The 144,179-nt window shown below is 44.0% G+C and overlaps 2 protein-coding genes across 8 annotated transcripts; both read right to left on the bottom strand.

Annotated features, from left to right (window-relative positions):
- Positions 1-633: 633 nt before the first annotated feature.
- LOC121538313 (proto-oncogene DBL-like) lies at positions 634-17,744 on the bottom strand. The gene is made up of 29 exons (XM_045206572.1): positions 17,679-17,744; positions 17,342-17,456; positions 16,783-16,873; positions 14,770-14,889; positions 14,527-14,643; positions 14,159-14,308; positions 13,790-13,905; positions 13,586-13,700; positions 13,308-13,427; positions 12,886-13,077; positions 12,402-12,716; positions 12,055-12,295; positions 10,803-10,882; positions 10,504-10,589; positions 10,332-10,398; positions 10,131-10,246; positions 8,800-8,869; positions 7,687-7,779; positions 7,416-7,508; positions 6,700-6,828; positions 6,322-6,543; positions 5,880-5,972; positions 5,429-5,507; positions 5,207-5,270; positions 3,774-3,874; positions 3,274-3,386; positions 2,961-3,073; positions 2,509-2,612; positions 634-2,384 (listed from the first exon to the last, which is right to left on the bottom strand). Exons 1-29 carry the CDS (start codon positions 17,731-17,733, stop codon positions 2,344-2,346), a joined length of 3,411 nt encoding a protein of 1,136 aa, XP_045062507.1. The 5' UTR covers positions 17,734-17,744; the 3' UTR covers positions 634-2,343.
- A 15,445-nt stretch (positions 17,745-33,189) lies between these two features.
- Positions 33,190-103,217, bottom strand: LOC121543028 (phospholipid-transporting ATPase IG-like). 7 transcript variants are annotated; one of them, XR_005995977.2, is made up of 30 exons: positions 102,710-103,217; positions 83,614-83,733; positions 81,978-82,067; positions 68,533-68,613; positions 66,416-66,523; positions 65,915-66,043; positions 64,372-64,460; positions 63,462-63,512; positions 62,941-63,005; positions 62,755-62,836; positions 54,018-54,168; positions 53,471-53,668; positions 52,001-52,171; positions 51,317-51,516; positions 51,106-51,177; positions 50,917-50,990; positions 50,708-50,811; positions 50,252-50,433; positions 49,633-49,899; positions 49,219-49,390; positions 48,876-48,978; positions 48,597-48,742; positions 47,071-47,130; positions 43,187-43,314; positions 42,831-43,032; positions 42,644-42,747; positions 42,332-42,488; positions 39,581-39,692; positions 34,132-36,430; positions 33,190-33,461 (listed from the first exon to the last, which is right to left on the bottom strand). XR_005995977.2 is itself a non-coding variant. In XM_041852742.2 (30 exons), the coding sequence occupies exons 1-28, from the start codon at positions 102,734-102,736 to the stop codon at positions 40,580-40,582; spliced, it is 3,423 nt and encodes a 1,140-aa protein (XP_041708676.1). In that variant the 5' UTR covers positions 102,737-103,217; the 3' UTR covers positions 35,990-36,042; positions 36,399-36,430; position 40,579. The 7 variants fall into 7 exon arrangements, 6 of the variants coding, with proteins under 6 accessions (XP_041708647.1, XP_041708669.1, XP_041708681.1 ...); XM_041852742.2 differs by lacking the exons at positions 33,190-33,461; positions 39,581-39,692 and adding an exon at positions 40,579-40,669 and having other exon boundaries at positions 35,990-36,042; positions 36,399-36,430; XM_041852725.2 differs by lacking the exon at positions 33,190-33,461 and having other exon boundaries at positions 35,990-36,042; positions 36,399-36,430.
- Positions 103,218-144,179: the final 40,962 nt, after the last annotated feature.

Here is a 144,179-nt window from a genome sequence, read left to right as displayed (position 1 = left end):
AGGCTCATTTTCACATCAAACGCAGCATATCAAAGGCAGGCCTACGACTTGATGTGTTAAATTCATATAAGTCCGCAATCAATATTTAATTAAGCGTTCGACACAGTGGGTATATTTCATGTTTACTGTATGATCCTGTTTAATAGGAAGCCTAAGATTAAGTGTGCGATGATGGAGAGTCTCTCTCTCTCTCTCTCTCTCTCTCTCTCTCTCTCTCTCTCTCTCTCTCTCTCTCTCTCTCTCTCTCTCTCTCTCTCTCTCTCTCTCTCTCTCTCTCTCTCTCTCTCTCTCTCTCTCTCTCTCTCTCTCTCTCTCTCTCTCTCTCTCTCTCTCTCTCTCTCTCTCTCTCTCTCTCTCTCTCTCTCTCTCTCTCTCTCTCTCTCTCTCTCTCTCTCTCTCTCTCTCTCTCTCTTCTCTCTCTCTCTCTCTCTCTCTCTCTCTCTCTCTCTCTCTCTCTCTCTCTCTCTCTCTCTCTCTCTCTCTCTCTCTCTCTCTCTCTCTCTCTCTCTCTCTCTCTCTCTCTCTCTCTCTCTCTCTCTCTCTCTCTCTCTCTCTCTCTCTCTCTCTCTCTCTCTCTCTCTCTCTCTCTCTCTCTCTCTCTCTCTCTCTCTCTCTCTCTCTCTCTCTCTCTCTCTCTCTCTCTCTCTCTCTCTGGTTGAGGGAGACAGAGAGCGTGAAATTATGGGGAGAATTACAGCACTCTATGCTGGCTCCATGCTGGTAGCAGCTCCTCTAAAGACATCTTAAGACCTGATTAATACACTTCTTTCATTCACCATCATCTCTGTAACATCTTAACAGCGGTCTAATCTCAACTGACATACAATGAGTTTAGGAAATAAAATGGGAAATTAATCATAGGTATGAAGCAGGAAAATATGAAGCAGGTATTGCGTTCACGGATAGCTCCATTTCTATAGAGCCTTTGAAAATAGAGTAAAGCTTTCTGTTTTCTTTCAGCTTGCATTTCTCTTGTAGACCTTCCACCTCAATAAAGTGCCAGTTGAGTATAGGTCTGAGGTGAGGTAAAAGCAAGACTGTTTGTTGTTGCTGAGCAAACATTTATCGAAGAGGAAACTGATTCCAAAATAGCAGGAATATAAAGGCATTATGGCACGGCACGTTTCGGCATTTCAACTCTTGGAGAGCGTAAGAGAAGGGTGCCTTAAAGAACAAGACAGGTTAGATACCTAAACAACATGAGCATGTAGACAAAATGAACATGTAAAATAACAATAGGCCGACATTCAAGTATACACATCAGTATGAAAAAAGTATGAAAATGTATGCACTCACTACCGTAAGTCGCTCTGGATAAGAGTGTCTGCTAAATGACTAAAATGTCAATGTAAAACTGTACAAAAGTATCTTTGTTTCAGGTGAAACCTGGATTATTATGATCCATAAAAACACGCATGAACACCAACACCCACCAACAGCATTCCCACTGATTAGCAATAATGGTTAAGAATCCGTCAGTCGAGAGGTAGAGTCAATGGATGTATAACAGTCCCAATCCACCTACAGCAACCCAACAGAAAAGGCCATTGGAAGTGGGGGAATGAACTTTAAGTGCCAAACCTTTTCACATGTCCCTTGTCCTTCATCAAACCTTGTGCATTTGTGCTGGTGGAGCCCTGTGCTGTCCAAAGTTAAGGTAACATTCATTAAGTTTGTCCACTGTCCATCACGGTGGGCAAAAGCAGGTCTTCATGTTATTGGCCCAGAAAAATGTCAATCAATAATCCAAAATTAAAGCTCCTGTGTCCTTCTTCAATTGGCTAGTTGTCTCTCATCATGGTCAATGAGAGCACTTTGAGGAAGCAGATTTTAAGATATTCCATCAGTCATGACCTCATAGTGTCTAATGGATAACAGTCTGTCTGGTCAGACTGTCAATCTGTGCAAAGGTCCCACAAAAGTTGTGCTATTGCTGCCTTCAAATGCTCATCTGAAGTGGGAAATACTCGACTGGGAAATAACCACTTGAATGACCCTCCTAAGTCGGAATTCCAAGTGGGAAAGTCAGAGATAGGGTTTGATACCAGAGTTTAGAAGTTGTGACTTTTCATCACTGACCTTTCACCTTTTCAACCAAAAGATGTTAAAGCAAATTCATTTTTTACATTGTCAAACTTATCAATGTGTATAATGTAGCTAGTTTTACCATATTGTCAACTGTAATCAAGCTAGCTAACTTGATCATTAGCTAGATCATCTAGCTTGCCATTGGTTGAAGAATTGTTCCAACTTCAAAAGCACTTGAACAATCGTGTCGGAGCTACGACTTCATACTGTAAAGTTTCCCAGTTCCCACAAGCACTTGAAGGCAGCATTTGTCCTCTAAGGGGAGCTGAGCTTTCTGGCCTTCAGATTCCCTGGATCTGCATGAGAGAGGAGACAAATTATTCAAGCAAACCCATCTCATGAGCTCCATGTCAGAGCGGAGGACTGAGAGTACAAATGGCTTTAGAAACCTCTTACTCTGTACTGTAACAGTACCCTTACCTCCTAGTCTGGTGGACTGTCCTCTACTGCTGTGTCCCAGAATCACGTGCAGGTTGGGGACTGGGATGAGACCCTTCTGCCTGCGACTCAGGTTCTTCACCAACCTGGAGATGGAGTGAGGGAGGTTATAAATAGGTGAAGGACGGGACACACGATAATGAACGTTGGCCGTTCGCGGCAGCTTTGTGCGGTAGATTACCTGCTGGGTGTTGATGAACGTTGGCGATTCAACATGTAAAATTGTTGAGAAATTAAAAGAAATAGGATGGCCACCAGCTGCTTTTAACCATTCGTCTGCGCGGTCAGTTTTGTCCTTAAGTCTTTACATCGGCTACATTAGGTTCCCTACGTTTACAGTCGGCCCAGAGCCCATGTAAAAGCCGTGTCAAATAGGGTTCTGCCATTGGCAACCAACTTTACCACCAGACATATGAGATTGTTGACACACTCACCAGTGGCCTTCGCTGTCCTCGTGCTGTAGCTGGATGACATCACTGCTCTTGATGGCGAGGTCATCTGGGCCGTATCGTGGACATTCAGCCAACGCCTTATAGCTGCCTGGAGCCTGGGAGGACAGAAACACTTCTGTTAGACTAGGATAAGGATATGTAGAGCTGTATCCTACTAGAGTAAACATTTAGGAACCTCAAGAGGTTCCTTTAGATTTTATGATAAGCATATCTAAGGTCGTGGGTAAGGAACGAGGCCACACAGTGTGCAATAAGGGTGAGTGGTTGTATTGATGTTGTAGAGAACCCATCTCACCAGCTGAGCAGTGTCTTCCTCCTCGGTGTCTGACGGGTGAGAGGGGTCCTGACCTCCACCCCACTCCTCCAGACCCTCACAGATGTCTACTGAATGAGGCGCACCGGGCCAGCCTGGAGATTACACAACACACATTTTTGTTTTGAGTCACATTTTGCTTGCTTCCCTTATATAGTAACAGAAATAACCAAGGTAAATACTTGGAAACTATAGTGATAAATGGCAACTCAAACCTGATGTGTGGCAAGAAGATAGAATCAAAAGATAATATCAGTAGCAGTGCCTTTTTCCCCCAGAGCTCCTCCATGCACCTAGTGCTTTTTTATGTGAAACACCTGAATCTTTAGGGAACAGGGATCGCAATACCAAAATAAATCCAATATCAAGTCAAGGGAGTTTCATGTACTATCTCTCATGACCCAATCACCATTATTACAAGTAGTTACCAAGTATCTACATGATTATGTTACGGGTATATGTATGGGGAGTGGTTTACTCACTGTGTCGGTTGCCCTGGTGATTTGGGGAGTGGGACTGGGGGTCTGGACTGCTCCTCCCTGACTCTGTGTCCTCTGAGCTGAACGACGCCCTCTGCTGTTTGCTGTGGGGAGCGACACAACACAACACAATGAAAGAACTAACTCTGTACTCCCTAACCTCATCAGACATGCTCCAAGAAGAAGCTGCCCTTAGCCACCGATCAGATTAACTTTCCCACATTTAACCATTTAAAGGGGAACCGCAAAACTGACCTTAGATCTGTGGTTAAGGACAATTTCTCCCTCAAACTCAACTCACACCACCATGATGATCTTTCAAACACCAGCCAATTGGCCCCACACCACAAAGCAACCATGTGACCAAGTGCAAACCAAGCTGACACAGACACAGTGTGGGCTCTGACCTGGTACACAGCAGACACGTGCCGGCGCATGGAAAGATATGGTCTCGATTTATCAAGTTCCTGGTTCATCAATGTATTAGTTTGTCTATATTTTACAAGCCAAATAACTTAGGATCATTTTAATTTAATTAGCTCTCAAACAGCAAGCCCCATCTAAAAAGCAGTTCTCATGCTGAAAGCATGAGGAAATCAAGATTTAAAAAATGTAAGTTAAAAACATCCAAACATTTTTTATTGTTTTTGCATTCCATGCAAAATTGCAAATCCCATGCAAAGATGGGTGCAGTCATTTTGGGTACCATGTCTGAGATGGAAGATCTGCTGGGACATCAAAAGACATGAGGAAAAGTGCGTCTGGCGAATGTATGAGTCGAATGGAGTCCGCTAGTAAAGAAGTTGCAGATGACGGTCAGTATGCAAACACAGCAGCCCTGTGGGTGGTTTAGGTCCCCAAGCTGGGCCATCCCAAGCCGGGCCATGCCAAGCCGGGCCAGGGCATGCGGAGCTGGGCTGAGTTTACCACTGAGCGTCAGGACGGGTCAGTGGCGCTGGGGTCGGGGTCTGTTGGGGGGGCGGGGCCGGGGGCGTTGCCGGGGGCTTCGAGGGCGGGGACTCCGGGAACGCAGACACATAAAGACATCAGCGGACAGCGAGACAAAGTCCAGCCCCGAAAGACAGCCCGTAGGAGCCCCTCCGGACGGCCGCACACCCCTGCAGGGGGGAGGGAGGGGAGGACAGCAACCAGACAGCAAAGGAGAGAGTGGGGTCTTCACACACACACACATCTTCTCTTCACACATCGACTCCTTCACACACACACACACACACACCACCTTCTCCTCCTCAACCTCCTATTCGCTCTCCTCATTTCCCAGCTTTATGCATGCTTGTTGATATGCTCCCCCAACACCACATATCATAACCATCTGAACAGCTCACATAACTGCCTGCCACACTCACACCATCAGTGGGGAGCTGCTGTGACAACTGAGGGGCGTCCTACAACACCCAATATGCATCAGGACTGACCTCTCAGACATGGGCGGAGACCGTTGGATGTGGTCTGGCATCTGGTTGTTGACACAATGCTCATCTGAGAAAAGAAGTGAAGGAGGGAGAGACAAAAGGATAGTTTGAAATGAGAGGACGTTCAAATTAGGTGCAGGCTAGGATTATTAATCTGAGATTAGATTAATTAAACCAGCTCTTTGTTGAGTGTACTTTGGAGAGTGTTGTGAGTGACGTCCAGACCTTTGAGGAGTTTCTGCTGGTTGGTGAGGATTCTCCGCAGCTCATTGAGCCAAGCTATCTTAACCTCAACTGTGAGAGCCTGGGAGATGGATAAAATCAGGACAGATTAGAACGCAGTCAATGTATAATAATAATAATAATAATATGCCATTTAGCAGACGCTTTTATCCAAAGCGACTTACAGTCACTGTTCTTTGTATAGTAGGAAACACATTTTTCCTTGCATTTTACAGGCATGATTTCAAAATGGCATTACAGTAGCGTAACACATATTGTACAATAGCAATACATAACATAGCATAAAGTTGTCACAACAAAGAACAGAACACGCAGACAATGAACAAGCCAGTGGGTGGTAGTTATTGTCTAGAGTCCTTGTTTGGAGAACATATGCTGGCTGATACTGTATGAATAATATTAACAGTCACTTCACAGTAGGGGTGATCCTTACCAGAATGACGTACACCTCCTCCCTGCCACTGTACCAGATCTCAAACTTCTTCACATCTCCCTTGACGTTCTCTGTAATCCCCACCGCACTCATCTGCCAGGATACACACATACACACAGTCTGCACCTGGGGCCTACAAGCACATGCCACACATCACGTCAGGCACGCTTCTGCTACATGACTGGCCCGCCGCTGTGTGAAGGCAGGAAGCTCAAGCGCTCAATAACACATCAAAAGGAGAGCAGCTGGTGGTGACGCCATCCGTCATGCCCTGTAAACATATCTGGACACACACCCTGACACACACACTGACACCTTGACACACACCCTGACACACACACTGACACCTTGACACACACCCTGACACACACAATGACACACGAACCAAAACAAACACTCTTGCAACAGGGAGCATGTGTCAGAGAGTGCTGCCTACACACACCTTGAGACAGTGCTTGAAGCTGTAGGAGGGGGTCTTGTCTGCTCCCTCTCCATGCTCCTCCCTGCGCTTGCAGAAAAGCAGGGCTCTCTCATACAGGAACAGGTGTCTCTGCATGGGCTTGAAGCGGGCCAGCTCCTTCATACGGGTGGGGCCTTTCTTATGGCTGATCCACACACTGAAGGAGCCCTGCATCAGCACCCGGCCCAGGTCACACAACTCTCCCTGGGGGGAAACAGGACAACACAGGGTCAGAGATACAGGATGGCACACTGTCACACATATAGGACAGCACACTGTGTCACACACAGTCAGATAGTCAGTCACACAGACACACACAACCAACCAACCAACCAACCAACCACACACAGGACAAGTCACCTGGTAGCCTGTGATGGCTATCTGATGCATGGAGTCATTGACTGACTTGAGGAGGTCCAGCATGGCTGCTAGCGCCCCCTGTAACTCGGAGGTCCCTTCACAGCCTCCTGCACTGTACTTCAGTAGCTCCTAGAGTGCACACATACACGCGCACACACACGTGGGCGTGCAATACACCAATCAATGTCTGGTACACATCAATATCTGGTAACAATGAAATCCTGAAATTCTCCAACTGTACTATAAAATAATAGTCTGTGTTGCATGTAAGATTTTCCTTATTTTGTCCGATAACAACAGACAAACACAGGACAGAAAATTGGGAGCATTCCCCATTAATCAGATAGGATTTCTCTCTAATTTCATCTGTAATCCTTTATGTCCTACATTCAATTCATTGATATAAAATGTCCCTAGGTAAGGAAAGGTTATGTCATCGTGCTGTTACCATTTACAGGATTTTGGGACATTGAATTATGATAAAGGTTCAGCATAGCTAAAACTAATATAAATGCTGCAATATTGGCATGGTATGCTGTGTAGAGGTCCCGTGTAGCTCAGTTGGTAGAGCATGGCGCTTGCAACGCCAGGGTTGTGGGTTCGATTCCCACGGGGGGCCAGTATGAAAAGAAAAAAGTCGCTCTGGATAAGAGCGTCTGCTAAATGACTAAAATGTAGAGGTGTGTGTTTGTTGGTTGGTTTCACTAAGGTCTGACCTTCAGTAGTAGCTGGTACTTGGTAAGGCGTTGCACTGGTTTCAGCAGGTAAGAGTCCAGACCCAGTTTGTGGTCCAGCTTCTTCTGACACTCCTGTAGAATATGTCAAGGAGATATTAGGAAGCATTTATTACAGTTATACCACAACAGTTCATCTAATATAAATAATATATCATTTTGTGCTATTAAAATAATGAATATGTCTGGTATTGTGGTGTAGTAGTATCGCTAAGTACCAACAGTGGACACAAATACAAAAAATACGCTTGACCTGGAAAAAGGCACAGTCTGAGTACTGCCTCCATAGGGACTCTGAGCGAGGCTTATTCTGACAGTAGCACTCATACACCTGGAAATTCTCCTTCTGGAAATACACACATACATTTCCAATGACACACCATACATGCAAGACTGTCAAACACACGTGTACTGCCGATTACATCGAGTCGGTGTCAGTCGATTTCCATGTGGAGAGCGACAGAACACGACAGAATGAATGAACTAACTCTGTACTCCCTAACCTCACCTGACATGCTCCAGGTAGAAGCTGCCCTTAGCCACAGATCTATGATCAGCTTAACTTTCCCAAATCCTTTAATGCGTACCTTGTACCTATATTCATCCTGTGTAAAGCTGTTCCTTTCTTTGGGTGCTGCAATCCGTCGTTTTTGATCAAACATAGCATTTTACGCAACCTCTGCCAAGGTAAGCGTTGTTTGTTAACGGAGAAGGAGCAGTCCCGTCATAGCACAGCAGAGTTTTTTGTTTTGGCAGGTGATGCATAGAATGCCATTTTTTATAAAAAACGATGGATTCCAACACCCCCTAACTCTCTAACAACAGGTAACGTTAAATAATTTATATTTATAAAAGTGGTAGTGCATGTTTGAAGTCGCTAACTTCATACCCCATTGGAAAATAGTGGATTACTCTGAAGAATTACATAGAATTGGATTACATAGAATAACGTTTTTATCAAAAAAACGACGGATTGCAGCACACAAAGAAAATAATGCCTTTACACAGGACAAACATAGGGAAAAGGAACGCCTTAAAGAATGGACATTTTTGCTGAAGTATCAACTGATACCGACTCGACATAGTTGGAGGTACACTCCGCCAAAACTCATCGCCACATAACTCACATAATTTTCAGCTGATATAGTTAAAGACATTCTTCCACAGACAAACTACCAGGGGTATTAAACTCTTACCCTACTTGGTCCGGATCCTGCTGGTTTTCTGTTCTACCTGATAATTAATTGCACCCACCTGGTGTCCCAGGTCTAAATCAGTACCTGATTAGAGGAGAACAATGAAAAAATGCAGTGGAACTGGCTTCGAGGTCCAGAGTTGCGTTTGAGGGCATGTAGGCTTTCCTCACCCGCTCCAGAAAGCAGGCCCCTACTCCCTCTGGGGTCTCCAGGCAGCCCTCCAGGTCATGGAGGAACACCCTGTAGAACAAAGAGGTCATGAGTCAGAGGTCAAAGGTCCAAGACAGATAAGGTCAATAGGTCACACCCTAACCACACACAGCAGCATCCACCATCACCACACAGTCAGCCTCACAGCAGGCCCCTATCTAGCCCTCCTCCATAGTTAAAGACTAGCCACCCACACAGCCATGCCACTGAGCCCCCGGTGTCTGCCAGTTTCCTCTCTCGTTGGCATAATCAAGCGCTCGTTAGAGCAACTGGCATTTAACACTAGTTAGAGAGGCTCTAATTGGCTTAGGGCCTCATGCAGTCATCCAATTTAGCCTTTCAGCCCAACAGGGGAGCAATCCCAGCAGGCAGGATAGAGGATGCAGACAGAGACACTCAAACACTTGTAGAGATGGTTGTTTTTAAGATGGAGCAGTAGTTCATAGAGGTTATGTTGATGCAATTACTGGTTTAATCTCACAGTTCATTGAGACTCCAAATGCCTATGGAAAACATGAATGACTTTTCACAAGTCAATGACAGTGCTGATCCTTCCTCTAAACTACAGGATATATATATATACACAGTGCATTCGGAAAGTATTCAGACCTCTTGAGGCCTTATTCTAAAATTGATTTTTTTTAAATCCTAATTAATGTACACACAATACCCCATAATGACAAAGTGAAAACAGGTTTTTAGAAATGTTTGCAAATGTATTAAAATAAAAAACAGAAATACCTTATTTACATAAGTATTCAGACCCTTTGCTATGAACTTGAAATTGAGCTCAGGTGCATCCTGTTTCCATTGATCATCCTTGAGATGTTTCTACAACTTGATTGGAGTCCACCTGTGGTAAATTCAATTGATTGGACATGATTTGGAAAGGTACACAACTGTCTATATAAGGTCCCACATTTGACAGTGCATGTCAGAGCAAAAACCGAGCTATGAGGTCGAAGGAATTGCCCGTAGAGCTCCGAGACAGGATTGTGTCTGGAGGAAACCTGTCACCATCCCTACGGTGAAGCACAGTATTCCCGTTTCTTTTTTTAAATACATTTGCAAAAAAATCTAAAAACCTGTTTTTGCTTTGTCATTATGGGGTATTTTGTGTAGATTGATGAGAAAAAATAACAATTGAATCCATTTTAGAATAAGGCTGTAACGTAACAAAATTTAGAAAAAGTGAAGGGGTCTGAATACTTTCCGAATGCACTGTATATATATTTATATGTGTGTATGAGTGAGCATGCGTGTTTGCCCTTGCCAATTGATGTTTCCTTGCCTGCTGTGGAAGTTGTAGATCTCCGGCATGTTGCCAAACAGGACGTCCCTCTTACTGCGCAGGATGGGGGGCAAGAGCCCTGTGAGGGCTGGGTTCTCCATCTCTGCCCTGTAGCCCTACACATACACACATAATCAGTATACAAACCTCACTGTAGTAATCCATAACGGCTGGGGGAAACGCTGCTGTGTCTCTTCTCACCAGCAACACTGACAGCAGCTCCTCCACGTAGACTCGCTCTGTCTCAATAAGCTCCCTCATCACGTGACTGTGGAGACACAAGCCCAGAGGGCCTCATTAGTATTCTGTCTGAACATAAGGAAATTGGGAAGACTACAGAAGGAATATATAGAGGATGAGCAGACAGACAGACCGTTTGAGAAGGTCTGGGCTGTCCTCGCCCTCCAGGCTGGAGAGCAGGGAGATCCTATTCTCCTGGTAGTCATGCATCACCTCGATCTGAGACGGACAGGACACACACAGACATCCAGGATTTGCATCCTCAGAAAACACAGATTAAAGAAGGAAATCCATCTCAAGCATTTACAGTTGCCATAACATTACTATCTTACATGTCCTCATCAGCCACAGTGACTGTCATAGTGACATGTGTGAACTGTTCTGCACTATGATATTTTACTTTCATCTTTTACGTCCTTTTCTCCATCTCACCTTTCTGGAGGCGGGGCTTTTCCGTGATGTCCTCTTCCCAGGGAGTGACAGATCGAAGGTGAACTTCAAACTGTCGACACCTGCAAAATACGACCTCTCAGCTGAACTTGATAACGGTGTGCGTTTCTATATGTTTGATGAAAAACAAGAACTGTCTGGTTAACATGTTAATAATGATAAGTATAGCATATGTCTCTATATATGCTTTGATGAAGCCATGACGTTGGTATACAGCACAGTAGTTAACACTAACGTTACCCAACAGAGCCGTCATTACAAAGAGCAGTTGCTTGCTGCGATATGACACTGACAGTAGGTTTGATAGGTCCTGTGGGACCAGGTTGTCCTGTCTTTGACACTGGGATGACTGTTGGTACTGGGTTTACGCTTGATACTTCTCTTCTGATGGACGGGCTAGTTAATCATTTGTAATAAGCAGCTTGCAGTAGAACTCCAGCACTACTATATAAGAACACATCACCCAAAGCACTGTCTGGTGTAAATGACTGACAGACTAGCCGTTTGATCATGTGCTCCTCACATAGGCTAAGACCAGTGTGTGTGTGTGTGTGTGCATTATCACACTAATCAGAGCCAACACATTTCTCTTCATCTCCCCTCTTAAAGGGGTTTCCTTCTGTGTGTGAGACACAGACCCACACATCGCACCTCATTATTCATTGGTTGCTGTATGGCTAGCTTTGTCCAGCCCTCCCTGGAGGCAAATGGGAGATGAAAGGGTCTTTAATGTATATGAACCCCATATGGCACTACCATACAGTACCCAACTAGCATCGTGGCTAACAGACTGATTATACTGCTGGGCCAAAACAGCTAGCTCATTTGCAAAGGTGGACCTCCAACTCAGGTCGAGCACAGACACCTTGGGCTTCCTCATTACTGGAGCCTGTGGTTGGCTGTTTTGATTACTGCTTTGAGGCCTGGAGGAAGGTGTGTGAAGCCCTAGGCTCAGGACATGGACGACACCCAGTACCCAGGGGAGAGGGACGGCTGTCGGGCCAGAGGCCAGGGGAGGGCTGCCTACACAGGGCCTGGGAAACAGCAGAGCCCTGGGTGGAGGCCTAACGGAGCTGGATAATCAAAGTGTGCAGTAAGCCTCTATAACCCCACACAGTCAACTGTGGTCTGATGCTGTTTAATCTACTGTGACAAATGCTAATGTACTGTATCATCAAGTGTGATTGAATGTGTGTGTGAGTGAGTGTGAATATACTCCACTGCTTCCTCTTACCATGTTTGGGGGAGAAGAGTGGGGACTTGGAGCGGGGTGGGCTCTCCAGCCGGGGGGCTACTAGTTGGACGGGACGGACGTGTTTATCAGCCAGCTTCCTCAGACAGACCTGCCTGTTGTGGATCATCTCCTGCACTGCTGTGTGCTTGTCAAATGTCTTCCCTATCTGGACCTGTGGGGGATGAGAGAAGAGGGTGGGGAGCTTAGGACATTTACATGGAGCCAAAACCTGCATGGAGTGTTAGTGAAACAGGCGTTTATAGCCTTTATGCAGTCTTGAAGGTTGTCTGAAGGTGCCATGATCTGAAATAAATGCTTGTATAAGTCCTGTAATATTAAATATATTATGGGGTGATGGAAAGCACTGAGGATGGATTATACACAGATGGGTCATGAGAAGCATTACAGAGGGTGTTTCTCTTTAAATCATAAGGCTGTTTGTGAATGAGAGACACTGGTTGATGTTGGACCTGCATCTCCGGGGTAAGGACAGACTCAAACTCCATGGCCAGGAGGTCATGTCCTGAGCTGAGGAGAGACGGAGCCCCCTCCAGGAATATGTCTATGTCCTTCAGAGCAGCCTGGGCCCCCTCCTTAGACTGGAACTTACCCACCAGCTGCTGGGCCAACAGGTAGGCCCCGTCATCACACCAACTCTGGGCCTATGGAGGGGACAAGACAACGACGTCACACTGACCAATCATATTCAGATAAATGGTAGCACTTGACAGAGTATCAGTGTGGTTGTTTGTGTATGATGTTAGTTTGTGTACTCATCTGTGTACATTAGTGTAAACCGTGTGTGTGTGTGTGTGTGTGTGTGTCCTCTACCTGGCCGAGGCGTAGTAGCAGCCGGTGGGCCTGGGAGAGGTGTGTGTGTTTCACCCTCAGAGCATTACTGAGCGTGTCACAGCGGTGGCGTAGCTCGTTGCAACGCTGCACAATCAGGGCCATGGCATAGTGGTGACTGGCTGCCAGCTGGTGTCCATGGAGGATGATGATCTGGGCACGGCCCATCTCCTCCTAGCAACACAGCCAGGACACCACAGTCAGTTACATACAACAAGACATGGCATACAGGAGGTCTACATACATACAGCATCACAATGGCACATACATTTCAATCCTAGCTACACAACCAATGCTATTACCAAAAGCACGAGTCCCAGAGAAGACTGCCAACCACAGTATACAGTATGTGTAACCCTGGTCTGTTGATCTGATGAGGTTAGTGTGTCTTAGTAAACACTGACCTGTGCGTGAGCCTCCAGGTTGTCCAGGTCTCTGAGTGTCTGTTCTGTCTGAGTCAGCGTCTCCCCTGACAACGACACCTCTCTCTCCTGGGACGCCAGGCGCTCCAGAGACAACTCCATCTGACCACAACAGGAGAGCGAGCCATTAGTTACAGACATATACACCTCCCAACTTCAAAACGTCCCATCCGATGTCAAATTGAACTGTACACCCCGTGTCCTCACTGTTCTAAGAGTTGCCTCTTGACAATTAATCAACAAATCGATCAATTATGCACCTCCTGGAAGCTGTGTTCATATCTGAGCAGCTGTAAGTACTGTTTCAGTTTTAGATGATGCTTCTCAAAGAAGCCGTCAAAGGCTGACTCCATGCTCCTCAGCTGGGCTAGTAACCTGAAGACAAGAGAGAGGTTATAATACATGGTCACTCTATAACATTTAGGCAGACTGTAGTATGATTATCCCTCTGAGGTTATATACACCTCTGCACGGTCTCCCAGTCCAGCCTGACATCCCAAAGTGAATCCTCCTCTCTCCCCGAGGCCTCCAGGCTAGCCAGCAGGTGACGACCCTCCTTTGATACTGACCATATCGCATCCTGTACAAGACAGACAATGATCAAGACAGACAAAATGGTTATAACATATCAGGGGGAACATGTAGACTAGCTGTCAGTTAGTCTGCCACTGATATAGAATTGTAACACTTTATGATAGAGTCTAGTGTAAAACATAGAGCTAGATAGAGGACTCATCATGGATATAACCCGTTTTAACATGGACATTGCCATTGAGGGCTTCCACCATTGAGTCATCTATCTATCTCTACGGTGTAAAAGGGTTGCAGTATACCTTGAGTTTCCTGTACTTGTCAGTGTGGGTTGAGAGGAGGCGCACAATGGCGGTGCCCTCATCTGGCAGCTCTGTCTCAGCCAGCTCTGTGCCAAACGCCTGCAGCATCTGAGCTATGTCCTTAACTGTCATCGCAAAGCTCTCTATGGCCTGGAGGGGAGCCAGAGAGTACACACACACACACACACACACAACACAGGGAAGTCATCACAGTGTTTCTAAATGTATACTCTGATGTCATCACTCAGAACTATGTAAACCTACAGGCCAAGTTTGAATATGTCTCTCCACATCAGATATGTTGTAATATAAGTGTTGGGGTTCTGAGTGGCTGCATGGTTGGTGGTATGTAAGTTTAAAGTATGTACTGTTCTTAGGACGATCCAGTCACTGTGGCAGTAGTCCAGGGTTCCACCAAACTCTGAGGTCAGTTGGTTCTCATCAATGTATCTTAGTAGGTCTGTCACAGAGCTCAGCATCACCACCTAATAGAGGAGAGCTAGAATAAGCTGCACATAATCGACTGTGTGTAGTACTATGCATGCTTCTTCAAAGATGAGATGCCGATGCCGTGTGGTGAAGTGTTGGATTTGGCCTCTGATCTGCCTTACTGGCATCTGGAGCATGAAGTCCTCCTGGCTGAAGCGGAAGCACAGGTCTGTGACGGTGCGCTGGAAGAAGCTGGTGGGTCTCAGCACCAGCACCAGGTGGAGATTTCCAGGGAAGGAGGCCTGGAGACGGGGAGGGACACAATCACACCCCCGGGGTTGGACAGTGAGCTCATTTTAACACACATTTTACATTTTAGCAGACGCTCTCATCCAGAGCGACTTACAGTTAGTGAGTGCATACATTTTTTTTTTTTCACACTGGCCCCCCGTGGGAATCGAACCCACAACCCTGCCGTTGCAAACGCCATGCACTACCAACTAAGCTACACGAAGCTAAAGCTTTGACAATTCCTGGAACATGTCTTTACCCAACATCAGGCCAGAGTATGTTCACTATAAAGGGTATGGACTTCTGGATGCATAGAGTGATAGGCAGTAGCCAGCATCTGTCACTGACAGGACATATTGACAGCACTAACAAGCAATCAGCTGCAGACAGACAAAGCCTCAGGGGCACCCACTGTCAATCAGATAAGGAAAGCTAGACCTATCCTGCTAGTGCCTATCACAGGTGTATTGAAGTTGCAGTCAATATAAAATTGCTTCACTAAACAAGAACAGATAGCAAGTAGGCTGTATTCCATTTAGAGGTGAGGTGATTTTCAGAGTGATTTCCAGCATCAGATCACAAGTAAATCACAATCTGATTAGCTAAATTGGAAAAAATTATGCTCACAACCATTTTTATCACATGACTGTGGTGGTGCAGGTCTAGCCTATTGACTAATAATTGATATGGGTTTGGTTGAATTGAAGTAGCCAGCTGTTAAAACGTGAACATGTGCAGCACAGAACATCGACATAAAACCGTGGGAAATTGATTATTCCAAAAAGACCGATGCATTCGCATATAGAGCTCTTTGACATTCATTTGACCTCGTTATCAAAATCTAGCTTCAGGCTATTGCAAACATAAACTTTGCCCTTCAAGCTCAACATGCTAAATAAATATCGCTGCCCGGTTTGTATTCATATAAGCAAGTGATCTTTCTCGGTCTCACTGCATCAATTGTATGACTAAGCTCAAATCAGGCTCTGCACTGCAGTGCTACGCTTAGCAAGCTGCAGTCAGTGAGCGATGCCGCATTCACCCTGCCCACCCAAACTTGAGCACAACTCTTTTAGCACGTAATCAAACTATTTAAAAATCGCGTTACCGGGCTCTTCCGTATCCTGGGCAATCCCCGGCGCTTGTAACTCTCAGCCATCGTGTTTACAGCCATTTATGCGATAACGTTAAACCTCGCCCGTCCCGTCGCTAACTAATCGGTGCCAAGTTACTTGGTCCCTCTACTCCGCTGCATCAACGCTGCTGCCACGAGGAGGGTGGCAGCGCTGTCTGCAAGCTCTCCCTTCCTCTAGCCTTCTTGACTTCCCGCTCTCCCCTCATCGTCCGCCGAAATATAGCGTCATCAGGTAAATATCCATGTAGCTGAGTGCTGGCTCATGCATTTTGATTACCTCACAACGGGACTTTAGTTTCATACAGTGAATACAGAACAATTTATTTGAAAATTATGTATGAGCAATAACAAACGGCGACAAAACAACTGCAGTACTTGACAGATATTGGCACAATCTAGTATTTTAATTAACAAAACAGCACAAGAGAAGAGACCATCCCAAAACAGCAGGAACTGAGTAGGGGTAATTCAGCACCATGGACAACACCCCACTCTGACGTCCACTCTGATAGTACTGATATTCTGTACAGTTTTTTGTTGTGTTTTATTATTATTATTATTATTATTATTATTATTATTATTATTATTATTATTGTTTGACATGTTACTGCATTATTAAGAGCTAGTAACATAAGAATTTCGCTGCACCTTACTATAACATCTGCTAAACTGTGTACGCGACCAATAACGTTTGATTTGATTTCCACATGCACGAAAGTGCACGTATGCACGCACACACGCGAAAGAATGACAAAACTAACTTGCTCACCGCAATTCTGGCAAGTGCTGTTTTGATAGAGGTCCATGTATCCAGTCTTCTGTCTAAAATGATGATGAATTTTACACCTGGCTGTCTTGCTCTGAAAACACAAGCACCAAAAGTATTTGAACAAATGTATACTTTTACTGGTGAAATGTATAGGTATAGTACCGAAAAACTCTGATAATATGACAGTTAAACACAGCCAACAACAAATTATATTTTTTTGGTGCAGAAAGAAAGACTGCAGAGTAAATACAATAGATCTGTTTACAGGGACGTTCATCGACTCTTGTGACCTGTACTCAAACTTCCCTTTTGGCCCACATCCAATGATATGATCCCTCCTCACTAGGTATACCTGCTCTGAGCTGGCACAGAGGACATCCCTAGGGCATCGAAATAGATGAGGGATAGGGAGCATCTAGTGCCATCTGTGCTAAGAATTCTAACTCTGGACTGAAGCGGGCACACACTGCACTGCAGAGAAAGAGAGAGTTGTGAGAAGAGAGAGGGAGGGCTACAGAGATTAATACTAGGCAGTAGTGTAGTATGGTGGTTCACCCACCGAGGTATGAGGGTGAGGTATGTTAAGACTTTGGCTAAAGATTCCTCTGGAATGTCGCTGAAAGCAGAGTATTCTGGGAGGGTGATGATCACGCTGGAGTCCTCACCACGCCCCCCTGAGAAGAAAAATATTTTAATATGAATAATCACACTCAATAATGTATTAAACAAATGATATTATGTTCTTTGCTGACGCCTTATTTAAATAATCTATTTCAACATGTCACTACTATTTTTACAGCTCGAAGACACCTCCTGAATCTATACAACCAATGTAAACACAGGTCAGAGGTTATGAACCCTTAGTAGTAGGACAAGACTAAGTAAAGAGCCCCCACCTGACAGGTAGGCCACCTGCTTCTCAATGTAGCCGTCCACCTCCTTCATACTCATAGGGACTGACACCTCTGTGGGAGGAGAGAGTGAGAGAGTGAGAGCGAGAGAGCGAGATTAAGATAATAGGTCCCAAATGAGGCCTCTTTCAACGTCAAACCTTGGTTATCATTCATAACTTGTCCCTTAAGAATGATGAATTAGCAGACAGAAATACTGCCTCCCAGTGGTCATATGTAAAACACCATCAACATTACAGTGGTAAGAAAGGTATCAAACTCTCAGCTGTCTGGTTCAAGTCAGTCAATCCTTTTGAGGTGGACCCCTTCTATCCACTGTGACATCCAGGCTAGCAGGAGGCAGTCATTATACCTCTCCACACCCTTCTCCTGTCACCAGGGGAGAGGCAGCATGGGGTCATATACTATGTACAGCACATGAGGTTGGTGGCACCTTAATTGGGGAGGACAGGCTCGTGGTCATGGCTGGAGTGGAATAGTATCAAACAGATGGTTTCCATGGTTTCCATGTGTTTGATACCATTCCATTCACTCTGTTCCGGCCATTAGTATGAGCTGTCCTCCCCTCAGCAGCCTCCTGTGGTGTACGTAAGTCGCTCTGGATAAGAGCGTCTGCTAAATGACTAAAATGTAATGTAAATGTGTACGCCAAGCTGTGGTGGCAGGCAGCACTGTGACTCCCTCCTCTCATAACACTCCTCATTCCATATTCAACAACGTTGACAGGACTCTATACTGCATGTATCATAAATATACAACGTTGACAGGACTCTATACTGCATGTATCATAAATATACAACGTTGACAGGACTCTATACTGCATGTATCATAAATATACAACGTTGACAGGACTCTATACTGCATGTATCATAAATATACAACGTTGACAGGACTCTATACTGCATGTATCATAAATATACAACGTTGACAGGACTCTATACTGCATGTATCATAAATATACAACGTTGACAGGACTCTATACTGCATGTATCATAAATATACAACGTTGACAGGACTCTATACTGCATGTATCATAAATATACAACGTTGACAGGACTCTATACTGCATGTATCATAAATATACAACGTTGACAGGACTCTATACTGCATGTATCATAAATATACAACGATATAGTGGGGTGAGTGAAGTCACACTGAAGACTCAGTTTACCTCCAGTAGCAAGCATTATATAACCCTAAAGTAAAAGTCGTACACAGTCATATATAATGCTCGGCTGTCAACTTGTTTATGCAACCGATCAACAGTCCACTTGATTCACATACACTTAGTCTCCTTGTGAATAATATACAGTACTATTAAATATGAATAGGATTTCATACACGCAGAGAGAGACGCAGTATAGGGAGAGAGAGAGAGATGTCGTGTAGAGAGAGAGGGGAAACAGTGTCGAGAGAGGGAGAGAGAGAGGACGTGAGTGATGGTGTCGTTTTCCACATCGATGTCGTTGGGGATAACAGTGTCTGGCGGGGAGTCAGTGAGTGGAGGGGTAATGAGCTCCGCAGACCTCTGGTCAATATTTCATGAGTGTGACTGACACACACAGACAGATATGGGCTGGGCCGAGCCAGGCTGGGCTGTACTGGGCTTGGCAATTCACACACTGCCATGGAGTATAGGATTACTGTGAGGTACTGGTTAGTGTCAGGTTGAAGATGAATATCCTTGACTGGTTGTGTAATAGTTCATGTTTCCATGGCTTGAGTGTATCAGAGAGCTTGGATAGGCCACATGTAGTATGCATAGGCAGTTCATAAATAGTTAATAGGGGGTAGATAGTGAATGTACTATTGCATACATTGTAAATGTATATCCTGTACAGCCGATATCAACAAATACTACTATGCAGCTTCACAACCAATTATTTTGTCATCTCTTAACGCGGCACAGCATATGACACAAGATACAATTTGTGACTATAATGAAGAGGCAATCTAATGTGAAAAGGTGCAATATCCTTGTCAGGCTACCCATCCATATCGCTCCGGAAAAACGATGAGTCTGGATTTGCCCCCCTCCCCAACGTATTTTGGAATGCAAACACATTCTGAACGTTCTGATTGGTCCCAGAAAGCGATAGGTTAGGCCAGAGCCAGCCTACATGATGACGTTATCAACTTTGATACTCTGATTGGTTAGATTGGTTAGAGACGATCCAATCGCTGATTAATTTGTTTTGTACAACGCTCCTAATTTTGACGTCACAAATATTACTTCTAGGATGGCAGATTCAGACAATGTATGTAGCAATCGATAGAGCAGCGGAATTAAATTCAGGATGAGTCGTCAAATCAAATCAAATGTTATTTGTCACATACACGTGTTTAGCAGATGTTATAGCGGGTGTAGCGAAATGCTTGTGCTTCTAGCTCCGACAGTGCAGTAATATCTAACAAGTAATATCTAACAATTTCACAACATAAGAAAATATATATATGGACAAGCAATGACAGAGCGCCATGGACTAAGATACAGTAGAATATTATAGAATAGAATGAAGTATATACATATGAGATGAGTAGTGCAAGATAAGTAAACATTATTAAAGTGAGTGTAAACATTAATAAAGTGACTAGTGATTTCAATAGGCAGCAGCAGCCTCTAATGTGCTAGTGATGGCTATTTAACAGTCTGATGGCCTTGAGATATAAGCTTTTTTTCATTCTCTCGGTCCCAGCTTTGATGCACCTGTACTGACCTCGCCTTCTGGATGATAGCGGCGTGAACAGGCAGTGGCTCGGGTGGTTAATGTCCTTGATGATCTTTTTGGCCTTCATGTGACATCGGGTGCTGTATGTGTCTTGGAGGACGGGTAGTTTGCCCCCGATAATGCGTTCGGCAGACCGCACCACCCTCTGGATAGCCCTGCGGTTGCGGGCGGTGCAGTTGCCGTACCAGGCGGTGATACAGCCCGACAGGATGCTCTCAATTGTGCATCTGTAAAAGTTTGTGAGGGTTTTAGGTGCCAAGCCGAATTTCTTCAGCCTCCTGAGGTTGAAGAGGCTCTGTTGCGCCTTCTTCAACACAGTGTCTGCGTGGGTGGACCATTTCAGTTTGTCGGTGATGTGTATGCCAAGGAACTTGAAGCTTTCCACCTTCTCCACTGCGGTCCCGTCAATGTGGATAGGGGGGTGCACCCTCTGCTGTTTCCTGAAGTCCACGATCATCTCCTTTGTTTTGTTGACGTTGAGTGAGAGGTTATTGTCCTGGCACCACACTCCCAGAGCCCTCACCTCCTCCCTGTAGGCGGTCTCGTCATTGTTGGTAATCAAGCCTACTACTGTTGTGTCGTCTGCAAACTTGATGATTGAGTTGGAGGCGTGCTTGGCCACACAGTCATTGGTGAACAGGGAGTACGGATGTTGAGGATCAGCGAAGTGGAGATGTTGTTTCCTACCTTCACCACCTCGAGGGCGGCCCGTCAGGAAGTCCATGACCCAGTTGCACAGGGCGGGGTTCAGACCCAGGGCCTCAAGCTTAATGATGAGCTTGGAGGGTACTATGGTGTTGAATGCTGAGCTATAGTCAATGAACAGCATTCTTACATAGGTATTCCTCTTGTCCAGATGGGATAGGGCAGTGTGCAGTGTGATGGCGATTGCATCGTCTGTGGATCTATTGGGGCGGTAAGCAAATTGAAGTGGGTCTAGGGTGACAGGTAAGGTAGCGGTGATATGATCCTTGACTAGTCTCTCAAAGCACTTCATGATGACAGAGGTGAGTGCTTCAGGGCGATAGTCATTTAGTTCAGTTACCTTTGCTTTCTTGGGTACAGGAACAATGGTGGCCATCTTGAAGCATATGGGAACAGCAGACTGGGAGAGGGAGAGATTGAATATGTCCATAAACACACCAGCCAGCTGGTCTGCGCATGCTCTGAGGACGCGGCTAGGGATGCCGTCTGGGCCAGCAGCCTTGCGGGGGTTAACATGCTTAAATGTCTTAATCACGTCGGCCATGGAGAAGGAGAGGCCACAGTCCTTGGTAGTGGGCCTCGTCGGTGGCACTGTGTTATCCTCAAAGTGGGCGAAGAAGGTGTTTAGCTTGTCTGGAAGCGAGACGTCGGTGTTAGGCAAGTAATATCCGGCAACTAGATATGATAACAGGCAATCAAAACAATATTGATAGACTGTTAACAGCACACACACTGCAGCCACCTGGCCTACTCCTTACTGCAGACATTATACTATATGGTAGATCAGAGGGAGAATGCTTGTGCTGCAGGCAGGCAGGCTGCAGTGTTTTTAATATGCGTGCTAGTCTGTGATCCCAGGAAGAGACTCCACCACGGCCCCTCTCCAATCAGCACTGCAGCACTCATCACATGGTGTGAACCACTCGGCCTCTGCCTGGCATGCTAAACAAGATGTCTGCACAACACACCCGGCTTCCAAATCATGCCTTCTATTTTGCAGCCACACAGCTAGTAAATCATTATTCCCGCTGACTTGATTAATCAAAGCATCCAAGCACCAAAGCCTAGTCAGGTGACCTCAATGAGTAGTGTTTGCTGCTTAGAAATGCAAATAACCTGTGTTTGTTCTGACCTGGCCCAGAGAATGATATTTCCCACTAAGCATAACTGGGTCCTGAGACAGACTCCCAGACAGCTAGACAGATGAAAGGCCCAGAGTCAAGCAGGGCTGGCCAGGCTAAGGCCAGGCATCCTGTCCCTCCTGACATAGTGGTTAATCTGTGATAGTCCTGTGTCGTTTGCTCAACATTAGCCGACCTGCGGAAGTTGGCTCAACTGCTTGTAGTAGTCCAACAAGATTCTGGTTCTTTTACTACCTCTATTCTTGTGCTCATTTACTCAAGAAAACCCCCCAAATAGATAACCATCAACAGAAGTTAAATAGTTGTTCTCCGCAAAGGGATTGAGTCATTTAGATGTGAACGGGACACATTTTACTAGGTAAGACCCTGACAAGAAGGGTGCCACACAGTCACTACATTTCAGTGACATCACACGAGTGGCACTGCCCATGCCATGATGCCAGGTTGTGGGCATACTGGGTGGGCTGAGGAGGGCAGAGACTTCTTCCTTCAGCTAACAGTCACTGATGTCTCATAGAGGCTACATTGTGTGAAGAGAGACAGTAATATACTGCACACACTGTCCACATCTCTTGAGACATAGGGAGACAGGCACACACATGCAGTCCCTCAGGTTTACACACACCACACACAACCACATATTACAAGGGCCATGGTTCAGACTGTTTTGAGGTCAGTAGATATGTTTTACCAAACAGGGCTTTCAGCGCTAAGTGGATTATAGTGGTGGACTATGGAGGGAAAGTGTTGGAGGAAATTCCTCAGTTACACAATAAAACTATATTTTATTAGTTTCACAGACGGAACGGTCTGTTTGGCATTTCTCCAAACACACCCAGATGTGGAGTGTACTTACAAATATCTCCTCTACATATGATCAATATGGATAAAAAACTGTCCCCCCAGGGTTTAGGAATAGCACATTAATCCCTGCATGGCTACGTCGTGACCCACTGCTGGAGTGTATCAGTAACCATCCAATCAATAGCAAACAATATAGACCTTAAACTGTCATTATGCGTTTAAATAGGTTCTATTATGATGCTGTTATATCTCCATATACCATACTTAACTTTGCATGATATATCCCTATATACCCCATATATGTATGCCAGTGAGAGGGGGTGATGTAAGGGCAGTACAGGAGAGGTTCTCACGCTGCAGTGTGTTCTCCAGCTGAGTGCCAGCCTGCAGAAGGCTGTGGTAGGACTCCATTTCTCCCTCTGGCTCCTGCTCCTGTTCAGTCTCCTGCAGTGAAACCGGGCCCATTCCCTTCCCCTCCACAGGGCTGGACAGGACACTAGCAAACCTGGTAGTGGATAATGGCTGCTGTCAAGGCCTCACATCCTCCTGACTATCCTACGGTCCTCTCCGCAGTCAAACTCCACTTCCAGGGGGGGTAGAGAGGAAGCTTCAGCCCACTTGTCCCTGGAGATCTAGGGATCCAGTCCGGATGCTCCCTGGGGCTGGCTCCAGGTCCTGAGTCGCCTTGAGCTGCATAGAGTGCATCCACAGAACCGCACAGAGGAGGAAGAAGTGGGGCAGTCCACACAGAAAAATCAATGGTATGTTTTCCGGCTGCTGTGTACAAGGCAGAGTCCTGCTGCAACAATGCACTTCTCCCTCACATACACACAGAGAAATGCACACTCACTCACATCCAGAGTCCAGTGGGGGAGTGTCTTGTTCTAAACTGCAGCCACTAACCCTTAATGAACTCCAGTCTTCCACTTGAAAACAAACACTGCCCCCTCCATATGGCCACTGGAGTCTCTTCCCCCCTCTTTCTCTCTGTGCCCTCCCCTTATCCCTCTCCGTCTGGGCTTTAGTGCGTCAGCTCTGCCGCTGCCCAGGCACAGCGGCTCCAGTCCTGACACTGCCAACTCCCTCCCAACTTTCTCGCTCACTTAAGACTCCTCATTTCTGTTTTCCTCGCATTAGTGGCCATTAGATTCCTGTAGGAGATAGTGGGCTGATGCCGTACAACACTGCCTGGCTGACCTAATTCATACAGTAGTATGCTGGGCTATCGGACACTAGGGTAATTTCACAAGTCATGACACCCACCATCTCATATTGTTCTGAAATTGTTTCTATAGTTAGTAACATATACCATTAGCATACCTGCAACATTATTTTGTTGAAATATAATTTGATGAAATTAAGCTAACTGATTGCACCCAAATTGGCCATTTAAAATATATAGGATTCATATAATATTTAATAAATATAGTACCTTAGAAAAAAGTTAGGTTTAAATCAGATCTAACGATGACTAAGACATGAGGAATCCAAAACAAATGGTCAAACACCACCCACGGACCCCCCACACCAAACCCAACAACGAGTATACAGTATCAGTTCTCTATGTCTGACAAGTAGTATGTATTGTATGAGTATTGTTTCTTCATCCTATGAAATGTATTCTCAGTGAATTTGGTGATATTAATTTATTTCCCTGTTCAGAGAAATGTGTAATTGAAGTTAAGTTTAAGTCCCATTCTGCATCCTGATCATACCAGGTTCTGACAACTAGATGGTGATGTTCCTGCTATTAGCTGATGCATTTTAAGAATCCCCCCTCAATTTTAAAGAGATAGGTGACCCAAATTACTAAATGACATACAGGGAGGGAAAAAAGTATTTGATCCCCTGCTGATTTTGTACGTTTGCCCACTGACAAAGACATGATCAGTCTATAATTTTAATGGTAGGTTTATTTGAACAGTGTGAGACAGAATAACAACAAACAAATGTCAGAAAAACGCATGTCAAAAATGTCATGAATTGATTTGCATTTTAATGAGGGAAATAAGTATTTGACCCCTCTGCAAAACATGACTTAGTACTTGGTGGCAAAACCCTTGTTGGCAATCACAGAGGTCAGACGTTTCTTGTAGTTGGCCACCAGGTTTGCACACATCTCAGGAGGGATTTTGTCCCACTCCTCTTTGCAGATCTTCTCCAAGTCATTAAGGTTTCGAGCCTGATGTTTGGCAACTCGAACCTTCAGCTCCCTCCACAGATTTTCTATGGGATTAAGGTCTGGAGACTGGCTAGGCCACTCCAGGACCTTAATGTGCTTCTTCTTGAGCCACTCCTTTGTTGCCTTGGCCGTGTGTTTTGGGTCATTGTCATGCTGGAATACCCATCCACGACCCATTTTCAATGCCCTGGCTGAGGGAAGGAGGTTCTCACCCAAGATTTGACGGTACATGGCCCCGTCCATCGTCCCTTTGATGCGGTGAAGTTGTCCTGTCCCCTTAGCAGAAAAACACAGAAAAACCCCAAAGCATAATGTTTCCACCTCCATTTTTGATGGTGGGGATGGTGTTCTTGGGGTCATTTGCAGCATTCCTCCTCCTCCAAACCCGGCGAGTTGAGTTGATGCCAAAGAGCTTGATTTTGGTCTCATCTGACCACAACACTTTCACCCAGTTCTCCTCTGAATCATTCAGATGTTCATTGGCAAACTTCAGACGGCCCTGTATATGTGCTTTCTTGAGCAGGGGGACCTTGCGGGCGCTGCAGGATTTCAGTCCTTCACGGCGTAGTGTGTTACCAATTGTTTTCTTGGTGACTATGGTCCCAGCTGCCTTGAGATCATTGACAAGATCCTCCCGTGTAATTCTGGGCTGATTCCTCACTGTTCTCATGATAATTGCAGCTCCACGAGGTGAGCTCTTGCATGGAGCCCCAGGTCGAGGGAGATTGACAGTTCCTTTGTGTTTCTTCCATTTGCGAATAATCGCACCAACTGTTGTCACCTTCTCACCAAGCAGCTTGGCGATGGTCTTGTAGCCCATTCCAGCCTTGTGTAGGTCTACAATCTTGTCCCTGACATCCTTGGAGAGCTCTTTGGTCTTGGCCATGGTGGAGAGTTTGGAATCTGATTGATTGATTGCTTCTGTGGACAGGTGTCTTTTTTACAGGTAACAAACTGAGATTAGGAGCACTCCCTTTAAGAGTGTGCTCCCAATCTCAGCTTGTTACCTGTATAAAAGACACCTGGGAGCCAGAAATCTTTCTGATTGAGAGGGGGTCAAATACTTATTTCCCTCATTAAATTGCAAATTAATTTATAACATTTTTGACATGCGTTTTTCTGGATTATTTTGTTGTTATTCTGTCTCTCAATGTTGAAATAAACCTACCATTAAAATTATAGACTGAACATTTCTTTGTTAGTGGGCAAACGTACAAAATCAGCAGGGGATCAAATACTTTTTTCCCTCACTGTAGTAAAATTGACTAGCGACAGGTGTCCCTCATTCAGGGCTAGCGCTTGCTCTCTGTCCTTGTCATGGTCCGAATCATATATAGGACTATTGCCAAATTATGAACTTCTTCCTAATCATTAGTGTTTACCTATTACATTTAAATGTCACCCAAATGTTTCTAGGCTCTCTAGTGAGGGTGATCAGGCCTCCCCAGAAAGTCAGAACAGAGGTCATTCAAATCCTTCAAATAAGTGTTTCATTCTATAGTAGACTATTCACCAAAAATATTCAACCATTTCATACATTTCGTATCCCAGGTGTACAGTAAGTCCTCAGTACAGTTCTTTTCAAAAGAAATCACGTGTTTAATTAGAACTCACTCATAAAATAAAACGTCAGAAAATTCCCTTTGTGTGTGCCTTTAAGATTTAACCCACAGACTCGGGAATCTTTCCACAGAGAGAGATAATTAAACCACCATTCTCCTGGAACAGAAAGTTGACATGTTGTTAACATTCAGTTAGAATCAGCAATCCAAAGAAAGTAATTACACACAAAACATGATGCAGATAATTCCACTGTACTACCTCACATCAATAATTGTTTGTTTCAATCTAATTCCTCATGACTACTCCCGAATAAGATTACCTAAAATCTCTCACGAGAGAGATTCTCTGAGTTTGCAAAGAGCATCCCTAATTGATTACCCTTTAGACTTAATTTTCTGTAATTCTCACAAAAATTATTCAACCCCAAAATCGGCTCCATTTGCTCCCATGTCAAATAATTGTGGTATCGTTACTGTTTCAACGACATAGGAAATAACTGTTTCGCCTTAGATTGTTTCTGTCACCCCTCTAAATGTCATATTTTATTCAATCGCCAATATAATAAATTACTCCTCGTAAGGAATCAGTGATATTTGATCCCAGGCGCCTATTAAAAATGGTTTGATACGTTGTCTCCTACAGCTCCCTTAACATACATTCTTTAGTCCTGGAAGAGAGAATCCCACTCAAGCCACGTCAGATAATACCGTGTTCCATTAAGTGGAATATACACCTTCTAAACTAACAAACCCATAACCCCTTTCCGGTAATCTAATCATCACCACCTGTTGCATTGATTTAGTAAAACTATAAACCTGTTGATTAACAAATCTAGAACCTTCAAAAAGTTGGTGCTGCCCTATCAGCGTAATAGTCAAAACTACCTGCACTCCACTGTTCCACGTAACGGAAACAGCTTATCATCTTTAGAATTCCGTAACTGCTTGCATAAATCACTGGTGTTACTCCACTATAGAATTGAGTAATAATAATTAGAAATTATCAAAAAAAAATCCCGATTCAACTATTCAGATCTCTGCTTCAAATTTCCCACTATGTCCTTTATATCTCGATATAGCCCAGCGAGCACGACTCTTTTACACCCGCGGAGTAAAACATGGCATTAGTAAAGCCTATCCACCAATAACTAATACCATATTTGCATTCACCTTGTTAGCAAACATTGTCGTCATTCCAGTCTACCCAAACAATTCAATTCTACATTCGCATTTCCCAATTACATTAGCTCCGTAATGATAATGGGTGGTCCTCTGTAGCTCAGCTGGTAGAGCACGGCGCTTGTAACGCCAAGGTAGTGGGTTCGATCCCCGGGACCACCCATACACAAAAATGTATGCACGCATGACTGTAAGTCGCTTTGGATAAAAGCGTCTGCTAAATGGCATATTATTATATTATTATAACTAGTTTGATGGAAACCCTAAATTGGCTTTGTACTATATTATAAGTTACATCTTTAATTTCCAAACCTTAGGGGCAGTTTTTTCATACGTTGTACCCGGACGGAGAAAATCCCTTAAGCCTTAATAGTTACATCATTAGGTTAAGTCAATGCCCCATGTTTTCCAAAAAGTGGACATATGCCAATTCGTTTCTAAGACTATTACCCCTAGTTTGCTTAACCTTATCTTTATCAAATTATCCATAAACGGCACCAACCCTCACATACGTTTGGGTGCGCAAGTTATCGTATATTAATATTATTCCAATTATTACTTTATCAAATCTCTAGTAATTGATTACACACACAAAATTCATCATATTTTCATATATTCACATAATCCATATAGAAGGTTAGAAATTCTGAGGTACTCACATCAAACAATCCCTTCTTGTTTTTTTAACGATTCTCAATCGACACAAATCAGCTTCTTCAAACATACTCCCAGCGGAATCAAAAACAGACTTTAGTTTCCCGGACATTGCCCTGTCTGTCATGGGATCCTCCCAGAAAATACAGACTTTCCACTACTTTGTAAAATAACATTCCGCTCTAAATACCACTCCTTGATATTCTATGACATAATTATGCTATATATCTAAGCTTATTATCCAAGCTTACATCAAATTATCATACACATTTCTATAATTTATTATGCACACTTCAGATTAAAATTAATTTCTGCTCTTTGTTCTTAAAATGCCCTATGTTGTTCCATTCAATTACTTAACTTCTTAACTGACTTTTTCTCCTTACTAATTATGTTTCCAGGCCATTGTGCTCTCATTAAATCCCATGCTTTATCCGCCTCTTTCATGTAATCTAAATCCCATTTCGGGTTGCTTACATATTGTCAATGATATATTTTCCGCTATCTGTAACTTATCCCTTTTAAAAATACCTTATTGAGGATACTCATTATCTGTCCATGCTGATAAATCACTGAGATATGATTCCACATAGAAAAAACCCAATTTACTTAACATCCATTCGCACTGTGTCTGATTTTCGATACTTTTGAAAGAGACCTGTTTTAAATGCGGATTTGTCTGTAATAATTTCTCTCTCTTCAAGTCAAATGAATATTCTTAATTGTGATTGTCTTGCCAGATACCGGTCTACTGAGTTGGCTCCCCATTGTTTTTATATTAGTTCATGCAATGTTAGTAATTCAATATTTGATTCAAATCCCCACCTTGATCTTTCTTAAAATGTTGTTTGTCTATTTAGTCATCGTTGCCATGATCCAATATGATTGTTTTGAGTAATTCACAAAGGACTAATTCTGTACCTAACAACTTTATGATGATTCAACACACCAAAGGACTCAAACCTAACACTTTATGATGATTCAACACGCCAAAGGACTCAAACCTACATTATTTACTAAGGGACTCAAACCCATCATTTTCTTTTTAATGCCTTACACATTAAGGGATCCTGCGCCCAATCTTTTTACAATCCCTTGAAACATTAAGGGACTAAAACCCACTCTCTTTATAATGCCCTACACATTAAGGGATGCCTGCGCCCACTCTTTGTCCTCTGTTGTTTTTACTCATTAATTTGAACGCATCCTATTTTGAATCATAGCACCATGTCATTGTCTAATTCAATATTCCTCTTACATATTTTTTACATACTTGACTACCACTCATCTTCCCCCCTCTAAAAATATTGAATTTTAAACGTTATTTACAGCTCAGCTTTACCACAGATAAGCAGATTTCAACACAATCCGAAAGAAATTAAAATCTGCTTACATGTTGCTTCGGACGTAAACTGTATCCTGTTTATAGACGCCAAATTGTTATGAGTTTCTTGGGTATCAAGTAATTCAGGATGCAAGAATATATTTAAACAATTAATGGAGAGTTGATACAAAGTATTTAATAGATACGGTACTGGATTCGTATAACAACGGCATGTGCGTTGCCTCTTGTCATCTGAACTACTAGACAAATGAAATCTCTCAGTTTACATAGCCTCTTTACACGTCTTCAACTACACCTTGTAAACATCAGTTGGCACTCCCCACCCTGATGTTATCCCCTTGTACCCCAGGCAGGATATTCCATCTATCAATAATTCTAAGATAAACACCAGTAAGCTCCCTCGACATACTGGAATCCTTGTAGTATGTGGTCCTCTGTAGCTCAATTGGTAGAGCATGGCGCTTGTAACGCCAGGGTAGTGGGTTCGATCCCCGGGACCACCCATACGTAAAAATGTATGCACACATGACTGTAAGTCGCTTTGGATAAAAGCGTCTGCTAAATGGCATATTATATTATTATTATTATAATGGATTAAACCTCATTCCTACAACCCTGTGAAAACACGTCATATCAATATCCAAATATTCTATAAGGAATATCACTGAGTTACACAGTCAATGTTTAGATACTTTAGGGTGATTTAAACATTAAGCGTGAAATGCTTATATAGGTACCATTGACTTGCATTGGAATTGTGCCACAAATGCATTTGAAAGCATTTGAAACTGTGACCAACAAAACGAAAGCATGGGTTGCTGTCATACCTTGTCAATAAACTGCTTACAGGATAAAGAAACCAATGTAATTTTGTAATTTGGGTGAACTATCCCTTTAACATGGGTGGGAATCTTCTAACTTGTTTCACCCAATAGCAGGAACAGCACCATCTAGTGGTCAGAATCTCGTAATATCAGGAAGTAGGATGGGACATAACTTAAGTTCAATTTCTAATTTATCTGAACAGAAAAAATAAAAATCACCTGGAATACATTACGTAGGATTAAGAAAAAATACTGAGCCGCACCTCCATACTACTTGTCAGGCACAGAGAACTGATACTATATACTCGTTGTTGGGGTGGGATGTGGGGGGTTCGTGGGTGGCTTTTGACCATTCCTTTGAATTCCTCATGCCTAACTCATTGTTAGTAAAAAGTTTGGTCCATATCTGATGTTAGGTAGTATATTTATTGAATATTAAACGAATCCTACAAATTAAAATGGCCAATTTGGATGCAATCAATTAGCTTACTTTTCATATATGAAATTCTACTGTATTTCAACAAAATAATGTTGCAGGAATGCTAATCTTATCCGTTTCCAACAATCGACTTCAGAACAATCCGAGATGGCGGATGTCGTATCCACTCATGCTTTTTGAGGTTGAACGACCTACTAGTGTTAATGTGCCCTCCTACTTTACCGTCAAAGACAAACGCGCGCTACACGTTAATGTGTCAATAGAGGCATTGTAAATAGCACATTATTCTCCCTTGCTCTAAGCCAACAAATAGTTCTGCCCATGCAAGTGCACACACACACATTAACACACAATGGACACGTTCAAATTCAAACAAAGGAACATGAACAGGTGTATTCAGACCGCTTGACTTTTCCCACATTTTGTTACGTTACAGTCTTATTCTAAAATTGATTAAATTGTTTTTCTCTTCAATCTACACACAATACCCCATAATGACAAAGCAAAAACAGGTTTTTAGAAATGTTTGCCAATGTATAAAAATAAAAAAAACTGAAATATCACATTTACATACAGTACCAGTCAAAAGTTTGGACACACCTACTCATTACAGGGTTTTTCTTTATTTTTACTATTTTCTACATTTTAAACTGTGAAATAACACATATGGAATCATGTAGTGTTTAACAAATGAAAATATATTTTATATTTGAGATTCTTCAAAGTAGCAAACCTTTGCCTTGATGACAGCTTTGCCTTGATGACAGGTCTCTCCAGAGATGTCCGATCGTGTTCAAGTCCGGCCTCTGGCTGGGCCACTCAAGGACATTCAGAGACTTGTCCCGAAGCCACTCCTGTGTTGTCTTGGCTGTGTGCTTAAGGTCGTTGTCCTGTTGGAAGGTGAACCTTCGTCGCAGTCTAAGGTCCTGAGCACTCTGGAGCAGGTTTTCATTAAGGATCTCTGTACTTTGCTCCGTTCATCTTTCCCTCGATCCTGACTAGTCTCCCAGTCCCTGCCACTTAAAAACATTCCCACAGCATGATGCTGCAATCACCTTGCTTCACCGTAGGGATGGTGCCAGGTTTCCTCCAGACGTGGCATTTGGCATTCAGGCCAAAGAGTTCAATCTTGGTTTCATCAGATCAGAGAATCTGTTCTGAGAGTCCTTTAGGTGCTTTTTGGCAAACTCCAAGCAGGCTGTCATGTGCATTTTACTGAGGAGTGGCTTCCATCTGGCCACTCTACCATAAAAGGCCTGATTGGTGGAGTGCTGCAGAGATGGGAGAACATTCCAGAAGGACAACCATCTCCACAGAGGAACTCTGGAGCTCTGTCAGAGTGACCATCAGGTTCTTGGTCACCTCCCTGACCAAGGCCCTTCTCCCCCGATTGCTCAGTTTGGTCGGGCGGCCAGCTCTAGGAAGTGGTGGCTTCAAACTTCTTCCATTTAAGAATGATAGAGGCCACGTGTTCTTGGGGACCTTCAAGGCTGCAGAAATGTTTTGGTACCCTTCCCCAGATCTGTGCCTCGACACAATCCTGTCTCGAAGCTCTACGGACAATTCCTTCGACCTCATGGCTTGGTTTTTGCTCTGACATGCAGTGTCAACTGTTGGACCTTACATAGACAGGTGTGTGCCTTTCCAAATCATGTCCAGTCAATTGAATTTACCACAGGTGGACTCCAATCAAGTTGTAGAAACATCTCAAGGATGATCAATGTTAACAGGATGCACCTGAGCTCAATTTCAAGTCTCATTGCAAAGGTTCTGAATACTTATGTAAATAAGGTATTTCTTTTATATTTGTTATAAATGTGTAAAAAAAAAACGATAACCTTGTTTTCACTTTGTGCTTAGTATGCTTTCTTGCTGATACACAAGCTCACTCCATCATACCACAAATTCATTAATAAAAACAGAACAAGTTATTTTCTTCAAAACATTGTTTTACTACAGAAAAACTGTGTTGAACATACTGGTCTTAAAGTGGTACATTCAGATCGGAGGTTCAGAGTGCCGAGGCTGGAGACTGAGGGGCCAGATGTGGGGTGGTCCTGGCGCCGGGGTGAGGTGCCCACTTTGTACCCATCAGATCCTACGGCACCCCACCACAGCAGTCACCCATGGACAGGGTCATTCTCCACATTCACCCAGCCTCTCATGCTTTTTTTGGACGTTTAGATTATTCTTACAAAAGTGGCTGGAAAAAGGTTGCATTTAAAATACAATCAATTATTTTAGTTTTTTTGTCAGGCAAAACAAGAGTATTCAATACTTTAAAGCTTTTCAAAATAGCATCTCTGATGTAATGTTAAAGGTTTGTTTTTTTAAACGATGCAGGCAGCCCCCCCTTCCTATACAGAAAGTCCTCCTCCTACCCCATGACCTAGGTCACAGAGCCCAGGCAGGTGAAAGTCCAGCGGTGTCTTCACGCTAGTCTAAAAAGTCCATAATCCTCATCCTCATAGCTTTAGTGTTTCAAAAGGAAACATTCCAAAAGAGTTCCCTGTGTTACAGCCATCTGGTTAACACAACCCTCTGGAAACTCTAGACCCTTGAAGTCAAGGAAAATATGATTTTCTTCTCCACAAGATGGTACAGTACGTGATATGTGGTTGATGGAAGTATGGTAAATCACATTTGGCATGGGAGCCGTGTCCTGAATTCTGCCAAGTGTGACAGAGGGGAGGGGCACCAGGCTGCACATGCTCAGTATATCACAGGTCATGTACAGCCATTACGTAGCTACTACAGTATCTCCAACCACTAAGGAGCTGGAATGGAGCACATCTGGACTAAGGATACTCAACTAATGAACTACAACCATCAGTGATGGTAATCATCATATTTGATAGTTATGGCATTTTTACCTGCAGGTGTGTGTGAGATCCAGATGATATGGGTTGGCACTGGGCACACATCTGGTCTGAAGTAACACAGGCATACTGAAGATGCACAAAGCTGATCATTCTGTACAATTAAAAAAGATTCATGTAATAAAAATATAAAATGTGTGAGTCAAATTACACAGAACAATAAATATGTCAAATAGATTTTTACATGTTCCAAAAAAATCTTCCCATATAGCGTCTAAAAGTGATTAAAATCATGGCATGTAGAAATGGAATGTATGAAGCACTAACGCTAGAAGTCAGAACAGTCTTTCAGTAAGAAACCTATTTCAGATATCATAAATGGAGATAGATGTTCAGGTATGGTAGCAGGTGGATAGAAAGCCTCACAGTGGCATTACCTATGGTGACAAGAAAGAGGAAGTCTGGAGTTGGGATCTTTACCCACCAACGTCAGCCCACCTTTGACAAACAACACTAACTGGTAATTTTAGGCTTTTAGTGCATGTGTGCATTTGTGGATGCATAGGTGTGTGTGCATTTGTGTGTGTGTGTGTATGCGCATATAACAATGTGCCTTTGTGACCACCTGCCCAAAGGAAAATCCACAGAACTCCTGAAGTCCTTTAGAGGACAGGTCATGACAACCACATACTAAATCTACAAGGTAGCGACAGGTATTCTGGTTAAACGCTGTAAGTGTCTCAATGTAACACACAGGTTGATTTGAGGCCATCATTCCCATCCAGTACAATTGTGCTGCTGGGCGCAGATACATAACAAACACACACACACACACACACATTCTCAGCGACATAGTTCGCAATCATTTGGACAGTGCTGGGCATGACACTTGCATCACCCCAGCTCAGACACATTTTTGGCATCAAGCATTAGATATTCTAACAGGTTAAGCTATATACACAGCACATATATTAATTTTCTATACAATTGGGATTTTCTTAAAATGATCACTGGCTTTAAGGTCGGAAGATTAAAGTCATGCTACAAACACCAAACCAGGTAGAAATGTTGGCAAGCACAACTCATCACCAGTCATTTTGATTCATCACACACTTTGGGGAGATGGGAAAATGGAGACTTAACCCAGATGGAGTTGTGCTCTAAACCTTCCCATCTCAGTATTCAAGGCAAAAACATTTTGAAGATATCCAGTAACCTGTGTGCAGTGTAGTCTGCACTGAGTGAACATGCTCTCTTAGCGTTGGACTTGACTGGATTGGAATCATGTAACTTATAAACTAATGATTTGGACCTGGAACAGTGGAATTTCTGTTTCAGAAAGTTAAGTGACATTTGTAAAAAAAAAAAATATATATATATATATATATAAACCTTGCAGAAAAATACAAATAACAAGTGGAATGTGGCATTCATGGAGCCTCCTTAGTTTCATGCAGATGAATCATTCTGGGACAGTGGAGGCGTGGCTGCATGTTAGAACACAGCAGACTGTACGAGTACTTCTGACAAGGCAGCCGTGTACGCATTTACTTACATTTCCCCCCCCGCTACTGTACTATTCAAAAACGGAAAGCAAAGAAAAATAAACTGCGGAAACTCATGCCTCATGTTTGAGCAGTCCAGTAAAAACGTGGTAAAAATGGCCTGTGCTGCGTGTGCCAGTGGTGCAGCAATCTGCTGACAAGGGGAGGGAAACAGGAAGAAGGGAAGGACGGAGGCAGCAGTGGAACAGAGGTACTCAGAACACTGCTGGAGTCATCCCTGGGTCTTTTGTCATTTCTATTACGTTGTTTTACATTTTCTTTTTAGATCAGGCAAAAGCCCAGGCATCCAGAGTGCCATAGGCTCCTGAAAGACGCAGGCCGCAGGGTAGTTGATCCTCCTTTGTGCCCTTCACTCCTGCTCCTTCATGTGCTTGTAGGACAAGGGCATGACAGCAGCGTTCTGGAGAGGACATACAAAAACAATACAAAAACACACACAGAAGTCAGTCCACCTCTATAGACAGAAACCTGCTCCTGCCAATTGCCAACCACTGGACGGTGGCAAGACCCAGCCACACCATGACACAGACAGCATTAAATGATGACCCCCAGAATCAGGTAGAATTGACAACATACCCCCAGATAAAATCGATTGGACACACCTCCCCTGAAAACAGATCAGCTGGAATCAAATCATAGAATGTCTATTGCTCTGATTGAACGTGATCATCAACCAGGGTTCTAAATGTCTATGGAACCCAAGACCATGAGCAATAACCGAGGCGTTAGACATGCGAGATTAGCCCCTTGTTTTACCTGGATGTCTGTAGGAGGGAGTCCTCTGAAGGCTGGGAAGAACAGATAAACAGGTTAAATGAAGATGAGGGATGTGAGCGTAAAGCCTGGTGTTAACACATTACTGCCATTCCAATAAATGGAACCCAACCACTCAGTTGACGGTCAGTTCATTGACGTAGTAAGCTCAATATTCTATATATCAGGCAAAGGGATGGCATAACATGCAGTCAGCTAAGCTCGATAGTCGTACTTGCAAATGAAAAACATGACACCAGTGACACACAAGCATGTTATTGCACATTCAACCCCCAAAAATTATAATAACCACAACCACCACATAAATGACAATGCCATAAAGGGAGAAATAGAAATGGCAGATTCCGAGGTCTGCAATGTTGAATTACATATAGAGATGAAAGAAACACCAAAACAGACTTACTCACATTCACCCCTTTAACACGCATACAAACTGATGACACAGATGAATCCCCATCCACAGGAGAGTTGATACTTTTTTTCAAAAAGGTAACATGAAATCATTAAAAAGAGCACATGCAAGGACACAATGAGCAGGTTGTCTACTGGAGGCTGAAAGGAGCAATCATCATTGTCCTGGCTTAAGGCTTACGCATGCTTCCGACCTTCGCTTGAAAAATGAGAAAAAGCGGCAATAGTACCGTTTGTCCATCTTGAGACACCGTAGCCACTTCTTCAAAATAATCAGAATTAATCTAAGAAAACTCAAAAAATCTGTCATTGACGTTTTTGCAGAGGAGATCCTAGTCGCTCAATTTTACATCTAACAGATGTTTGGTGCAGTATTTCTCAATTGAAAAAAAGTGCATTGAAACTTGTCATCCATCATTGATCGACAAACACTTCAATGAAGAATACCTACTGTTGACCAATGACCGACGAAGGTCATAAAACCGCAGAGAAAACCCTTGCCGAAGACCAAACAAACAAAAACGTAAGAATGTCATAATATATGCACAAACTGTTCTGAAGCATGCAGACGCCTTTAGTGGGTCAATATTGAAAAGGCGCCCACTTCTGACACCAATTTCAACATTGTCAGTTGAATGTTTATCTAAATCTTTTGAGTTAACTTTGTCCATACGGATATGTCCTTATGTATGTACACATGTACAGGTAACTGCCAAAATAAAGGAAACACCAACACCAACATAAAGTGTCTTTATAGGGCATTGGGCCACCACGAGCCATCAGAACAGCTTCAATGTGCCTTGGCATAGATCAGGGATGGGCAACTTTGATGGGGTGGGGGCCACAAAAAATCTGAACTCATCATGAGGGGTCACAGTTGCTCGTGGGTCTGTGTGACCAAATCCACACCCCACCCCCCACCCACATTATGAGCAAAACATTTTAGTGGCCCTCTTGACAGTGCAATTCTACAATGTTTGCAGTTTTTAATATTATATCTGAGTGAGATTGACTAATAAAATCAATGGGGGCCACCCAGCAGGTAATTTGACCATGATAACAAGTTTAGATAGCTGGCCGCAAAACTAACTTAGCAATCCCCCAGAAAATTGCTGACATGGGCTAATTGACTGACTATCAGGGATTTACTGCTGATGCACAACCCAATTTTGAAATTGCACCTTGTGTATTCTACTATTATAACTCGCAACAGTAAGTTGAGACCCCGACTGAGTTCCATCCCTTGCATAGAGTCTACAAGTGTCTGGAACTCTATTGGAGGGATGGGACACCATTCTTCAATGAGAAATTCCATCATTTTATGTTTTGTTGATGGTGGTGGAAAACACCGTCTCTGGCACCGCTCCTGAATCTTCCATAAGTGTTCAACTGGGTTGAGATATGGTGACAGACGCACACACGCTGAGCGATTCACTGAAATGTTAGTTAATTGGTTTAAAACAAAAAATAACCAACGTCGGTTCAATTATTTGAATTCCATTTTGTTCGTTTTTTTTTCTGTGAGCTCAATGCCCAGATTTCACAGTTTCTCTAGAGATAAAACAGATCAAGCCCAAATTGTGCGATATAGTAGGGAGTTGTAGTTTCCACAGGCCAATATTCTAAATGGTTTCGAGCAGAAAATGTGATAATTAACTACAATGACCACAATCCATTGTGCCTACTTGTCCAGTATGTGTTTCTTTTACGCGTGCTACATTAGATTAGTGTGGGGCAGACATGAAGAGGGAGAGAAGAGATAGAAGAATGCGTGATTGAGAGGGATAGAGAGCAGTTGCTTTGTGAGGCATCTCTACCTGAAAATAAATGATCTAAGTGATTGATAGTTGGTATTCAGCAGTCATAAATGTATGCCTTATTTACTTTGAAGAATTACAAAATACTGATTTTGTCAGACAGCATAGGCAGCAGCTTTGGAGATAAGATGACTTGGAATGAAATAATAAAGTCATCAAATAAAACAAATGTAATAAAATATTTTGGTTGTATATATTAAAGTACAGTGAATAAATTATGGTTAAAGCAGTAATGTGCAGCACTACCATCATGGGTCTTTAATTAATTGTTTTATTCTGTGTTGTTAGAGCATTCAACCCACATAATGCATAGTGCATTTAATGTAAAAAATAAAATGACTGAAACCGAAAACCGTGATTATTTAATAATCTAACCGAAACGAGCTAAAAAAGCACTAATCACTCAGCACACTATGCTCCTCGAGACCCATCTTTTTAAAAAAGTCACTGAGATCTCTTCTAGCCATGGTAGCCAAAATAATGGAAAACTGGGCATTTTTATACATGACCCTAAGCATGATGGGATGTTAATTGCTTAATTAACTCAGGAACCACACCTGTGTGGAAGCACCTGCTTTCAATATACTTTGTATCCCTCATTTATCCAAGTGTTTCCTTTATTTTGGCAGTAATCTGTATGTACACATATCACAAGAAAAAATATGAAGCAGACATTATGACAAACACACTTTTCAGCCAACCAATAAGAGCTCACCACACAGGAAGTACGGGTTAAGGTAAGTGATAGAGGGCTGAAGCGAGTTCTTAAAAAAAGGATCTTCCTTCTTGAAGGCACGGAAAGCAGGATTTGGAGTAGAATACTGGATTCTGGTTACAGCTAAGGGGTAATGGGCCCCGGCAGATATAGGCTGCTAAAGGGTTTGTTTTGGGAGGTATTTGATTGGTTAAACTAGGGGGCAGAGTTGGGGCTGGTACCTGTTCATAGGATAGTATTGGACTCGTCTGAAAAGGTTCGCATTAGCAGGGGCCTGGCTGAAGACCGGGGAGACTGGGTTTCCCACTCGCCCGACTGAACCACTGGCTTCTTCTGGAAGGGTCAGGCAAGAGACACTAATGACACCTCGGTGCTGACAGAGACACTTACAAGACAGCAAGTGGACAATGTAATGTAGTTTAAACACACACTCTCCCTGGCGAATATTCTCTCCTCAACCCAATGATTGTCAGGAGGGACAAGTCAATGTTTAGAAAGATCTCGTTGTTTAAGTGTTGTTAATCTCTATTCTTTAAGGCAAAACAAAGCTGTCTTAATGGACTAATACACATTATTGGTACAGCCCTCCAAATATTTCTGACTTCAGACACGCATTCAGAGCAACACAAACACACACATCGCTGTAGTGGCCCACTGCGGTTGTGGTGGGGGGTCCAGGGTATGGGGTTGGCTGGAGTCTGGGGCACACTGGCATGCAGATTAACCTCATGTGTTTGCGTGCTGCATTCACCTGGACAGGCATGCAGAGACCGCAGGCACAGGGGCAACACAGGCAGCTAAGACACAATGACTGATGCACTCAGACATACTTAAGAAGACATAGCACCAACGCTCCATGGTTTCAGCACCAAACCAAAAACCACTATTGCTGGGTAAGTGACAGACAAGGCAGGGCACTGGGCAATCCAGAATTTACATAAACATTCTCAAATTGTCATGGCATAACAAAAATGGACCACCCAGTCTGGACAGTGGTTAGAACCTTCAAAGGGTCACTATCATCACTATGATCTGAACTGGGAATCTCTAGAATGGGCAACAGTGTGAGGATCAGGCCTAACCTGTCAAGTCAAGGGAGGGAGGATGCTGGATGTTATTGGACACCACCTGAGTAATGTTAAAGGCAGGAGGAGGGAGGGGGAGGAATCTGACAAGCAGGACAGGAGGAGGTTAAGGGAAAGAGCAGAGAGAAAGAGACCTCAGTCACTCCAGGAGAAGCTGTGAGTACTGGCGGTCTGCGACAGCATGAAGATAGTGGACGTTCCCGACGAAGGAAGTCGTTGCTTGATCTTTGGCAAAGCAGGCAGGATAGAAAGAGAGAAACAGAAGAGGCAATAAGAGGGAGTGAGACAGAGGGAGAAAAAGAGTAGAACAAATGTATTAAACCAGAGCATTAGAGTTAAAGACAGCATTTAGTTAGAGTGGGGCAAGAGGGTTGGCCTTTGCTGCTGAGGCCCTAGAACTTTCAACGATGTTCATCAATGGTATCAGGTTAGACTCCTTGCCGTTAGAAGTGTATTGGTGTTGTGGGTTAAATGTAACCTTTATTGGTCTGAATTAAATGTAATAAATGTTGTTGTTGTTGTTACTTGAGAGCAAAAACAACATACAAATAAATGACATTGTATTGCATTTCTTTGAACCATAGAAGTGATAGAGCTCCATGATGCACAAATAACAGCCCATCCAGCATACGTGTGTGTGTGTGTGTGTGTGTGTGTGTGTGTGTGTTTGGCCTACGCCTTTGTCTACACTGAACAAAAATATAAAACGCAACATGTAAAAGTGTTGGTCCCATGTTTCATGAGCTGAAAAGATCCCAGAAAATGTCCATACGCACAAAAAGCTTATTTCTCAAAAATCTTGGGCACAAATTTCTTTACATCCCTGTTAGTGAGCATTTTATCATTTGCCAAGATAATCCATCCACCTGACAGGTGTGGCATATCAGGAAGCTGATTAAACAGCATGATCATTACACAGGTGCACCTTGTGCTGGGGACAATAAAAGGCCACTCTAAAATGTGCAGTTTTGTCACACAACACAATGCCACAGATGACTGAAGTTTTGAGGAAGCATGCAATTGGCATGCTGACTGCAGGAATGTCTACCAGAGCTGTTGCCAGATAATTTAAATGTTAATTTCTCTACCATAAGCTGTCTCGAACGTCGTTTTAGAGAATTTGGCAGTACGTCAAACCGGCCTCACAACCGCAGGGGGCGGGGGATGCCACTTTCTGTCTGTAATAAAGCCCTTTTGTGGGGAAAAACTCATTCTGATTGGCTGGGCCTGGCTCCCAAGTGGATGGGCATGTTGCATGTTGAGTTTATATTTTTGTTCGTACAGTTAAAATCATCAAAATCATTACGAGGTTGTCAAACATTTACATTTATCGGGCGTACAAAAAAGGATAAGGTATGAGGATATGTTGGTTGAAAAATCAATCGAGTGATAATATCATATAACTTGTAAAATGAATAACCAAATTATGCGCCATCACACCATTACTAATACTTTGAAGAAAAACTAATTTGCCTCATGGGGAGTTAAGTGACAGACTATACCAGAAGATACTGGCCTAAGAGGGGAGAAGGGGGGGGGAAATTACATTATTCCTCTGATCTCCATCCATGTCAACAACACAAATCAGACCGCTATGGAGGAGCTCTTTAATGTATGTTTAGAGCAATGGGCTCCGTCAAGCATGACCGAATCTTCAAGGAGACACCAATGGCTACTTGCAAGGACAAAACGTAAATGATGAGACTGTTATGATGCATAAACAGAAATACAGGGATATCTAAGCATCTCCTCAGTGCATAAAGACGCATAAAGGACAAGTCATAGCTGTAGAAAACTACTATGAAGTGTTTTGAACAGTTGTTTTCCCCTTTAACATTAAAACAATATAGAGATAGATGTGTGTGTGTGTGTGTGTGTGTACAGTACCTGTCGTGAGTGGGGCCACCGGGGCTTGCGGAGGACCAGCAGCAGGATCTCAGGCAGCAAGCTGAGCAGGACGAGGAGGATGATGACCAGCCAGGTCGACACAGAGCTCAGCATGTTAGCAAACACAAAGTAGAGACGCTGCTGCCGAAGGAAGGGCCTGACGGGAGGGAGAGCGTTTACAACATTCACACAGGTCAGTGCAAATACAACGGTCACCAACCACGGTTCAGGAGAACTACAAGGCGAGTAGGCTTTTGCTCCAGCCCACCACTAATATTGATTGACGTATGTGTCAGATGATCCGGTCCTCACCATATGATCCCACCCCAGAAGAAGCTGAAGAACATGTAGAAGGCCAGCGAGCCCCAGATGACAAAGTGATTGATCCACGTCCAATGGCGCGTGTCCATAGCCAGCTATAACCACAAACAGAAGACAAGTGGTATCACTGGTCTGAAAACGTATTTCAACAACACTGTTATGTTCAAATGTGCTTTACCTTTAGCGTAACGGTGAAGACGAGGACAGTAAAAACAATCGTTCCGTACGACCAATTCCCAAACACCTGGCCATTGTCCTGCAGGGCGGGGTTACTAAAGAGAAAGCGGACTCCAAAGAAGAACAGGAGGCCCTGGTAGACCCCCAGTAGGGTCCAGTACAGGAAGGGGCCCCAACGCAACATGGCGTTCTTTGCTACGTCCCTAAGGAGAGAAAAGGGGGCAGGAAGGGAGGTACACAACAATACAAAGACGGAGGATTGAAACCACTTGCTTGTCTCGTCATTATCACACTAGAAGCATAGCTAGTGCATTTTCTATGTAGTCACAAAATGAATAGTGTCATTCCCGGCCCTACCTGTAGAGGGTGGCGTTGTCCATCAGGACTTCCATACAGATGTGCTGCTCCAAGAGGCTGTAGGCCAGGATAGGCATTGAGGTGAAACAGATGTTGTACATCGTCAGATAGGCTGCGTCGTAGAGGGGCTGGGGAGGACGCGGGAAGGAAGGGGGGTAGGGACAGGACGGATTGGGAACCCAGGGGTTAATTACACAGAGAGGAGAGAGCACTCACATACACACACTGACAAACACACAACCACTACCTAACACAGGAAGATGGCTCTATAGCCTGGAGCCTGTTGCTGTGTGGCCACATGCAGAAGACATCCGTTGATATATACACACAGATGGATCTGAGAGAGCAGGTCTGAGCTGGGGGGCATCTTTTAAACTGAGCTACTTAGAGACCGAGTTTACATATCAGAAGTTAGCTGTGTATACTGAGAGATGTGTACCCTCTCCTGCGAGAGCTAAACATGTGCCAAAGGAATGAATACATTGCCTAAGATGGCGAAGACTTACTTGATGTAACCAAGGGACGTACTAGTCATATTGTATACATAACGTGCATATAATATGAATGTCACATACATACATATATACATACATACAGTTGATGTCGGAAGTTTACATACACCTTAGCCAAATACATTTAAACTCAGTTTTTCACAATTCCTGACATATAATCCTAGTAAAAATTCCTTGTTTTAGGATCACCACTTTATTTTAAGAATGTGAAATGTCAGAATAATAGTAGAGAGAATGATTTATTTCAGCTTTTCTTTCTTTCATCACATTCCCAGTGGGTCAGAAGTTCACATACACAATTAGTATTTGGTAGCATTGCCTTTAAATTGTTTCACTTGGGTCAAACGTTTCGGGTAGCCTTCCACAAGCTTCCCACAATAAGTTGGGTGAATTTTGGCCCATTCCTCCTGACAGAGCTGGTGTAACTGAGTCAGGTTTGTAGGCCTCCTTGCTCGAACACGCCTTTTTCAGTTCTGGTCCCAAATTTTCTATAGGATTAAGGTCAGGGCTTTGTGATGGCCACTCTGTCTCCTAGAGATTAACGTACTTTGGTGCGAAATGTGCAAATCAATCCCAGAACAACAGCAAAGGACCTTGTGAAGATTATGGAAGAAACAGGTACGAAATAATCTACAGTGGGGAGAACAAGTATTTGATACACTGCCGATTTTGCAGGTTTTCATACATACAAAGCATGTAGAGGTCTGTAATTTGTATCATAGGTACACTTCAACTGTGAGACGGAATCTAAACCAAAAATCCAGAAAATCACATTGTATGATTTTTAAGTAATTCATTTGCATTTTATTGCATGACATAAGTATTTGATACATCAGAAAAGCAGAACTTAATATTTGGTACAGAAACCTTTGTTTGCAATTACAGAGATCATACGTTTCCTGTAGGTCTTGACCAGGTTTGCACACACTGCTGTTGGATTTTGGCCCACTCCTCCATACAGACCTTCTCCAGATCCTTCAGGTTTTCGGGGCTGTCGCTGGGCAATATGGACTTTCAGCTCCCTCCAAAGATGTTCTATTGGGTTCAGGTCTGGAGACTGGCTAGGCCACTCCAGGACCTTGAGATGCTTCTTACGGAGCCACTCCTTAGTTGCCCTGGCTGTGTGTTTCGGGTCGTTGTCATGCTGGAAGACCCAGCCACGACCCATCTTCAATGCTCTTACTGAGGGAAGGAGGTTGTTGGCCAAGATCTCGCGATACATGGCCCCATCTATCCTCCCCTCAATACGGTGCAGTCGTCCTGTCCCCTTTGCAGAAAAGCATCCCCAAAGAATGATGTTTCCACCTCAATGCTTCACGGTTGGGATGGTGTTCTTGGGGTTGTACTCATCCTTCTTCTTCCTCCAAACACGGCGAGTGGAGTTTAGACCAAAAAGCTATATTTTGGTCTCATCAGACCACATGACCTTCTCCCATTCCTCCTCTGGATCATCCAGATGGTCATTGGCAAACTTCAGACGGGCCTGGACATGCGCTGGTTGAGCAGGGGACCTTGCGTGCGCTGCAGGATTTTAATCAATGACGGCGTAGTGTGTTACTAATGGTTTTCTTTGAGACTGTGGTCCCAGCTCTCTTCAGCTCATTGACCAGGTCCTGCCATGTAGTTCTGGGCTGATCCCTCACCTTCCTCATGATCATTGATGCCCCACGAGGTGAGATCTTGCATGGAGCCCCAGACCGAGGGTGATTGACCGTCATCTTGAACTTCTTCCATTTTCTAATAATTGCGCCAACAGTCGTTGCCTTCTCACCAAGCTGCTTGCCTATTGTCCTGTAGCCCATCCCAGCCTTGTGCAGGTCTACAATTTTATCCCTGATGTCCTTACACAGCTCTCTGGTCTTGGCCATTGTGGAGAGGTTGGAGTCTGTTTGATTGAGTGTGAGGACAGGTGTCTTTTATACAGGTAACGAGTTCAAACAGGTGCAGTTAATACAGGTAATGAGTGGAGAACAGGAGGGCTTCTTAAAGAAAAACTAACAGGTCTGTGAGAGCCGGAATTCTTACTGGTTGGTAGGTGATCAAATACTTATGTCATGCAATAAAAATTAAAATTAATTACTTTAAAATCATACAATGTGATTTTCTGGATTTTTGTTTTAGATTCCGTCTCTCACAGTTGAAGTGTACCCTATGGTATAAATTACAGACCTCTACATGCTTTGTAAGTAGGAAAACCTGCAAAATCGGCAGTGTATCAAATAGTTGTTCTCCCCACTGTATATCCACAGTAAAACAAGTCCTACATCGTCATAACCTGAAAGGCCGCTCAGCAAGGAAGAAGCCACTGCTCCAAAACCGCCATAAAAAAGCCAGACTACGGTTTGCAACTGCACATAGGGACAAAGATCGTACTTTTTGGAGAAATGTCCTCTGGTCTGATGAAACAAAAATAGAACTGTTTGGCCATAATGACCACCGTTATGTTTGGAGTAAAAAGGGGGTAGCTTGCAAGCTGAACAACACCATCCCAACCGTGAAGCACGGGGTGGCAGCATCATGCTGTGGGGGTGCTTTGCTGCAGGAGGGTCTGGTGCACTTCACAAAATAGAAGGCATCATGAGGCAGGATAATTTTAAGACATCAGTCAGGAAGTTAAAGCTTGGTCGCAAATGGGTCTTCCAAATGGACAATGACCCCAAGCGTACTTACAAAGTTGTGGCAAAATGGCTTAAGGACAACAAAGTCAAGGTATTGGAGTTGCCATCACAAAGCCCTGACCTCAACCCAATAGAAAATGTGTGGGCAGAACTGAAAAAGCGTGTGCGAGCAAGGAGGCCTACAAACCTGACTCAGTTACACCAGCTCTGTCAGGAGGAATGGGCCAAAATTCACCCAACTTATTGTGGGAAGCTTGTGGAAGGCTACCCGAAACAACATTTGACCCAAGTTAAACAATTTAAAGGCAATGCTACCAAATACTAATTGAGTGTATGTAAACTTCTGACCCACTGGGAATGTGATGAAAGAAATAAAAGCTGAAATAAATCACTCTACTATTATTCTGACATTTCACATTCTTAAAATAAAGTGGTGATCCTAAGACAGGACATTTTTACTAGGATTAAATGTCAGGAATTGCGAAAAACTGAGTTTAAATGTATAAGGTGTATGTAAACTTCCGACTTCAACTGTACATACATACATATACACACACGTATAAATATATAAGACTGCAGCCACTCCAGGAGATCGAGGAGAGAGGGAGTGTCAGGTCAACCAGAGGGAAAGAGTATGGGTGTAGACTGGAGAAGGTGCTGGGGTTCAATGGGATACTCTGCTATTTCATGTTTAGTGCATCTTTGAATCTCAGAGAGGGGAGGGGGCCCCAGCAGGACCCGGAGCAGTACTCACTTGCTGGGAAGATCCACAGAAAAACTGGTACAAGAACTGTGGTAAGATGAAGCATAGGTTCTGTTAGCAAGAGAGGGAGAAGGAGCCTGAGGTTAGACGCATCAAAAGGTAATGGACATGTCCTTTGGTGGTGGAGAACTTTGGTGTCTGGGTGTCATCTAAATCACATGGGCTTGAGCAGTGTCCTTTATCAACATCAGAACACTTACTGTGTAAATCTGTGGCTCTGTTGCGCTCACATTTTACAGTTGATGGACAACTTTAGCACTGTTACAAACTTAGACTCCTTTGTTTTTTTGCAATCGCCTACATAAAGATCTAAACGTCTCCGGTGCTACTGCTGGGCTTATTCATTGTCTTGCTATCAATTACACAGGCCGTGTGATCTATTTCTCGGTCGACTTATATCAACATCTCTGGGCATTAGTGGTGGGGTAGCTAAATGAATACAACGGAATATGCCTAACAGTGATGAAGGAAATGAAAAATGCTCGGCAGGGCATGCCCAGATCTCGTGGCACCATAGTAAAATTGGAGCGAGAAAGATGGCCGACGCGCCAACATTTTCACAAATCCGCTCCATGCTCCAGCCAAATTACGCACACTCCGCTCCTCGCTCCACTCACATCCTCTGTTCAGCGCAGCTGACTTTAAGATAACATTTTAGAGGCCCCCCATCTTGGTGGGGTAGATAAATTAGCATTTTTAAGCCAATTTCCTGTAGTTCTACACAGTTCTCCATGGAGCTGTTGTAAAGCTAATTTCCTGTAGTTCTACACAGTTCTCCATGGAGCTGTTGTAAAGCTAATTTCCTGTAGTTCTACACAGTTCTCCATGGAGCTGTTGTAAAGCTAATTTCCTGTAGTTCTACACAGTTCTCCATGGAGCTGTTGTAAAGCTAATTTCCTGTAGTTCTACACAGTTCTCCATGGAGCTGTTGTAAAGCTAATTTCCTGTAGTTCTACACAGTTCTCCATGGAGCTGTTGTAAAGCTAATTTCCTGCATTGCCATGCATTTTGCCATGGCTAATTCTGTGTTATTTTGCTCAAAGATTATAATAAAATCAGTACTGCTAAATTAATTGTTTATGGAATTTTCAATTTACCCTGACTGTCTAGCTTTTATTTTGGTGATTGTTAGTTCTCAAAGATTATATTATTTTAAAATATATAGGTCCACTATCTTTTCAACATAATTTATATCTAGTTTTAGTAGTTTAATTTGACACAGAAAGCGTTTTTCCATTCCGAAAATTAACACACGTTTTTATATTTTTTACACTGTTTGGACATAGGCTTCCCGCTTAGGTGGCCCGCCTAAGGATTTAAATGGCAGAAAATTCCCTGCATATCACTCCCACATAATCCTCATATCTAATGCGCTTTCTTTTGGCAGCAACAGGCTTATGTCTTATAGCTCCAAACAATGACCCACCCTTGACCTCATCTGATGTGACCAATACTCATGATCCTCAGTTACCATAAGCACAGTAAGTTATGGTGCCTACATTTGTGCTGCCCCCTACCTTGTAGAAGAAGTATTGCACCAGGTGGGCGATGCGAACGTAGTAGAGGTGCCCATGCCCCAGTAACAGTTTCTTCAGGTGCTTGAGCTTAGGGATGGCATAGTCACTGTTCCTCACTGCCTGGCGACCCTCTTTACCTTTTATACCTGAGACAGGGAAGACCAGGGCAAATACACACTTTTAAATCTAATTTTTACATTTTACTGAATTTAATTTGAAACATAATTTCAAATATTAAACATTTCATAATTTGGGTCTACAGTGATATCAGTGTCTTACCGATGCCAATGTGTGCCTCCAGGATCATACTGACATCGTTGGCTCCATCTCCGATGGAGAGGGTGATAGGGCTGCCTTTAGAGTTCTTCACCATGTTCACAATCTATATAGGAACGAGAGAGCGGAAAGAGAGAAAAAAGGTTTATTAAATCCCACTTGGTTCTGCATTCGAAACAAGACGCCTAGATGCAAACGTATTCAGGCATTTGTAATATCATTACCAGGTGTATGGGTAAATACAGATATTTATTTTGCCGTGAGACCTCACCTGGTTTGCTTTTAACTTCTGTAGATACACTTAATCTACTTAATCTATCAGCAAGCTCCTATGACATCACCTCACCTGGGCCTTCTGTAGGGGAGCCATGCGGCAGCACAGAACAGTGGTACAGTTCTGACAGATCTGGAGGAACAGACTCTTGTAGTGGCTGGAGTCTGGAGAGGAGTTGAACACTAAGGACAGAGTGGCTCCGTCTATGATGAAGCCGTAGTCCTGCTTAGCTGAAGACCAGCTCCTGGGAGGGGAAGAGAATGCAGAGCTTTCTTGAGACAAATCGAAACCGAACTAGAGGAAAACTCTCTAATAGTCTAATAGTTCAAGACATTATAATTTGCTACCAATTGTTATCATTTTACGACAAATTATCATCAATTTACTACCAATGATTATCAATTTACTACCAATAAAATGATCAATAAGTAACTCCAACGACCCTCCTCCTTCCTTCAAACCTCCAACCCTAGACTCGGCACTGACCTGCTGATCCCAGCCTTGACCGGTGGAGCGTCCTGCACTGCCCTCTTGTGGTAGTCTAACAGCACCTCATGCAGTCGCTCTTCTCTCCTCCTCCCTCCATCCTCCAGGGTTCGCACCGTCAGCTCCAGCAGCTCTGTGCCCTTCTGGAACAGCCGGCAGGCGTAGCACGTGGACTTGGCCGTCTCCATCTTGTCCCCCGTCAGCACCCACACCTTCATGCCGGCTCGCTGCAGGGCCTCCATGGTCTCCGCTGCCTCCTCCTGCAACCTGGGGACAGAGGAAGGAAGAGAGAGGGAGAGAAAGAGGGAGAGTGAGTGATGAGTGGCAGTTTGCAGTGAAAAGGTGATATGAAAAGGGGTGTGTCAGAGAATGAGTGATGGGAGGACAGGGATGGCTAAGTGAGAGAGAAAGATGAGATGGCTGAGAAGCAGAGTGTGATTGAGTGTGTGTGACAGTCAGTGAACACGTTCACATGTGTGCGCCTGTCTGACAGAATGACTGAATACATATTGTAAAGGAGGAAAAAAAAAATGCATATAACTCCCACCGCACCCATAGGGAATAGGGTGCCATTTGGGACGCAGCCTGAGAGTTAACCCTGAGCTGACTGTCCACCCACCTGTCCTCCACGGCGGTAGCTCCGATCAGGCTCATCCCAGTCTCCACCTGGTTGTAGACAGCTATGAGTTTCTCCTCTCGGTCCTGTAGGGCCAGCCTAGCCTCCCTCAACCCTGCGTCTGCCTGGGCATACTCTTCAGAGCTCAGCAGCTTGTAGGCCACACACAGCGTCCGGTAGCCCTCCTGAAATATGGCACAACCACACATCGTAAGTTACCAATCAACACAAGCACACAAACACATTCTCGCTGTGTGTTTTATAAATGTGCAAAATCTAGACTTTCAATGTACCTATTGCATATGGGAAATAAACTAGAAACATAAACTTGAATCGTAAATCAATGTACACACAAACAAAAATGGTAGCCTCCCTGGGAGACCTTTGACATAAAGGCACAGACGTACAAAGACATTGTATAAACATGAAGTTAGTGAAGCGGATGGGGCAGTGACACACCGTAGCGTTGCGCTCCACGTGCATGTGTATCCTGTCCACTTCCTCCTGCCTGACACGGGGAAAGATGGAGGAGTCGGCCCCCTTACAGAACAGCATGGTGTCCCCTGAGCAACCAACACAGCCAGGACATGTCAGGACTGGGGTTACAACAAACAAAACTAAAAGCTAATAGACGAAAAGCTGTCGGTCAATCTCAATCCCTGACTCACCGCATTTGGATCTGACTATTACGCTCATACGCCTTCTCACGGGGTCAAAGTTCAACACATGAAGCAGCTCGTACCTGCAAGGGGAAATCAGATGGCCGTGTCAATCAAAAGGAGAATTTTGAATGGGGAAAGACGGCTAAATGAAATCCATTAATAACATTAATCAAAACTCTTCACATGTTGACTTACGTTTCAACATCCTTATTTCTGTTCATCACTCTCATGTTCTTGCTCTCCATACCTAGGAATGTGAAACCATACCTATAGATGGCAACAAAGACAAGTGAGCAGTACTGATTCCACAACACCCTAATCAAACCAAGTCCACATTGAAGTTAATTTGTGTGATGGATTGATTGATTAATAACAGTTGATTGATTGCCCAGGCACTGTCCCTTACTTCATGGCTCCCTTGACCAGTGCCACCTCGTCGGGTGAGGAGGCGATGAAGCCCCTGAGCTCTGCAGGGTGGACCATCTCGCCGTCCAGCCCCAGGACACCGTCCACCTGGTCCTCAACCCCGTCCTCCTGACCCGTAGACTCCTTGACCTGCACCGTGTGGCACAGACACAGAGCTCGCAGGAACAGCTCCTCCTTCTCCTGAAAACACACACAGGCGCACACACACGCATGTTACTTATTTTACGGTGTGCCATTTACCAGAGGTGTATACATTAAGAACCAAATGCAAACGGGCTGAACTTGTCCAATAAGAAACTCTTGTTTTTGTTGCAAAACGTTTTTCTACAGTGTGCAATGAATGTTAGAATGAATACACCACTGGTATGTACTTTTATATGGCATAGTAACAGCTTACATTATTAAACTACCTAACAACCTCTGTCTCGATGGGATTCAATGACACAGGTACATTAATAGAGGAAAACAGCCATTGAGTACAAACTGCTGGCCCCATTAATCACACTGGATCTGTCACAGGTTGTTAGAAGGTCACGTGTGATGCTTGTTATTCTGTCAGGTGACCTCTGATTCAACCATCACACTGGGCCTTCTGACGCCCATATGTTGGCATGCCTAACTGGCACAGTGATGAGGGGGGGCAGATAACCAGTCATTCACCCACCCTGCCAGCCTTCTCCTGCAGCATGCTCACGGTTCCATCTGTGACACAGAAGCCGTCCAGCTCGGTACTCAAGTCACGGTACTTGTACTGGAAGCCGTCGATGCAGCACTCGATGAACTCCATGCTGTTCTGGGTGAGAGTGCCCGTCTTGTCCGTGAAGACATACTCCACCTAAAGGACACGGTGAAACTGCAGGGTCAGACAAATATCCTTTTCACACAATCAAATGTATTTATAAAGTCCTTTTTACATCAGCAGATGTCACAAAGTGCTTATACAGAAACCCAGCCTAAAACCCCAAACAGCAAGCAATGCAGATGTAGAAGCACTGTGGCTAGGAAAAACTTCCTAGAAAGGCTGGAACCTAGGAAGAAACCTAGAGAGGAACCAGGCTCAGGGGTGGCCAGTCCTCTTCTGGCTGTGCCGGGTGGAGATAAGAGTACATGGCCATTAAGGCCAGATCGTTCTTCAAGATGTTCATAGATGACCAGCAGGGTCAAATAATAATCACAGTGGTTGTAGAGGGTGCAACAGGTCATCTCAGGAGTAAATGTCAGCTAGCTTTTCATAGAACCACACTACAGAGCCAAACCAAGCCAAGCCAATCTGTACTGGGCTGACCTGGATGGGCATCTACCATAGTTCCTGGAACCATGCTGGAGAGGACAATGTGAATAGAAAATATCTGCGCCAGCACAGTACTATTCAGGTTCGGACCTATAGTGTGAATCGGGGTGTACTCATTAGTCCAAACAGTTGCAAAACAGAACGTTTTGTAAATAAAACAAGTTTCAGTTGGAAAAAATTGGCGTAATGGAAAGGAAGGGTCGTAAAAAAAAAAAAACACTTCGCGCAATTAACGGCTGTAAACAATAAGAATGGGCAATTAATCCCTGACAGAGTTACACCGCATAAATCTAGTTTACCAAGCGTCATCTTTAATTGAAGTAATCATCTGGCAAACCAACCGTGACTGATCTACGACGCCACTGTTTGAGATGGAGGTTGGAGTCGGGAAGGAACAGCCAATCAAGGAATATTAAGACCAGTTAGACCATTTCATATTCTGAAATTTGAGGAGTTGTTCATGTGGGTTTAGGGTCATCACTCCACCAAAGACTGGGGCTGAGGGCAAAGAGGCCCTAGACCTCTAATAAACCTACGGCCTCGTTTGAATACTAAAATGAATCTCCAATTACCCTCTTCCCTTTGAGGTAATCACTGATCTAACATGACTGGGTAACTGAGAGTTCCATTGCAGTACATAAATCCAGTCATTTAAGATAAGTGATTACTTAAAGAAAAGGAGAAAGGAATGATGCATCAAGTATTCAAACAGGGTGGATATCTGGCCAACTATCTTCAGCAATTTGGTGGGAATATGCGATGACCGAAGAATACTAGCTCCTTTGGGAGAGTGGTTATGGGGCTTATCAACGTTAGGTTGGTTCCATATCTTTAACCCCTGACCTGTCCTAGCTCCTCGTTGAGGTCAGAGGTGTTGACCAGAGCCCCTTCCTGGATCTCAGGGTCGAAGAAGTCCTTGTCCCAGGAGATGAAGAAGGAGCCCAGGAACTTCTGCATCTCCACCGTCACGTACATGGACACGGGGATGATGAAGTTGAACAGCACCATGAACGACAGGAAGTCAGTAAACATATTCAGGTACTGGGGGAGAGAGGAGGGAACAAAAAGGAAATGTGGTTAAAATACACAGATCAAACAGGAAGTCAGTAAACATCTTTAGGTCCTGGGGGAGAGAGAGGGGTGAACACAGGGAACAGTGTTAAAACACACTTCCACAAACTGGAGTGTCCTTGGAGAAAAAACACACTTGTATAATGCAGTGTTAGAAGCCATTGGTGTAATGTGACTCTGGGTCAATGAACTGTGCCTAAAAGGCTCAACATAAGGCATTAAGTTGCATTTGAGACTGACTGCGGTCAGCAGAGAGCATTATACGGTGCTAAACTGTATTTCTCTGTGTAAAGTATTTTTAGCTGAGTGAAGGCCTCACCAGGTTGGCATCTTTCTCCTTCTGCGTCTTCTGGTTGTACCAGGGCTCTTCCTGGCCTGGTCGGCTCTGCCACACGTACTTGAGCGTGGTGCACACCAGGGCCTTGCTCACCAGGATGCACAGGTACACCAGCAGGAAGGCATTGATAGACCTGAAACACGAGTATTAACAACCCAACTTCCATTAGCAACACTGAAAATATACACTACCAGTCAAAAGTTTGGACACACCTACTCATTCAAGGGGTTTTCTTTATTTGTACTATTTTTTACATTGGAGAATAACAGTGATGACATCAAAACTATGAAATAACCAAAAAAAGTGTTAAACAAAATCTAAATATATTTGAGATTTGAGATTCTTCAAATAGCCACCCTTTGCCTTGATGAAAGTTTTGCACACTCTTGGCATTCTCAACCAGCTTTATTAGGTAGTCACCTGGAATGCATTTCAATTAACAGGTGTTCCTTGAAAGTTCATTTGTGGAATTTCTTTCCCTCTTAATGAGTTTGAGCCAATCAGTTGTGTTGTGACAAGGTAGGGGGGGTATACAGAAAATAGCCCTATTTGGTAAAAGACCAAGTCCATATTATGGCAAGAACAGCTCAAATAAGCAAAGAGAAACTACAGTCCATCATTACTTTAAGACATGAAGGTCAGTCAATACGGAACATTTCAGCTTCATTAAATAGTACCCGCAAAACACCAGTCTCAACGTCAACAGTGAAGAGTCGACTCCGGGATGCTGACCTTCTAGGCAGAGTTGCAAAGAAAATGTCCAGTGTTCTTTTGCCCATCTTAATCTTTTCTTTTTATTGTCCAGTCTGAGATATGGCTTTTTCTTTGCAACTCTGCCTAGAAGGTCAGCATCCCGGAGTCGCCTCTTCACTGTTGACGTTGAGACTGGTGTTTTGTGGGTACTATTTAATGAAGCTGCCAGTTGAGGACCTGTGAGGCGCCAGTTTCTCAAACTAGACAATAATGTATTTGTCCTCTTGCTCAGTTGCGCACCGGGGCCTCCCACTCCTCTTTCTATTCTGGTTAGAGACAGTTTGCGCTGTTCTGTGAAGGGAGTAGTACACAGCGTTGTACGAGATCTTCAGTTTCTTGGCAATTTCTTGCATGGAATAGCCTTAATTTCTCAGAACAAGAATAGACTGACGAGTTTCAGAAGAAAGTTATTTGTTTCTGTCCATTTTGAGCCTGTAATCGAACCCACAATTGCTGATGCTCCAGATACTCAACTAGTCTCAAGAAGGCCAGTTTTATTGCTTCTTTAAATCAGCACAACAGTTTTCAGCTGTGCTAACATAATTGCAAAATGGTTTTCTAATGATCAATTAGCCTTTTAAAATGAGAAACTTGGATTAGCAAACACAACATGCCATTGGAACACAGGACTGATGGTTGTTGATAATGGGCCTCTGTACGCCTATGTAGATATTCCATTAAAAATCAGCCGTTTCCAGCTACAATAGCCATTTACAACATTAACAATGTCTACACTGTATTTCTGATCAATTTGATGTTATTGTAATGGACCAAAAAATTGCTTTTCTTTCGAAAACAAGGACATTTCTAAGTGACCCCAAACTTTTGAACGTTAGTGTACACCCCCAGGAAGAATGACAAGCGACCACTTACTGTTGATATGGTCATTTTCATAAATTCTTAGAATGTTTGGGAATTACGTATACTAAGGGATTTGTGAAAATTCTATAGCAATATAGAGTGGGAAAGTGGCCGTGCGTTTGGACAATTAATAGACACTGCTGTAAATAAAACTGAATGAAAACATTGTCTTGTCCAGGACCGGAGTCTACACAGACCGGTGCGCTATAGCCAATCAGAGCTACAGTAGGCCTTTATACAAACAAGCCACACGGGCCTGCCATCATTCACTTTGAACAGGACTGTGTGTTTACAGGCAGTCACAACAGCGCGACTTTGGATCATTAGAACGCAGTCGACAAAAGCCACAAAAAACATCAACGGATTTTTGCAAATATGTAAACACCATGGGAGTCCGCTTACATTTGGGAACTTTACAGTCCTATTGATCAAACAAACATGAAAAGGTAGGCTCTCTCTCCCTCAGTTACGCACATCAACAACAAGATCAACTAATGCTACCCAGAGCAAGATGAGAGAAACTCTTAACGAAGGAACATAAGATAACCCTCTCAATCTTTTTCAGCTAGTTGGTCATCAAAATTGAACTGATAAACAATGGGGAATTGTACACTCCTCGTCCTTCTGCAGCTTGCCTGCTAACTGGCTAATGTTGGCTAGCTTGCTACTTCCAGACACAAATGAGAGAACACCTCACTGACCATTTTACTCACCTAGAGCATTCTTGACTAACTATAACTTTTTTGTCTACGTTTACTGACATATTCAGCGGGTGTTGCGCGTTCGTAAATGTATAACTTGTTCTGCACTCTGGTACACTCAGACGAGAGTGCTCTGAAATCGGAGTAGATAGCCAGAGTGAATTTGCGACTGTAAGAGATATGCTAACTGGATAACAGTTGTTCAAGTTCTTTCTAGCTAACCAAATGACACCTGCATCTCTAGCTGTGTATAGCCATCCACTCCTCCAATGGCATGACATCCTCCTAGCTAGCTAACGTTAGGCTACGTGTTTTTAGCTTTCTACATAAATAGATACACTAGCCTATTAGCCATGTTATGACTGACTTGTGATCATTGCCCTTGCTAGTTTGATTGTATTGACATTACCAGCCTTAGTTACATTCATCTGTTTTTGTCCAGAATATTGAGTCATTGAAACTGAAACAGTGCATCCTGAACGGAGGCAGCAAACAATGTACCAGGCCAGCTGTGATTTACAACCTGATAGCAATATTTTTTGCACTACGAAGAAATGTATTGGTGAATTATATTAATCATGCATTGAACTGCATCCATCTATTCTGCCAACAATGTGTACGTTATTGAACTTTGAGTCAAATAGAACATACTTTTAAAACCTCTTATAAAGTTGCTTTTGTAGCATAAACTGGGAATTTTATATTTTTGACTGATATTGATTGTATGTTTGTTTCATATCTGCAAAGTAGTTAAAACGCTGTTTAACCTTTAGGTCACCGGTTACTTTCTGTGCTTAACGTGAAACGTTTTTTGCAATGGGAAGTAATAGTTGTAAAATTATAATAATGGTTGTGTTTTTGTATTCTTATGATTGGGACCTACTTGCTTATTATGTCAGAGTTTATGGACTGCTTATCCTTTAACACAGGGGTGTCAAACGTACGGCCCGCGGGCCGGATCAGGCCCGCAAACGGGTTTAATCCGGCCCGCGAGATGATTTAGAAAAAATAAAAATAAAAATAAAAAATAAATATATATTTTTTTTAAGTATAAAAATGCGCTGCAATTTTTCAATAAAATAAACTGCTGTTCCAATTGCGTCCACTGGATGGCGCAATAGCAATTGTGTTAAGCAAGCAAACTGTTTATACCGGGGCAGAGCAAGTAGGTCAAGCACGTGCAGCCAATGAGCTACTTTGTTTTGCCCGCGATATTTATTACGGCTTCTACTTTTAACATTATGTGCTTTGGCACCCTCATTGCCCCAATATGTCTCTGTCAAAAAAGAGAAAAGTGGACGCAGAGTGCAGAGTGTTCCAAGAAAAATGGTCATCCTATTTAATCACGGAATTGAATGGGAAAGCTGTATGTTTGGTGTGTTCAGAGCATGTTGCAGTGCTGAAAGAATATAACCTTCGTCGCCACTATGTGAGTCTTCATGCCGACAAATATGACAACTTTCAAGGACAGCGGAGATGAGAGAAGGTGAATGAACTGTTGGCGGGTCTGAAGAAACAGCAGTCTGTGTTTACTCACAGCCGAGACATCAGTGACGCTGCAGTGAAAGCTAGCTACCTCATTGCTAATGAAATCGCAGTGGCTTCAAAACCATTTAGTGAGGGTGAATTTGTAAAAACATGCATGATGAAGGCAGCGGAGATTGTGTGCCCTGAAAAGCGGCAGGCTTTTGCAAATATCAGCCTGACAAGAAACACAGTTGCAGACAGGATTTCCGATCTTTCAGTGGATTTGGACAGCCAGTTGAAGCAAAAGTAAAGTCATTTATTGCGTTTTTCGGTTGCAATTGATGAAAGCACGGACATTACAGATGTTGCACAACTGGCAATTTTTTCATCTGCGGAGTTGATGACACATTGACCGTCACCGAGGAGTTCGTGGAGTTGGTGCCGATGACAGATACAACGACAGCAGCTGATATTTTTACCGCACTCGTCGGCGCGCTGGACAGGGTCGGAGTGGACTGGTCCCGCGCTGTCAGCCTGGCTACAGATGGTGCGCCCTCAATGATCGGGAAAAAAGCAGGCGTTGTGACAAAGTTCAGAGAAAAAATGCAATCTGCAAATGGAGGACGTGATTTTTTGACTTTTCACTGTATTTTGCACCAGGAGGCTTTGTGTTGCAAGTCATTAAAGATGGATAACGTCATGAAGGTGGTCATCCAAACTGTTAATTTCATCTGATCCAGAAGCCTGAATCACCGTCAGTTTGACAGCCTTCTCAGAGAGAAAGACCACATCTATGGCCTGCCATACCACACTGAGGTAAGATGGTTAAGCCGAGGTGCTGTGCTGAGGCGTTTCTTTGATTTACGAGAATAAATTGAACAGTTCATGGAAGAAAAGGGCAAACCAGTGTTAGAATTTCATTCCGCAGAATGGATGCCGGACCTTGCATTTATGGTGGATGTTACAGAGCACCTGAATAACTTGAACAAACAGCTGCAAGGGCGCAACAAAGTTGTCACGCAGTATTATGACAGCATACGTTCTTTCAAGTTGAAGCTGTCATTGTGGGAGACGCAACTTGCCGGTGGTGATGCAGCTCACTTCCCCTGTCTGAAAAATGTGTGCGCGACCCAACATGTGGCAGACATGAAGCGGTTCAAAGATAAAATAACTGGACTGTTACGGGAGTTTGAGCAACGCTTTCAGATGTATGTTTATATGTTTTTATGTTGATGTGCTATTGTTTTTATTTTATTTGTATATTTAACCTATTCTTGACTCTGTGGTTCTTGCACTTGTTTGGGGAACAGGATTTCATTATTTTTATCTACATTTCTGCCTGAGAAATGACACCCTGATATAGTTCTGTGATCTGTGATATACTTCTGTGAATCACTGAGGCATTGTGTGTTTGTGTGTTCTTTGTCCTCAGAACTTTGAAATAACTTGAGGTGTTTTATGATTAATAGTGATGTTGTGCTTTTGGACACTGTCCTCAGGCTCCAGCTTTATGTTTATATGTTTTTATGTTGATGTGCTATTGTTTTTAATTGATTTTATTTTATTTGTATATTTAACCTATTATTGACTCTGTGGTTCTTGCACTTGTTTGGGGAACAGGATTTCATTATTTTTATCTACATTTCTGCCTGAGAAATGACACCCTGATATAGTTCTGTGATCTGTGAAACAGTTCTGTTAATCACTGAGGCATTGTGTGTTTGTGTGTTCTTTTTCTTTAGAATTTTCTAATAAACTTGACGTGTTTATGATTAATAGTGATGTTGTGCTTGTACTATTTTGGACACACTGTCCTCAGGCTCCAGCTTTATGTTGTATGTTGATCGTATTAAAACAAAGAAAACAATCTGAAGTTGTTGTTTTTAAGTTATATATACCATGATTTTTCCGGTCCTGCCCACTTGGGAATAGATTTTCCTCCATGTGGCCCCTGAGCTAAAATGAGTTTGACACCCCTGCTTTAACATCATGCTGTATGTGACTGCTCGCGTTCCATTGACCCTATGCAGTGGTGTAGTGGTGCCTGGTTTACTCAAATCTTGCCAAAAAGTTCCCAAGGGCCCACTTAATGAAGGAAAGGCACCCTGTGTGAAAAATCCTGTTTTCCTATGTTTGTTATGAGTTTTCCTATAGATCTTCACTCTCAATCACACTTTTATTGTAATAAAACAAATACAAAACTGAATTGATGGTCTAAATTCACAACAATGCTTAAACCAAATCAATCTGATTGGGTGGGCCTGGCAGGGCCTGGCTCCCCAATGGGTGGGCCTCTGTCCACCCAGGCCCATCCATGTCTACGCCCCTGATGCAAACAGTGCATGATGACAATTGCGCATCACAAATAACCTACTAATCAACACTTCGGACTAAACTTTTTGAATACCTGGTTTGCATACCCATTGTTGCCTTAATTAGCATTTGCTGGTAGATACAAGTTGAAACGTCTTCCCTACTCTACCGGCGTCATTCTTCTGTGAGCTGCTCCATGCCAAAACCAGTTGAGAGCTGCACACTTGCTGCCTGCAGATGATATGGGGCGTGCATGTGAATATATTTCACATGCTTTGCGATTGTGTAGGCTACTTTGTGCATGATTTCTCTATTGTACTACATAATTGATAAGCCGTATACCTCCACTACACTACTTTGATACGCATCAGTAGGGATTAAGAAGTGAGTATACGCAATGCCCACTGAAAAAGTGGGTATACGGCTTACACCTGCGTATATCCTCCACTACACCACTGGCCCTTTGTGTTTTAGAAAAAGTGTACTCCTACATGAGTGCGCTAGTATTACGGTTGTTGTCCGTTCAGAATCACGAACCTGTCACACACTGAAGGCCTATAGGTTCGCCACTGCGCAAACATTTACATTTTTACTCTTATCCAGAGCGACTTACAGTTAGTGAGTGCATACATTTTCATACTGGCCCCCCGTGGGAAACAAACATGTCTATAATAGATATAAAAGCTGTTAAGATACTCTATTAATGTTTCAAAAAAGGAGTATATATACAGTATCTCACAAAAGTGAGTACACCCCCTCACATTTTTGTAAATATTTGAGTATATCTTTTCATGTGACAACACTGAAGAAATGACACTTTGCTACAATGTAAAGTAGTGAGTGTACAGCTTGTATAACAGTGTACATTTGCTGTCCCCTCAAAATAACTCAACACACAGCCATTAATGTCTAAACTGCTGGCAACAAAAGTGAGTACACCCCTAAGTGAAAATGTCCAAATTGGGCCCAAAGTGTCAATATTTTGTGTGGCCACCATCATTTTCCAGCACTGCCTTAACCCTCTTGGGCATGGAGTTCACCAGAGCTTCACAGGTTGCCACTGGAGTCCTCTTCCACTCCTCCATGACGACATCACGGAGCTGGTGGATGTTAGAGACCTTGTACTCCTCCACCTTCCGTTTGAGGATGCCCCACAGATACTCAATAGGGTTTAGGTCTGGAGACATGCTTGGCCAGTCCATCACCTTTACCCTCAGCTTCTTTAGCAAGGCAGTGGTCGTCTTGGAGGTGTGTTTGGGGTCATTATCATGTTGGAATACTGCCCTGCGGCCCAGTCTCTGAAGGGAGGGGATCATGCTCTGCTTCAGTATGTCACAGTACATGTTGGCATTCATGGTTCCCTCAATGAACTGTAGCTCCCCAGTGCCGGCAGCACTCATGCAGCCCCAGACCATGACACTCCCACCACCATGCTTGACTGTAGGCAAGACACACTTGTCTTTGTACTCCTCACCTGGTTACCGCCACACACGCTTGACACCATCTGAACCAAATAAGTTTCTTGGTCTCATCAGACCACAGGACATGGTTCCAGTAATCCATGTCCTTAGTCTGCTTGTCTTCAGCAAACTGTTTGCGGGCTTTCTTGTGCATCATCTTTAGAAGAGGCTTCCTTCTGGGCCGACAGCCATGCAGACCAATTTGATGCAGTGTGCGGCGTATGGTCTGAGCACTGACAGGCTGACCCCCCACCCCTTCAACCTCTGCAGCAATGATACGTCTATTTCCCAAAGACAACCTCTGGATATGATGCTGAGTACGTGCACTCAACTTCTTTGGTCGACCATGGCGAGGCCTGTTCTGAGTGGAACCTGTCCTGTTAAACCGCTGTATGGTCTTGGCCACCGTGCTGCAGGTCAGTTTCAGGGTCTTGGCAATCTTCTTATAGCCCAGGCCATCTTTATGTAGAGCAACAATTCTTTTTTTCAATCCTCAGAGAGTTCTTTGCCATGAGGTTCAATGTTGACCTTCCAGTGACCAGTATGAGGGAGTGTGAGAGCGATGACACCAAATGTAACACACCTACTCCCCATTCACACCTGAGACCTTGTAACACTAACGAGTCACATGACACCGGGGAGGGAAAATGACTAATTTGGACATTTTCACTTAGGGGTGTACTCACTTTTGTTGCCAGCGGTTTAGACATTAATGGCTGTGTGTTGAGTTATTTTGAGGGGACAGCAAATTTACACTGTAATACAAGCTGTACACTCACTACTTTACATTGTAGCAAAGTGTCATTTTTTCAGAGATGTCACATGAAAATATATAGTCATATTTACAAAAATGTGAGGGGTGTACTCACTTGTGAGATACTAACTATATATATATATACATTTGGCCTGGCAAAGCGGTTTTATGCGCTGACAATTATCCGTTTTTTTACTCAGCTGGTCTCGGGAAGAAATTACAAGTCCTCACTGTTCGAGACCGAGTCAAGACAGAGTACAAATGTATCCGACACCGAGACGCTATGTGGTCTTGAGACCGGTCTCGAGTACTACAACACTGCTTTGTTCCCCTGTGGCTAAACCACAATTATAGCCCCTCATTTACACAACGGATTGTCCTTTTCTCTAATTCTCTTTGCCCGCCCTTACTTCTCCACCACAGAGCGCTTCTGGGACTTCCCCTGGTAGTTCAGAGCCATTTTGGTTTCCATGCCAGAGTACACTGCCACTCCTAGAAGAAGAAGGAGAGAGAGAGCGAGCGTTGGTCAGGATCACATACTGACACCAGCACTGGGGATCATTCAGACCCTCATTTGCATTAAACAATTGCATCACCATAAATCTTCTGAGTATTCTTCAAGGTAGCGCCTTTCAGGAGGAGATTCTCTGGACCCAAAGATCTGAGGAACACCACACAAAGATCAAATAAAGTCACAAACCTTCTCTAAAACACCAAGACAGTACCCCTTCCTTTTCTTATAGCGGACACTAGCACTTGCTCTTAACTGCCTAATACTATCAATGGATAACTGCAGTCTGAGTTAAAGTCTACTCTGCCCCAAATGTTCTTGTGAAGGACACAGAACGACATCTTTTATAAGACGATTACAAAGCGAGCCTGTGACAAATGCTTCAGAGAGCACTTTCGAAGCGCTGCCCTGAGTCTGTGCCAGGTCCAGCTTTACTTTAATGCTTGTTTGGAGTTATGGATCAATTAAATAATGTTTTGATGGTTGTACAAAGAAAAAGACACGAGTGCTTAAACGACTGTGCTTTTTTTTGGGGGGGACTGAGGTACGGGAGGAGGGGTAACTAGGGCTGAGAGGAACTGATAGGGGACTGGCGAGCACGCTTACCTCACAGCAGGCTCCTGGTCATTCCTGTAGATGTGCATACGCCCCACAAACCTGTAGAAACACAAACCCTCATGAATGCACTACCCAATAGCAGTTTTTCTATTTGACCTCTCCTGATTCATCTCACGATGGACCTGAATTGAATCAATTGTGTAATGGGCAAGAAATGGTCAATCTGAATATTTTCTGATATTAGACAGAAACACACACTGATGACTAATACTATCTGCAGCACAGGAACTAGTCAGATGTAAAACTATCACAACGCCATATGCTGATCACCAGGACTTTGCATAGACTGCACCAATTAAGAGCGAGCTAATGACTGGTGGTTTGTCCGACAGCACGCTGGCACTACAACTCTGTTTTATTGATTGTGAAAAGGAGCAGCATCTGGATGTCTTCAGTTCCTTAGGCTGTCTGAAACATCACTCTGATGTATGGCGCCCAACTGTACTGTAATGGATGCTCCTTGGCCATAGGTGGCGCCAAACCACTAGGTCTCACGAGCCAAATTGAACTGAACTTTTCCCTTCAAATCCTTGCCAGTCTCTTCCACAAATCAGGTTTCCTAACAGTCCAACATCACTAATACGAACCTGTCAGAGAGCTAGAAAGCTTATAGCCTGCCAACACTCTACTTAATGACACTGTTGCTAATAAAATGTCATCAGGGCATTCCCGATTGACAGTTGATTAAAATGACAAAACCCTACACCTAACAAATCAGTGTGCACATGTTTTTACAGTCAAGGGACCGTATTCATAAAGCCTCTCGGAGTAGAAGTGCTGATCTATGATCAGTATTAGCTTTTAGATCATCATTGTATAGACTGGGGGAGACCTGATCCTAGATCAGCACTGCTACTATCAGATCTCTGGGTGAGGAACATGTGAGGACAGAGCCTACTTGTAGAGGTCAGGCTGCGGCTGCTCGCACTCCATGGTGGCGCTGAGAGACTCCAGGTCCTGCTCTGTGGCTAGCACTGTGTAGTGGGTCTGAGAGAGAAAGCGAGAGAGAGAGAGAGAGGAGTGAGTGCTGACTATTTCAGGTCATCGCCGCAACACATACGCACGCACGCACGCACGCACGCACGCACGCACGCACGCACGCACGCACGCACACACACACACACACACAGTTGAAGTCGGAAGTTTACATACAGCTTAGCCAAATACATTTAAACTCAGTTTTTCACAATTCCTGACATTTAATCCTAGTAACAATTCCCTGTCTTAGGTCAGTTAGGATCACCACTTTATTTTAAGAATGTGAAATGTCAGAATAATAGTAGAGAGAATGATTTTATTTCAACTTTCTTTCTTTCATCACATTCCCAGTGGGTCAGAAGTTTACATATTAAAGTATTTGGTAGCAATGCCTTTAAATTGTTTCACTTGGGTCAAATGTTGTTTCGGGTAGCCTTCCACAAGCTTCCCACAATAAGTTGGGTGAATTTTGGCCCATTCCTCCTGACAGAGCTGGTGTAACTGAGTCAGGTTTGTAGGCCTCCTTGATCGCACACGCTTTTTCAGTTCTGCCTACCAAATTTCTATAGGTTTGAGGTCAGGGCTTTGTGATGGCCACTCCAATTCCTTGACTTTGTTGTCCTTAAGTCATTTTGCTACAACTTTGGAAGTATGCTTGGGATCATTGTCCATTTGGAAGACCCATTTGCGACCAAGCTTTAACTTCCTGACTGATGTCTTGAGATGTTGCTTCAATATATCCAAATAATTTTCCTTCTTCATGATGCCATCTATTTTGTGAATAGCACCAGACCCTCCTGCAGCAAAGCACCCCCACAGCATGATGCTGCCACCCCCGTGCTTCATGATTGGGATGGTGATCTTGGGCTTGCAAGCGTCCCCTCTTTTTCCTCCAAACATAACGATGGTCATTATGGCCAAACAGTTCTATTTTTGTTTCATCAGACCAGAGTACATTTCTCCAAAAAGTACGATCTTTGTCCCCATGTGCAGTTGCAAACCGTAGTCTGGCTTTTTTATGACGGTTTTGGAGCAGTGGCTTCTTCCTTGCTGAGCGGCCTTTCAGGTTATGTGGATATAGATACTTTTGTACCCGTTTCCTCCAGCATCTTCACAAGGTCCTTTGCTGTTGCTCTGGGATTGATTTGCACTTTTCACACCAAAGTACGTTCATCTCTAGGAGACCGATCGCGTCTCCTTCCTGAGAGGTATGACGGCTTCGTGGCCCCATGTCTATAATCTTTTTTACTCTGCATTGCTGGAAATGTACCCATAAGTAAGAATTTCACTGTTAGTCTACACCGGTTGTTTACAAAGCATGTGCCAAACTGATGGATTTAGAAGAGGAGAGGAAGGGAGTGATGGCAGATTGAAAGCGATGCCATACCCCCACAGACCACACGTCTGCCATGATGATACGTCTTAATGACACCATGAGCCACGTTACTGTAGCAGCACTCCACCTTGTGGTTGGACTCCCCGTCCAGACTGGCCGTGGTGACAAAGCAGGTCTCGTCCTCCCGGCTGGACTGCAGCAGGATGAGGTCACAGGGAAATGTCTCATCCTCCACCACCTCCACCACATCACCAACCTAGAGGAACAACATAGTTGGTATAAGCAATGGTGAAACTTCCACCGTCCTAGCCTATCAGAGGGAAAGGTGGAGCAGTTACCAAATTGCTTATACCTGTCAAATCCGCTCAGTTCTCCACAGTTGCAATGTGCATAGGGAGGTCTAGAGGTCAATTTGGGATTGGGCCATAAAAGCATTGTAACTCTATACATGACTGAAATAACATCAACTTCCTTCATTCCGCATTACCTACTTTGGATTACCATACGGTACAGTGCAGCAACACCATCAAAAACACTTGAACATGCCAAGATGCCAACTACCTCTCCGTCCCCAAGGGGATATTTATTTACGGGGAACTTGGCAGAGGCGCAGCTTGCTGAACGGTACCTTGATCTTCTCGCTCTCCTTGCGTGCGCTCCGGCCGTCCTCCAGCACCGTCACCAGGTACTTATTCACCTCATTGTCTGCCTTGTGCCGCAGCCAGTCCTCATAGCCCTGAGAGAGATGGAGGAGGGGAGGGAGAGAGAGAGACACACACACGTGTCCTTTTAGTAAGGGACTGACTGCATGGCTGTGCTCACCTCGCCCAGTCTACAGAGAGCCACCACTGTTGTCCCACTTCAAAGCCTGGATAAAGGCAGCAGCATCGCTAGCTGCTATCAATGTGTCCCATATATTTTTGGAAGGAAGTACACCCTCCATTGTGCATTTCAAAAAGCCCTAGCAGCAGGCCACCAGAAAAGCCAATCCCTAAAACAATACATCTAAAAGCTTGGACACAGCTGCAGCAGAAAAAGAGACAATATACCAGAGACTATCACACCATTCGGTCATGTTCTCCAGACAACCATTTTTTTCGGCATTGACCCGCACAGCCAGCGTTACTTTGGCTGTGACAAAAAAATTATAAAGCATTTTAAATGATTCAATATTTCACCCCCCAAAATATACGCTTTTAAAGGAAAGGTAGTTAATTAAAAACGTGGAAGAAGAGAGGTGGTGGAGAGATGCATAAAGAGGCTTTGAGGGGACCATAGAAATTGAATTTGTAGAATGTGAAAAGCCCCTTTAGAATGGGTATGTCCATTCTAGTAATCATTATATTTATATCATTATATTATACACCCAGGTTTCAAGACTGGTCATTCAACTGAGACTGCTCTTCTCTGTGTCATGGAGGCTCTCCGCACTGCTAAAGCTAACTCGCTCTCCTCTGCTCTCGTCCTTCTAGACCTATCTGCTGCCTTTGATACTGTGAACCATCAGATCCTCCTCTCCACCCTCTCCAAGTAGGGCATCTCCGGCGCGGCTCACTCTTGGATTGCGTCCTACCTGACAGGTCGCTCCTACCAGGTGTTGTGGCGAGAATCTGTCTCCGCACCACGTGCTCTCACCACTGGTGTCCCCCAGGGCTCAGTTCTAGGCCCTCTCCTATTCTCGCTATACACCAAGTCACTTGGCTCGGTCATATCCTCACATGGCCTCTCCTATCATTGCTACGCAGACGACACACAATTAATATTCTCCTTTCCCCCTTCTGATAACCAGGTGGCGAATCGCATCTCTGCATGTCTGGCAGACATATCAGTGTGGATGACGGATCACCACCTCAAGCTGAACCTCGGCAAGACGGACCTGCTCTTCCTCCCGTTCCATGATCTCGCCATCACGGTTGACAACTCCGTTGTGTCCTCTTCCCAGAGTGCGAAGAGCCTTGGCGTGACCCTGGACAACACCCTGTCGTTCTCCGCTAACATCAAGGCGGTGAACCGATCCTGTAGGTTCATGCTCTACAACATTCGCAGAGTACGACCCTGCCTTACACAGGAAGCGTCACAGGTCCTAATCCAGGCACTTGTCATCTCCCGTCTGGATTACTGCAACTCGCTGTTGGCTGGGCTCCCTGCCTGTGCCATTAAACCCCTACAACTCATCCAGAACGCCGCAGCCCGTCTGGTGTTCAACCTTCCCAAGTTCTCTCACGTCACCCCGCTCACTCCACTGGCTTCCAGTTGAAGCTCGCATCTGCTAGAAGACCATGGTGCTTGCCTACGGAGCTGTGAGGGGAACAGCACCTCCGTACCTTCAGGCTCTGATCAGTCTCTACACCCAAACGAGGGCATTGCGTTCATCCACCTCTGGCCTGCTGGCCCCCCTACCTCTGCGGAAGCACAGTTCCCGCTCAGCCCAGACAGAACTGTTCGCTGCTCTGGCACCCCAATGGTGGAACAATCTCCCTCACGAAGCCAGGACAGCAGAGTCACTGACCACCTTCCGGAGACACTTGAAACCCCACCTCTTTAAGGAATACCTAGAATAGGATAAAGTAATCCTTCTACCCCCCCTTACCCCACCCCAAAGAGAATAGAATAAAATAAAATAAAACACCAATTTGTAAGTCGCTCTGGATAAGAGCGTCTGCTAAATGACGAAAATGTAAATGTAATGTATATTTCTATGGGGGGGGACAGTGAATTCAAAATGGAGACAGTATCATGTCTTACCTGTTTGATGGCTGTGACTGTGATGACGAAGAACAATGGCAGGCCACTAGTGACTGGGCTGGTGGGGGTGTCTACTATCACCTGTAGGAGAGAACACTAGACACTTTATGGACTATATGCTTTGTTGTTTAACAAAAAACAACAACTAAATGCAAAACATACAATAATCACATCCCCACCCTCCCCTCTGATTGGAGGACCTCAAACATGTATACTGTGCATGTGTGTTTTCCAACCTTCAGACAGCCACAGATCAACCCATCTTTCCCAGTAAATCATCATCATTCTACCATTTCCTCCACTAATAACTCATATTGACTAATTGCAATAGTAGCCTATCTACTCATATTATTAATGATTATCTAATGGACTACCATTCCAAGATGGCGTAGCAGTGCAGTCGTGTATTCTGTAGTGTCCTTGTGTAAATAGCCTGTTTTTTATTTGTTTTATTGTCTTTTTCGTATATATTTCTCAATCTCACTTTCCATCCTTTAACTAAATATACTTTCCTGCAACCCGCCTCACCCAATGCGGAACGGATTCTATTATTTCTTTATACCTTTTTATCTAGAACCTCCGGCTGAAACTAGCCAGCTAACTAGCTACTTGCTATTAGCCACCGTTAGCGGTCTTCACTGTTGTCCGTGGCCTGCACTACCTACCAGCCAGCTCTAGCCTGGACAATTATCGGCCAGTCTGCACAGCGCACTATCGACCCAGAGCATATTGGATTTTCTGCCGGGATCACTGAATCACTGGACCTTAACACTGGATCATCGCAACTAGCTAGCTGCAACCAAATAGCTGTTGTTGTTGTTGTTGGGTAATCACCACTGTCCCGAAGCAAGCACCAGTTAGCCTTGAGCTAGCCTCGAGCCAGGCCCATCTCCCAGCTATCCACCGCTCTGTCAACCGGACGAGACCTCCTAGTGTTGACACGGAGCCCCGCCATCCGTCACGACTGGTCTGCCGACGTAGTCGTCTGATGTGGTTTCAACGGGCTTCCCGTTGCGACGACCGCGAGGATCCATCTGCTAGCTCCGGGCCGCTTGCACACGCAATCAACAGCCGTGCCTCCTGCTTGCCTGTGCCGTAGCAGCCACCGAACTGTTCCCGGACTCACCTATTGCTGTTCCCTGGACCTGATCACTCAGCTACACAGCTGATGCCTGCTGGACTGTTCCTTTATACGGTACCCCATCCTGTTTATCTGTTTAGCCTCAGCCCAAACTTTTGTCGCCATTACCAGCTGTTGTCTTAGCTCTCTTGAATAACACCTGTGATTGCTTTATGCCTCTCTCCCATGTCAATATGCCTTGCCTATTGCTGTTTCGGTTAGTTCTTATTGTACTATTTCACTGTAGAGCCCCCAGTCCTGCTCAACCTGCCTCAGATAGCTCCTTTGTCCCAGCCCCCATACACGCGGAGACCGGCTCAATTCGTGCCTCCAGTGATGCTATCTCATTCATCGTTACCCAACGCTTAGGTTTACCTCCACTGTACTCATATCCTTCCATATCCTTGTCTGTCCATAATGCCCTGAATCTATTCTACAACGGCCAGACATCTGCCCCTTTTATTCTCTGTAACCAACGCACTAGAAGACCAGTTCTTAAAGCCTTTAGCCGTATCCTTATTCTATTCCTCCTCTGTTCCTCTGGTGATGTAGAGGTTAACCCAGGCCCTGTAGCCCCCAGTATCACTCCTACTCCCCAGGCGCTATCATTTGTTGACTTCTGTAACCATAAAAGCCTTGGTTTCTTGCATGTTAACATCAGAAGCCTCCTCCCTAAGTTTGAGTTATTCACTGCGTTAGCACACTCCGCCAACCCTGATGTTCTAGCAGTGTCTGAATCCTGGCTTAGGAAGGCCAACAAAAATTCAGACATTTCCATCCCCAACTACAACATTTTCAGTCTAGATAGAACTGCCAAAGGGGGCGGAGTTGCAATCTACTGTAGAGATAGCCTGCAGAGCTCTATCATACTATCCAGGTCTGTGCCCAAACAGTTTGAGATTCTACTTCTAAAAATCCACCTTTCCAGAAATAAGTCTCTAACTGTTGCCGCTTGCTACAGACCCCCCTCAGCCCCCAGCTGTGACCTGGACACCAAATGTGAATTGATTGCACCCCATCGATCCTCAGAGTTCGTACTGCTTGGTGACCTAAACTGGGATATGCTTAACACACCGGCCGTCCTACAATCTAAACTAGATGCCCTCAATCTCACACAAATTATCAAGGAACCTACCAGGTACAACCCTAAATCCATAGATATCATCCTAACTAATTTACACTCTAAATACACCTCCGCTGTCTTCAACCAGTATCTCAGCAATCACTGCCTCATTGCCTGCGTCCGTAATGGGCCCGCGGTCAAACAACCACCCCTCATCACTGTCTAACGCTCCCTAAAACACTTCAGCGAGCAGGCCTTTCTAATTGACCTGGCCCGGGTATCCTGTATGGATATTGACCTCATTCCGTCAGTAGAGGATGCCTGGATGTTCTTTAAAAGTGCTTTCCTCTCCATCTTAAATTTGCATTCCCCATTCAAAAAATTCAGAACTAAGAACAGATATAGTTTGGTTCACCCCAGACTTGACTAACCTTGACCAGCACAAAAACATACTGGCGTACTGCATTAGCATCGAACAGCCCCCGCGATATGCAACTATTCAGGGAAGTCAGGAACCAATATACACAATCAGTTAGGAAAGCAAAGGCTAGCTTTTTCAAACAGAAATTTGCATCCTGTAGCACTAACTCCAAAAGGTTTTGGGACACTAAAGTCCATGGAGAATAAGAGCACCTCCTCCCAGCTGCCCACTGCACTGAGGCTAGGAAACACTATCACCACCGATAAATCCATGATAATCGAGAATTTCAACAAGCATTTTGCTACGGCTGGCCATGCTTTCCACCTGGCTACCCCTACCCCGGCCACCAGCTCTGCACCCTCCGCTGCAACTTGCCCATGCCCCCCCCACTTTTCCTTCACCCAAATTCAGATAGCTGATGTTCAGAAAGAGCTGCAAAATCTGGAACCATACAAATCAGCTGGGTTAGACAATCTGGACCCTTTCTTTCTAAAATTAGCTGCCGAAATTGTTGCAACCCCTATTACTAGCCTGTTCAACCTCAATTTCGTATCGTCTGAGATCCCCAGAGATTGGAAAGCTGCCATGGTCATCCCCCTCTTCAAAGGGGGTGACACTCTAGATCCAAACTGTTACAGACCTATATCCATCCTGCACTGCCTTCCGAAAGTATTTGAAAGCCAAGTTCACAAACAGATCACCGACCATTTCGAATCCCACCGTACCTTCTCCTCTATGCAATCTGGTTTCCGAGCTGGTCATGGGTACCCCTCAAGGTCCTAAACAATATTATAACCGCAATCGATAAAAAGACAGTACTGTGCAGCAGTCTTCATCGACCTGGCCAAGGCTTTCGACTCTGTCAATCACCACATTCTTATTGGCAGACTAAATAGCCTTTCTCAAATGACTGCCTCGTCTGGTTCACCAACTACTTCTCAGATAGAGTTCAATGTGTCAAATCGGAGGGCCGGTTGTCTGGACCTCTGGCAGTCTATGGGGGTGCCCCAGAGTTCAATTCTCTGGCCGACTCTATTTCTCTGTGTATATCAATGATGTCGCTCTCGCTGCTGGTGACTCTCAGATCCACCTCTACGCAGACGACACCATTTTGTATACATCTGGCCCTTCATTGGACACTGTTAACAAACCTCCAAAACGAGCTTCAATGCCATACAACTCCTTCCGTAGCCTCCAATTGCTCTTAAACGCTAGTAAAACTAAATGCATGCTCTTCAATCGAACGCTGCTTGCACCAGCCCGCCCGACTAGAATCACTACTCTCGGGCGGGTCTGACTTAGAATATGTGGACAACTACAAATACCTAGGTGTCTGGTTACACCATAAACTCTCCTTCCAGAGTCACATTAAGCATCTCCAATCCAAAGTTAAATCTAGAATCGGCTTCTTATTATGCAACAAAGCCTCCTTCACTCATGCTGCCAAACATGCCCTCGTAAAACTGACTATCCTACCGATCCTTGACTTCGGCGATGTCATTTACAAAATAGCCTCCAACACTCTACTCAGCAAATTGGATGTAGTCTATCACAGTGCCATCCGTTTTGTCACCAAAGCCCCACATACTACCCACCATTGTGACTTGTACACTCTCGTTGGCTGGCACTCACTACATATTCGTTGCCAAACTCACTGGCTCCAGGTCATCTATAAATCACTGCTCGGCAAATCCCCGCCTTATCTTAGCTCATTGGTCACCATAGCAACACCCATCCGTAGTATGCGCTCCAGCAGGTATATCTCACTGGTCATCCCCAAAGCCAACACCTCCTTTGGCCGCCATTCCTTCCAGTTCTCTGCTGCCAATGACTGGAACGAACTGCAAAAATCTCTGAAGCTGGAGACTCTTATCTCCCTCACTAACTTTAAGCATCAGTTGTCAGAGCACCTTACCGATCACTGCACAAGTACACAGCCCATCTGTAATTAGCCCACCCAACTACCTCATCCACATATTATTTATTTTGCTAATTTGCACCCCAGTATCTCTATTTGCACATCATCTATCACTCCAGTGTTAATACTAAATTGTAATTATTTTGCACTATGGCCTATTTATTGCCTTACCTCCATAACTTACTACATTTGCACACTGTATATAGATTTTCTATTTTTCTATTGTGTTATTGACTGTACGTTTTTGTTTATCCCATATGTAACTCTGTGTTGTTGTTTTTAATCGCACTGCTTTGCTTTATCTTTATCTAGGTCGCAGTTGTAAATGAGAACTTGTCCTCAACTGGCCTACCTGGTTAAATAATGTATTTATTTTTTTAATCCTGCCTACAACGTAGTTAGTGCAGACTGTCTCAGGAGTGGTGCAGTGAAAGAGTCATTTCCAAGGCCATTTCTTAGACGAGAATTCATTGTATGGAAAAAGAATAACATTGGACAGGTTACAACAGATTCTTCGAGCACATGATGTGGTAGAAGATCAGCGGGCGGGGCACTCCCACATAAATACAGGTTGTAGTGTGTGTCTGCCTGAGTGTACGCATGCGTGTGTGTGTGTGGCAGTCCCGGCTCCAAAGCGCCTAATCTCTCTCCTCTCTCCGTCCAACAGAGAGACATGAGACATTTTGTACCGAGACAGAGTAGGAGGAGAATCCAAGGATCTTGGACCTGCAGGACACCTAATTAAGTGGGCCAGGGCCACAGTGGTATTTAATCTGAACCCACACAGGGCTGGTTCCTGCTGCCTGCCTAGTGTTGATGCCAACAGACAACTGAGCAGGCCCTCCTCTCCTGCTGGGAGCCGTGCTGGACCGCAGGCCAGGGGCAGTCTTGTGTGTGGTGTGTGTGTGCGCGCACAGGAATCTGGACCACTAACGAGCCTAGAGAGACAGATTTCCTGCACAGGGCCAGTCAGGTAATCCCAAACAACCAGTGGCTCCGGAGCACAGAGACAAAAGCTTGACCTGCAAAAACAGCCCCCAACAACACGCAGCCATTGTGTAATTGTGCGTGTACCCTCAATGCGGTCACGAGGCGGATTTAACCCCGCTCCCCTGATCCTGCAGCACGCCAGAGGCTTTCAGCACACGCCAGAGGCTCCCACTGAGAAAGTGGCGCTTGTTACGGAACACACACAGAGTTGTGCACCCACACGCGTAGAGTGGCTCTTATTTGGCATTCAGAGCATGAGCTGTACAAGCTGTCAGATTGGCATCAGCTGAGGCAGGAGATTTGTTGTGAGCCCTCTCTCTGGTGTTTCCCTGCTCACCTGTGAGAGGACTGACAATGAGGAAGTGAAAGAGGAACTTGCTGCTCCCTTAGCAAACAGCATACATACATACATACATACATACATACAGTGAGGGGAAAAAAGTATTTGATCCCCTGCTGATTTTGTACGTTTGCCCACTGACAAAGAAATGATCAGTCTATAATTTGAATGGTAGGTTTATTTGAACAGTGAGAGACAGAATAACAACACAAAAAATCCAGAAAAACGTATGTCAAAATGTTATTAATTGATTTGCATTTTAATTAGGGAAATAAGTATTTGACCTCTCTGCAAAACATGACTTAGTACTTGGTGGCAAAACCCTTGTTGGCAATCACAGAGGTCAGGCGTTTCTTGTAGTTGGCCACCAGGTTTGCAAACATCTCAGGAGGGATATTGTTCCACTCCTCTTTGCAGATCTTCTCCAAGTCATTAAGGTTTCGAGCCTGACGTTTGGCAACTCGAACCTTCAGCTCCCTCCACAGATTTTCTATGGGATTAAGGTCTGGAGACTGGCTAGGCCACTCCAGGACCTTAATGTGCTTCTTCTTGAGCCACTCCTTTGTTGCCTTGGCCATGTGTTTTGGGTCATTGTCATGCTGGAATACCCATCCACAACCCATTTTCAATGCCCTGGCTGAGGGAAGGAGGTTCTCACCCAAGATTTGACGGTACATGGCCCCGTCCATCGTCCCTTTGATGCGGTGAAGTTGTCCTGTCCCCTTAAAAGAAAAACACCCCCAAAGCATAATATTTCCACCTCCATGTTTGACGGTGGGGTTGGTGTTCTTGGCGTCATAGGCAGCATTCCTCCTCCTCCAAACACGGCGAGTTGAGTTGATGCCAAAGAGCTCGATTTTGGTCTCATCTGACCACAACACTTTCACCCAGTTCTCCTCTGAATCATTCAGATGTTCATTGGCAAACTTCAGACAGCCCTGTATATGTGCTTTCTTGAGCAGGGGGGACCTTTGCGGGCGCTGCAGGATTTCAGTCCTTCACGGCGTAGTGTGTTACCAATTGTTTTCTTGGTGACTATGGTCCCAGCTGCCTTGAGATCATTGACAAGATCCTCCCGTGTAGTTCTGGGCTGATTCCTCACCGTTCTCATGATCATTGCAACTCCACGAGGTGAGATCTTGCATGGAGCCCCAGGCCGAGGGAGATTGACAGTTATTTTGTGTTTCTTCCATTTGCGAATAATCGCACCAACTGTTGTCACCTTCTCACTAAGCTGCTTGGCGATGGTCTTGTAGCCATTCCAGCCTTGTGTAGGTCTACAATCTTGTCCCTGACATCCTTGGAGAGCTCTTTGGTCTTGGCCATGGTGGAGAGTTTGGAATCTGATTGATTGATTGCTTCTGTGGACAAGTGTCTTTTATACTTGTAACAAGCTGAGATTAGGAGCACTCCCTTTAAGAGTGTGCTCCTAATCTCAGCTCGTTACCTGTATAAAAGACACCTGGGCGCCAGAAATCTTTCTGATTGAGAGGGGGTCAAATACTTATTTCCCTCATTTAAAATGCAAATCAATTTATAACATTTTTGACATGCGTTTTTCTGAATTTTTTTGTTGTTATTCTGTCTCTCACTGTTCAAATAAACCTACCATAAAAATTATAGACTGATAATTTCTTTGTCAGTGGGCAAACGTACAAAATCAGCAGGGGATCAAATACTTTTTTCCCTCACTGTACATGCATCACCTACACACACCAGCAGGCAGTGTGCTGAGCACTAAAGCTTTGACTGGGACTCAGTCAAAGAGAGGGAGAATGTGAGAGTGAAACCGTCCTCTCCTCCTCTTCTTCTGTAGCTCCAGGTGTTCCCAGCCAGAAATAGAGGCTGTGAGAAGACTTTAATAGAATTTGTGGAGCTGGGTCGACCCAGGTGGCAGGTCTCAATGTTAAAGACTCCTCAGTGGACCCTCGGGTGATTCCGGAGCAGGAGTTTTATTGAATACATGTCCCCTCTCCTGGCCCAGCCCGGACCCTCTTCACATTCAGTAAGTCTATTCAGCAGAAAGAGCTGTAACTAATGCTGCCCCTCGGCCCCATAGGTGATAGATGTTGGTGGGAGCGGGCGAAGGCACATATCGTTTTTCGATCTTATAAATTGATAAAAGCCCTTCTGGAGGTAGGGAGTGGGGCTAGATGTGGCCAGTCCAGGCCGATTAAAGATATTAAAAAAGAGTGACTGGCTGTATTGCGGCTGAAAGTGCTGAGGACAGTATGTCCCCGACACGGTCAGTCCCACCCGACTACAAGGCATGATTTAGTTCACATCACACTACTGCAGAGAGTGGCCATTACAGAGTGCACTATAATCACACAAACACTCCACACCCATTGGCCACGCCCACTACCCCCCCACTCCCCACCAGCTAATCTTGCCACCGCTGCTGGAGAAAAAAAAACACTGGACACCCCAATGTTCCCATAGCGTTACCTAGGGGGGCAGGCTATTTCTCCTGAGTGTTGTTCCATCTCCTTCCCTCGTACATTTTATACATTCCACCAATCTGTAATCTCACACAGTAATCACACAACTACAGACCATACCCCCGCAAATAACAGGCCCATTCCTCAAACTTTGATACACCCTTGTCTCCTTCTGAACAGGGAGGAAGTGTGTCAGAGTGAGCGACAGACTGCCTGTCCCTCAGGTCCCAGGGCAGGGGAGGCATGGGCCCTCATCTTCCCTCCCTCCATCTCTCCAACCCCGCTCCCATTCGATCAGGAGGCAGGCAGCAAAGGCATACAGAGCTATTTATAGGAGAGTGGTGCTTTTTTATCAGGCAGCCAGAGTCTATTTGAGGCTCTCATAAGTACAGAGGGCTTCCTGGCTGCTGACGTCAGCAGCGCAGAGAGAGATAGTGATTGTCTAACAGAGAGAGACTAACTAACAGAGCAAGATAGACAATCACTAATGGAGAAACATGGTATAAAGGAGAGGGACCCATTGGTTGCCCTCTAGGTTACAGAGAGCTGATAGTCCCATCCACCAAACTACCAGGTCTGAAACAGGGAAGAGACTCAGAGGGTATGCTAATTTGGTATAGAGCAGACCTAACCCTCTCTATTAAATTAGTCAAAACAGGACCATTTTACATCTGGCTAGAAATTAATAAAGAAATTATCTCAACAGAGAAAAATGTCCTCATGTGTGCTACCTATATCCCCCCAATAGAATCCCCATACTTTAACGACGACAGCTTCTCCATCCTAGAGGGGGAGATCAACAATTTCCAGGCCCAGGACATGTACTAGTCTGTGGCGACCTAAATGCCAGAACTTGACAAGAACCTGACACCCTCAGCACACAAGGGGACAAACACCTAGCTGGAGGTGACACAAATTCCAATTGGCTAAAACTTAAACATCATCCTCAGCTCTGGCATATTCTCCAATATTTGGAACCAATGACTGATCACCCCAATTAACAAAAGTGGAGACAAATTTGACCCCAATAACTACCGTGGGATATGCATCAACAGCAACCTTGGGAAAATCCTCTGCATTATCATTAACAGCAGACTCGTACAATGTACTGAGCAAATGTCAAATTGGCTTTTTACTAAATTACTGTACGACAGACCATGTATTCACCATGCACACCCTAATTGACAAACAAACAAAGGCAAAGTCTTCTCATGATTTGTTAATTTCAAAAAAGCTTGACTCAATTTGGCATGAGGGCCTGCTATACAAATTGATGGAAAGTGGTGTTGGAAGAAAAACATACATTATATAAAATCCATGTACACAAACAACAAGTGTGCGGTTAAAATTGGCAAAAAACACACATTTCTTTCCAAAGGGCCGGGGGGTGAGACAGGGATGCAGCTTAAGCCCCACCCTCTTTAACATATATATCAACGAATTGGCGAGGGCACCAGAACAGTCTGCAGCACCCGGCCTCACCCTACTAGAATCTGAAGTCAAATGTCTACTGTTTGCTGATGATCTGGTGCTTCTGTCCCCAACCAAGGAGGGCCTACAGCAGCACCTAGATCTTCTGCACAGATTCTGTCATACCTGGGCCCTGACAGTAAATCTCAGTAAGACAAAAATAATGGTGTTCCAAAAAAGGTCCAGTTGCCAGGACCACGAATACAAATTCCATCTAGACACCGTTGCCCTAGAGCACACAAAAAATTATTCATACCTCGGCCTAAACATCAGTGCCACAGGTAACTTCCACAAAGCTGTGAACTATCTGAGAGACAAGGCAAGAAGGGCCTTCTATGCCATCAAAAGGAACATAAAATTTGACATACCAATTAGAATCTGGCTACAAATACTTGAATCAATAATAGAACCCATTGCCCTTTATGGTTGTGAGGTCTGGGGTCCACTCACCAACCAAGAATTCACAAAATGGGACAAAGACCAAATTGAGACTGCATGCATAATTCTGCAAAAATATCCTCTGTGTACAACGTAGAACACCAAATAATGCATGCAGAGCAGAATTAGGCCGACACCCGCTAATTATCAAAATCCAGAAAAGAGCCGTTCAATTCTACAACCACCTAAAAGGAGGCGATTACCAAACCTACCATAACAAAGCCATCACCTACAGAGAGATTAACCTGGAGAAGAGCCCCCCTAAGCAAGCTGGTCCTGGGGCTCTGTTCACAAACAGACCCCACAGAGCCCCAGAACAGCAACAAATTAGACCCAACCAAATCATGAGAAAACTAAAAGATCATTAGCGGACACATTGTATTTTGTATTTTTATTTTTTTAAACAGAGCAAACTAGAATGCTATTTGGCCCTAAACAGAGAGTACACAGTGGCAGAATACCTGACCACTGTGACTGACACAAAATTAAGGATATCTTTGACTATGTACAGCCTCAGTGAGCATAGCCTTGCTATTGAGAAAGGCCGCCAAAGGCAGACCTGGCTCTCAAGAGAAGACATGCTTAGTGCACACTGCCCACAAAATGAGGTGGAAACTGAGCTGCACTTCCTAACCTCCTGCCAAATGTATGACCATATTAGAGACACACATACTTCCCTCAGATTACACAGACCCACAAAGAATTAAAAAACAAATCCAATTTTGATAAACCTCTATTGGGTGAAACGCCAAAGTGTGCAATCACAGCAGCAAGATTGTGCTTTGAAAGCCATGAAGTGCTTTGAAAGGCTGGTCATGGCTCACATCAACACCAACATGCCGGAAACCCTAGACCCACTCCAATTCGCTTACCGCCCCAACAAATCCACAGATGACGCAATCTCAATCGCACTCCACACTGCCCTCTCCCACCTGGACAAAAGGAACACCTATGTGAGAATGCTGTTCATTGACTACAGCTCAGCGTTCAACACCATAGTACCCACAAAGCTCATCACTAAGCTAAGGACCCTGGGACTAAACACCTCCCTCTGCAAATGGATCCTGGACTTCCTGACGGGCCGCCCCCAGGTGGTAAGGGTAGGCAACAACACATCTGCCACGCTGATCCTCAACATTGGGGCCCCTCAGGGGTGCGTGCTTAATCCCCTCCTGTACTCCCTGTTCACCCACGACAGCATGGCCAAGCACGACTCCAACACCATCATCAAGTTTGCTGACGACACAACAGTGGTAAGCCTGATCACCGACACGACAGCCTATAGGGAGGAGGTCAGAGACCTTACAGTGTGGTGCCAGGACAACAACCTCTCCCTCAATGTGAGCAAGACAAAAGGAGTTGATCGTGGACTACAGGAAAAAGAGGGCCGAACAGGCCCTCATTAACATTGACGGGGCTGAAGTGGAGCGGGTCAAGAGTTTCAAGCTCTTTGGTGCCCACATCAAACAAACTATCATGGTCCAAACACACCAAGACAGTTGTGAAGAGGGCACGACAACACCTTTTCCCCCTCAGGAGACTGAGAAGATTTGGCATGGGTCCCCAGATCCTCAAAAGGTTCTACAGCTGCACCATCGAGAGCATCCTGACCGGTTGAATCACCGCCTGGTATGGTAACTACTTGGCATTTGACCGTAAGGCGCTACAGAGGGTAGTATGTACGGCCCAGTACATCCAGAGAGACTTGCCGAGGGTGAGGGAGAGAGAGACTTGCCAATGGGGAGAGAGGGGGAGAGACTTGCCAATGGGGAGAGAGGGGGAGAGACTTGCCAATGGGGAGAGTCTTGCCAACGGGGAGAGACTTGCCAACGGAGAGGGGGAGAGAGCGAAAGAGACTTGCTAACAGAGGGAGACTCGCTAACACACACAGAGAGAGGAGCGACTCACTAAGAGACAGAGAGAGGTAAAAGGAGAAAGGGGGTTGTGTGTTTGGATTCTGTTGGTCCATTTGCATGAAGCCACTGGGGAATTGAAAGGTGCAGGTGTGCATGGGTGTGTGTGTGTGGTTGCGTGCATGTATCGTATGTGTGCGTCTCCCTTTTTCCCCAAGCGACAATGGTAGGCTGTGTGGGGGGAACTGGACGGTAAGGATAAGGCTGGATTAGTGGAGGACAGCCACATATCAGTCTGGGTGCGCGCACACACACACACGCAGACGCCCACTTACACACGCAAACAACTTCTTACAAAATCATGACTCACACGTTTGCACATTTACGCTGCAAATGTTCCTTCAATCTAACTCATACACACTATGCTGATTTACCACGCACTCCAGCACATCTACTGTACACACACACACAGTACACAGAGATGAACCCACTGATACAGTACTCAAACAGGTAAAGGTCACAGTGAATAAAAGAACAGAAGGCGGCTGATTGTGCCGCTAAATACAGCAAAGAGGCGATGAACTGTTGTCAATTTACTAACAAGCTCAGAGTTCAGGACTACAGCATCTCTCTCCAACCCTGTGACTGCTTCTCCTTAGCTCTCATTAGTCCTAGTTCCTTCCAGTGGAATTGAGCCGTAACAGTCCCCGTGGAATTGTCATACCAATTGTCTGACAGGAGCATCAGTGACTACTGGTAGGCTACTGTATTTATGCCAGCCAGCCCTCCGTATGCTGAGCCTGTTTACACTGGGGATGGGCTGTTTAGACCTTTAGTTTATGGTTGCTAGAGAGAGAGGTGGTTAGTTTCCTCCTCGGGTGGGGGAGAGGGGAGAGAGCGAGCGAGAGAGAAACATCGCTGGGCAGATCTATGGACCTGATAGAGGAGAGGAGAGGTAGAGGAACAGAGCGGTACTGCTGTGAGCACAGAGCTGAGGGATAAACATGTCACCCAGTGCTTTGGCTCTGGCTTAGCCCTCACCCCCTCACACTTTCCACTCAGCAGTTGAGGAGAGGAGCGCTAGCCACACAAAACCATGTATAGCTCTGGCCACAGACACACGCAGTCCCCGTTCACAACTCCCCAAATAGGTTACACTCGCAAACACATACAGAGGCTCACACTCAAACACATCCAGTCATACACACAGGCCTGACCACAGGGATTCACACACCAACTGTTTCCCACGTGCCATAATAGTCAGTTACACCCAGCCCTGATAACAGGCACACATTGTCACCATTTCACACTTGCCACACACAGAGACCCTCACAGTCAATTCACACTAACACATATTGAACATACTCACAAGTCCCAGGCATACAACTCACCTGCACCAAAAAGATGATTAGGAAGTAGAAATTGGCGATTCTTCTGAACTGTTCAAACAGATTCTTTGGCAGAAAGTTCCACACCGTGTACTGGAAAGACAAAATGGGAGCAAGAGAGGGCACCAATGAAATTACATGAGAATTAAAAGCACAATTCTAAAACACAATAGGCCTACCCAGTGAATCCTTGGTCTCTGCAAACCACTATTTTTCTGTTCTTTGACATCAACCTCTTTTCAGGGTAGAGGACTAGTAGGATATAGGAAGAAAGGCTAAGCTAGGAAAAGGATTAGTGGCATTCAATATTCATCAGTTCCTTCCTTCCCTCCTTTCTCTCTGGTGTGTGTGTGTGTGTGTGTGTGTGTGTGTGTGTGTGTGTGTGTGTGTGTGTGTGTGTGTGTGTGTGTTCGCTCAGTGAGACGGCGCTGGTGCTGCCTTTCTAAACTGCCTGTGACCCAGGGAGCCAGTCCTCCTCTCAGCCCTCGGGGGCCTGCAGGTATTCCATTGATTCGGATTACAGACTTATCTCCTAATTCGCCCAGCCATGAATGGAGAGCAGATTACCTTATCAAGTTGGCTGCAGATTTTTTGGCGGCATATTTTTTTTAAATAAGCGGGCATAACTGTTGATACTCAACACAGAAGCTGACGTGACACTCATCTTGCCAAATCCCTGTGAGACGGCATAACAATGCCCCGGTGGTAACTTACACCACTCAACAACACGCCGGACTAAAGCGTATGGACACGGACACACACCCACACACACCACTGTTGAGAGGGGAGGGTAGAGGAATGTCTTTGAGTGGAGGCAGAATGCTGAAATGCAGCGGTAGCAGAAAGGGACCATCTCATTTTGCCAGAGAGAAAAGAGTGTGAGGGAAAGTAATAAGAGGGGGAGCGTGAGGGAGGAGGGAGAGAGATGGTGCAGAGTGAGTAGAGGAGGGGAAGGAGAAAGAGAAGGAACAGGGTGATGGAAGGCAGGCGCATGGTAGAAGTGTAAACACTACAGCCTGGGTAACACTGGAGGACGAGAGACATTGATTGGCCCATTCCCAGTGGGACCCTCTGCACTACTATAAATCCCCACTCTCTCTCTCTCTCTCTCCCCCCATCCTTCCTCCCCCTCTCTCTCTTCCATCCTCACCACTCACACACACACACACACACACACACACACACATATATATATGATTCTAAACCCCCAGCCAGCCCTCCTCCTCAGACCCACACCCCTAGCCCTGAAGGGGGGGATATAGGGGGGCTCATCAGAGAGCCAGAGGGGGACAGATTGAATCGCCCACCATGCCTGCTGGTACATTAAATAGTAGCAGTGTATTTCAGTGCCACAGACAGAGCTCTCCTGACAGACAAATAATGGCCTTCCATTTGGGGAGGAAGATGAGCACGTGGACAGGCAGTGGGAGGAGAGGGGGAAAGAGAAAGAGCTAGAGAAGACTGCCAGTGGACTCCATGAAGTGGAGGGAGAGTCAGTGGTGTTTAGGTGAGAGTGGGACAGGTGAAACTATTCAAGCATGTGCCGAAACGTAAAAACATGTCCACTTGCCTGTTTTACGGTGTTGTGCAGACCCCAGGTCGATTGGTGTAAAAACATGGCAGTATATATATATCTTACCTTGGAAGAGACAATCCTGTTGTCACAGAACTTGGGGGGGATGAAAGCGTCGGTGGCAGGACAGGGCCGGTGGCCTACGTAGATGGTCCTGCTGTCCACCCTCCTCTCGTCCCTACCAAACTGTACAGAGAGATGGAGATACAGCATTAGAATACAAATTCAGAGCCATTTACATGTATACAATATGTAAATATATTGCTTTAGCAGACATTTAGGTTCAACACTGGAACACCGAGGCTAGAAATGTATATTGTATATAGTCTCCTAATACAATGAACCAGCAGACTAAACACTTGGGGAAATGTACATCAAGTTCACTGCAAAGATGTCTTGTGCATAACTTCCAAGGTTAGTAAATGAAGATGTAGTCCACATCTAACGCATGGGGAGTAAAACAAATCAATGAAAACAGGGATACTGCTCTCACCTCCACGATACAACAAAATCAGGAATAATTTTTATTCTAGGTTGTCGAAAACCATTTTCCTTTCCTTAACTTTCAAGTCTTGATAATAAGTCTTTCTAGTCTTTAATATAAATTCAAATCAAGGCCATGAACCAAAATATAATGTCATCCAGACGGAGGTGCAGAAATAATTAAAGGCTTTTTCCAAACTTCAAAACCAGCGGAACACCAAAAAGCTGTTGAACACAAGCCAAGGTTCCACAGGGACAAAGGCAAGCATGACATGGGTCAATGGGCCAAAATGGAGGGTGCACTAGTCCTGTAATGAGTTTCATTTCTTCCCTCCAAGGTGGAGAGTCATTGATGATTAGCCAGTTATAAAGCGCTGCCCCTGGGGAGAGGCGGCTGCTCTCACCAGATTTATGGGCCCAGTTATCTCCTGTACAGATATAGACTGTGGAGGAGGCGGTAGCGGTGCCTCATTTCAAATCAAAGTTTATTGGTCGCATACACATTTCAGCAGATGTTATAGCGGGTGCAGCGAAATGCTTATGTTACTACCTCCTAACAATGCAGCAAAACGTCAAACAGTACACAAATAATCAAAAGTTTCATTTAAAATACTAAAATCAGAGAACGCGTTTCCACTGCTCCAGAGTCCAATGGCGGCAAGCTTTACACCACTTCCCCCAACGCTTGGCATTGCGCATGGTGATCTTAGGCTCATGAAGTTCCCGACGAACAGTTCTTGTGCGGACGTTGCTTTCAGAGGCAGTTTGGAACTCTGTATTGAGTGTTGCAACCGAGGACAAACCATTTTTACATGCTAGACTGACTGACTTGTTGGAAAGGTGGCATCCTATGACAGTGCCACGTTGAAAGTCAATGAGCTCTTTAGTAAGGCCATTCTACTGCCAATGTTTGTCTATGGAGATTGCATAGCTGTGTGCTCGATTTTAAACACCTGTCAGCCACGGGTGTGGCTGAAATAGCCAAATCCACTAATTTAAAGGGGTGTCCACATACTTTTGTATATTAGAGTGAGCTATGCCAAGAATCCAGTATATAAATATATGTGGTGTGGATAAACAGTAACTGAAATGTGATGTACAGTTGTATAAATATTAGAATGAGATATGTGGAGAATACAGTATTTAAATACACAGTACAAAACCATGACAAAATGTAAAGAATTGTGGGAAATTAGCTTCTGGACCAGAATTCGGAATATCAATATATATGAATGGGGTACTGTAGACAGTATGTTAATAGAAAAGGTGTACAGCAGTAGTTATGTAGGATGAGCCATGACACCAATACACTGTGCTCTGCTGACCAAGGTCTCATGACTGCTCACATGTCAGAGAGAAGACAGAGTCAGGGTGGGAGACCTCAGTACACAGGGTCAGCAGGCAGGTCACTGGTACCCTGGACATTTATCTTCCTTAATTGACAGCCTGGGTGAAACACAGGGCAAGAGCTGGAGAGTAAGGAAGACTATTTTTTCCCCCCACAGCCTAGGCCTATCTCTAGGTTCAGGAAGAACACTGTTAGACTGAGGACTGGGTCAATATCCTTCCTGTATCCTGACTACAGCACACAGCCAACCAGGGACTGTACAGGCAGGTAGGCAGTCAGGCCGACCACGTGGGAGAACCAACTTATCAAGGGCATTCGCACTCTTTCTTTCCAGTGGGCTTGGGCTGGGCAGCCACCTCCTCCTCAGGAGAACAGATGAGACAGGGAGTGAAGGCGGGCTAATACTCCCCCATAAACCCTCCTTTCTCCACTTAACTGGAGACGACACCCTGCCTTTACCTCTGGCCCATGACTTCTGAACCACTCTGACTCTTCTAGCACCTCCACTCAACAACAGCCCCAGACCCTACATTGTGGTGTTCCTGCCTGGCTAAAAGCACAAGCTCCACAGCTATTACGAAGGAAGTGAATTATTAAGGCTATTCAGCTCCAGGATCTCTAATGCACTGGAGCCAGAGCCATGTGTGCTGTTCACAGCCGCCACTGACAGGCAGCTGATCTCATCCTGGACCAGTGCCACGGTACCTTGGAAGTGTGAACAAAGGCCATCTGGACACTGCGCTGTCCACCGACTGTACTGGGGGCAGGTTAGATCAAAGCACAGACTTGAGTCCGGGGAGCCTCATTAGCTTTGCATATGAAGAAAAACATAGCCTACCTAAAGACAGATGCTTACGCAATCACTTGCTTCTCATTAAAAGGTTGAGTGAAATTCCCAAAGCAAATGTCTCCCTCTGGAGAACTTCAGATGCACACATTCCTTTTGCCTCCCAGTCCGGGAAGAGCAAAGAGATTGCATAATGCTCCATCAGGCATGAGAGAGAGGCAGTGTTGTTCACACCTCAGTTCAAACCTGTAATCCACTGCCCACCAGGCATAGCATACCGCTCCTCCAACAGTCACCAGGACAGACCGGATGGACCCAAGTGCCAGGGAGAGGAGGGGAGAGAGGAAGCACAACCGGATCCAAGGACAAAAACACATCCAGGTTTTTTAGCAAACAGGAAATAGGCCGAGTAACTCAAACCTTATGTAGCCCACACTATGGATTGGAAGCCAAAGAAGCTAATCTTATTCTTAACAGTTCTACCTCTGAGGGACTCTCGTTACTCATTGAAGTACACTTCAAAATGGCTTCTTCCATCCTAATAACACCATTAAAGATTGACGACACAGGTAAACAAGACAATGCATCCCTAAAGATAGAACATCGGGTAAAGAAGGGCAGCACAGAAACTAAATCACACACAACCTACCCTCCCTGGATAATGCAAATTTCACACTGCAAATAAAGGAACAATTTACAAAACAAATTAGCCTTGAAGCAGAGAATCCTGGTGTGCTCAGCTTCGACTTTAGAGCCGCTGAGCCAGTCAGCCAGAGACCTCTGTGGGTTAGTTACCCATATCCTATTTTGTATCTGCATCCGACTCGCTCTTTGAGAGTCATTAAACGCAAGAGCAACGTTGTTGCAATGCTGCCCCAAGGTTACAGCCACAGTCTGTAAACACAGACTGGGGATTTAATTTAAATCAAGAAGTTACTGAACAACCAGCCACAAACTGGATTTCCTGGATGCAGACCAACGAGACGTTTTTCGACAGAAACATAAGACACTTTGGAGAATACAAATCATGTCTTAAATGAAATGGCATATTAAAAGAGGTAGCGGTCCAATGAGAACCCCCTGGAGTCCACTAGATAAAAACAGCTGCTTTGAATGGTCATTGATTGAATTTCAGTTAAACATGAGGGCCAAATACATTTTTGCATTGTTACAGGACGTCAACGTTCGACAGTAGATTCCTGCTTGATGAAAATGCATTAGCTACAATAAGGGGATGGGGATCAATAAAACCAACATGGAACACTCAATTGAGCCGAGACCCAATTGCTGGGAAAGAAACACATTGTAAAACAGGTACGAATTGGTACCGGGAAGAAAAACACACGCTATTCAAAGCGGAGGCAACAGAATGCTGTATTTAGCCGTTGCCAAACCCCGGATGATGACTTCACAGTCTGATGACACCGTGCCCTGTCACAACATCTCACCAGTAACTGACCAGTGAAATCACAATGTTCATCACAAACACAATGTTCCTGTTACGGACAAAAATACATATAGGCCTTTTCCCCATACCTAGAATACAGTGGGGAAAAAAAGTATTTAGTCAGCCACCAATTGTGCAAGTTCTCCCACTTAAAAAGATGAGAGAGGCCTGTAATTTTCATCATAGGTATACGTCAACTATGACAGACAAATTGAGAAAAAATAATCCAGAAAATCACATTGTAGGATTTTTAATGAATTTATTTGCAAATTATGGTGGAAAATAAGTATTTGGTCAATAACAAAAGTTTCTCAATACTTTGTTATATACCCTTTGTTGGCAATGACACAGGTCAAACGTTTTCTGTAAGTCTTCACAAGGTTTTCACACACTGTTGCTGGTATTTTGGCCCATTCCTCCATGCAGATCTCCTCTAGAGCAATGATGTTTTGGGGCTGTTGCTGGGCAACACGGACTTTCAACTCCCTCCAAAGATTTTCTATGGGGTTGAGATCTGGAGACTGGCTAGGCCACTCCAGGACCTTGAAATGCTTCTTACGAAGCCACTCCTTCGTTGCCCGGGCGGTGTGTTTGGGATTATTGTCATGCTGAAAGACCCAGCCACGTTTCATCTTCAATGCCCTTGCTGATGGAAGGAGGTTTTCACTCAAAATCTCACGATACATGGCCCCATTCATTCTTTCCTTTACACGGATCAGTCGTCCTGGTCCCTTTGCAGAAAAACAGCCCCAAAGCATGATGTTTCCACCCCCATGCTTCACAGTAGGTATGGTGTTCTTTGGATGCAACTCAGCATTCTTTGTCCTCCAAACACGACGAGTTGAGTTTTTACCAAAAAGTTCTATTTTGGTTTCATCTGACCATATGACATTCTCCCAATCCTCTTCTGGATCATCCAAATGCACTATAGCAAACTTCAGACTGGCCTGGACATGTACTGGCTTAAGCAGGGGGACACGTCTGGTACTGCAGGATTTGAGTCTCTGGCGGCGTAGTGTGTTACTGATGGTAGGCTTTGTTACTTTGGTACTTTGGTCCCAGCTCTCTGCAGGTCATTCACTAGGTCCCCCCGTGTGGTTCTGGGATTTTTGCTCACCGTTCTTGTGATCATTTTGACCCCACGAGGTGAGATCTTGCGTGGAGCCCCAGATCGAGAGAGATTATCAGTGGTCTTGTATGTCTTCCATTTCCTAATAATTGCTCCCACAGTTGATTTCTTCAAACCAAGCTGCTTACCTATTGCAGATTCAGTCTTCCCAGCCTGGTGCAGGTCTACAATTTTGTTTCTGGTGTCCTTTGACAGCTCTTTGGTCTTGGCCATAGTGGAGTTTGGAGTGTGACTGTTTGAGGTTGTGGACAGGTGTCTTTTATACTGATAACAAGTTCAAACAGGTGCCATTAATACAGGTAACGAGTGGAGGACAGAGGAGCCTCTTAAAGAAGAAGTTACAGGTCTGTGAGAGACAGAAATCTTACTTGTTTGTAGGTGACCAAATACTTATTTTCCACCATAATTTGCAAATAAATTCATTAAAAATCCTACAATGTGATTTTCTGGAATTTTTTTTCACAATTTGTCTGTCATAGTTGACGTGTACCTATGATGAAAATTACAGGCCTCTCTCATCTTTTTAAGTGGGAGAACTTGCACAATTGGTGGCTGACTAAATACTTTTTTTCCCCACTGTATGTCAAATGTCTGAATGGACTAGTATAGAAGTTTTGTTAATTCATTTCTCAATACATGAACCGGTGAGATAGTGTACAAGTGCAGCTTCAGTTGTTTTTAATGCATCACTCACCTACATAATAATATAATAATAATAATATGCCATTTAGCAGACGCTTTTATCCAAAGCGACTTACAGTCATGCGTGCATACATTTTTGTGTATGGGTGGTCCCGGGGATCGAACCCACTACCATGGCGTTACAAGCGCCGTGCTCTACCAGCTGAGCTACAGAGGACCACACATATGAGTTTAGTCACCCGTGACAGACTTACTATTTATTACATGTGAGATTTGGTTCTGGCCTGGGTTCCGAGACTCTGCTGTTATTACATGCAGTGTGGTTATGGTGCTGCCACCAAGACAAATACAAGTAAAGCCTAATGGCTTGCATCATGCGTTTAGTCTGAATTTCTTTGACCTTTATAGTGCTGCTTAGCCTATAGATATATAATGTAGTACATTGTCTGCACTAAAGATAAGCCTCTACTGATTAGGCTACTGGCTGTGTAGTGCGCATGGTTTAACTTCGAACAGGGCTCTCCTCCCCTTCCTGAAAACCCATCTCTGCTTGGCAGTCGGCCACCACAATGCAAAACACACAGCAGCTAGCTACTCCTGGAGACCAGCAGATGACAACAGCATGGTGCTTTTATCACAGCCATACTGCAATCCACACTGCCAACACTAACCTGGGTCTCCTCGGCGAAGGAGAAGACAAGCACTCTTCAAGCCCAACTGACAACACACACAAAAACACAGGCACACATAGTTACCCTCACAAAAACAAACAAGCACGCGAGGACACACTTTAAAATGATATATCAGCTGCCCAGAGGAATAGATGGGCTTGCTGCTTCTGAGGCCTGAATCTCCAAGTGAAATTGACAGACAAGGCTGGCTGGGGGGTGCTGGGTTGCTCAAGTCAAGTAGGGAAATAGAGGCAGCAGCAGCAATGAGCTCCTGAACACAATCCTAAAGTGGATACTGGCTGTTGTCACTTGGTATCTGTGAGTGAGTGAACATGACAAGTGGCTTGTGGAGCCCTGGGCAGAGTGGGCCCTGATATCATGATGTACGCTAACAGAATAAAAGCCTGTGACTGCAGGTGCTATTGAGGTCAGAAAAAGCATATTCTGTAGAACAGAGAGAGGGCGTCTCTGGATTTGTTTTTCGCATATCATTTGCCTGGATATGGTGAATATGATTTTAATGGTCAAACGAGCAAAGGTAGCTGTTTGCTACAGAGAATGAAAACATTTAAACGAATTCAAAATAAAGTCACTTTAAAACATGATTTAAAAAGTAATCAATGACAATGTTTAAGGTTAAAAAAAGATCTGTAATGTAGGCTGGGCTGTATTCTTTGTTGGTTGGGGAAACTAAATACAGGAAACAGGAGAACAAAACATAAAAATGGTCAGTCCCCTCAAAGTCCTCTATTGTAAAATGCAGTTGTAAGCTTGTTGCTGATGCTGTATAAGCCTCATAAAGAATGCCACAATCTCCTACTTCCTTGTTTAATGAGGTTTGAAGTGCAGGGCATGGAGAGAGGGAACACTGGAGACCAACTACAGTACTTCTTCATGCACTGCACTTGCCCCAACGACACCTGCTTTTGACTACTCAGAGGGCAAAGGCAGCAGCGCTGTGCAAAAGCCATGTTAATATTTTATAAAAATCAGAGCATCTGTTTCAAATAGCTCTCCAGACGGAAACAACTTCCTCATACAGGGGAATTGGAGGACAGCCTATGTAAGTGCCAGTACAGTTGCTTTATTGTTAACCCCACAGGAAACAACAAACATGTAGGCCTGTGTGTGTGTGTGTGTGTGTGTGTGTAGGGCGTCACCAGGTCTCAATTAATTATGAACTTGTTTAGGCCTGGTCTGACTAAACAGCCACTTATCTAGACAAGGTTTAGTACTCTATAATACGGCGGCTCCTTCAAAGGGAGTAGGAGACTGGGTGACTACAAGGCTAGCTCACCTGCCATTTAGCCTAGTACACAACTTGCCCTCAGCCACAGGAGCACACAGGGAAATGGGAGGGGAAACCCCGGAACAAGGAAGCAGATGGAAATGGTTCAATGAGTACACATGGATCACATGAAGGGACAAACCAAACAGCCTAGAATATACAAACTGACTGAACTGTTTTAGTTAACAATAGTTTTTTGTGAACAATAGATAGATTGTCAAAACACAAGTAGCCTATTTCAATGCGGCGGATGTAATGCAAACAGATCTTGATCCTAAAATCTTGGAATTCATCAAGAGATGGGGATGATAAGTCGCTCTGGATAAGAGCGTCTGCTAAATGACGTAAATGTAATGTAAATGGATGACTATGTGCGAAAACTGCTAAATTATAAAGCAAATCTGCTAGGTAACAGTGAGTGCATAATGTTTGAACACAGGCAACACACAGGGCACCAATGCTGTTATTCACTGCAGTACTTGTGCTGGCACTCCTCTCTCGCGCACTCTACCACTCTCACCATCTTACTCTACCACTCTCACCATCTTACTCTACCACTCTCACCATCTTACTCTACCACTCTCACCATCTTACTCCTCCTCGTCTGACTACCTCTTGCCTTCTCTTACTCTCATTCACTCAGTTTCAAATCACGCATTCAACTAGTCATGATTAACTTACAGGCTCCAGCCAATGGTTTCCACCAGACTTCAAACCTTGCATCTACGATTAGCCTACAGTTCAGACTATGTGGCTTAGAGACATCGTACCATCATGAAACTATGGTGTCACCTCCATCACTGGTTCACCCACAAAGGCCCATTGTAGTTCTTATGCCTCTCCTGACTGCCATTCGCAGACAGTGCTGAGTAGCACCATAGTTTATTATTAGGACAATGGCAACTTGAATTGAGGACCGGTTCGTCCTAAAGAGCTGCTGTTGAATGGAAAAGGCCCACTGTTTCAGTAGCATCTCTGCAGCTGCAGCTGGCGGACGCTGTACTGTACCATCCTTGTACTGTGGACTGGCCTGCATTACACCGGGGAGGAAAGAAACTATGCTAGACCTCACTTCGGGATCCATCTAGAGCTGAATAGAGTAGTGTACTAAAGTAAGCTAGTGACAGATATTGTGCTGCTGACTATTGTGGGAATGTTTTTTCAAGACCTCAGACATCCGTGTTGTGAGAAGATATGCCTAACTGGTGGCCATAAGCAAGAAATGCTTTTTCTTGAAAAGGGAGATTACACATCCTGTATTACAAGTGAATCATACTAGGGATGTAAAGATTAACAGATATGCATAGGTCCCCAGTTCAAATGTTTAAGATATGAGTGCATCCAAATGTAGCATGCAACGTCAGGAAATCGATTCAAATGTTACGAATCGCCAGTTCCGAAAATACCTAATATTTTGTGAAAACTGCGTCCTCTCCTTTAGTGTTTAACTAAGCATGTAATGGTGTTGACAGTCATTGATCTACAAGTCATTTTGCATGCTGAACAATCCTAGGCAATCAGTAGCCTAGTCAAACTCCGCTATGCGCAGCTTCAAGTGCTGACCAACAAGAGGTAGGCCTATTCCTGATCTGGCAGATCTGTGAGTCACCATTCAAATGTTTGTAAAATGGCTTGCGCAATATTAGGCTTTATTAGTTGAGTGATAACCAATGTAATTTGCTAGGTTATTTTGATAACATGTGCTGTTGAAAATTGTGTTTTACCGGAATAAAAGTAGTCTGAGCTACCGCTGGAGACAACTCATCTGGCTATACATGCTGATCAGGGATTAGCCTACACAACAATTTAGGTAACATGGATCTTGATCCAGGAGGGGATTAATTGTCTCTTTCGTAACCAAGAAGCTTGATCTTGCCACCTAGCTAGCATGTTAGCAAACCAAATGCTGGATATAATTTAATTTGGCACATCTTAGATAGTTAACATAGTTATAAGCAGTGGCGTAGCACACACCTCCGCAAGGTGGGGTGGCCCCCAACCCAAAACCGTTGGTATACATTTACATTTTAGTCATTTAGCAGACGCTCTTATCCAGAGCGACTTACATGAGCAATTAGGGTTAAGTGCCTTGCTCAAGGGCACATCGACAGATTTTTCACCTAGTCGGCTCGGGGATTAGAACCAGCGACCTTTCGGTTACTGGCACAACGCTCTTAACCACTAAACTACCTGCCGCCCATGTGGTCTAAGTACCCCTGTATACGGTGTATAGCCCAAGCCTAGTATGCAGCACAGATTACATATAGCCAACACACTCAGACACTCAGCGGATGGGCTCCATTTTGGCTCAGAACGGGTTGGCTCCAAGCCCGGCTATTCTAGTTCAAAGATTGTGTCACATTAGGCGTGTTTGTTCAGCTGTTCACAGTTTCAATTTTGAGCGTCAAGTTATTCTGTAACTAGGCCTAGTTTACGGACCTCCACACTGTTTTTAACAAGGCCGTCCTGTTTAAAGGAGGAGGAAAATGACTCAACCTTTATACAGCTTGAGCCTGAGTCCAGAACCTTCTGGCCCTCCAGCCCTGCTGTAGCCTGACTCAGTCAGTACTGGAAGGGGTGACATTAATGAATTGTTCTCCAGGGTCTTAGGAGGAAATTCTCTGCACCTCATATTTAAAGACCGGGAAAAGTGAAGTATATTTCAAGCAGCACCAGAGTCACACTTTAATCTATAATTAAAGAGTGAATTTAGAGTAGCACCGCCATTACTGGAATATGGTTTTCCTGAACCAAGTGCGTACACAGAGAGTGGGTGGGAGGATGGAAGGAGCAGCAGACATTCCGCCTGGTTCAGGTGCCTGCGATGCTGCTGCAGTAAGCGTATTGTATAGGCTGACTACAGAGTGCGCTGCGCGGTGGCTTTCATCCCGTCGCCACGTCAGGCGCAGGAAGCCTTCCGATACGGCGGGAGATATTTTCATCTTAATGTCATTATCTTTTATAATGCACCAAGCGCAATTGTCCTAAGTTGCATTTTTTTTTTTTTTTTTGGGGGGTCATACTGTATCTAGGGTAGAAAGTATTACAGTTTTCACATACTCTTGATGGAATGAAGGAGGGAATAAAATAAAAACTCTCCAGAATGAAAGCATAGAATTCTCCATAATAAAAAGCACTTCATTTCATAATTGCTAGAAATGCGTTTAATGAAAAGAAACTGAAACAGAGGGCACGAAGGATAATGGCTTCTGAATGCACCATTGTGACAAAAGTTTGATCTTAAACCTACACATTATCCTGAATTCACTTCTACTGTGCTGTCCTTTGAAATGCTGGTACAAATAAACAGCAAAACAAATGTCCTTATGTAAGCTATGTACTTGAACTGAGTGGGGTCAGCTTTCTTTATCATGCAGCCACAAAAAACAAACATCTATGTGGCTCCTTCCTTCCTCTGTGCCGCAGGCTACGCTTTGTTTGAGTGGGGCCGCTCCTTCCACTCCTTCCCAGTCAGTCATGACCAGAGACTCATTTTTCTCCCCGTGGCTGAGTGATGCCGGCTGCGTCGGCATGAGAGTTTGCTCTGAAGGTAAATCATTGTGCTGTTGTATAACTGGGGGCTGCGCACGCATTTGCAAGAGTATGTGTCAACCAACACTTGTTAAACCCTTGTAAGTAGGTTGCGGTTTCGCTCTCCTGTGTCAACAATTATCGTTTCAGGTGGCAAAAAGTGTATGTGGACACCCCCTTCAAATTAGTGGATTTGGCTATTTCAGCCACACCCGTTGCTGACAGGTGTATAAAATTGAGCACACAGCCATGCAATCTCCATAGACAAACATTGGCAGTAGAATGGCCCGTATTGAAGAGCTCAGTGATTTTCAATGTAGCACAGTCATAGGATGCCACATTTCCAACAAATCAGTTAGTCAAATTTCTGCCCTGCTAGAGCTGCCCCGATCAACTGTAAGTGGTGTTATTGTGAAGTAGAAATGTCTAGGAGCAACAACGGCTCAGCCGCGAAGTGGTAGGCCACATAAGCTCACAGAACGGGACAACCGAGTGCTGTAGAGTGTAAAAATCGTCTGTCTTTGGTTGCAACACTCACTACCGAGTTCCAAACTGCCTCTGGAAGCAACGTCAGCACAATAACTGTTCGTCGGGAGCATCATGAAATGGGTTTCCATGGCCGAGCAGCTGCACACAAGCCTAAGATCACCATGCGCAATGCCAAGTGTTGGGTGGAGTGGTGTAAAGCTCTGGAGCAGTATAAATGCGTTCTCTGTAGTGATGAATCACGCTTCGCCATCTGGCAGTCCGATGGACGAATCTGGTTTTGGCGGATGCCAGGAGAGCACTACTTGCCCGAATGCATAGTGCCAACTGTAAAGTTTGGTGGAGGAGGAATAAATGGTCTGGGGCTGTTTTTCATGGTTCGGGCTAGAACGCTTAGTTCCAGTGAAAGGAAATCTTAACGCTACAGCATACCACATTCTAGATGATTCTGTGCTTCCAACTTTGTGGCAACAGTTTGGGAAGGCCCTTTCCCGTTTCATTATGACAATGCCCCCGTGCACAAAGTGAGGTCCATACAGAACTGTTTTGTCGAGATCGATGTGGAAGAACTTGACTGGCCTGGACAGAGCCCTGACCTCGACCCCATCGAACACCTTTGGGATGAATTGGAACGCCAACTGCGAGCCAGGCCTAATCGCCCAACATCAGTGCCCGACCTCACTAATGCTCTTGTGGCTGAATGGAAGCAAGTCCCCGCAGCAATGTTCCAACATCTAGTGGAAATCCTTCCTCATGTTCTATTGGTTTCCAAAATCAACTTTATTTCTTTGTCCTGCAGCCAAATGCACAATCCTAGTCATATTAGTAACCCATGCTAGTTGATGCATCTTTAGATCTCCTATTTTTCTTAATTTCTAACTGATATTTTCATCGGTCACATGAAACCACTCACAATGGTGTTGCATTATAGAAAGAACGTTCGCGCGTAGTCTACTGCCTGCGCTTATAATGTGAAGAAATCGTTTATCAACATTTTATGCTAAATGTTCTGATCTGTTGCATGAGCCTCATAGCTTGAAATATTTATTTTTATGTAGCCTAGGCCAACAGGTTGTATGAATTTGGGAGCTATCCCATAACGGTCCCAGAGTTTGTTTGGAATAGGCAATATTTTTCTCGCACAGAACGACAAGCTGACCAATAGAATAGGTCAACTTTTCTACTATGGGGGATAGTAGATTGACATAGACTAGTGATTTTGCTGTTTGTTACTCGTGTTATTGGCTGAGGAAAATTAAATGTTGGCAGATATTCTAAAATAGGCAGCACGTGGGTTTCAAGTTTGGGGAAGCAACTTTTTACCATAAAAATGCAACTTCATAATAAATCATTCCATGCTTCCTTGCATTTGCAGACTTACGTAAGATAGCCTACTATTCCTAATGTGATGATTTGATTGGATAGTCATAATTAGGCTAATATAACACAATAACTCTTCAATGCAGGGTGTAGGCTATATTTATTTATTTGCTGAGGAAAATATTGGCCTTTTATAAGCACATTTCATGCAATTATACTACACTTTATATGATGAGACATTAGCAGAATCTTTCTTAATACGACAAATTACAGGGTAGCCTACTCTGCTGACATTGACAAACAGATCAATAAAAACGACGTTGTCTGATCCATATATTAGACCTACGAGAAGTGGAGACACAAATAAAATATGACGTCCATCTAACCTGGAGGAGGAAATTATTGACCCAATGATAAAGACAGTGACTATGCGCACACACACACGGAGATATGGCTGATGTTCGCCACTGGTGCCAAAAAGATGGCCTACTTTTCTCTCAATTAAGTTGAGAATTTGTATAACTAAAAGAGTGAATGAAGTCTTTCAATTGTCATTTCTTTACAGCAATAGCCAACTTTTTCCACAATTGTGTTTTTAAATATAGTGATATTTCTGGCTGGGTCTCTGCTTTTCACTGAGTCGGAACTCAAATCATCTATTTGGTATTTGCCACGCACTCTGCCCAAATTGCATTTGTTTTTTATGAAGCTAATAATCCTCTGTGGCCATATCATTCTTTCTGGTGTAGTAGCCCATTTTGAATGATTTTATTTATTTCTGTATAGACATGAGTAAGCTAAATTAGGCTATATAATTTTGGCAATTTAATATAATGTACTTTAGGGAAACCTTAGCTTCCCCTAGCCTTATGGACGTGCTGCCTATGTATTCTAACATCTTCAAAATCGATAACAATGACGCACGCCGTTGCTTCACGAGTTGCATGTTCTGTTAAGATGAATTACCAGATTTGTCATTCTAAAAGCAATGGGTGGTCGTCCTAATCACATTACGGTACATTTCTTTAAATGTCCGGTAAATTAAAATGCTGCCGGTCAAATGTCCAGAAACCCTGCCCCACACACATTTCAGAATTTTCTTCACATTGCACTGCAAACGCTCTCTGGGTAATGCTGGCGCTGGAGCACGACAGACGGATTCTCTGGATGAGCCTTTATAAATATATGGATGACGAGAATGGATTTTAAGTGTCGCTACCCCGGCGAGGATACGCCGGTTCAGGAGAGGAGCAGCGTTGTGAGGAGAATTTAAAATAAATGAAGATGAGTGAATTATTTAAAGGTACAAACTGAGAATTGAACCTTGCTTTTAGACTGCAGATGGAAAACCGCCACAAAAAGCAACGGTTCCCCTGTAGCTCCCTTATCTCCCCCAGACCACCTCTCCCCGTCGCCCCCAGCCCCCGAAAGCCTGTCCATTAGGTGCAGTGAGACAGGGAGTGCGGGGGTTACAACAGGAAAACCCACTCTATTCCCCTCCATTTCCTCAGGTTCAGTCAAATCAGGGCCAGGCTCTCTGTGCTCCATCAGCCTGTCCCCACCAGCCCGCTACCGTTCTATCCTGCTGTGTGGTGCAGATGAGCTCCAGTGGCTGGGTTTTCCTTATTGGGTGGAGAGCGGAGCAGGGAGAAGAGAAAAATAAGTCTGGAGTAAGCACTTCTGTCCGCCAGCCAGTACGGGGCCCAAGACTGATGGCGGCAAAACAAAGCACAGCTCTAATCAATACACAGCTCTCCTGGTGAAAACAGGCCAAATAAATCACACACCACGGCTGCCCAGGCCTTTGGCCTCTCTGTGCACTCTTACCCTCCCAGAGCACTCCCTCCATTACTCCCCAAAACTCCTCCCAAGGCTGCCGCCAGTCTTGACAGCCAGTTCGCACTCATCACTTGACAAACTACCCCCCTCTTTCCCAACAAGTGGTGTGGTCCTCTGTAGCTCAGTTGGTCGAGCATGGCGCTTGCAACGCCAGGGTAGTGGATTTGATTCCCGGAACCATCCATGCGTAAAATGTATGCACGCATGACTGCAAGGCGCTTTGGATAAAAGCTTTTGCTAAATGGCATACACTGTGTGGACCATAAGCGATGATGTCTAAATACCACAATACAGTCTAATGGAAGATTTGGAAAAGAGACTGCTAAATAGTGTAGTGAACAGTAAACATTGAGTTGGCTGGCTATGCCAGAAATGGACATCTGGAACCATCCAAAGTCAGGCGCCTCCTCAGCAGAGAAACTGCATCAGTGAGGGACATGTGCAGCTTCTAACTGGCTGTTTAAAATGTATACCGGTAGCCCCAGGGCCTCTATGGTTACGTCAAGACAACCAGTGAACGCTCCGCCTGAAACGAAACACCATTGCTCTCAGAAGAATCATAACTGAGAAGGTCTTCAGGTCACAGCAGTGAACAATGTTTGTGTAGAAGGAGGGGAATTGGATCACGGGACAATCCTTGTGAGTGGTGGCTGTGGACTGCTGCAGAGGGGAGGCTCTTCTCCCTGGGTCGACCTGAGAAGCAGGTGCATAGTGCCTAGCAGCTCCCACATTCTGTTTGACATGCACGCTTGGAAAGCACTGATACGAGACAACATTCCCTGCCAGGCAAGGGCCTGCTTATTAGCGCTTGGGTCACAGCAGCATGGAGGCAGCAGGGCCGAGATGGGCTGTGCTCCAGAACAGTCAATGTGTCCACCTGCAGCAGGATGTGCAGCCAAGCCTGCTGAAAAAACCTGAGACTACAGCAGCCCATCTGTTAGATGGACCTCACACCACAACAGAGAGAGGAGGCAGTGGGAACAAAACTGCCGAAATGCTCTGGCCCTCGCACATCAAACTTTTGCAGTCTTTTTTTGGTCAAAGCCACTGTTGGTTAACACAACCAAGCGGTGAACCCCACCATCTCTACCCTTAGATCTCGGAGGTCTGCGTCACCATCATGCTTCTTTAGAGAATGTCAAAGCGCAAGCTAAAGTCCATTTTCTATTTTGACTAAACTAAATATATCTTGAACTATTTGGGGGGGGGGGGGGGTTGGAAAATGTCATACTGTATCTAGGGTAGAAAGTTTTTACATAATCTGGATGGAATGGAGGAAATTTAAAAACTGTCCAGCATGAAAGCTCCAGAATAACAAGCACTTCATTTCATAATTACTAGAAATGAGTGTTTAATGAATAGAAACTGAAATCAGACAGTGAGGGCACGAAGGATAATGGCTTTTGAATGCACCATTGTGACAAAAGTTTGATCTTAAGCCTGCATATTATCCTGAATGCACTTCTGCTGTGCTGTCCTTTGAAGTGCTTGTACAAATAAACAGCAAAACAAATGTCCTTATGTAAGCTATGCACTTGAATTGAGAGACCTGACTGCATAGACAGTATGCAAAAAGACAGCTCCAGTTACCCATGGAATGTGAATGTTTATCCTTTTATGCCTGGAAAAGAGACCCTTAAACCCAGACTTTGACCACACACCCACTCCACTGAATAGCAGGCTAGTGATTGCTTTGCAACACTTGCAGTTAGCCACTGATTCCTTCCAAACCACTCATTGTTGAATTTGCAATTTCCAACTTCTTGTGTAATGTTAATGTCCAATGGCCGATGAGCACCGATATGTTTTATCTATAATTTCTCTTCATATGAAAAGGATTGAAAAGGATTTGCCAGTAGATTGTCTACGTGATGCATAATGAGGACTGCTTCTCTAGCTTGCTAGCTAAGATTTTGAAAGTGTGATGTTGACATGATCAGTCCAATCAAAGCTATCTATGGTAGATAACTTGATTTGACGTCATTTTATCTGTGGCAAATGACCTTGAGCCTTCTTGGATGGGCACTTCTAATGTAACTCTATGGCAGCACCCAAGGGGCTTGAATTTGAGCTCTCCCCGTATATTTTGCGTTGACGTAGTGTCCCCATGAGTGACAGAACACTGAGCCAATCACAGCGCAACTAGAGAACAATACCAACCCCTATGCTCCGTATTTTCTGCTGGCTACCCCACCACTATAGAAAGCACTGAGCTAGGCTGAAACACCTGCATTTTGGAGCTGCCTTACTCAAGAAAGCAAAAAAGAGACCTTGTTTGTTTGCTGCTTTATTAACTCAATGATTATTTAATTTTTTTGACATTGTTTGCAAACTGATATGTGACATATATTAATGCCAAAATAACACGCAACACAGGCTCTGCCCCACCTGCCCTGAAGGACGGGTCGCCACTGCTTGATGTGTCTGTGCTCTTCCCTCAGAGTCAAGGAAGGGGTTTCCAAATGGAATACTATCGCATTTCCGCCAGGCTCCACCTCTTCACAGATCTATCTGCTGCCTTCAAGGGCTTGAGAGAACATGATTCTGCATTCCCGTCAGAGCATTACAACCTCTGGAGCTTCCCGACGTAAAGCCCAGCACCACTCGTTCTGTTTCCACAGCCATCATTAAAGACTTTGTGAAGACACTCAGGGCTTTAGCGGCACAGTGCATCATAGGGAGAAGACAAGTGATGCTCACGATTCCTCTTCAGAACTCCTTTGGATTGAGTCTCTCTTCCTCTCCCTCTCTCCTCCTGTAATGTACCATCATGTATACCCCCCCTCCCCCTGAGCGAATGGGATGGTGGCGTGAATTAGGAGGCAGAAAACCAGAGCTTGTGATAACGGCACAATGCGCATCAATGACAGCGTGGCTGGCAGCTCCACACAAAATGTTATTTGCAGCTCACACAAAAATGAAATTACAGGAGCACACAGCTCAGGAGGCAGAAAAAGATGCTGACCTGGCAACACATAAAGAGGCTGGGAAGAGGGTCAGGCTGCATAATTCTTATATTGCTTTTCTTCCTTCACTGCCAGTTTCTATACTGCTCACATTGACTCTGGAGGATAAAACCTAATAGTGACAACAGGTTATTGGAGGGTAGGACTATAAAAAGGCAGTAAAAATGTGTTCATTGACAGAAGCTTGTGACTGTGCCTGTGGATAAGAACTTGATCCATGCTTCATCTTTGATGAGGACAATCAACCACCGATGATTTAAGGACTAAAACCCGTAATGCGCAGAATCAAACTTATGGTTGAAATTCACTGACAATTGTGAAATTCAACCAAGACAGAAACAACTTTTAGTTAAACAGAAACCAATTATGATTGGCTACTTTAAATACAGGACCATAATAAACAGGGTAACCATAATTTAATTACTATAAATTAACATCACATTCAAGTGGAAAGGCAATGACAACCTGTTCTCTAAGATCAGTTGTTTTTAACTGACCATCTGAGAAGACTTACCTACCAGAAAGTAGATAGCTTGTACCCACCCCCTTGGGATAAACTACTGTTCACTCTGGGTGAGAAAGGTCTATGTAAAGAGGGAAACTTTGCGGATCAATTTCCACTAAATGGCAAAATTGCTCAAATCAGGCAATGTTTTACTTAAATTGACAACCTGTGACTCATAACTACAAATGCTGTAGGCTACAAATAATGTTTGTGTTGTTCAGATAACACACGTTCATTTTGATACAATGATATATTTACAACATAATGATAGTGTCAAAGCCATGATAGTAATATTGTAGCCAATAAGCTACTGTACCTTTAACAGTCTAGTTACAAAAATGATAGCCGTTGGTAATACTACTAGTAAACATGCTTTCATGGGTAGCAAGTGGCATCACTCATAGCTGAGAGGACATTAGCCATCTTGATAATTGCTTGACAGATCAGCAAAATGAAACTGGCTAAATACTCAACTAGTTAACCCGCCAACGTTGGAAGGGGTGTAATCATTAGTCCAAAACGTTTTGCAACGGAAACAGTTTACTCCAAAAGGAAAACGTTTAGCAACGAGTTTCTACTGGACAAATTCAGGTAGGTCCCTCACTGTTTCGTTCCGTTCTGTTTGGGTCCTAGTGAATACACCCCTGGCTATAGATACCAAATATGCAGCTTAAACTTGAGTGCCGGGTGGCAGGCTAGCGATGTGTGTTGCATACATACCAAACGGTTCAGTCTTCTCCGTAGCATATTTGAGGGTTTTTTCTTCTGTCTTCTTTGGTAGCTGGGGACACCAACGAACTATTTTTGTTTCAACCAGCTTTCTACAGACTGTTTGAGCTTTTCTGATAAGTAACGTTGCGTGTATATTTGTTAACTAGCGCTCTATTTTCTACTCTAGTAGTCCTTCTAGCTATATGGAATGCCGCAGCGATGCTACATTGTTTCAATTTTATTTGAATTCGATCTTTTCTAACCATTCGCATTCTCCCTTTTAAATATTTTCCGCGTTGCGTTTCACTGTGCTAATCGTGCATCCCCATCCAAAAAGCTGAAACTGTCCGCGACATCCTATAGTTCTATGCCCTGTTGCTGTGTCTTTCCGAATGAATCGTCGCATACGATACAACACGCGGCAGCGGTCACAAAAAAACTAACCGACATACAAAAAGTAAGTTCAATTTAGATTCATACACAGGTCTTTCTCGCCTACTACCGCCCCCTTATCTCTCTTCAGTCAACCCCCCGTGAAATATATATTTTTTACTGTAAACCCCCCACCCCCCCATTAGCGTCATCAGCGTCTCCAGCGTCTCGTCCATTGAGCTATAAAATGAACGTCTCATCAGCAACACAAAAAAAGTACTTCCGGGTCATGGAAATTCGGACATTTTTTAAAATAAAAGCTCCCTACGTAATATTGTCAACAACCTGTATTTATTAATGATATATGAAAAACAATTGTCTAAACATATTTAAGTGACATTTGCATTATATTTGGGTTTTAAAATATGTTCCAACTTCAAATAAATGCCCCCAATGCAAATCACTATATATTTAATACCTATTGGCAAAAACTATTCTAGGTGCCGCAGTAAAAGTATTGTAGAATACTCAGTAGGGTCTGTAGAATGTATATATGGTGTCATTTCATGGGGCTCTGAATAATATGGAGTGTTGCTAGCCTTTTACTACACCAATTCCATTGGCAACAATGTGAATCATTGTATATGGGAATACATATTGGCTTATAGAGCAAAACTATTCTAGCTGCCTCAGTAAAAGTGTTGTAGGGAATACTCAGTAGGGTCTGTAGAATGTATATATTTTACATTTACATTTTAGTCATTTAGCAGACGCTCTTATCCAGAGTGACTTACAGTTAGTGATAGCATACATTTATTTTTTTATATACTGGCCCCCCATGGGAATCGAACCCACAACCCTGGCATTGATCCATTATGGCGTAGCAGTGCGGTCGTGTACTCTGTGTGTCCGTGTAAATAGCCTGTTTTTTGTTTTTCTTTTTTGTACATATTTCCCTATCACACTTTTCATCCTTCTACTAAATATACTTTCCTGCAACCCGCCTCACTCAAAGTGGAACGGATTCTATTATTGACTTACCTTTTATCTAGAATCTCCAGTTGAAACTAGCTAGCCAACTAACTAGCTACTTGCTATTAGCCACTATTTTCTGCCGGAATAACTGGACATTAACACCGGATCGCAACTATCGCAAATGGATGTTGCTGTTGGCTAATCACCACTGCCCCCAAAGCAAGCACCAGTTAGCCTTGAGCTAGCCTCAAGCCAGGCCCATATCCAGGCTATTTTACATTTTAGTCATTTAGCAGACGCTCTTATCCAAAGCGACTTATGTGTGAGTGCATACATTATTAATTGGCTCCCCGTGGGAATTACATTTACATTTACGTCATTTAGCAGACGCTCTTATCCAGAGCAACTTACATTATTATTATTTTTTATACCCCCGTGGGAATCGAACCCACAACCCTGGCGTTGCAAACGCCATGCTCTACCAACTGAGCTACATCCCTGCCGGCCATTCCCTCCCCTTCCCTGGATGACGCTGGGCCAATTGTGCGCCGCCCCATGGGTCTCCCGGTCGCGGCCGCCTACGACAGAGCCTGGATTCGAACCAGGATCTCTAGTGGCACAGCTAGCACTGCGATGAAGTGCCTTAGACCACTGTGCCACTCGGGAGACCTCTCTGTCTCCCGGACGGGAGTAGCCAGGTAGCTAGCAACTTGCTATTAGCCACCGTTAGCGGTTTTTCACCCTTGTCCGTGGTCTGCACTACCTACCAGCCAGCTCTAGCCTGGACTATTATCGGCCAGTCTGCACTGTCTGCACAGCGAGTTATCGACCCAGAACATATCGGTTTTTCTGTCGGAATCACTGAATCACTGGACCTTTAACACCGGATCATCGCAACTAGCTAGCTGCAACCAAATGGATATTGTTGTTGGCTAATCAGCCTTGAGCTAGCCTCGAGTCAGGCCCATCTCCCGGCTATCTACCTCTCTGTCAAGCGGACGGGACCTCCTAGAGTCGACACGGAGCCCCGCCGATCCATCACAACTGGTCTGCCGACGTAATCGTCTGTGGTTTCAACAGGCTTCCCGTTGCGATGACCACGAAGATCCATCTGCTAGCCCCAGCCCGCTAGCACATGCAAACAACAGCCGTGCTTCCTGCTAGCCTGTGCTGTAGCACCAATTCGAACTGCCCTCGGACTCACATATTGCTGTTCTCTGGACCTTATGATCACTCAGCTACACAGCTGATGCCTGCTGGACTGTTCCTTTACACGGTACCCTGTCCTGTTTATCTGTTTAGCCTCAGCCCCAACTTTCATCGCCATTACCAGTTGTTGTCTTAGCTCTCTCGAATAACACCTGTGATTGCTTTATGCCTCTCTCCCATTTCAATATGCCTTGCCTATTGCTGTTCCAGTTAGTTCTTATTATACAATTTCACTTTAGAGCCCCAAGTCCCTCTCAAACTGCCTCAAATAGTTCCTTTGTTCCACCCCCCATACACGCGGAGACCGGCTCAATCGGTGCCTCCAGTGATGCTATCTCTTTCATTGTTACCCAACGCTTAGGTTTACCTCCACTGTACTCATATCCTTCCATATCCTTGTCTGTACATAATGCCCTGAATCTATTCTACAACGCCCGGAAATCTGCCCCCTTTATTCTCTGTACCCAACGCACTAGAATACCAATTCTTAAAGCCTTTAGCCGTATCCTTATTCTAGTCCTCCTCTGTTCCTCTGGTGATGTAGAGGTTAACCCAGGCCCTGTAGCCCCCAGTTTCACTCCTACTCCCCAGGAGCTATCATTTGTTGACTTCTGTAACCGTAAAAGCATTGTTTTTTTGCATGTTAACATCACTTCGCCAACCCTGATGTTCTAGCAGTGTCTGAATCCTGGCTTAGGAAGGCCACCAAAAATTCATAAATGTCCATCCCCAACTACAACATTTTCCGTTTAGATAGAACTGCCAAAGGGGGTGGAGTTGCAATCTACTGTAGAGATAGCCTGCAGAGCTCTATCATACTATCCAGGTCGTGCCCAAACAGTTTGAGCTCCTACTTCTAAAAATCCACCTTTCCAGAAATAAGTCTCTCACTGTTGCCGCTTGCTACAGACCCCTCAGCCCCCAGCTGTGCCCTGGACACCATATGTGAATTGATTGCCCCCCATCTATCCTCAGAGTTCGTACTGCTTGGTGACCTAAACTGGGATATGCTTAACACCCTGGCCATCCTTCAATCCAAACTAGATGCCCTCAATCTCACACAAATTATCAAGGAACCTACCAGGTACAACCCTAAATCCGTAAACATGGTCACCCTTATAGATATCATCCTTACTAATTTACCCTCTAAATACACCTCCGCTGTCTTCAACCAGGATCTCAGCGATCACTGCCTTATTGCCTGGGTCCATAACGGGTCCGCAGTCAAACGACCACCCCTCATCACTGTCAAACGCTCCCTAAAACACTTTAGCGAGCAGGCCTTCCTAACTGACCTGGCCCACGTATCCTGGATGGATATCCATCTCATTCCGTCAGTAGAGGATGCCTGGTTGTTCTTTAAAAGTGCTTTCCTCTCAATCTTAAATAAGCATGCCCCATTCAAAAAATACAGAACTAAGAACAGAAATAGCCCCTGGTTCTCCTCAGACTTGACTGCCCTTGACCAGCACAAAAACATCCCGTGACGTACTGCATTAGCATCGAATAGCCCCCGCGATATGCAACTTTTCAGGGAAGTTAGGAACCAATATACACAAGCAGTTAGGAAAGCAAAGGCTAGCTTTTTCAAACAGAAATTTGCATCCTGTAGCACTGACTCCAAAATGTTTTGGGACACTGTAAAGTCCATGGAGAATGAGAGCACCTCCTCCCAGCTGCCCACTGCACTGAGGCTAGGAAACACTATCACCACTGATAAATCTACAATAATCGAGAATTTCAACAAGCATTTTGCTACGGCTGGCCATTTTATCCACCTGGCTACCACTACCCCGGTCACCAGCTCTGCACCCTCCACTGCAACTTTCCCATGCCCCCCCACTTCTCCTTCACACAAATTCAGACAGCTGATGTTCTGAAAGAGCTGCAAAATCTGGACCCCTACAAATCATCTGGGCTAGACAATCTGGACCCTTTCTTTCTAAAATTATCCGCCAAAATTGTCGCAACCCCTATTACTAGCCTGTTCAACCTCTCTTTCGTAACGTCTGAGATCCCCAGAGATTGGAAAGCTGCCGCGGTCATCCCCCTCTTCAAAGGGGGTGACACTCTAGATCCAAACTGTTACAGACCTATATCCATCCTGCCCTGCCTTTCGAAAGTTTTTGAAAGCCAAGTTTACAAACAGATCACTGACCATTTCGAATCACACCGTACCTTCTCCGCTATGCAATCCGGTTTCCGAGCTGGTCATGGGTGCACCTCAGCCACGCTCAAGGTCCTAAACGATATTATAACTGCGATCGATAATAGACAGTACTGTGCAGCCGTCTTCATCGACCTGGCCAAGGCTTTCGACTCTGTCAACCACCGCATTCTTATTGGCAGACTAAATAGCCTTGGTTTCTCAAATGACTGCCTCGCCTGGTTCACCAACTACTTCTCAGATAGAGTTCAATGTGTCAAATCGGAGGGCCTGTTGTCTGGACCTATGGCAGTCTCTATGGGGGTGCCACAGGGTTCAATTCTTGGGCCGACTCTTTTCTCTGTGTATATCAATGATGTCACTCTTGCTGCTGGTGATTCTCAGATCCACCTCTACGCAGACGACACCATTTTGTATACATCTGGCCCTTCATTGGACACTGTGTTAACAAACCTCCAAACAAGCTTCAATGCCATACAACACTCCTTCCGTAGCCTCCAACTGCTCTTAAACACAAGTAAAACTAAATGCATGCTCTTCAATCGAACGCTGCTGGCACCTCCCCACCCGACTAGAATCACTACTCTCGACAGGTCTGACCTAGAGTATGTGGACAACTACAAATACCTAGGTGTCTGGTTAGACTGTAAACTCTCCTTCCAGACTCACATTAAGCATCTCCAATCCAAAGTTAAATCTAGAATTGGCTTCCTATTTCGCAACAAAGCCTCCTTCACTCATGCTGCCAAACATGCCCTCGTAAAACTGACTATCCTACCGATCCTTGACTTCGGTGATGTCATTTACAAAATAGCCTCCACACTCTACTCAGCAAATTGGATGTAGTCTATCACAGTGCCATATACTACCCACCACTGTGACCTGTACGCTCTTGTTGGCTGGTCCTCACTACATATTCGTCGCCAAACCCACTGGCTCCAGGCCATCTATAAATCACTGCTAGGCAAATCCCTGCCTTATCTTAGCTCATTGGTCACCATAGCAACACCCACCCATAGTATGCGCTCCAGCAGGTATCTCTCACTGGTCTTCCCCAAAGCTAACACCTCCTTTGGCCGCCATTCCTTCCAGTTCTCTGCTGCCAATGACTGGAACGAACTGCAAAAATCTCTGAAGCTAGAGACTCTTATCTCCCTCACTAACTTTAAGCATCACTGCACCTGTACAATGCCCATCTGAAATTAGCCCACACAACTACCTCATCCCCATATTGTTATTTATTTTGCTCATTTGCACCCCAGTATCTCTATTTGCACATCATCTCTTGCACATCTATCATTCCAGTGTTAATACTAATTGTAATTATTTTGCACTATGGCCTATTTATTGCCTCACCTCCATAACTTGCTACATTTTAACACACTGTGTATATATATTTTCTGTTGTATTTTTGACTTTATGTTTGTTTTACCCCATATGTAAATCTGTGTTGTTGTTTTTATCGCACTGCTTTGCTTTATCTTGGCCAGGTCGCAGTTGTAAATGAGAACTTGTTCTCAACTGGCTTACCTGGTTAAATAAAGGTGAAATAAAAAATTTTAAAAAAAGTTGCAAGCGCCATGCTCTACCAACTGAGCTACACGGGGTCATATATGGTGTCAATTCATGGGGCTCTGAATAATACAGACTGTTGCTGGACTTTTACTCCGCCCATTACATTGGCCACAATTCAAATCATAGTATATGCATTACATATTGGTTTAAAGAGAGAAAACGATTATTTTAATTGTAAATTAATACATTTTAATTGTATACTTTTTAGAAGTAGGCTTTTATTATGTTCTTGACATTAATTAACTTAAGCTCCAACCATTTCTCAATGTGCTCCATCTTATAATATTATTTATCTTATATAAAGTATTAATTCTCTTTAGTTTAGATTTACATAATTAAAACATTATGCACTTGCAAAGCTGCAAAAAATATTGATTTTGTATCATAGTTTTATTGCAGACTTTTATTTTGAAGGCAAAATCTGAAAACCGGATGTCTTAATGTGGATATGATCCAGTTAGTGTTGCTGCCACGAAGCTAATCTCAACCCCCTCAACGCTCCAAACTCCGCCCGTTAAAGGTGCAGTGACTATTGCCGCGTTCCAAACAACTGGGAACTGGGAACTCAGAAATCTCCGATTTCCGACTTCAATGCGTTCAAAACAACTGGGAACTCGAGCTCCGACTGGGGAAAAAACGATTTGAATAGTCATCTAACTCTGATTTCTAACTCAGGAACTCGGCCTCTTTCTAGAGCTCCGACTATCCGACCTGAAGATCACTGATGTCATGATTTGACTTCGTATTTTCCGAGTTCCCAGTTGTCTTGAATGTGGCATATGAGGTGTTGCGCTAGGATTTGTTGTCATCATATGCCTATTTGGGGAACTACATTAGCTATTTCAGTCTGGTCTATCCTATACCAGTGTCAACAGTAAAGATGGGGCACATTTTATATATTAAAAATGACATTATTACATACAGTGCATTTGGAAAGTATTCAGACCCCTTCCCTTTTTCCACATTTTGTTAAGTTACAGCCTTATTCTAAAATGGATTAAAAATAAAAAAAACTATCCTCATCAATCTACACACAATACCCCATAATGACAAAGCAAAAACAGGTTTTTAGATATTTTTACACATTTATTTAAAATAAAAAACAGAAATACCTTATTTACGTAAGTATTCTGATTCTTTGCTATGAGACTCGAAATTGAGCTCAGGTGCATCCTGTTGCCATTGATCATCCTTGAGATGTTTCTACAACTTGATTGGAATCCACTTGTGGTAAATTCAATTGATTGGACATGATTTGGAAAGGCACACACCTGTCTATATAGAATCCCACAGTTGACAGTGCATGACAGAGCAAAAACCAAGCCATGAGGTCGAAGGAATTGTCTGTAGAGCTCAGAGACAGGATTGTGTCGAGGCACAGATCTGGGGAAGGGTACCAAAACATTTCAGCAGCATTGAAGGTCCCCAAGGACACAGTGGCCTCCATCATTCTTAAATGGAAGAAGTTTGGAACCACCATGACTCTTCCTAGAGCTGGCTGCCCAGCCAAACTGAGCAATCGGGGGAGAAGGGCCTTGGTCAGAGAGGTGACCAAGAACCCGATGGTCACTCTGACAGAGCTCCAGAGTTCCTCTGTGGAGATGGGAGAACCTTCCAGAAGGAAGTGGCCAGACGGAAGCCACTCCTCAGTAAAAGGCACATGACAGCCCACTTGGAGTTTGCCAAAAGGCACCTAAAGGACTCTGACCATGAGAAACAAGATTCTCTGGTCTGATGAAACCAAGATTGAACTCTTTGGCCTGAATGCCAAGTGTTACATCTGGAGGAAACCTGGCACCATCCCTACGGTGAAGCATGGTGGTGGCAGCATCATGCTGTGGGGATGTTTTTCAGCGGCAGGGCCTGGGAGACTAGTCAGGACCAAGGGAAAGATGAACGGAGTAAAGTACAGTCCTTCATGAAAACCTGCTCAGGACATCAGACCGGGGAGAAGGTTCGCCTTCTAACAGGACAACGACCCTAAGCACACAGCCAAGACAATGCAGGAGTGGCTTCGGGACAAGTCTCTGAATGTCCTTGAGTGGCCCAGTCAGAGCCCAGACTTGAACCCGATCGAACATCTCTGGAGAGACCTGAAAATAGCTGTGCAGCGACGCTCCCCATCCAACCTGACAGAGCTTGAGAGGATCTACAGAGAAGAATGGGAGAAACTCCCCAAATACAGGTGTGCCAAGCTTGGAGCGTCATACCCAAGAAGACTCGAGGCTGTAATCGCTGCCAAATGTGCTTCAACAAAGTACTGAGTAAAGGGTCTGAATACTTATGTAAATGTCATATTTCAGTTTAAATGTCTAAACCTGTTTTTGCTTTGTCATTATTGGGTATTGTGTGTAGATTATTTATTTTTTAAACATTTCAACCATTTTAGAATAAGGCTGTAACATAACAAAATGTGGAAAAGGTCAAGGGGTCTGAATACTTTCCGAATGCACTGTATATTACTATCAATCCAGGATTCCCAGCACCACACAAAAAGTTTAGTTAAAGATGTAGCTATAGAGCCCCACAGTGGAGGTGTCATAATACCCATAAAACCTAGTGGTCAAACAGGGAAATGGTTCCATTCATTTTTTTCAACATTCATTTTTCACATAGGGAATTTTAGAAACACTTAAAATAAGGGCTGTGTTTCGTGTATCCTTACCCTGGCGTGACGTTTTGATAACCATGTAAATCTCTCTCGGACAAGGTGACTTAGCAATATTTGCGGCTCTATTTACTCTGAGTCTAAAATGCTAATTAGCATCAAAGTAGATATCATGCAAGTCCCTGCACATCATCTCTCGTTGACACCTTTGCTAACAGGTATTGTGTTAATTTAAAACTTGCACAAGACAGTTCACAGAATTGTCCATTTTAAAAAATGTAGCCAATTTATGAATTACTACATTTCGCTAACATTAGATAGTTAATCTAGAGATTCTTACCTTTGCCTCGATTCGGCAGTCTCGTCCAGATCATCATGGCATTTGTAGTTCTTTATGATAGCAACATTAGCATTTGATTTTTATTGGGGTAAATACATACAAGATATTGATAAAAGTCACCTTGTCCTAGAGAGATTTACACGGTCAGCAAAACATCACGCCAGGGTAAGCCTATGCGAAACACAGCCCTTATTTTAAATGTTTCTAAAATCCGCTATGGGAAAAATTTATGGTGGAAAAAAACGATTGGAACCATTTCCCTGTTTGACAGCTAGAATTTATGGGTATTATGACTCATACTGTGGTACTCTATGAGCTATTGAAGACTAAATCAAATAGTAAAGGATAAGGTAGCCCATGATCATGACTCTCAGTTCCATTACATTATACATACGAGTCCTTGGACGAAGGCGTCTTCTATACGAAGGAGTATTGTTAAGAGCCCCGAAAAAAACAAAACACAAAAAAAAAATAGATAAAAAATATAAAAATTAAATTTAAAAAAAGAGCCCCGACGCTTGGTCTAAACATTAACACGCACTACTTGCGGTACGGTTTTGGAAGCATAAGGTTAAATTGATACACACCTTTTATAGGGTTAGGTTAGTGTTCCCACATGGCTATATCTCTATGTTACAGAGCGTGTTTACAGAAAACAGACGGAAGACAGAGTCGACTACCTGTGCTAATTAGCCAAATGTGTCTCCTGACACCTGTGTGTAAACCGAAGGCAGACACCACAAACATGTTGTCACTGAAAAATACTGTCGGCTGCAACTGTGTTAAAACTGGTTAGAACAGTGTACAGTATGTGTGTATTTTGCATTAGTGAAATTATTTTGATGTGATATGAATGTAGAGGGATTTATGTTTCTAGAACCGTACTGCAATTGAGAATCGATTCACCCTTAGATGAACTATTTGGCTATTTTGGCTTCCAGAACAAATGTGCCTTTAAACAGAACATGTAAGGTCCTTGGACTATAAGGAGTAAAGTTAGGCTCCTTTAGTCCATTATTGAGCTAAGGATAAGGGTGAACACAAAACTAACTCTCAGCAATAATTTAATACACTGATTCAAATCAAATTGTATTGGTTGTGTACACAGATTTGCAGATGTTGTCGCAGATGCAGCGAAATGCTTGTTTTTCTAGATCCAACAGTGCAGTACACTCTAAAAAGAAAAGGTTCCTGGAGTATCCTTTAGGGGTTCTTCAAATTGAAACTGTTGGGGAACCCCTATAAATTCTTTGAAGAACCCCTTTTAATGGATCCTCAAATAACCTTTTGGGGTACAATTTTGAACGACCCCCCCTATTATTATTATTATTTATAATAATAATACACATTACAACAATATTTTATATTTTAGTTGTCAGTGTTTATTATGAGTTTGGTGGTAAAGCAGAATTTAAAAAATATCCTATGGGGTGTTGATGTCAATGTGTTGATGTTCTCCGTATCCATAGCCAGAATTATTTTGCAGTGCATGGTGATCCAACAGGTTTTCTGTTATATTCAGAGGTGTAGGGAGGGTGAAGTCTGTGAATCCAAAAAATTGTAATTATATAGATGATTAACAATACATGCACACAACAGTATTCATACCTTGGTTTTTGTGGTAAATGTGAATGAAAAGAACTGTTTTGATAATGGTTTTCATACACATACCTTGTCGATAATGTAGAGGCCTATGGGATTTTCATTGAAGAGGTAAGGGAGGAGGATGGTACATGTGATCTGCATAAAATACCAATACCAATTGACATACAGTTGAAGTCGGACGTTTACATACACCTTAGCCAAATACATTTAAAGTCATATTTTCACAATTCCTGACATTTAATCCTAGTAAAAATTCCCTGTCTTAGGTCAGTTAGGATCACCACTTTATTTTTAGAATGTGAAATGTCAGAATAATAGTAGAGAGAATGATTTATTTCAGCTTTTATTTCTTTCATCACATTCCCAGTGGGTCAGAAGTTTACATACACTCAATTAGTATTTGGTAGCATTGCCTTTAAATTGTTTAACTTGGGTCAAATGTTGTTTTGGGTAGCCTTCCACAAGCTTCCCACAATAAGTTGGGTGAATTTTGGCACATTCCTCCTGACAGAGCTGGTGTAACTGAGTCAGGTTTGTAGGCCTCCTTGCTCGCACACGCTTTTTCAGTTCTGCCCACAAATGTTCTATAGGATTGAGGTCAGGGCTTTGTGATGGCCACTCCAATACCTTGACTTTGTTGTCCTTAAGCCATTTTGCCACAACTTTGGAAGTATGCTTGTGGTCATTGTCCATTTGGAAGACCCATTTGCGACCAAGCTTTAACTTCTGTTGTCCATAATGTAGAGGCCTATGGGATTTTCATTTAAGAGGTAAGGGAGGAGGATGGTACATGTGATCTGCATAACATACCAATACCAATTGACATACCTTTGTATGCCTCCTCGTCTGTATACCTGCAGACACAGACACAAAAGTTCAGTCATCTGCAACCAATACAGCTAGCCTTCAACATATTCTTATAGCATAAATATTCTTACCTCTTTGTTGATTGATATCCATTGAATTGTGTCCATTTAATGTTTTGTGATGTCACGAGAGGCTGTGTCCTGGAGGGACGTTACATCCCCCTGAGGTGGCTGCAAACCCAGACAGCTATGGCTCCATCTGCTGGTATGGTCGGGAACTCCACCCCTCTATGGCCAATCTTCCCACGCAGCTGAAACAAATGAGGAGCTGATGAGCTGAAGGTTTGGGAAGGGAAGAGACACAGTCTCCAACCTGGGCTCTCTGGAGGACAAGAGTGCTGCACGTCCACTTCCATGAGGAATATAAGGATTTGGAGATACTTACCTTTGGGAAATACTCACCTTTGGATATATGCACCTGTGGAAATACGTGAGAGACATTTGGAAGGACTTTTTGCTGGGTTGGCCACTAGCTGCAACGTGGACTACAGTAAGGCTGGGGAAAAGTTATCTGAGCGAGTGAGAATTATGATTTTGGATGTGGAAGAGACATCCCTGAACTGTTAACCCTTAAAGAGCCACAAGAGAACAGAATTTTGTTATATTTTCGTTAATTTCCCAAGACCTATAATAAAATCCTTGTTTTGTTTGAACCTTGTCTCCTTGCACTACTTGAGCAATCCCGCTGAAAGCTGTGTAGCCTCTCGTGACGTCACAGATGGTGGAGAATACAGGCACGCTCAAGCGTTAATAGTGCATGTCAGAGGAGGATACCGAAGGTTTGATCACCCAGTTTTCCAAGTTGGCCGTAGGCTCCCCGCCGACTGAAATGGAGGACATATTGAAAGCCCTTGTTGCTGGCCAGCAAGCCCAGATGCAAGCAAACGTGGCTCTCTTGGAGGAGCAAAAGAAAGCCAACCTTCTGAAGGCAGAGGAATTGCAGTTGCAGAGACAGAGGGTGGTCCAAAATACCCGCCCAATAAAGGCAAGTGACTTTATATCTAAGATGGGAGCTACCGATGACATTGAGGCATACCTGCATGCATTTGAGGCCACGGCCACTAGGGGAAGCCTGGCCCAAGCAACAGTGGGTTGGTCTGTTAGCCCCCTTTCTAACCGGGGAATCGCTGAATGCTGTCCGGGACCTGGGCCCTGACCAGGTTACTGACTATGATGCCCTGAAGTCTGAGATCCTCAGCAGATATGGACTCACAAAGTTTGGTATGGCCCAGCGCTTTCACAGCTGGACCTTCCAACCAGACCAACCTCCTCGGGCGCAGATGCATGAACTTGTCCGAATCGCAAGGAAATGGCTGGATCCGCAGAGGAATACAGCAGCGGCGGTGGTGGAGGCCGTTGTGGTGGATCGTTACCTACGCGCCCTGCCTTATGAGGCAAAACGGTTCATCAGTCAACAGGCCTTGACCACGGCTGATCTGACCGTGGAAGCTGTGGAAAAGTACCAGGCCACAGCGGAGATGCTGAATGCTTCCCGAAAAGACCCCAGGAGTGCGGCCCCACCACAAATGGGAAGAACCCGTCCAAAGGACCCCAAGGTCTCGAACCCAGCCACGTCAGGACTTATCCCGGCTCCAGGGGGAGCCAGAAACCAGGCGGGTCCAAGAAGAGTACACCAGGAGGGGGAAACTCGACAGTGTTACCGGTGTGGGGGAGATGGGACATATCTCCTGGCAGTGTGGGAAACCAGCCGATGAACCTATGCCCACTGCGGAGTCCTTCAGCTCAGCACCCACACACCGTTTTGCCTCGCTCTTGGGAGTCGTAGATGGCGGCCCAGATCGACCCCCACCTGCCCGGTAACTGTGAATCACCATGATGTGGAGGCCTTACTGGATTCTGGTAGCCGGGCCACCCTGGTGCGTAAGGATTTGGTGGGCCCAACGTGTCTGACCCCCGGGGAAAGTCCTCCCAGTTTCCTGTGTCCATGGGGACACCAGAGAATACCCCATTACTGAACTTACAATGACCAGCACACGGGGAACCATACACACGACGGCGGGGGTGGTTGATTCCCTCCCCGTCCCTGTCCTAATTGGACGAGACTGCCCAGCCTTTTACCCACTCTGGAGAGAGTCTCAGGAGAGGATAACCCGAGTACCTCGGAAACGGAGAGGCAAGACTCATCCTGGGAAGGCTCCGGTGCAATCCTCCGAGTTACTCACTCCCGCCCCGGGCTCTGATAGGGATGGCAGGTGCCCAGACCGACACAGAGACGGAGCTACAGAATCTGGACAAAGAACTGTCTGGTCTGAAGGGGACCGCTGAGAGGTATCGTTTGTTAAAGCAACAGTTAGACATGAAGACAGAAGAGTTAGATATCCTCCAGGCTAAACTCCAACAGAGCTCCTTCCCTAAGCAACAGGAGGAGCTGGAGAGGCTGTGCAGGACCATCGAGGAGTGTGAGGAGACCCAGTGCAGTAGTAAGGAGGTCCAGAAGAAGGCAGAGGAGAAGTACAAGGTGTTGGAGAACAAGATGAAGAATGCGGAGGCAGAGAGAGAGAAGGAACTGAAAGCTGCTCAACAGAAGCTAAACTCTGCTAAAACCAAGGCTGATGCGTTCAGTAAGAAACTCAAGGAGAGACAACAGGAGGCTGAGTCCCTGGTCCTAGAGTTGGAGGAGTTGAAGAGAGAGCAGTCTGGCAAGCACCACGGCAATGCGGACGCCCTCTCCCGGCGTGATGCCTTCTTCGCTGCCTTTACCCCGACGAGGACGTCGGTCCCGAGGAGGGGGATGTGTGATGTCACGAGAGGCTGTGTCCTGGAGGGACGTTACATCCCCCTGAGGTGGCTGCAAACCCAGACAGCTATGGCTCCATCTGCTGGTATGGTCGGGAACTCCACCCCTCTATGGCCAATCTTCCCACGCAGCTGAAACAAATGAGGAGCTGATGAGCTGAAGGTTTGGGAAGGGAAGAGACACAGTCTCCAACCTGGGCTCTCTGGAGGACAAGAGTGCTGCACGTCCACTTCCATGAGGAATATAAGGATTTGGAGATACTTACCTTTGGGAAATACTCACCTTTGGATATATGCACCTGTGGAAATACGTGAGAGACATTTGGAAGGACTTTTTGCTGGGTTGGCCACTAGCTGCAACGTGGACTACAGTAAGGCTGGGGAAAAGTTATCTGAGCGAGTGAGAATTATGATTTTGGATGTGGAAGAGACATCCCTGAACTGTTAACCCTTAAAGAGCCACAAGAGAACAGAATTTTGTTATATTTTCGTTAATTTCCCAAGACCTATAATAAAATCCTTGTTTTGTTTGAACCTTGTCTCCTTGCACTACTTGAGCAATCCCGCTGAAAGCTGTGTAGCCTCTCGTGACGTCACAGTTTTTAGAAAGATTTGCACAACTATGAAAAGATAGATGGTATCATCATAAAACAATATACATTTAGATCATACAAGGGACAAACCTTACGTTCAATTGAGGAGATCTTTACATTTTTCAGCAAGTGCCTGCACCTGCTGTCCTTTCAAATTCAAATCCAAATGTTTCAGTTGGGCAGTTAGGTTCCTGCAAGAACCCCCACCAACTGAGGAGGTTCCTCAATGAACCCCACCTCCTATGGGGTTCTTGGAATAACCTTTTTGGGGCGATTTTCAGTGCCAAGAACCTTAAGGTTCTTCGAAGAAGTTTGAGGATCTTAGAAGAACCCTTGTTGAACCCCTAATTTTTTGAGTGTAATACCTAGCAATAAACAATGTCAAATACACACATAATCCAGAAAAAAATTGAGTGTACAAAACATTATGAACATTGCTCCTTCCATGACATGGACTGACCAGGTGAAAGTTATGATCCCTTATCGATGTCACCTGTTAAATCTAGAGATCCTGGTTCGAATCCAGGCTCTGTCGTAGCCGGCCGCGACCGGGAGACCCATGGGGCGGCACACAATTGGCCCAGCGTCGTCCAGGGTAGGGGAGGGAAATGGCTGGCAGAGATGTAGCTCAGTTGGTAGAGCATGGTGTTTGCAACGCCAGGGTTGTGGGTTCGATTCCCATGGGGGGGGTGAAAAATATAAAAAAATATGTATGCACTCACTAACTGTAAGTCGCTTTGGATAAGAGCGTCTGCTAAATGACTAAAATGTAAATGTAATCCACTTCAATCAGTGTAGATGAAGGGGAGGAGACAGGTTCAATAATCATTTTTAAGCCTTGAGACAATTGAGACATGGATTGTGTATGTGTGCCATTCAGAGCATTCCACAGGGATGCTGGCCCATGTTGACTCCAATGGTTCCCACAGTTGTTTCAAGTTGGCTGGATGTCCTTTGGGTGGTGGACCATTCTTGATACACACAGGAAACTGCTGAGTGTGGAAAAACCCAGCAGTGTTGCAGTTCTTGACACTCTCAAACCGGTATGCATGGCACCTACTACCATACCCTGTTCAAAGGCACTTACATATTTTGTCTTGCCCATTCACCCTCTGAATGGCACACATATTGTACACAATCCATGTCTCAAGGCTTGAAAATTATTCTTTAACCTCTCTCCTCACCATCATCTACACTGGTTTAAATGGATTTAACAGGTGACATCAATAAGGGATCATAGCTTTCACCTGTATTCACCTGGTCAGTCTATGTCATGGAAGGAGCAGGTGTTCATAATGTTTTGTACATCCAGTGTATATTTCATATTATAAACTGGGTGGTTCAAGCCCTGAATGCTGATTGGCTGGCAGCTGTGGTATAACAGACCATATACCACGGGTATGACAAAACAGTTATTTTTACTGCTCTAATTACGTTGGTAAACAGTTAATAATAGCAATAAGTCACCTCTGGGGTTTGTGATATATGCCCAATATACCACGGCTAAGGGCTATGTCCAGGCACTCCGAGTTGCGTCGTGCATAAGAACAGCCCTTAGCTGTGGTATATTGGCCATATACCACACCCCCTCAGGCCTTATTGCTTAATTCAATCAAAGTGATCATGATGAAAAGAATAACTCACAGAGGCTTAGAGATCCTATTAAATTCTAGATCCTATTACATTCCAATTCCTAATTATATGCTTAGGACCCCTGCAGCCCTCATTAAGCGGGAAGGTCTGTCCGAGCTCTAGGGACCTCTGCTGGCCTCACACCCTAACATTAACAAAATAAAGTACAAACAGTAGGAGACAAATATACATCACAATAAATCCAAATAAACAATGAGGAGAGTCTAAGCATCTTATTAAACGTGTAGAAACTCTAAAAAACTTACAACGAAGGTATTGCTAGTTTAGCCTGGTTGCAGTCTCTGTTCAGCTATTTCATTCCACTCCTTGTACTCCGTGTCATTTGGCAAATGACAAGAGTGGCAAGGAGTGGAATGTTAGCTAAAATGACTGGTACCCAGACTATTGTTAGCTAGATAGCTATTTAGAGAAAATCGACGTGTGTTGTCAGCTTTTGTTGTCAACTTTTAAGCGCGGAGTGATTGCAGTCTGCACGTCACTGGGTATCACCAACACCAAATTCAGCAGGAGAAGTCAACGTGGCCGTACAGAGAAATGTGCGGGGGATTGTGGGAAGGTGAGTGGCAGAACTCTGCTAGTGGAGCGGTAGAAAAAGTTGAGCTCTGCTCTTCTTTATGCAAAGCGAAGCATTGACGCAAAGCGTTGTCAAAACCCACTGTTAGAAGAGTTAGCTAACTATAGTTATTTGGCATTTCTTGACGCTTGTTTGCTATTCTGTTGACAGTTTGACAAGATAGTGCGCTCACTAGCTTGTTAGATAGTTTTTTACAAACTAATTAGTGAGTGTGCAATGTGCAGAATACGAACAGTGTAGCTACTCACTCCGCAAGGCAATTCAACTGGCAAAACATCAGTATAGAGACAAAGTGGAGTCGCAATTCAACGGCTCAGACACGAGACGTATGTGGAAGGGTCTACAGACAGTCACGGACTACAAAAAGAAAACCAGCCACGTCGCCGACACCGACATCTCGCTTCCAGACAAGCTAAACACCTTCTTCGCCCGCTTTAAGGATAACACAGTGCCACTGACGAGGCCCACTACCATGGACTGTGGCCTCTCCTTCTCCATGGCCGACGTGATTAAGACATTTAAGCATGTTAACCCCCGCAAGGCTGCCGGCCCAGACTGCATCCCTAGCCGCATCCTCAGAGCATGCGCAGACCAGCTGGCTGGTGTGTTTATGGACATATTCAATCTCTCCGTTTCCCAGTCTGCGGTTCCCACATCCCAAATGGCCACCATTGTTCCTGTACCCAAGAAAGCAAAGGAAACTGAACTAAATGACTATCGCCCTGTAGCACTCACCTCTGTCATCATGAAGTGCTTTGAGAGACTAGTCAAGGATCATATCACCTCTACCTTACCTGTCACCCTAGACCCACTTCAATTTGCTTACCGCCCCAATAGATCCACAGACGATGCAATCACCATCACACTGCACACTGCCCTATCCCATCTGTACAAGAGGAATACCTATGTAAGAATGCTGTTCATTGACTATAGCTCAGCATTCAACACCATAGTACCCTCCAAGCTCATCATTAAGCTTGAGGCCCTGGGTCTGAACCCCGCCCTGTGCAACTTCCTGACGGGCCGCCCCCAGGTGGTGAAGGTATGAAACAACATCTCAACTTCGCTGATCCTCAACACTGGGGCCCCACAAGGGTGCGTGCTCAGCCCCCTCCTGTACTCCCTGTTCACCCATGACTGCGTGGCCAAGCACGCCTCCAACTCAATCATCACGTTTGCAGACGACACAACAGTAGTAGGCTTGATTACCAACAATGACGAGCCCGGCTACAGGGGCAAGGTGAGGGCTCTAGGAGCATGGTGCCAGGAAAATAACCTCTCACTCAACATCAACAAAACAAAGGAGATGATCGTGGACTTCAGGAAACAGCAGAGGGTGCACCCCCCCGCATTGCCCTCCAAGACACATACAGCACCCGATGTCACAGGAAGGCCAAAAAGATAATCAAGGACATCAACCACCCGAGCCACTGCCTGTTAACCCCACTATCATCCAGAAGGTGAGGTCAGTACAGGTGCATCAAAGCTGGGGCCGAGAGAATGAAAAACAGCTTATATCTCAAGGCCATCAGACTGTTAAATAGCCATCACATTAGAGGCTGCTGCTGCCTATTGAAATCACTGGCCACTTTACGAAATGGAACACTAGTCACTATAATAATGTTTACATACCTTGCACTACTCATCTCATATGTATAAACTGTATTCTATTCTATAATATTCTACTGTATCTTAGTCCATGCCGCTCTGTCATTGCTTGTCCATACATGTATATATTCTTAAATCCCATTCCTTACTAGTTTTGTGTGTATCGGGTAAATGTTGTGAAATTGTTAGATATTACTTGTTAGATATTACTGCACTCTCGGAGCTAGAAGCACAAGCATTTCGCTACACCCGCTATAACATCTGCTAAACACGTGTATGTGACAAATACAATTTGATTTGATTTGCAAGAAACAGCTAGCTAGCCAAAAATGACTTCTTTTTTTTCCAAGTTGGATTATTTTATCATTTGAGGCTTTAAAACTGTACTTAAACTGTGATTTCAACATACGGTTTAGCTAGAAAACATGTTCTAGTGAATTAGCTATGTTTTTATCCCAAAACAGCCTCCCTCTGTTTATGTAGCTGTAGACTGACGTTCCTGTGGGCTGCTGTCGAAGGGCTGATCATGAAGGTGAGATCCATACACTTGACTCTTCTTTTTCTTCTTCTTTGGTATCATGGTGTTTGTGCATGCCGCCACCTACTGTGCAGTAGTGTGTGGTCGATCACGTTACATTTTGTGATACAACAAATAGAAAGGAAGGGGGAAAGGAAAAATTGCACCACCAACTAACCCTATGCCTATATACCACTATTTCATAAAAATAAAAAACACTACCCCATTCCACTACTTTGACCCTAACTGATCCTACACCAGGCCAATGGCTTGGGAGCGCGGGACTCTTTCGTTCAACATACCTTGTAACTTTTCTGCAGTAAAACATTGTACACCCAAGTACTTCTCTGCAGCTGCCACCACTACATCTATTTTCTGTGATTTACGTTCCATTTCTGCAGTACAGTTGATAACCATGGCAATGAATGCTAATTAGCCAACCTTACCGAAGCAAAAATGCGTATCACTCTGTATTGGCCTAGGCCTACCACACACCAACATCCTCAACTTTCTTCACTGCCTCAGCATATGACACCTTCTGTTCTACTCTGACCCTGGCAACCTCAACCTGTCTCTCTCGCACTGGGCACTTCTGATCCACAGCAACATGGACACCCCAACAATTGACACAGTTTTTTCCACCGAAACTACACACTCCTTTGTCCCATGCCCTCCTGCACACAGAATCTCCCTTCCACACACTACTGCAACGTGACCATAAGTTTGACATCTGAAACACCTTAGAGGGTTTGGCACAAAAGCTGTCCCGGGATAACTGACATATCCTAACATGACTTTGTCAGGTAATGACTCTGCTTCAAAACTCAAAAGGACAGACAGTGTCTTCTCAGTTTCACCATGCTCGCCACTGGGTCTGCGTTGCACCAAACAGCGGGCATCACAGACACAGGGAATCTTCCATTTCAGTTGCTCCACCTCAACGCCACCCCAGTAATCACTCCTTTCAAAGGTGCCCTGCTCCAGAGAGCAAAGCAAGTCACAGGTCTTGTCCCAAGGCGCGTGATGCGAAGTGCCCGCTCCCTCTGAGGGAAAGAAACACAGAAAATCATCACAAGTCCACTTTGAGCTACCTTCACTGATTTAACAGTACCTAACTTATTTTCTACCCAGCCTGAGACTACATCTGGGTCAGCCAAAAGCCAGTGATCCACTTTCTCTAAAAACGTCACTCCCACTGGGACAGAATCATCCTTTGCATGACCATCGGGGCAAGTTTCGGACTCTGAGGTCTTCACCACACCTGCCACTGCAGGTAATTCATCCTCACTCTCGTCAGGTTCAGTTTCTGAGCCATCAGAGACAGCAGAGGATGGTTTGTACTTGGCGCCATTCTTCCTCAACACACATCTTCCCTCTGCACTCTGCTCTTTTTCTTCCTCTCTGTCCATAACCACATCTATCCGTTCACCAGGCTCATGCCACGCCTTCATCCGCTGTATTGTTTACAGAACACGCACCGATGGCCTTTCTCCAATACCCAACTTCTGTTCCTCAGCCCATTTTACTAGTCTGGCTATCTCTGACATCTCCATGCTTGCAAAACCTATGCTTGATTCTATCTCCCTGTGTGGCTTTATAGTGAACTGCAATCGAATACACTGCCTATAATTCTCGCTTCTGATCGTGTTGCAGTTTTTCTCAATAGCTTGAAAGTGTTTCTTGAAACAATGTTGTTGATTTCCAAAACAGCTGATGCATGACACTGAACACTGTTGCATTTTGCTAAACTGATTTTCAAAATGTAACTGCCTTTTACAGTCTGATCTTACTACCAGTGTCAACATAGTAATGACGCTGTAAACGTATGTAATTATCATCAAATATTATAATTTCATACATTGATACAATGGAATTGTACATATACAATGAAAGAGAAATGTATTCATATTCAATCTCAAGTAATTATAATGAAACAAGGATAATTCAGTACGTAGCTTCAATACATTTGATGTTCATTTTCAATCTAAGCATATAGGCCTAAATCTATGAGCTGGGCCTAAACAAGAGGTTCCTTCTGAAAGGGAGCTATCCTGGCATCTCACAGATCTGAAATCCCTGGTCCTCTTCCTGAAAACCTTGAGGGGTGAGCCACAGGTCAGGTACTCTGGGCCATCCAGGAACAGCATTTACAGGCCTCAGGTAGTCCTCACACTGCTCTGGGTCCACCTCCCTTATTAAAACAGCTTGCCACCACAGTGACAGTTGTATTATTTCCTCTCATCTCGTTCCCATTGCATCCACCTTCTGCTTTAGCTATGCCACTTCCTGTGCTTACTTCTGGCTCTCACCCGGTGTGCGTCTCTCCCAACGTTTCATATAATAAGCCAAAGTCTGTAGCTATTTCTCTTCTACTTTCTTCATCTTAGCTTTTGTCGTCAGTCCGTTTAGAACTCCAACATTCGGTACCCATTCCTGACACTCCTCCTTAGCCTGCGCCAGTTCATTTACCAGTGCATGTACCACTTTCTGCCAGTCAGCCAGTTCCTGTGCCTTATTGCGAAGATCAGTCATTTGAAGTGCTATGTCCTCTTCTTGAGCCTGAGCATCGGCTAGTTGCTTAACCTGTAGCTTAACTGATCTCTTAGCCAGTCTCCATTTTATTATATTTGCGAGTTTCTTAGCCTCAGTCTGAACCTGTGCCTGGTTTTGGGCTTGGGAATTGGTTCCTGGGATTGGCGTGGGGAAGAATAAGCGGCCTGGACACAAACTACAACATGGCTCATCACTCTCTCCCTGACCTCTCTTCTGGCACTGACCTGAGAGGATGTCACGAATTCCGCCGAGACTGCTCCTCCTCCTTGTTCGGGCAGGCTTCGGCGTTCGTCGTCCCCGGAGTACTAGCTGCTACCGTTTGATGTTCTCTATGTTTGTTTGGTTTTGTCTGATTAGTGCACCTGTTCCATATCACGTATTGATTATGTCACCTATAAGTTTCCTTTGGTTTTGTTTGTAGTTGTGTGTTGTTGTCCGCCTGTCCGTTGGGGTTTTGGATTTTGCTCTGGTGTATCTAAGTGTATTGACGCACTGTTTGCGCATCGCTTATATTTCGTGTTTTACGCACTGTTTGCGTATCGCTCGCCTCCGTTGCTTGAGGCCCGTTCTTTTGTATTGTCATATTTCTGACTAGTAAAGTCTGTTGGACTAAGCTTCTGTGTCCTGCATCTGACTCCAACACCACATCCACTTCAAACACTGACAGAGGATATAAAAAAAATAGTTTATTTACATGAGTGGTACTCTTCTTTAAACTCACAACCCCCCTTTTTTTAATCCATTTTTAAATCCTCCACTTATAATTTTGTACACTAACAAAAGCAGTACTTACCAGGTTGATCAACTTGATGATTAGTTCCTTGAGGCCCTTGAGGGTTAGGTAACATACTCTATTCATGTTGAAATTCAAAGTCACCCACAGTTGGTCTAGAAGTTTATATCTGAAGTAGTTTCTTCAAGGTGTAGAAGATTCTCACAGGGGCTGTCTGTATTTAGAGGGTTGAGGATTGATTATAATGTTGATGCCATCATGTTAGTTTATGACACCACAATTAGTGTTTAATAGAATCCTCTTCCTGGTACAAATTCCCCTGCTACCATGCCAACAAGGTCACATGATGACAGAGCCATATATTTAGACAATAGTGTTCTAATTCTAGACATAGGCTACAGTTAAATAGCATTATTTAAAAATCCCCCATGTAATGTTAAATGGTCGCTAACATGGCTGCTATAGAATGTTGTAGTGCATCATAATGCATCATAATGCAGAAACCGCATTGGCGCAACTCTAAATAAACTGAACATAAATGTAAACGCAACATGGAAAGTGTCGGTCCCATGTTTCATTAGCTGAAATTAAAGATTTCCATACACACAAAAAGCTTATTTCTCTCAAATTATGTGCACAAATTGGTTTACATCCCTGTTAGTGAGCATTTCTCCTTTGCAAAGATAATCCATCCACCTAACAGGTGTGGCATATCAAGAAGCTGATTAAACAGCATGAACATTACACAGGTGCACCTTGTGCTGGGGACAAATGTGTAGTTTTGTCCCACAACACAATGCTGCCACAGATGTCTCAAGTTTTGAGGAAGTGTGCAATTGTCATGCGAACTGCAGGAATGTCCACCAGAACTGTTGCCAAAGAATGTAAATGTTAATTTCTTTACTATTGAGGAAGTCGACTAAACCATTCCAACGTTTCTGCAACTACCTCCCCCTAACAAGCAACGTTTGAAATGTTCTACCATCTTGTGGCTTTGAGTCAGAGACTCTGTTCACAGAGTGAAATTTTTACCAACTTCGTTTTAGAGAATTCCTCCAACTGGCCTCACAACCACAGACTACGTATATGGCGTTGTGGTGGGTGAGCGGTTTGCTGATGTCAACGGTGTGAACAGAGTGCCCCATGATGGCGGAGGGGTTATGGTATGGGCAGGCATAAGCTACGGACAACGAACACAATTGCATTTTATCAATGGCAATTTGAATGCACAGAGATACTGTGACGAGATCCCGAGGCCCATTGTTGTGCCATTAATCCGCCGCAATCACCTCAGGTTTCAGCATGATAATGCAAGGCCCCATGTCGCAAGGATCTGTACAAAATTCCTGGAAGCTGAAAATGGCCCAGTTCTTCCATGGCCTGCGTACTCACCAGACATATCACCCATTAAACTTGTTTGGGATGTTCTGGATCGATGTGTACGACAGCCTGTTCCAGTTCCCACCAATATCCAGCAATTTCGCACAGCCATTGAAGAGGAGTGGGTCAACATTCCACAGGCTACAATCAACAGCCTGATCAGCTCTACGTGAAGGACATGTGTTGAGCTGCATGAGGCAAAAGGTGGTCACACCAGATACTGACTGGTTTTATGATCCACACCCTTACCTTTTTTTAAGGGATCTGTGATGCATATCTGTATTCCCAATCATGTGAAATCCATAGATTAGGGCATAATTTATTTATTTCAATTGACTGATCAGTAAAATCTTTGAAATTGGTGCATGTTGTTGCGTTTATATTTTTGTTCAGTATACATGGCTCTGCATCAACTGTTGAAAAGTCGGAATATATTTTTTTTCAGGAACACTTCATTTCACCATGGCTGTAATGAATTCATTAGTATAATCTGTCATCTAACCCAGGAGTTAATTATTATAGAACACTGACCGTTATAGAACTGCTGCCCCTGCTGCTGCCTATCTAGATATGTCACCAAATCGAATTATGTCAGATCTGACAACTTCTCTTCTACTGAGGCACAGATGTCAATTTGTGATTTCCACATTATATAAATAAATAATACATTGTCACAGCCATGGACATGTAATTCAAATTCTGGTCACAAAACCGTTGGCTGTTCATAATGGTGAGATCTGTCTGCTTGACTCTATCGCCCCCGTGTGGATCTGTACTCATAGTCTGATCCAGGTCTATAACCTTAGTTGGAGAGTAGGCTAAAACATTCATTCATGTGTTTGCAAAGGAACATTTCTGTAAAATTACTGAAGCTCATCAATAAAGAGTATTGTCAATTAATCAATTGACAAATATTGTGTTTTCAAAAAGAATGGACCAATTAAATTAACCAAATATGCCATTATGCGTCACATGAATTCAACAATTTATATATTTTTCTTTAGATAAATGTATCCAATATTGGTCAAATTAATACAAAGGATTCTCATATTCCCTGCATCTCTAGACCTGTTGCAGCACAATCTCACTCTCAATTCGTGCAAATATGTACGAAACGTATTTCAGCAGATTTCGTGCGTTTTTGTGTGGCTTATTTCGTGTGAAAAGACACATTTCTGTGCGACTTAATTCGTAGGAAAATAAAGAAATTTTTGTGCGACTTCTTTCATAGGAAAATACATTTTGGGGGGGCAAACTTTGGAACAATCTTTTGAAAGTTATTAGAGCAATGCATGATGCGCAATGGTGTTCTACACTGCCTTTTTTTGTGTCCCACATTTATTTATGTACAAAACAAACATGTTAACAACCCAATATTGTTAATCAACCATATTGTCAGCGAAATAATTATAATATAATAGTAGTCTTACGATGTTGTTGTTTTTAGTAATTCCAATATTGTTTTCTATGCTTGTTTTCACTTAATACTTTGGGATACTGGTGCACTTGTAGTCAGAAAGGCCTTTTTTTCGTGTAGGCAACAGTAGGCCTACACAATTTTCTTCATAACGCATTTCATATTTCGTGGAGCCTACATGACACAATTTTCTTCATAATGCATTTAATACAAGGCTCCACTTTTTCGTGTACATTACACCATTTCTTTCATAATGCATTTTATATAAGGCTATGTCGAATTTGATGAGGATTGCTAGATTTGTGGTATCGATGAAGGTATTTGATTGGGGCATGGGGATACATTTTTATGATGGGAAATTACAATACACACCATAATACCCACACTCCCACACAAACACTTACACACATATACACACACTCACTTTTTTTGTACTCATGTTATAGCCAACTCTTGACTTTTGTATGAATTATTTTTAATAAAATATCTGTATCTAGTTGTCATGTATTCATTATCTTTAACTAGTTAAATGTTTGTAGTTTGCATGTTTCAGTAATGATTAACATGGTTAAATAGTCGTACATCTCTGCTTGATTTAGCTTTTGGTATATTTGGCATTTTTATACATAATCTGTATATCCATTGAAGAAAGCAATTATTAATCAACACACTACTGTAAATAAATGGACACTACCTGTTATAAAACGGAAATCACGCTCCGTAAATAAATGGTGAGAAATGCTCAGTCTGAAGCCATTCGGCTATGGGTTTCACAGCCCTATAATAATGATACAAGTTATATCAACTTAAAAATTGTTCATTTACAACCTATGTGGTATAAGATGTTGGGAATATTGGTATAGGAGAGTCTGAAAGGAATGAAATACCCTAACCCTAAGCTATGTTCAATGTCAGCAGCAATTTCCAGTGAGAAATGAATAATAATAATATAATATGCCATTTAGCAGACGCTTTTATCCAAAGCGACTTACAGTCATGCGTGCATACATTTTTGTGTATGGGTGGTCCCGGGGATCGAACCCACTACCTTGGCGTTACAAGCGCCGGGCTCTACCAGTTGAGCTACAGAGGACCACAGCCATTTGGCTATGGGTTTCACAGCCCTATAATAATGATACAAGTTAAATCACCTTAAAAAGGGCATATTTACAACCTCTGGGGTATAACATGTTGGGCAAAGTGGTATAGGAGAGTCTGACATATAACCCCTAACTTGAGTTCAGTCTTCACCAATGAGAACCAACAGGGGCCTTGATTCTAGGCTGTAGAAAATCCTACATCCATCTCATTAGATCAGAACAGAATGCATCAACAGTGATTCATATTACTGGTTTGCATCCTAAAAAAAAGGATAGTTGTGTTTTGCTGCATAACACACTTACATTTGTGTCTACCCATATGATGTGGATCATCATATTTGATATGTAAGCTTCAGTAACAAAATAACACCATGGTTGTAATAACACTTTAAACAGGTAGTTTGTAAATGTGTAGAATGTGTTTGTTTTGGTTCCACACTGGTAAGTTAACTTATGTAAATTAGACATTCACAGAGGATTTTCTTCTGAATAACTGGTCAGGCCATAGCACTTTCCATTCAGCTTCAGGCAACTTTGATGTAAGGCTTGATCACACCTGTAGTGACTACTTCTATCCGTCATGCCCATTGTTGCTTATCCATTGTTCACTAGATATATCAATGTAATTACATCCAACACAATGTTGAAAAACAGAATGCTTCCCACCACTAGATCACATAACTAGACGTGAGCTGGATGTGATCCCAATGCTGCCACAAATGTAGCAGAAGAAAGTGAAAGCTGCAACAGGGACTCTAACCAGGGCTCATACGTCTAATGGCCATTGCCATGAAACCTTAGTAGGCCTCTGGGCAGAGGCAGTAGGCCTACAATAGGCCTACAATGCTGGCATATGCCTTGTTACAATAGCCTAAGTATATAACATGATTGACACGACCGTAATAATCATCATGAAACGGCCTTGGAAGTGCCATAAGCGTAAACCAACATAATTCATTATTTTACATTCACCTGTTTAACTGCATTGATATGGCTTAATTGATTATAGTCCAAATACCATGCAGTTGCACCAGGGGAATTTAAACCAAACATATTTGTTTTGCAGGTCTTCTGTTTCCCCACATTTATTGATGAATTAATTTCCCATCATGAAAATGTAGCACCAGTATCCCAAAGTATTAAGCGAAAACAAGCATAGAAAACAGCATTGGCATTAATAAAAAATAAAATAAAAACCGTAAGGCTATTATTATATTATAAGTATTTCGTTGACAACCTGGTTGATTAACAATATTGGGTTGTTAACACGTTTATTTTTTTATATAAATAAATGTGGGACACAAAAGGCAGTGTAGATTGCCCAAAATGCATTGCTCCAATAACTTTCAAAAGATTGTTCCTAAGTTTGCCTCCCCAAATATTATTTCCCTATGAATGAAGTCGCAATTTTTGGGGGGTCTTTTCCTACGAATTAAGTCGCACAAAAATGTGTGTATTTTCACACGAAAAACGCACGAAATCTGCTGAAATACTTTTTGTACGAATTGAGTGTGAGATTGTGTTTCAACACTAGACCAAACACTACAACATTTGGTAAATCTAATGAACCCATAAACCCAACCGTTTGAGAGCACACAAATCAAAATGTTTGGACTGTGTCGACATCATTTTGTATGCTGGGCGCATATTCGAGGAGCCTAAAAATGAACGAACTAAAATTGAGTTTCGGTCGTTCAAAAGATTTCCACACGATGGCAGCCCAATGAAGGCAATGGAACGGCTATTGGGTAGAGGCACGCACGGCTATCGCACGGCTATCACAGAGGTAAAGTGGCCTCACGTAATTGACTCCATGGAGCTGAATGAGTAGGCTAACTAATAATGTATGCAGCTATCAAACAAGCTGTCAAACAAGCTATCAAACTAGAAGAGCTTGAGAAAAAAAAATGTTTTCTCTCTTCTCATTGTGTTCCATATGATGTAGGCATGTAGCCTAGATTAAGTGTGTTCTCAGTTGACACATCAATTGATTGTTTGTGTGTAGTGTATTAATTTGCATATAAAAAAACCTAACCCAGAAGCATGCATCAGTTAGCCTATTCCTCTACAAATGTTACTTACAAGGCTATTGTTTATTCTGTTTTTATAACATTACTTTTGATTTGACAATATTTCCACATGGTTTTGAATACTTTACTTGAATAATCCTGTAACAATACAGAGGGGGTGCTAATGTTCTTATTTTATTTTCAACATATGTGTCCATTTGTAATAGTGTGACTAGGCTTGTCTTGGGACAGAGTAGTACTTCTAGAAAAACGTTAATAGCATTTTTAAAGCAATGTCTGTTTCTCTGTATCCATTTTATCATGACCTGTGGGCTATTTGTGTATACATTGTATGGATCCAAATAACCCTTTTGCAATGTTGATCAACATTTTGGGGAAGAATCGTATGGGGATGATATTGCAGTAATGATATTAGTTATAAAATAGTAGGAGTGGCTGTTGTGATATTTAAAGCACTGCCCTACTCCTCATATGTAATCCCTAGAGGGAAGTGTGTACAGTAGTGATTATAGTGCCCCCCTTCCCTCCATTCCTCCACTGGTTCTTTCCCTGTGTGTGTCTGTCCTACTTGTGAATCCAAACTGACAGTCCCCATGGAGGAGCCTTGGCTTGGTGGAGTTGGGAAACTTCCCCAGCCATCTGTCCTAGAGCAGCCCCCCCCCCTCCACGCATCCCTCATTCCCACACTGGGCCTTTGTCAGCATTTCCTGTCCCTGGACTAGGCGTGGCATGCGCGGAGGCTGGGGTGACCGTGGGTGCTTTCACAGGCACCTGCAGATGGGACAAAGGGCCAAGGGTGCTGAGCCTGAAGACAGATTGATGCTTTGTGCGTTGAGGCAAGAGTGGGTGTGTGTTAGTGTGCGTTTGTGTGTCTGTGTGTGTTGGGGGGGGTGTAGTTTAGTTAGCTAGCTGAGAAGTTTGGGGGAGAGGGTTAGGGGTAGCAGGTGGGGGTGGGGGTGGGGGGGTCTGTCACTCCAGTCTGTGTGAGTTCAAGCTTTGGTGGGCCCCGCGAGATTGACAGCTTTTGTGGTCTGCGTCTCCACACAATGGTGGTGCTTTAATGGGCGGTAAAGCTAGAGTAGAGCTTTGGGGAAGGGTTGAGGAGAGGTGGTGGTTGTGATGGGGTAGATTGATGGATGGAGGGCGGGGTGGCGTGGGGAGCAGGGTTACTGCTTTGCTTAAAGGGGACCAATTCATAGGCATTCAGTCCAGGTCTCGTTATTCACTGAATGCATCCAGTGCAGGAATGCAGCAGCATCAATTAGAATGTGTTAGCAGATAGCGTAGAAGGAAAACCCTTTCTCTCCCTTTTGGTCCCAGGACAACACAGTCCCACTATAGGAGGTGTCAGAGCCACAAAGCCTTTTTTGTGGCTCTCTCTCCATTACATTACCAGTGCAATATGTAAGGTGGGGACTCTTTTGATTTAAATTAAGTGGAAAAAACCACTCAATCCTATTTTTATTCAGAAGGGATAATGGTGTTATAGTCTATAAAGGTCTTTAACTACTAATCTGTGGCTTAAAATCTCCCCCTGGCTCCCTTTCTCTCCTCTCTGTGTCTTACTCTCATTCGGAGCATTATATTTATTCAATGGTGGAGGGTCAAAGACAGACTGTTCAACAGAGTTGCTTGTAGCCTTAACTGCCGCATCACTTCTAATTGTGTATCAGTGGGTCAACGGTGTGTTGTGTTGTCCCTCTTTTAAGAAAGGGAGAACATATATGAGTTAAAACAGTATCTTGTAAGCCATTGTTTGTTGTGGGCACAGGCCGCCACTTCAGACACTGAGGGGCTGGTAGATAATGAGTTGTTCTTTCCAGGGTAAAGGAAATAAAAGAAAGGAAGGAGTGGGAAATAGTTTGACCATGATCAAATGTCAGGGAGACACAACACTTTGTTTTGTTTTACATACAAAGATAATAGGGCCACATTTGAACTTATTAGGCTGCATTTAATTGAACGTTTTTCAAGGTTTAACAACACCAAATGTCCACAAAATGAAATATTTAAAAATATACGATTTTTAATTCATCTTTGAAATAGTCATATATTAATATACTATTCAAACGATTTATTAAAAAATCAGTTTTAAAGCATGAAGTCTTAGTATCTGTAAAGCTATAGGCCTACCGTATAGTGAGAGCAAGTTAAAGTGTGTATGGCCTTCAAATAACAGTGTTATCCTACAGTGACATTACCCAGACTTGAGTGGTTGTTATACAGTCAGAGTGTTCAGCATCCATTTCATCACCCATTTCCTTGCTCTTACCACCAAATGATACAGCTGCCACGTGTGCAAATGGAATTGGAGATTTTTGTTCTCCTAAGATTTAATGTGCGCTAACTGGCAGGAACCTCTCATGGAAAGGTGTACGCTTCACTATGAGCAATTATGCTTCATTTGGAGCTGAGTGAGGCAAATTTGCATCGTATGAAAAGGAAACTAGAGGTAAACTGCAGGAACAGTGCAGTAAATTGGGACAAACAGAGTAACATGCAGAAATGCATCTTGGCTATAATTGTATAATTGTAGAATAGCTGTCTAAATGCATCTCCCAATTAAACTTGCTTCTTCTGAAAGGCAAAGAATTGGCAGGGAATTATGGCAAAAAGTATTGCCACGATTTAAATGCGGCCTCCTTCAGAGTTAAGGGGTAATGGGATCATTTGCACCAAAATGGAAAATGTGATATAAATATGGACAGATGTCTTCATACAGTACATGTGATGCGGGGGGTTATGGAGAGTGTGTGATGGAGATGGAAGGATAGAGCCCTTCTCTAGGAGATGGTACTTCCTGAGTGGTGAGAGGGCACAGGAAGGAGATGATGGTGAGAGAGGAGAGGAGAGTAGAGAAAAGAACAGAAGAGAAAAGAGGAGAAAGAAAAGCAGAGAGGTGGAAGGTTTAGACTGTCAGTGAGGGGAGATTTGGCCCTTAACGAGATTTGGTTGACGGCAGAGAGAAACATTGGCGCTTTAAAGATAATTTCCTGCAATTCTACATATTTTGCCATGGGGAGTAGAGAAAATGTTGCAGTTTTAAAGCAAGCTTTCTGCAATTCTACACGTTTTGCCATTGGGAGGAGAGAATTTAAGCATTTCTATAACAAATTCCATGCAATTCTACCCATTTTCCCATGGGGTGTAGAGAAATCTGTTCAGTTTTAAAGCACATTTCCTGCAATTCTACACATTTTGCCGTGTTAATGATATCTGAGTGAGAGTGATCAATGTGGCCCCCTGGAGGTCAGGGCCCCTGGGCACATGCCCTGCATGCCTGGTTGATATTCAACCATGATGACTACAAGTTTAGATAGCTGGCTAGACTAACTTACCAATCTAAAAAGTGTTAGCTGACATGGCTAATTGAGTGACTGTTAGTGACTGACATAGCAAGAGAAAAACTACTGATGCACAACCAAATTTAGAAATTGCACGTTGTGTATTCTACTATTCTAACTCTCAACAGTAAGAGTTCCTAAAAACATGTTATGTCACTTATGCCTTGAGCCGGCCATCTCTCTCCCACAGTGGGTGGAGTGGTGCTGTCTGGATTAGACCCTGCCTGGCTGCAGCACACAAAGGAGAGCTCAAGTAAACGGTTTATGAATGCTGATTAATTGATGCCATTTCTCTGCAGTGTGCCATGGAGATTTAGAGGGACGTTGTGCATGGGGACTGGGGAGGGTGTGTGGGAGGGAGAGAGTTCTGACATTGGTGCAGGGTGTTTGGTTGTTGTTAATGTTGTTGTTGTGTTTACAACGGTAAACCTTGAATGCTCACTCTCTAGGATTATCCAAATGTTCCAAGTCTGACAAATCCTTTACCTGCAAAGAACTGGAAGTACTACATCTGTGCAAAAAACAACAACCTCAACTTCAAAAATCACACTGCTATACACAACCCACTGTGCTTAACTTAATTAACAGTTAGCATTGCCAAATTTAACCAGTACTGTCTTCTAGTCCAAGCTCAGGTGGAACCGGCTAAGATGGAGGTTCCCACGAGGCGGTTGAGGTGTACAGGTGTTCTGGGAGAGCTAGGGTGGCCCGGGGCATGGAGGGGCAAACCACTGTCCCATAGCCCACCTCAATGGAGGGATCCCAGGGGCCAACTCAATAGGCCGGGTTCCACTTGATGGAGAGAGAAAGGGCCGTTTCAGCCGCTGCCCAGCAGGAAGGATCTGGTTGTGGAAGACCTCTTTCAGGACTCTCTGTTTGTCTGAAAGCTGTCACAGCAGATGAGTACTCAGCAAACAGCGTGAACAAGGATTTGAACCAGAAAACCAACAGAGCCTTGACAATATTGTGATTGGGCCTTGTCTCTTTATTGGGGGCTGAAAGGCGAATTGAGAGCAGGAACAAGTGCGCATTCAGAGCTGGACGTGGAAGCCTTTGGGTTGTTTTTTATGGATTCTGGCGGATAAATCACAGTCTGTATGTGTTGGATAAAGGTAAATCATGTTAATCTCCTCTTTCTCTCATTTACGGGTAGAATGGGTATGAACCTGATCCACCTCCAATGTCTCATAAAGTCATAGGGTAATCTTATGTCCACTTTGTTCAGTTGTGAATTAGAGCTGTCCTGTCTGGAAACATTTTGTTTTCCTTGTCAAGTCGACATGTTGGCACTGACCACTATCCCTCTGAAAATGTATTGTAATGTATTGAAATCGACATCACTCACTGGATGAATCGATATATAATAATCTGGGTTTTCCATTTCCTAGATAAGACAGAATATTGTGTGTTCTCAAAGTTTGTCCCTGTCCCAGCCCTCCTGGCAGGATAATGCTGCATGGCAACACACAGAGCTGCCCCTGTGTGGAGCTCAGAGGAACCTTAGAATGTGATTAAACCACGGTTTCCTGTGATACATTTAATCTTCTCCCAACACTAACCCCACTATGTCAGGGTCTGTCTGGGGTTAGGATTCACCTTTCCCTGTTGCTTTAGGCGCCATACACACACATACATGAGGACGTAAACACACACACAGACATGCACATACAGACATGCACATACACACACACAGACATGCACATACACATTCACAGACATACACACACACACACACACACACAGACATGCACATACACACACAGACATGCACATACACACACATAGACATGCACATACACACACAGACATGCACATACACACACATAGACATGCACATACATACACACGCATACTTGCACAAATATGCTCATGTCCATACACTTACTCACACACCATACACACCTGTGTGCTGTCACCTGGGCACTCTACCGAGGGATTAGAGGTAAAGCCTCAGATTATTACACTAAAGGAGAAGATTGAGCCTAGATTAACCTCCATCCCACACAGGAAGTCTGTCTAACAGAAGCTCAAATGAGACATTACATTTTCAGGTCAAATAGTGTTTTATAAAGTTAACCTCATTTGATGCTATTGCATTGATTTTAGTTAACATCAATATAATCACGTTTTTTGTATTTTTTTTCTGAATACAATTTCCACACTAAGTGTGAGAATAACACCTTCCACCCTGCCTTGCTCTTGAAAACCAACAGAAAGAGCAGGCTGAATCGGGGAGAGTAGATTACACATAAAAACGAACCGATTATATGCTTCTATTTTGTTTCCTTTCTGACTTTGTGTACATTAATCAACCTATTTATTCATTTGATGGTGGGGGTAGAGAGGCTAAGAAAGAGCAATGTTGTCTGTTGGACAAGTAGCGCTAACTTTGAGGGTTTGTGAAGAAAGAACGCTTGTGATGGAATGGGCCGGGAAGGACTGTGACTTCTCCATTGAGAGTGGAGGGGCACGCTGAATTAGCTTGATTTGCCTGTGAATGGGAGCTTTCCATTATTCTTGTTAGGGAGCTGTCAGATCGAATAGAGAAAATGAAAACCTCCTTTTATCAACCTTTTCCAAGTGAAACTGAACAGACAATCAATAACTGAATTCAGGCCCTGGGGAAAGTCAAGCAGAATGATATGGGGGTGTTATAAAGGGGGTATTTGTCAAATTGCTAATGGCGAAAAAAGCAGATGACATTTTGGCACAGTTTGGGGGTGAGAATAACATCAAATTAAAAATAAAGCATCAATGAAGTAATCCCAGCAAAGGTAATTAATAGGTCTGGGCTGTAATTACCAAATACTAATGGCAAATATAAAATGATGAACTTCATAAACATTTTAGGTTGTGGTGTTATGTAAGAATATTTTTTCACATTATTTATGTTAAATCTGCAAACATTAATTTGCAAACTTCAGGGTACATGTTCACATTCATATAAATTCTGATTCAATTTAAACTGTTCTAACAAATATGTAGATTCATTGGCAAATACTCATAATGAGTAAGCAGGTAGCTTAGTGGTTAAGAGCCTTGTGCCAGTAACCAAAAGGTCGCTGGTTCTAATCCCCGAGCCAACTAGGTGAAAAATCTGTCGATGTGCCCATGAGCAAGGCACTTAACCCTAATTGCTCATGTAAGTCGCTCTGGATAAGAGCGTCTGCTAAATGACTTTAAAAATAAATAAATAAAATAAACATTTCTGCAAAAATCGCCTTCACTCATAGCATGTGATAGACTGTTAGCAATAGTTACTGTTTATAAATACTTTTTGAAAGACACTCCATATATCGCCGCCTCTGTAATAAGACAGAAGAATTGGGAGTGTCTCACTTTTTTATTAAAGGAATGACACCATATTGTTTTGGGGTTTCATTATATTGACCTTATTGTGCTATTGTCCCGGCCCTGACACCATGATAATGCCTGAATACAGACGGAATTATGCTAAGTATAAAAAGATCCTATAGTAGCAGGCCGGTTCAATTATCCCTCTACACACTGACAACATGGAGCAAATAAAACACAAGCCTTAGTCCAAGCTGCTGCTAAAGACTTCTCTTCTACATTGTTCTCACCATTGTTACAGAACTGAGTAACATGAATGCAGATGAGAATTTGAGCTGCTTACTTTTTCAGTTAATTATAGGCGTGATTATAGTAGGCTCAGGTTGAAGATCAACGTTAAATGCAAATCTTCCTACCATTACATCTAAGCCAATATGACACCAATGTCGATGAAACTTCGCAAATCAACTTGATTGGAGGTAAACAACACACATTCCCCGCCTCTCGTCATGATCCATTCAGCCGTTACTGAGAACCACATGCCGGATTTCTAACAGGGTTCGTTAGCGTTAGGAAAAAATACAATTTCTTGCCCCGACCTAGCTCAATATCTAGGCGTTAGATAAGAACAAGACTACAGCGTCCATAAAGTGACCATTAGACGTGCCACCTTTCGGACTGAAAACGTTTGTAGGTGCAACAATTTTGATTAAATTGATAATTTATCTCTCTCACGTGCTAATAGAGAACCAACGATGTCCTTCCTTTTTGTAGCATTTCTCATAACGCTAACATATTTTTCTGCTGAATCTCAGTTCTATCTAAAACCTGGCCCAGTAACTCGGTTGCTCAGCAACTCAATAACACAGTTTGCCACCTGCACCAAGCATAAGAAGTGGTTGAGAACAAACCTAGGCTACTGTTGTCAAGCTGAGGTTACTCAATAGATGCATACAGATTATTGTCCGACATGAAAACATGGGTTGGTTGTTATTAGTGAGCTGTTTCCGATTTGATAAGCCAATGAATGTGGTTTTGTTTTGATTAGCTAGGTAGCTAACTGACCTAGACACTTGCGTGTAATCAGATCACAAACAAATATGCACAAATAAGCTAGTAAACATCATTGGCTACTACGATTGTCAGGAAACGTTAGCTAGCTAGGTAACGTTAGCCAATTTAAGACTGCACAGTTAGCTAAAGTTAGATAATGTTAGCTTGCTTATACAAAGTCCAGCAACTAGCCTTTGTAGCTAGCTAACGAACAGGCAAAGAAAAGTAGCTACCTATATTTGGTAATGGAAGTATTTTACGCAAATTACATCAGCCATTAGCTAGCTAGAGCCAGACAACAACAGCTGACCTTGACACAGAAGCTAGCTAATGTTAGCTAGCTCATGTCCCGTCCCACAAAACATAGCTAGCTAGCTACATCAGTTCAAAACCAACACCAAACTTTGGTGAAATTGTCACGCTGCTACGTTACAATGCATGCAGACAGGACACAATTCAAACTGTAGCTGAGAAAACAAATTGCTAGCTACGTGTAAACACCGCCTCGGTTGTGCACTGACTGCAGTGTGCAAATCCATGCTTGCTAGAGTGGGGGGAGGGGTCTACTGCCCCCCCCCCAAAAAACCGTATTATATAAATGTATAGGATGCATAACTCTCCAACGCTTTAGGCTAGAAACAAGCTGTAAAGGCACAAGAAAGACGTGGCTCTAGTGTACATGGGGATATCTTTGTTTAGTCTATACGACCTTCAAAAGTCAATGATTTAAAACTGTTTTCTTTTGCTTTGTTTTCAGTGGGAATTTAGTCATATTTTACAACGTAAGACTGTTGCAATCAATTGAGCTATTCACCTTCTGAAAACTACAGACAATGACCTTTGACTATCCATGATCAATTCTTTACATACTTTAATAGTTAGTTCAAAACGGATTTTAGCTATTACAGGGCAACAGCCAGCAGACCAGGGTTTAAACCAGCAACACTTGCAGTTATGCAAGCACACCACTTGTGCCATTAAGTCCCAGACCTTTTGGCAGAGGCTGAATTAAAGGTTACAATAGCACTGCCAATGATATACTTTTGGTTGCTACAAAAAAATCTGGCTTTGTATGTGGAAATGTTGTATAATGCACTTTTAACAGAAAATCACCTTCCGGTGTAAAAACTATGGGAAATTAAAAACAAAAAACTATGTTTTAAGTGAGAAGTAGGCATTGGTTTGAAGCCAAAAAAGAAAGGAAATTCACATGAGTATCACAATGCCTACTCCACCCATGCTCTACCAAGGTTTTCCAGCACACAGCTTTGACCTACTACAGTAGCTATGTTGGTCTATTGTACTTCAAACAATGTGTATGCAGGTGGCTTAGGATTCAAACCTTCTCAAACAGGTGTGTGCTGGAACACTTTTGTATAATCTAATAAAGCTAGCTGTGCCACTAGAGATCCTGGTTCGAATCCATTGGGTGGCGCACAATTGGCCCAGCGTCGTCCAGGGTAGGGGAGGGAATGGCCGGCAGGGATGTAGCTCAGTTGGTAGAGCATGGTGTTTGCAACGCCAGGGTTGTGGGTTCGATTCCCACGGGGGGCCAGTATGAAAAATAAAAAAAATATGTATGCACTCACTAACTGTAAGTCGCTCTGGATAAGAGTGATACAAAATGTAAATGTAACTTACTGTGTGTTTGAGAGCTAGAAAATAAATAGGAGGACAAATATACTGAAATTATTTGTGAGTTGCTTTTATCAAGAACTAATTTCCTACAGAACTGTGAGCTGAGAAAATCGAGAGAGAGCCAGTCAGTATACATTACCATTCGCTGGGCTCAAAAGGTTTCCATATACTTAAATACATTCATCAACTAATTTCCCCATATTGGTGCTTCCAATTTTTACGCTGGATGGAGAAAATGAAACGGATCATTTGGCCTCATCAATCAATTTAGTAATTTATGTCTTAATTGATGGCAGTGTTCTACAGTTAATTGAGCACCTCTATTGTAGCCTTTCATTGTTCCTGGTGCTCAGATACACTGCCCAGCAACCGGCCTAAGTCTTTGGGTGGGTTTGGACAAAAGATCTGAGTTGTGCTTCCCATTCCCATAAATAACCAAACAAACATTTATATTATGTGCAGAATATATTAGTAATACTATTGAGAATGTCAACGAGGCCATTTTAACTTTTGGAAATAGATTTAGAAATGTGGCTACATGTATAACTCCAACAGCAAATTCAGAAACAATCTATATTTGGGTGTTAGAAATTGTTGATGCAATTTTACACTGTGAAACTGCTCCTTTCCTTCCAATGATAAGGGGATATGAGTTTTTCACCAAAGTAATAGTCAGCCATCCATCTTCTGTGCACTGTGAGGCGATAACACTCTGTGACAAATAAATCATAGGTCTAATGAGTGTCTCCGTCACCTCAGAATAGGAGCCTGGTTCACAGCCCTGCACCACAGAGCAACCATTTCCTTTTATTCCACTTCACTGTCCTCCTCTCTCTCCACCTCAAACCCCTTATACCTTTACATTCAACCCCTATCCAGTCCAGTTAAACACTTTAGGCCCTGGGCTAGGAGAGTGGCTGGGAAACTAGAGGCGACAGAGGGTATTAAGTCGCCAAGCTCTCCCAGGATGGAGTCACTATCGCTGGGGCTAGGTAGGGCTGTGACTGGGGTTGAGACTGTGGTGCTGAAGGGCAGTGCCCTTAATTGGGTTAGAGAATACTTTAATTATGACAGTTTCCAACATTCCTGCTGGTGAGCGAGGACGCCTCCAAACACAATACGAGCCTGAGCCTGTGTGGAAAAAAAACACCCGACTCCAGGCCCGGAGTGCAGCTGCGAGGCAATTATCATCAAGCACCCCCACATCTGTGTACAAACAATCCCACAGCTGCTGGCATTGATACTGTAGATGCAGTGCAGGAGATTGAAAGCCCAGGTCGCCCTCCAGGGCCCCAGTATCGCCTGTGAGATGGGTACCATGCCTCTATTCATCACTGTGAGGTATCTGCGACACCTCGGAACACTGAACCTGTTTACAATTTCAAATGAACTGTCACATACTGGCAACAGTGTGCTCATTGTTGACAGAGTGTTGGGTAAAGGTTTGTTTCATTATGCAAAAAGCCCAGGAGACTTTATTACATGGCTAGGTGCCGAGGGTATACAGCCCTATTTTAGGTGTAGTGACAGTGTAAACTCCCACTTGCCCCAAATCTGCTATTCACTGTTGTAATGGGACACTTCCTTAAGAGATGATAGGCACTGGAGAAGGAAATCTCACATTAATAACAGCAGCATCAGGTAGAGGGGAGGTCCTCTAACAGGAGAGGCCTGGAGTTTTGTTCCCCCAAGATTACAGTATATTGTATTCACACTTTCTCCACTATTGTTGTATTATCTGGAGTAGTAGGGGTGGGAGTCAAGTGGCTGGTAGTACAGTAGTAACCTTAATAAATGTGAGGTTGGGTATTGTGCTCAGTGATTGTTTAATTATTACGTGATTGGCATACTATGAGAATGGGGGAGTGTGAAGCTGTGAGAAAAAAAATCTGTATATGTTTGGGTAGTGTGAGAAAGTGTCAATTTGGGAAATGTGGTGTAGCATTGTAGTAGTAATGTGTTTGGGGGGGTGGTGTGATAGATTTTGGGAATGGGGTGTATGTGTGTGAAGGGGCTGTGAGTGTCAGTGAGTGGGGTAATGTGAGTGAGTGGGCCTGTTTGTGAGAAGGACTCATCACTACCGTGACAGAGGGGCTGGTGTGGGAGAGGAGAGGGTGGATGAGTGGGGCTTTATGACACAGAGGGGTAGAGGGGAGGGGGGGTAGAGGAGCTGGCATGGTGTGGGAGAGGGGCTGCCCTGACCTGTCAGAGCTGAAGGCTGCTGGAAGACTCAGCGGGAGCCCAGCTTGGCCCCTAGGATGCCCTGTTGCCACGGCAAGGCCCCGGAATGCGACCAGCACACAATGGACTCCCAGGGCTCAGAGGGCACTCCCGATTTGATAACCACATTAAAATCCCAGCAACATCTGTTGGGGTGCAGGAGAAAGGGCCTATCACCAGGCTCTAACCCCCCAGAACAACAATCATTAACCCCAAGCCCTGAGAGAGAAGGGGGACAACGGCCCTCTATTTGTCAGCCGCCCCACACCGGGACTGAGGGGCTAATATTTTACCACCAAACAGCGTGAGAAGAGGAGCTGGCCGGGGCTCCATGGAGAGGAGGGATGATGGAGAGAGGAGAGGAGAGATTTACAATAGTTTACTCACATAATTTGCAGGATGGCATCATTGTTTATGGGACCCACACATAAACACCACCACACCTCCACACAAAGACATCCATCTGGAGAAAATCAAATTAAAAAAGTTTATGCACTTGTCTCTAAAATGTCCATTCAACTGCTAGCAAGCATTAATTCAAGTCAAGTCCTATAATTTAAAAAAGACTCCTTTCATAGGCCACTTTTATATATCTATGGCTTTACACAATGAGGTAAATGAAACTCTGGAACCTTGATATCAGCAACAGTGGTCCACACAAATAAAATGTGATATATTTCCTGTTGGCAATAAGATTTGATCAAGACAACAGGGTAGAGATGGTGAAAGAACAGATGTCCGGTCACAAAGGGGCTTCTCAGGCTCTAGGATGCTTCTGTGTGATTCGTGGGTCAGCAACGAGCCTCATCATCCGCCTCCACAGGTTTCAAACGAAGGCCCTCTCTCTAGGTGAATAATTAGGAAACAAAGGCTCAGGGGGGATGAGAGGAGAGGCAGACCAAGGCAAACAGGCCAGATGCATAAGAGGAGGTAAGCTTTTAGCCCTGTGGTCCATCCATCCATACGCACACACACACACGCACACACACAGCATCCTCCTCATCAATGTATTCCCTGGAGATTAAGGGCCTGCAGGAGGTGCCCCAATGCACAGGCTTCTCAAGTGCTTCCACACAAGTAATCCCATTCACTGCAGCTCATTACATGGGCAATTAAGTGCTGGATGGGGGCGGTGGGGTGGTAGAGGGGCGGTGGTGCATTACGTACATTACGGAGACCCGGTGTGGGGGGGTGGGGGACAGCCTGGCGGTCTAAGGACCCCCCCCCAATCCACGTACACACACGCCCCCCACCCACGCCTCCCTCCTCCCCAGCCCTCCCTGCTCCTTCTTCACCTG

The sequence above is a fragment of the Coregonus clupeaformis genome, chromosome 3, assembly GCF_020615455.1.
Source record: "Coregonus clupeaformis isolate EN_2021a chromosome 3, ASM2061545v1, whole genome shotgun sequence".
Classification (NCBI taxonomy): Eukaryota; Metazoa; Chordata; class Actinopteri; order Salmoniformes; family Salmonidae; genus Coregonus; species Coregonus clupeaformis.
The sequence above is the reverse complement of the archived record's forward strand: the minus strand, read 5'-3'. Positions and strand labels throughout refer to the sequence as shown.

What these genes read in the sequence shown, in the direction of transcription:
- LOC121538313 (XM_045206572.1), bottom strand. Translation starts at nt 17,733, where the DNA reads ATGAGTATGAAGGAGGTGGACGGCTACATTGAGAAGCAGGTGGCCTAC. An exon ending in ACTTCATGCTCCAGATGCCA is followed by an intron (nt 14,644 to 14,769) that starts GTAAGGCAGATC and finishes CTCCTCTATTAG; the next exon opens with GTGGTGATGCTGAGCTCTGT. An exon ending in GACTGGGAGACCGTGCAGAG is followed by an intron (nt 13,701 to 13,789) that starts GTGTATATAACC and finishes TCTTGTCTTCAG; the next exon opens with GTTACTAGCCCAGCTGAGGA.
- LOC121543028 (XM_041852713.2), bottom strand. Translation starts at nt 102,736, where the DNA reads ATGCTACGGAGAAGACTGAACCGTTTG. An exon ending in ACGTGGAGCGCAACGCTACG is followed by an intron (nt 50,434 to 50,707) that starts GTGTGTCACTGC and finishes GCCATATTTCAG; the next exon opens with GAGGGCTACCGGACGCTGTG. An exon ending in CTCCCCTACAGAAGGCCCAG is followed by an intron (nt 48,979 to 49,218) that starts GTGAGGTGATGT and finishes GTTCCTATATAG; the next exon opens with ATTGTGAACATGGTGAAGAA.